The following is a 104,034-nucleotide window of genomic DNA, read 5'->3' on the forward strand; positions in this document are numbered from 1 at the left end:
AGCGAGCCAGATGTAAGTGTTTCGCTGTTGACCCAAAATCTGGGATTCATGATACAGAATCTCTCTTCCTTTTTAAAACAAAAGGCAGAACTGCAGCAGGAAAACCAGAGTAAACAAAAAATCCAGAGAACGTGAGTAAAGGTCAACACTGAGAACCACAAAGGATACAATCACAGGGGGCAACAGAATATACAGAATACAAAAAATAAACTTTTACTTTGAACAAAAAACCACGAAAACATTTTTTTTAAAGGAAAAAAAAGTGCTGTTTTTTTATGGTAGTTTTGATGGGAGAAAAACAGATCTATGAAAAAAAATGCATAGAAATCTGTTTCATGCTTCTTGCTCCTTTTTTTCATTATCTTAAAATAGTGTTATCAACATGAACTCCCATCATTCCTGTTCTCTCCTTCACACCTCTATAATGGCCAGAAATTCAGCGATAGGAGACAGGACACTATATATGTATTTGTGGCCTTTAAATCGCCCCTAAACCCCCAAATTAAGCATTAAATTTATACTGGTTGGCACGTAGTGGGCGCTGGATGACACGGCTCCACCTGCCGTGTTGGCATGACGCCTAACTGAGGTGTGAGAGCAATGCTGAACCGAAGGACAGTGCAGAATGGAAAACACCTGTCTGGCTTGCTTACACAGATCACAGGAGGCTGCGTCGACACCGAGAGGCTCTCAGGTCAGGTTCTTAAAATATCCATCTGCCTCATGTTAGTATGATGTGACTGAAAATCCTGTTTTAGGTGTTCCTAGCATCATAAATTATGTTCCTTTGTCAATATCTGAGAGACTTGGTTTAGAGTGGAGTACTTTCATGCTTATTACATTTCTCCCCCATTATTTAAAATTTTCACTTCTGTTTTTTTTTTCTTATTTCTTAGTCATCTTTCAGTGAAGATTCTATTCTTCTCTGTGTCTCTTTGAGGCGGAGGTTGGACTGGCAGCTGACCCAGTCCAATCCAGATCCTGAGAACACTTGCCACTCGTCAAACCTCTACGCAGGCCCGGATGAAAGAAGCCGCCCTCCCTTTTGTCCGATCCGAGAACGAGACCATCGCTGATGTTTTTAGCTGCATTGCAGTCATCCTGAACACATCCACATATCACTGGGGGAAAGAAGAGAGGCCAAAGAACAAAAGGCAACTCGGGGCAGAGCTGGAACTGACAGAAAAAAGAAAAAAAGACAAAGAAAGGATTTCGCACAGGCTCACTTTCAGGGGTTTGACGTCGTCACCGTCATCTGATGTCTGAGCTGCCAATATACTTACCGAAAGCACTCATCCCTCAAATTCAATCATCCCTTATAAACTATTTACCTATTTAAAAAAGAAAAACCTTACACTTATTCACTCCTCCATTGATTCAACTTATTTCACAATTCATGGTGATCAATATGCAGGTTATGTTCCTGCTGCCTGTCGTCATGGAGACACCAACTTCATTTAGAGACGTGAACTCCAGCAGGTATCTCCTGACACCCTTTGGGAGAGCATTAAATAAAAAAGACCTTAAACCACCAGACAGTTGACCTATAATTCTGCAAGTGGGCCATGGGTGGCGAGGGGAACGGACGGGGAGAAGCCGCTGAAGGAGGTGTGAGGTGGAGAGGAATAATCAAAAGAGAGGTCAAATCAGATGGGAGGAAAAAAAGCAGACAGAGACAATAGCGCGGGGGGGGGGGGGGGGCAGACAGAGCACGGTGAGATGTGTTGTTCGCTCGGCCCACTTTTGGATCATATGAATGTCTGGTTTGCCTGGCCCTAATCCTCTCTCTGAGACTGACACCATTCCTGCCCTCGTGATGTAAATATGATTTTTTTTTCTCCCTCTCTTTTCTACTTTTAAATTTCAACAGGTTAATAGAGTTCACGTGAAAAATTGCATTTTTTTTGTTTGTTTGTTTTTTAATTTTGTATAAAATGCTTGTATTTTTTAGACAATGTATTGCAGAGAGTTGCTGCAGCCGGGAGCGTCAGACAGAAGAGGGAAAATTACGAAGTCCGAAGGCAGCAGAGGAGCAGAATAGAACAAGGGGTGTTTTTGATTAAGCAGGAAAGTATTAAATTAGACCAAAAGATGCAAATAAGAGCACGCTTAAGCTGCGTATGTGATTAAAAAGTGAGTGCTGAAACGTATAATGTTTAACCTACATATCACATCTCCAGTGATTTCTGTGGAGAAAGTCCCTCTTATCTCCTAATTGGCCTTGGTAATCCCTCAATCGTGCATGTGCTGCACACTGGCCTCTTTTAATGAACACCAAATGAGAAACAGTGCTAGAAAACAACTGACTGTCCATACCATGTGCTCAACTCCAAGAGTATGGCTTGTATACATCCTTAAACTTGTTTAGCAAAGTTTTTAGTTTATCAAAGATTCCTTGAGTGTAGAAAACTTAAAAAGCCAAAGATTTGTGGCTCAGCCTACACGACTACAAGGGGAACTCATCCGTCCTTATAATGCCAAGTAAATCCCAGCTAGTAATCTAGAAGAATCTTACATAATAGGATATCTGAACTCAAATTCAAATCATTTAAATAAACTACTACCTTTGTACTATTATCTGAGGGGGGAAATTCATCTGGCTTTGATTAAATGTGTCATAATGATCAAAAATCCCATATTATAATATCTTGAAATCAGATTAATCTGGTGTAGGAGTTCACCAAGAGTCAAAGAAAACATGGCTTTCCACATTGTGAAGCCACTTTTCTTTATTTTTACTCAACGGTTTATGCGACCTGGGCAACAAAGCTAGGATCCCCGCATTGCTGTAATTGACCACTTTTGACCAATAACTCCTGCATTTCTACATTTAGACCAATAATATGCTGTAAACAGCGTGACTGCCAGGTATACAACGTGCTCAACACACCTTATTTAGGTGCACAGATTAGAATCAAGGCATCTTCATTTGTGTAGCGCACATTTTGGTCTGGAAAATAACAGCTGTCCATCTCCTGAACCTCCGGTATGTTTCTGAATGTTGTAGTAATGAGTCATGGATAAATTACTTATAGTAAGAGCAACTGAGTGCTTTCATCTTTGATTCACAAGCTGCTTTAGCCTACTTTACACTTTATTCACATGTTAAGGCTAATCTATAAAGCAATACTACTTATGACCACATAGTGTTGTATCAAGAGTCGCCCAACCTGGTCTCACAAAAATCCGTGAAATGCCCACGACCTCTCACCACTATTTTCCGTGGTACCAACACGGAAAGTGGTATAATTCCGTGTGAGCACCACGGATATTGTACCATGCAAAGTCAATGGGATCCTTGGTCGTGATATATACACGGAATATGACATTATTATTATGTATATGTAGTCGCCGGACCATCCCCAGTCATCAGAAGAATAATCTCAACGCAGCAGAGGTATATGTTGTCACGTGGCCAGAGAGGTACTACATAGAGTGTTTTTAAAAAGGTACACATACAGTAAATGTGAAACAGAACATTTACTGCAAAGAGATGCAGCAAGTATTAGCAAAGTTCAAAGTGTAGCTATATCTACTTTTTATTTATTTATTTATTTCCTGTTAAGCATTGCAAATCAAAACACGCTATCCTTCATGACATATTGGCATATGCAGTCCCTCGCCGTCTCTGCTGCTGCGTGGCGATTTGTCAGGAGAAGGAAAGAGCCGTGCGTGGGTGGTTGCAAGATGCAGACATTCTTCAGAGCTGGGAGTCCAGTCAGTGAGCTCGGGTTCCTCCTGATGCCGTGACCATGAAGTTTAAAAATGTGCTAAACCATCAGGTTCTGAGCACTTGGAAAAGCATTTATTAATTATTGCATCAGTTGTGTAACCATAAAATGCAGCTAGCTGAATTTATGATGCTAAAAAAAAAAAAATCCCTTTTGAATCATTCAAAGTCAGGAAAAGCATAATATTGAGCCTTTCACGTAAAGATGAATCCCCTCTGGTTTGAAAAATTACTTGAACATTGTGTACTTTTGCAGCAATTCCAAAACTCAATATGACTGAATTCTACATTTCATAATATCAGCCACTGGTGTTTCACGGTGCTCCAGAAACTCTCCTCAGATCAAACTTGCAATCAGTTGCTTCTTATTTGTAACGTGGAGATAAAAAGTGAGGAAGAGCCGGCTCCAGGGGATTTGGACACTAAACCGGAGTGCAGGGAGAACCGGAGATTGCAGAAAAACCAGCAGTGGAGATCAGCGGTGTGACCACATCCAGAAAATTAGATTAACTGAATTAGAGGGATTAGATCGACTACAGCTGGATTGGAGCTGATGGCGCTAAGAAAAGAGGATGATAGAGTAAAGGCACATGAGGGGGAGCACGAACACGAAAAATAAGAGAATAACCAAAGGAGTGAGATAGCACAAACTTTCTTAGGGAGTTGGGGGGGGAAAAGTCATATTGCGGTAGAGAGAGGAGCAGAGGGAGGAGACAGCTCAGCATATTTTGGTATCCTGGGTAACTTTTAGGGGCTGGCACTGAAGTGAGCAGCTGACGCTTTTCTGGGCTGGTGCAAGCTCCTAAAGGTTCACATGGGTTCTCCAGCCCCACATGAGTCAGGTTGAGCTACAGCGCCCCTCAGTGGTGAATAAGAGGACATGCCACGCCTCTGAGCAGAGACCATACAGCTGAAGGACACAAGGGCATGAAAAGGACAGAAAAAAAAGCTCACAAATATACTGATACCATCAAACTTCAAACAGAATACAAAAAATTTTGCGTCAAACAGATTTAACTGATAATAACTTGAATATTTCAAATGCATTTGCCTTAACTTTTACTCCCACATCTGGAATGATATATAAGTTACATAATATGTCACACCTCAAGGGGTTATCCCATTAAAAAAAATATTATTTTCAGCCCTCTTTCCTCACTAATTTACCCAGGGAACCTCTTGATTAAAAGCCCTTATCAGCCCATTTTTTTCTGAACTGATCTAATCTCATTTGTGGATAACAGGTTAGATGTGCATCCCCGTGAGTATTCACAATGTGAGAATCCAGAACAGGGAGTCTCGGAGCGCAGAGCAGAGGAGATGGGGGCCTAAATCAATGTGATTAATTCATGTTAATTGCCGCCCTCTGGCGTTAGTGGCACGCTTGTCGTTACTTTGCTGATACACACAGTTTTCAGCACCGCCCCTTTGTCTGGAAGATAAATCTGTTAGTCGATAGAGAGATGGATACACAGTCTTGCTGCCTCAGTTTCCCACTGCAGTTACCTCCAGCTAAGAAAGAGAAAAAAAAGGAGAGAAAATAGACTTACTCGAACCTTGCCTTGGTGCCCCCCCCCCCTCTTCTGTTTTAGAAGATGGAGGGTATTAAAAAGGCTGTGGTGATGTATCAGAGTCAAATGAGAAGTGACGGGTTTTGTTATGAATTCTCCCTCCTGCATATTCCAGTGTAATTTAGAGGCGTCATGCAGCCTGCTCTGCAAAACCGTGGGGCGTTGTCTGCATACTGATGTCCTGCTCACTGCATCGGAGGAAACAGAGATATTAAAGGCACTTCAGAAGGCATCACTTCAAAAGGAAGCTAAAGTCAGTCACAGAAGGAGTGAGACAAGGTGCAGCATCGGTAGTAAAACGTATAAATCGCCGTTTACCCGGCTCTGGTCGTTGATCAGTGTCAAACAGAGGCTGACTGAGGCTGATATTTAAAGATGATTAATGGCCTGTACTGAATCTGAAGTGTGTGTGCATGTGTGTGTGTGTGTGAATCCTACTACACAGAATTATTCAGGTGTGAGTTAAGTTTCAAAATAAAATGAGAAATGGGGGGAAAAAAGGCCTTTTGCATTTAATATTCTGGCCCACAACTTCATTTATATTACCTATTAGAAACCTCTTCAGCGAGAACTGTCTCACACAATCGTCCCTCTGCTGCAGCAGCAGCACTGAAAAAACGATTGCATGCCGCTGCTCGTTTGAAGCCAATCTATTCTTTTCAGTCAGGTGGATAAATTACGACAGGGTGCTGTGGGTTCAGTAATAATAAACATTGCACGACAGTCCTGCGGGTTTTCTTACATTTGCATAAACACACACACGATCAAACCAACTAAACAGTTTCTAGTTGTTGTGTTTCTCTCAAACATGGCAATCATTTGTTAGTTTTTTTTTGTCAGTTTCCTCAGCCAGTAGCTTAAAGTTTGCTTTTTGTAATGCTGTAAATGGCATAAGTGGGTCACTGCAGATATTTTCCACCCAAACTTAGGTTCTTTTCAGTAGTCTACAATCATTTCTCATAAGAAAACATGTCGAGTGTTTTCCTTTTAGGTTTAGTAAGTAAGTAAATAAGTTAAATTCACAGTATAGGTACACAACTGTGAACCAATTCAGCAAAAATGCAGGAGAACCACAGCTCTAAAGGACGTAAGTGCAAGAGATACTGCGTATCGGCATAATGAATTATGATTCCAGCACATCTGACATTGCTCTCCACAGGAACTCAAAGGCAGAGAGGAGAATCGGAAGAATGGATGCTTGATTTAGAAACAAGCAGCTGTTTTGCACTTTGCCTCGCTACACATCTGCCAAGTCACTCTGGGCAGCCACTGAGGTCACCCAGGCTGCACCAGTTTCTGCTTGTGCTCTACGTCAAATTCAAACTCTCCGTGCTTTCCTCTCAATAATTAGGATGTGCAGCACACGACTGCTCAGCCGACGAGGAGTTTGCTTAATGAGGAAAGCGTGTGCTGCAGCAGTGACAGCGTGGCAGGTGTGATCATTCCTCCCTCTGTTTGTAGCTTGTTCAAGAAGCTGCATCAGAAGTGCTGACTCCGTGCCGGTGGGATGCAGCTTCCTTTCCGTTGATGCCACGTGACAGTGCAGCTCACCTCAGCGGAGGTGTACGGCGCTCTGAAGATGCTTTAGAAAGGCACAAACTTGCTGCTGTGTATCTTTTGCTTATCTGTTTTATGTCCAGTACTATTAAGTGTATTAACAGGAACCAAAAGGAATTACCTTACATGGTTACCAAGCAATGGATTGGATATAGAAAGGCTTGGTTAGATAATAGATATAATAGATATTTTCACATTATTCTACACTATGATACTTATATTGCATTTCTAGCCCTTAGATGGTGCTAAGTGTTCCACCTCTGAACTTTATCAAAGCTCATTAAACTGCATGTGTATTGCCATTACCTATTGCCATTAGTAGTAGTATTGCCATTAACACCAGAATAAATCACTGACAATTATACAGTAGGGCAAGAAAGTATTTAGTCAGACACCAGTTGTGCAAGTTATCCCAATTAAAAAGAAAAGAGGGGCCTACTGTTTTCATCACATGTATATCTCAAATATGAGAGACCAAATGAAAATAAAAATCCAGAAAATCACATTGTCTGATTTTCAGAATGTATTTGCAAATTATAGTGGAAAGTTCATGTCAATACTGTTATATACCTTTTGTTGGCAATGACAGAGGTCAAACGTTTTCTGTAAGTCTTCACAAGGTTTTCACACACTGTTGCTGGTATTTTGGTCCATTCCTCCATGCAGATCTCCTCTAAAGCAGTGATGTTTTGGGGCTGTTGCTGGGCAACACAGACTTTCAACTCCCTCCAACGATTTTCTATGGGGTTGAGATCTGGAGACTGGATAGGCCACTCCAGGACCTTGAAATGTTTCTTACGAAGCCACTCCTTCGTTGCTCGGGCGGGCGGTTTGTTTGGGATCATTGTCCTGCTGAAAGACCCAGCCACGTTTCATCTTCAATGCCCTTGCTGATGGAAGGAGGTTTTCACTCAAAATCTCACCATACATGGCCCCATTCATTCTTTCCCTTACATGGATCAATCGTCTTGGTTCCTTTGCAGAAAAATATCCCCAAGGCATGATGTTTCCACCCCCATGCTTCACAGTAGGTGTGGTGTTCTTTGGATGCAACTCAGCTTTCTTTCTCCTCCAAACACCACAAGTTGTGTTTCCACCAAAAAGTTCTATTTTGGTTTCATCTGACCATATAACATTCTCCCAATCCTCTTCTGCATCATCCAAATGCTCTCTAGCAAACTTCAAACGGGCCTGGACATGTACTGGTTTAAGCAGGGGGATGGGGGAACGTCTGGCACTGCAGGATTTGAGTCCCTAGCGGCGTAGTGTGTTACTGATGGTTCCGTTGTTACTTTGGTCCCAGCTCTCTGCAGGTCATTCACTAGGTCCCCGTGTGGTTCTGGGGTCTTTACCCACCATTCTGGTGATCATTTTTACACCACGGGAGATCCTGCGTGGAGCAGAAATCTTGCTTGTTTGTAGGTGACCAAATACTTATTTTACTGAGGAATTTACCAATTAATTCAGTAAAAATCCTACAATGTGATTTCCTGGATTATTTCCCCATTCTGTCTCTCATAGTTGAAGTTTAACTATGATGAAAATTACAGGCCTCTCTCATCTTTTTAAGTGGGAGAACTTGCACAATTGGTGTCTGACTGAATACCGAGTGTCTGTTTGAACTCCCAGCTTTTTCTTCAGACCTTCTGGTGAATAGTGATTAATTATAAAGCAATGAATGTCTCGTTTCAAAAGAAGGATTCCTCATTAGGCGTTCCTACCACTAACTGCTCCAAATAAGTCGATGGAATGCGATAGAGTGAGTTCAAGACTTTAACGTGACAGAACATCTCAACATCCACACTAAGATTGATGGAAACATTTCCGGTGCTTGCCCGGTCTCTGTTTATTTAAAATCCATCAGACCAATAACTCTGTATTAACTTTGCCAAAATACATATAACATATAACCGGTGTGAGAGAAACTAAACAGACCTCATGATTCAATAGCTCTAATAAACTCTTTTCAGCAGCAATAAGTTAAAGGAATAATTTCCTGGTTAAAGTTGTGACGTTATTGTGGCCCAGTCTTTTTTGCAGCTTCACTAAAGTTGCTCGTATTTACTCACGCAGAGCTCATTATTGTTCCATCACAACATTTCAGTCAGATTTACATAAGTCAGAATTTTGGCTGGATCATTGTAACACCCTGCTTTTGTCTTTTTCAGCAGTTCTATTCCAGGTTTGCCGTAGTGTTTGGGACTACCGACCCAGTATTGACCAAGGCACTTGTTTTGGACAGATAGCTTCCATTTGACTCGAGATTAGGCTGTGCATTAAGGCCAGATATTTCCACTTTGCTCTCTCTCTTTTTTTTTTTTTACAAAGACACCAAACATGTCATACTTGTGAGTTTTTCAAATTACTGCGTAATAAATTTCAACATTTAGCATCCTAACGGAGGCCTGTAGTGTTTAGGATGTTTTAGTTTTTTTTTCTTTTCAGTATCTGATCATTAAATCATCAGATCTGGGGAGAATGTTCTGGGATGTTCATTGCTGGAGATTAACAGACATCTTCATGGCATGCTACATGTGAATTAGCTTTTAGAGTCTGTCTTATTTGAAAATGGCATTAAAACCCTTCTCAGTCTAATCGGCTGCAGTATTTGACCTGATGTATTTCAGTTTTGGAGCATTTTCTTTCAGTGCTCACAGATTGTAAAACTCGTTTTTCCGGATCCAACTTCCCAGAACACCTCTGGGATAAAGGCAATGTCCTACTGCAGTTATCAGACTTCAGCTTTGAGGTAAAATCAAATCCTGACTAATACCGCTACTGAAAAAAGGAGGCTTGTAGGCAAAAATGAGAAATAACCACACAGTCCCAGTCCAGTGGTACTTCTAACCTCTCAGTGTAAACTGTAATTACTGCCGTGAAGCTTTGGGGATGTTGGCAGATTAAAAAGGGGTTGCCCTGAGGCTGTTGGGCCTGCCACTTGGTCAGGGAGCTGCTGAGCCTAACACTCGCTCGCTGACAGGAATGCCAATGCACCTCTCAAGGTGACACAGAACAAGCTTTCCAGTCTTTTTTTTTTAAGATGACTCCAGAGAAATGTTTGTCCAGGGTGTTACGGCTGGTAATGTTGACACTGCATATTAAAATGTGTAAAAAGAGGGTGCCACTCAGGAGGTAGCACCAGGCAGGTTCAAACACAGTTCCTCCAATCCACACGCAGACGGCAAAGCCAACACTGCCAGCATGTGAACTGCATTCAGGTCAAACTGTCCAACCGGTGGCAAAGCAACCCCACAAGGTGATGCTGACACTTCCATAATTCACAGTTGGGGTGGTGTTCTGATGCCGGCAAGCATTCCCTAATTTTCCAAAATATATGACCTCATACTGGACATTATGACCAAACAGTCAGATTCTAATCTCATCAGGCCACACAACACATCTCAAAACACTAAATCTTTGCTCCTAAATAAGCTGTAAACTGCAATCTGGATGTTTTTATGGTAGTTTTGGGGCAGTAGCTTTTTCCTGCACCATGACCTTCTTGCCAAGTTTTGAGCAAAACTACTAAATCTGCAAGTTTAATGAAATCCTATCCTACTCAGTTCTTCAGGCCATTGTTTCAGGAACTGTACTTTTTATTGGGTTGTGCTGGGGACAAGGAGGATTGTTCAGTTTTTTTCTTTAACTTTTTGGATTATGATTTCAGTCACTAAAGCATAAATGCATGAGAAGTGCTAAAGAAATAAATACTGATTCGTCCACGACGTTTGAATCTAATAAAAGCAAATGTTTCCTGGTTAAAATATATTCAATAAAAGCTGTATATTAGGGATTTCTTTTATTTTGGATTTTTAAAATACTGCCAATAGTAATAAGAGGCCTGCTACCAGATCCTCACTGGTGCATGGTTACATGCATCTGCAGGTTGGTCAGATGTTTGATGGGTTTTACTGCCCACTTCCTCTGCCGTCATTATCTGTTGCAATTACTGATATTGAACAGTTCTCAGCCTGTAATTTGCACATTCGATCCTACATGTGATCAATGCGAGCTGAAATTACACTGAGGAACAACTTCATGACGCTGCTCATCTGGAAGCTGCAACTGGACAGTTGATGCTCTTTTTTTATTGACTTGTGCAGCCCCTAGTGGTGGGAAGAGCATTTCACTTTGCAATTATACAATACAACACAGTATTTTATTAAACTATGCTACAGCTCTGATGAACCAGGTTAAAATGAACCTGAACCTTGAACCCCGGAATCGGTATGGGCCTCAGAGAGAAATGAAAGGGGGAGCTGAACAATTGGGGTCAGGTTTTTAGAGGGAGGTAAAAACGAAGTGGCCAGCAGAGTGAGTTATGGTGGTGGAGTCTGTGCAGGAGCTTTAATGAGGTGCTTACTTCCCCCCCTGTCGGTGGAAGCTGTAGATCATGTACATGTATTTCAGCTCTGTTAGAGGCCGATACTGTAAAACTGCTCTGGTGTTGCTCAGATTGATCTGAAGCATTAAATGGGAGAGGACAACACGATAAAAGGCAGAGGGGAGCTATAGACGTTTAGATAAGATTCATTTCTGCTTAGTTAACTGTGATGTGATTCTCAGTGGTGGCCAAGCAGTTTTACTACCTCAGTCAAGAAAACAGAAAAAACTTTGGATCAGTCTGTGGCTCCAATTCTTTGATAACGTTAGAAAATGTGTATCAGAAATTCGTTTTCGCAAAGACGGGGTGTCACAGAATTACAATATTTGTTGTGTTAAATTCCAATTATCGAGTTAAAAACCTAAATTGTTTTTAACCAAGTCATTTTTATCAAAAACAAACATTCAAAGTTTCATAGAACTTTCAATACGTAGTATTTGAAAGAGTTGTAACATTAAAATAAGTGAAAGATTCATGTTCGTTTGTCTGGTGAACCTAAATAAAACTAGTGGAATAGAATCACAGGTTAATACAACTTTTAATGTGTCAGGTTAGGTACAAGGTTTTCCGGCCGGAGGTACACTTCTCTCAGACCACGGTGGGTAGGAGAGAAATGCACCCTGTGGTCATCGATCCAATCTATTTTATACAGAAAAGGGGGGTGTCCTTTGCAAATTAATCTCATTGGTGGATTCCACGGGACTTGTTACTTCCATCTTGCTTCCTCCACAGGTGAGACCCCCAAAGTTAAACATCTGTTTATTCCCATTGTCTTCTCTCAACAACTGGTATGTGTATTGCTAATTAATTTCATTGGAAGAGCCAGTTCAAGGGGGAGTCACGTTAAGGTGTCACTTTTCCACCGTCTCCTCTCCAACAATGCCATGTGTATTGTTATTTAACTTCTAATCTAAATTTTTGTCTACCATTGGCTCTTAATCAGTGGTGGACAGTAACGGAGTAAATTTACTTGAGTACTGTACTTAAGTACATATCCAGAGGATTTGTACTTTACTTGAGTATTAGATTTCTTTGGTACTTATTACTCTTACTTGAATACATTACCAAGACAAATATTTTTACTTTTACTCGAGTAAATTTCTAGGAAGGCTGAAAAGTACTCGTTACTTTCAGGTCTGCTCTTTTTTCTTCTTCCCTAAAATCCTATTGGACACAAGCTGTTTATGTCAAAGGAGGAGACCTATCACAGTGCACGCTCTCCACTGGGATGTACGGAAAGCGGAAATACGTCAAGCCTCCTCAAAACGATACCGCCAAAGTAGCCTGCGTTTGTTAAGACAGAGCCGCAACAAACATTGAGTTATTGAAATCAGAGATGTAGTTTTTTGTAAAGCAGTGGTCTTTGAGGGGGATCCAGACTTAGTTGGATGGTGCAGGTTCATTTGGTTTCAGTTCATGATTGTTAATAAACTCTGCATCATCTGCTGTCCTCTTATGATCCCATTCATTTGATTTGTTTTTGGTGTTTCTGCAGGTTTTATATAACATTGTGGTTCTAAAAGCAGCACATCAGTGCAGCTGGTTTCAAAGAGTTAATTCTCAGAAACAAGAGTTAAAAGATCCTTAAATTAATTTAGAAAAAATATAGTAATTTACTGATGTGGAAAATAAGAAATTTACTCTTACTCTTACTTTTACTTGAAGTAAATTTAAAAGCATTTACTTTTGGATACTTAAGTACCTTTAAAAGCAAGTACTTTTCTACTCTTACTCGAGTAATATTTTGACTGAGCTACTTTTACTTGTGACGGAGTAAATTTTGACCAGTAGTATTTGTACTCTTACTCAAGTACTGGGGTCGAGTACTCTGTCCACCTCTGCTCTTAATCAAAATGAGATTACTTTGAAGAGAGAGCCCAGACAGTTTTGAGCTTCAACAATTTCATGAAATCCTAACATAAAATAAAAATAAATCTCACATAAGGAAAATCATTGCATAATCCATGATCTTGTATTTGCACCACAGACTGTCCCTTCAAACCAGCGTACGCCACAAGAGGGCAGTCTTCACTAGTCATTTAAAACCAGTGAAATAAGAAAACAATGACAAGAATAAAGACATTCAACTATTTTAAATCATTGTCATCACAACAGCAGCTACTGATCTATCTGCGCAGTGTAAATTCCCTCAGTGATATTACAAAAGGGGTTTTTCATTCTTGGTCTTCATTGATCCCCCGAGGCAGTTTCACTCTGAGCAGATGCACTATGAAAGACAAGATGACACTGATTTGCAGACTGAGGAAAGATTTTCACGAAAAGGAAACGAAAGCATCTCGCAGTGATTGTTGACTGGACTTTATTTCACATCTTACAGTGTTACAGAGTTAAAACCAGAGTGATAAGAGCACTGTTAAAGCATGAAATGAAACTGAGCATACCAGACAGAACGTGATTTAATGACCCTTGAGACACTTAAAGCTATCGGCACCTTGTTTATGAGAAGGGAACATCAACGTTAGTTCAATACAGTTATGCAATAACAAGGAAAAATAAAATTAATTTACCATTTTGGAATCCATTCTTTGACGGAACTATTAAAGCTGGCAATAAAAATGAAGTTATCCTAATAACAATTTTTTTTTTGACTGAAACAAACATTGAGTTTGTTAGAGGGAAATAAAAGCACACAAAGTTAGGCAACTGGAACGTTTTATTATGAACTCAACAGTGCTCTGCGCGATAAAGTTTATCAGTGCATTGTAATATCGTGACTTAGAAAATTCAAAATACAAAAAGAATCTAATACATCTCAAGAGTGAGGGTGGTGTTTTCCGAGTGAGGAAGCCAAAGCTACAGTCAGTGTGGAGAAAAATATAAATATAAATCACAAGCTGCTGCTGCTGCTGCTGCTGCTGCTGCTATTAGAGACATTTTGTCCTTGGTCAGCGCACACATCATCACAACGACCAGCTCAAATCATACGAGAAGCACAAGGTGTGACGAGTGGACGTTTCAGTTGAACAACAGCCAGGAGTAACTTCAGAACATCCCATTATCAGGGTTTAAGCTGTTAAGACATTTAGATAATAGGACAAGTTTACTTTTTTTACAACGCTGAAGCTGGTTTACAGGACTGCCCCTCTGTAACATAAAATAATACAGTGTGCAATTAATGTATTTATTAAATATTACTCTTTTATTACTATTTTTGAAGTACACATCCCACAATGTTGGCACCTGTGAACTACCGGTAAGTTGCAGTCAGTGGTAAACTCCTCTGAAAGGACACAAAACTACAGTATTTAAGCATGAGTAAATCCTCCAGAACTGCCCCCAAAGCGTCGCGCTCGGTCTCATCTGCTGTTCGTGGAAAACTTTTACTAAAGCCGTATAGGTCCATTTTGAGATTGAGGACTGAACGGCAGATTTCATCAGCTCAAAATCCAAGAGTCAAGGAAATCTGACACTTTGCAACTGTCTACTTTGGAATGGACTGACAGCGAGGAGTAGAGCTACTCCACAGATGTTATGTTGTTCACTTGAAACCCATCCCTCCAAAAATTATTCCCAAAATATTTTTGTTGGAACAGCCTAGATTTATCCACATACCACCTATTTATACGTTTATGTGTCCCTCAATCTGAAGTGAAACCCCCAAGAAGACGTTTCCCCTCATAAAACAGCCTGCATGATCACTAAAGGGATAATAAATAACACTTAACAATCAGGAACAAGCTGTTCTTCGTCTGGGAGTCATCTGTGATCATTTGGAGTTAGCTCATGCACGCCTACATTGAAATCTGGGTGAAGGAAAAGAATAAGTGCACTGAGGGGTACAGTCGAGGCTCTGACTTGTACCTTTTGAGCAAACAGAAGCATTATACATTTTGCTGACAAGCTGAAGGAGCATCGTTTTTGTCTCTTCCTCCCCTGTGCACGATGCGGCACCGTCAGTACAAACGAGATGCAGTAGAATAACAGAAAAAGATATAAATGTGAATGTTCTAAACAAATATTAATTGTATTAAAAAATAAAAGCAATAATAACAAAATCAGGAATCTTCCTCCTGTGCAGCAGCCGGCGATCGACTCCCCCCCCCAGCTCAGTTGGTTTTGGCAGTGGTCTAACACTTGTGCTTCTGGGCGAGCTGTAGGAAAATTGGGGACAGGGTTAATACAGTGAGTTCTTGTGACAGCATCGTTACATTTCCCTATCAGTAAAATGCAAATAAACTAAAAGCAGTGGATTGTATCAAAATGTACAACAGAATGAGGAAATATCATCAAAGTTCTCTCACAAAGATGAAGGGAGCCGCTCTTTTCAAACTTCGTCTGTCGTTAACAGTGGCTCTAATGGGCTTTATGGGAGACTCATTAAGGAGGTGACGAACCACCGATCCAACACAAAACCACAGGGTGCAGGGATGTGAGAAAACGACACAGAGACTACCGAGTACAGAGCACGTCGCTGTGGAGCTGGGAGATCTGAATTCTACGAAGCCATCGAGTGGGGGCAGTGGAGCAGCGCGGAGAAATTAGAGGTTTTGATTAAAACTGAGCAATGCAGTCAAAATACCTGCTGTCACAGTGAGGTGCTGAAATGAGCAGGGATGGAGGGGTAGAAAAATATCCATGTGAGCCTCTGAATGTGCTGCAGATGCTTTGTGCAACATTTGCTGCAGAAAGTAAATATCCAGGGCTTATAAACTGTGCTGGGGTTATATGGGCACATTACAGGACTAGTGTGATCGTAATCAGTTAAAGCTGCTAAGAGAAATATGTAACTGAATTCCCAATAAAAATGTCACAATTCATGCAGATGTGACTGTAGTGCACAATAATCACCCAGGCATCAGGACACACCCAATGTTTCATAAACAATGATCCTGCATGTTGAAATTGTACATTCAGACCACGTCTGTGATCTATAACTTCTCTAACACTTGTGGATGAGTAGAAAAGTAGTAAAACTCGACGCTTTCACCACACATCCTGTTACAACATCTTCAATCTAGAGTCAGGAACGATGTCCTAACCCTCTGTTAGGGTGCCAACTGCTGCCAGCACCCTAGGGATGATGAGTAATAAAATAAACACTTAAAAAAAAGATTAAGGTATCAAGTGAAATGAAAAAATCTGAAAAATGAATGATTCTTCGTGGGGGTTATGCAGTCATTTTCGTCTTGAAACCACAGAGGCCTAGACACTTATCTCTGCGTATCAGTTTTGTAATTCATCACAGTCGGGAAGTTTATCTGTGAGCGCAAGAGGGTCATTTAAAGGCTTTTCAAATATCTTTCACTTATTTCTGAGGAATTACACACAATAGCAAACAGTCACTTCATTTCAGGTAGTGGACAACTTTACAATTAAAGTCGTCTTTTATCATACCATTAGTTTAATTAAGCTGCATGCAATTACTTCGTCTAACAAACAAGAGATAAGACTGATGTAGGATTGAGGATCAAATAAAAGCCACAAAAGAGAGAATAAATGGGGGAAAAAAAAAATATATTATCTTCCCACTGCAGGTGCAGAGAGCATCAATGCTTACAATTTGCAATTCCTCCAAATGTCCTCAGCTTTTTTCAAAACATTTGACAGCACAGTGAATATTTGCAGCTGGAAGTTCAGTGTAATCTATTAGAACAGATGCACTAATCCCACCTACAGGTTAGGCAGTACTGTGTCACTTGTTTGCAGAATGCCTCACCTTCTGCGCAGTGACAGCAAACTGTTCAGCGCTGTTCATCATGTCTGCAGTCCTCTCCTCAGCCCGACCTAATCTCTCACCGCGCTCATTCAGGGCCTGGCTGGCCTTTTGTACGGCACTCGTCACGCTGTCTGCAGCCGAGTGCAGGATACTGTTACCTGCAGATAAAGATGAAAGTGAAGCAGCGAGTCGGGCAGAGCAGGGGGAGGCAAAGAAGGGAGGTAAAAAACACAGAACAGAGAAGAGAAATTGTGATTCCTCTGGAAAAACAACCCTGATGCTAAGAGACTTGCAGTCATGACAGACGCTCTGGACCATTAGTGCTCACGGTGGAAGATGAGACTTGGCTTGTAGTGGGTGTCATTGGGAAAGGTGGATAATGACTTTTCTTCAAAGCTGATTTACTTCAAGGAAAGATCAAGTGAAATTAACCTTTCCTAACAAGAACGTTACAACAACAACAGCACAATTAGAACAAGGATTGATGCATCCTTTTAGAAAGTTCCCCATTGATTGAGACAGTCAGCGGTGCCTGTCCTCAATTTTAAACTTGTGGAGCCAGCTCTTTGATTACTCTTTTTCTAAACTACAGAGTGATAAAGCGTGGTTAACCCTGAAGACCCGCTGTAGGATAGAAGACAGAGAACACATCTTTTGAGATAGCAGTGGCAGCCCTGTGGAAGTTTCCTCTGACAAGCCATTAATCTACCAGACGTTGGGAGAAGCTGTTAGATTTGCTGCCCAAAAGCCAGACTAGAAGGAGCAATCTTCCTGCTACTTTCACTTTGTCTGCGATTCATTGCACTATTCAAGTGGGGGATCTTCTGTCATTTTATCGACGTGCGCCTAGAGACAGCATCATGCCAGTTTAGGGAAACATATGCATCGTTTTAATGCCGTCCCTAACTCATACTGAGAAGACTCCCAGCCGTATACATTTAGTGACTCTGATGAGATGTAACAAAGAGAAAGAGGGTGTAATGTGACCCGACAAGCCTAATTCTGTCATTTCCCACAGGAAATTGCACACAGAGAATGCATGTCGTCCCCTGGCATTAGAGCAGGTAAGCTGAGTGACAGGTAATTGGGACGGTTCGGCTGTACTGGATTATACGACGGCAGGAAAGCAGACGATAGTCCTTCCAAAGAAGTTAACTTGATAAGACCCAGTCATTTATCTGAAGACACACAGATGGTGCGTACATAGAGATGTTCATACTCACACATAGGCCTGTGTTGAAAAAATAGATTTCCCAATTCTAAATCGATTCTCATATTAATTCCTAAAAATCGATTCATATATCTAAAGATCTTTTTTTTTTTTTTTTTTTTTTGGGGGGGGGGGGGGGTTATTTATTTATATATTTCGTTTTTTTCATCATTACATTACAAATTTTGGTTATTTTTTTGTTTATCCCCAAAAAAGGAATGTTTTGTTGGACACGAGAATAACTGGTGCCATGTTTTTGCCTTTAAATATGTTTAAAGGTATGAAAACATAAAATTGTTAGGTTATAATTGCATAAATTGTCTATATTTCATTACTTTATATACTGTCTTGGGGTTACATTTGCAAAAAATGCTAAAAACCAAATGCTCAAAAATTAAAAACCAAAATAGACCGAAAATGGAACAAATAAAAACGGAATGTGGGAAAAAATAAAACCGATTTCATCCGTCTCTGTTTCCTCCCTGGATCTGTTTGGTAATTCTGACCCACATGATGTTTCTGAAAGCAGTTCTATCAGCATTCTGGGAGCTGATTGGTCCTTACAGCATCATTAGCTGCCAATACTTGCTGTTGAATCCCAATATAATACTAGTAGTAATATTTTGCATAACTACAGTCATATCATTCATGCAACAGCTGAAAAAACTGTTAAATAACACTAACCCAAATCAATATCGGAATCGAATCGAATCAAATCTTGATTATCGATTCTGAATCTTAAGAATCGGAATCGAATCGATTCTTGACATTTGAATCAATCCCCAGCCCTACTCACACATTAAAATAAAATAATAAAAAATGCATGCACAAAGAGTCCATCCCTGTCAAATTTGGACAGATCACAATAAATGAATCACACTGAAAGAACAAAAAAAAAACATCTGGACCTAGGAGGGAAAAGAGCTGGAGGGAAAATATGTGTTGTTATTGTGTAGAGCCAATGTGAGCCAGTTTACATTCTTAAAAACACGTTTGTGAAAATACACTTTCTCTGAGGCTTTGATTCTTCAATAGGAAGTTCCAGACCTTTTTAACTTCAGACAGATTTTTCCTAATCTCCTGCTCCTCAGGGAAGGCCTAGGGAGTAATACTCCCATCATCCCATCAGTGGAACCCACACACTCCACTACACATCTTACTTTTACACACGCACACACACAAAACAGCTCAATTTGTTTGTCTGCTCAACATTTTCCTTTCTTTTGTGCTTTTTTTCTCTCAATTCTCAGAAATCAGTGGGGGCCTTAACGTGGGCTTCCTCCAGTGGATACTCTGGGGAATTTAATTAGAGCGATCTAGGGTGGAGATGCTGTGGAGGGGGGATGAAGCAAATCAGGGTGGAGATGCTGTGGAAGAGGGATGAGGCATCCCAGGCTGAATGAAATGTGTAGGAGTAAAGTATGTTAGGTGGTGCCATTGCTCCGATTCAAACCAACTTTGTTCCAACTTGAAGAGGAAGCTGATCAGAATTAACTTATCAGAGAGAACAGCAACATGTGATGGAGCTTAGAGGCTCTAAACGTTTCCTGTTAAGAAAAGGATGTTATACTTCAACAAAAACGTCGTAAGATTGAGCTTTAGCCAATGTTTTTCTCGACTCCCACCGCTGAATCTACTGAATCCATGTCATGCCCTTCTAAACAATGTACAAGGAATTTTGTTATTATACTCTGAGATTACTCACAACAATGGAGACTGAGCAAGAAGGCAAGTTATTTTCTGGCAGCAAGATATTCGAGAAAAATAGAAGCCATGAGCAAAGACAAACACACCGAGGAAGTGGGACCCCCTCCCTACTCGCACTTCTGCTGTCGATGCCATGCGGCAGACTACAGGGTGAATAATCATCTGACATTTTTCGCAGGAACATCATGCTGACAGCCAAATCACATTAACCATCACGCTTTATCGGATTTATGAAATTGGATGGTTAACTTCAAAAAAAAAAAACACGCCTACTCACAAAAAAATAAAATAAAAACATGCAACAATACACGCTGTGGTGTTTTCAAATGTTTCCATCCTGCCAGCGTCATGATGGAGCCAGCACTGCGCTGGGATGATGCTGCAGGCTACAAGTGTGGGAGTCTTAAAGGAGAGCGTGCCTTATAATGGTTCATTTCACTCTCAAGTGATTCTGCTAATCAGAACCCCGACAGGTTCCAACTATTTCCCCATGTGGCATGACTAAAAAGCACAAAGCTGCTGTTTTTCCATTTAAAACGAAATCTGTCAAAAACGTCACTAAGTGAAGTCTGTCAGACAGCTTCAACAAATATTACAATGAAGACTAAAGCTGCATGAACTATTCTGAGAGCTTGCATACCTGATACCAGAGTGAGAGAAAAACACCTGAATGGTCATTTTATTCGCAAATACCAACATTTCTCTCGTCTGCACACGTTAAGAACTGTAATGGAGGTCATTTTTCCACCATCGTTTACAAACGTATTTTTATTTGTAAAGGGGAAGTGCTGTTGTTATTGATGATATGTTGTACGACGAATGGAAAACCAAAAGTTACAATTTTTGGGTGTGAAATACTGAAGGAATGCTAAATCATATTCAAATCTTGTTAGGATTTCAAAATCCAAAGTACCGGTAGGGCATTATGAGCCAATCCCTTTATTAAAGCAACTCGCAGCAGCTTTTGTGATTTTTTAGCTCAGACCGTCTTCGTCCAACGTTACCGAGGTCATTTGTCCAACAATGAGACTCACTCGTTTCCTCTCCTGCTCTTTCACTTCCTCATTTTCTCTTCCTGCCTTCTTCCATCATTTCTCTTTTATCCATCATTCAACAGCTTTAAACATTAATAACTAACTGTTGATGTGTGACGGCGACGTTGTTAAAAACTATGTAGTTCCCACGAGAGACGGAGGAAGCAAAGTTATGCTGGCTGGTTTTTCCCTGTAGTCTGGATGAGAGACTGCATGAGCAAGACAACACTTCCTCAACGTAATCAAACTGATATTTTAGGCTGAAAATACTTATTTGATCACTTTAAGTGAGCTATAACTATTGGTGAGTATTATGTCTTATAGCAAAGCAAAAAGTACAACTTCCCACTTCCAAAGAGAAGCAAATACAGCATGGTTCAAAGAGGGTTGAGATAAGATGAGGAGCCTGGAGAGTTTCTGTGGTTACTATCAATAAAGGCCACCGTGACACTCGTGGCCTTTACTGATAGTAAGCAGACAGGAAAGTGGTGCAAGGTTGGGCTGCTGGAGCTATCCGGCACCCTGAAGCTGCAATCAGCTCAGAGATGCACCTGTGACTTAGCAAATTTCCACGGGCTCAATAGAATTTGCACAAAATCAAATAATTACACAATTTAGATCCCACTACACACAACGCTCACAAAGGCAACACACTGATACTTCACGTTATGAAATGAAGAAAAAAAGTGACTCCCAATAGAGCTACTAGACAGGACAGGAGCATATAGGCGCAGCTATGCTCTACAGCTGGGAGATAAACCCTGCTGCAGTTTAATTAATGTAAATCCTGGCATTACTAGTTGCAGAATAATGAATCTATAGCAGAGGTTCACCAGAAAGGCCACCTCCCCCTGGCTCCTGACACACACACACACTTTTTTTTTTCACTCCCGTTATCTTGCTGCTTCAATTTTCCAGTCATTTTTCTCCATATTCATCCTGCGGTTTTTCCCATTACAGTCCCATTCCGTCTCCGTTAGAAGTCACGCCTGATTCTGCATTTGATCAAGAACAGTTTGGCATTTTTTGTTTATTTGGCCCATGTTTTTTTTCTCCCACAAAACTCCTTTATCATCAAATACACCATGTGTCTGTCAAACATCCTTCCGTGCGCCTCTTCTTCCTCCCCGCCACTACCAACATTCAAATATTCAACTTGCACGAGTCACTGAACTCAATTCCACCCTGTGAAATGTGAAACATTTGATCCAGCAGTACAAAGAGCAATTCAGTAATCTGTAGGGTATTATCCTCATTCCTCCCTCCAGTCTGATCCAGTATTGTATTTATTTTTATGACACATATATATATTTTCATCCTGCATATACATGTAGCTGAAATCACGTGTTCAATCCCTGATTAACCACTTAGGTGGCCTTTATTCACCAATATTCATGCTTCAAAGGCTTTACAAATACTGAAAAACTGTTGGGGATAAACATGGTACACTATGTCCTAGACGTATCATCGAGCTGTGCCAGAAAAGCAGCGAAGTAAGTATTCATGAACAGCCTCCTCTCTGTGCCTGTAATCATCAGATTACCGTCATCATCACACAATGTATTAAAAACCAATAATTTCCATCATTGTAGTCTGGACGAGGCTTACGTATTAACTTGCAACATGCCAGGCAGCAGTACAGAATACTGAAGACATGATTAGTGAAGAAGCATCTCCTCATTGCACTGACCTTGGACACAAATATGTTATTTATCTCTGAACAGTCTGTCTGCGACTCTGCACACAGTGTAAGCGTGAGAGCCTGGGATGTTGAGCGGAAATCATCAAACTTTGCATGTAAACATAAAATACCTATCAGCGAGGCGTCACTATTTGGATGAAATTACCACTTTTCAGACAGAAAGAGGAGTATACCTCAATATCCTTTATTTACTGTATTTGCTGTTAAACGATAACCTGCAAGTCGTTTCTGTTTTGGTGCTTACCTTGTCTCAGCAGATGACCATGATGTGAAACAAATTCTTTCTTCATTCTGTTCATAAAGACCTTGCAACGGATAAAGACTGAATCTACAGCTTGGTCTTCTGTGGTGAGAGAATATCAAAAGTCGTATTTAGCTCTGATGTTTTACACATAATACTTTCTTTTTTAATTAGTTGAGAGATTTCAGTTTATTATCCAACTATGATTAAAGCACTCAGGATGTTCATTTGTTATGGATATCATGCAAGTTTAAGGGTAGTGAACCGTCTTCTTAGTTAGGTAAAACTGATCAAACAATGGATACTGTAAACATTGTTACTTCTTGTTAACTTGCATGTGAAGTGTTAATTGAAAACATTTGAATGTTGCACTGAAGATAAGGTTGCACTTAAGACCCTGTGAGAAAAGGCTTAACAAGCCTCCTCACGGAGGAAAATTCACACAGGATTTAGTCGAAGCCAGGTGGAGACAACTCGCGTTTAGATTTGCACCATATACAAGCCCATAGGAGAGAAAGAACAGATCAGGTGGGAACAGATTATAACAGGACCTGACAGTGTGGGCAGCAGGCCAAGTCCGTGAGGATAACGAGATTATAAGCAAATTCGTTTTACTTTTGGCTAATTATGTGACTTGTCAAGTCAAAACCAAAAAGCCTTCCTCTATGCACCACTCTGTATTTTTTAGCATGATATTTCAACTTAATGTACGAGCACAAACATGTTTGGTCTGACATAAACTTGAACAGACGTCACTACTTGATTAAGACGTGGAACCTACTGTTTCTTTTAAGGTTGGTGCATACTCCACGAGAACAGAGACATTTGTTCTTGTTGTCTGGAGAGAACAGGAACTAAGTTCCTTCTGGCTAGGACATTTCATACTTGACCAGAAATTCAAGTGCAGAACTCCTGGAAGTCCTCACATGCCCCTCCCACTGCCGCACTTACATGCAGCTCATGTTTTGGGGTGCCAGATCACGCAAGAAAAATAAGCGAGAGTCATATGAATGCTGAAAACACTGGTGGAGTTTTAAACATTACTGCAAGATTCAACATGCATCAGGGTGATGTGGGACGTGTAATTTCTCACACACTTTCACATGTCAGTATCTCAGAGTTCCTACAGTTTGGTTACATTTTGAATGTCGTTATGTCGGTTTGATGGCGCTCGTAAGAATTCTGCAGAGATAATGAGAGGCGGCAGATATGTTCATGCCTGAAACAACGCACAACTCTACTACACAACTCTATTAAAAACCCCAGAACTTTTGGTATTTTAAAGAAAGCTTCACAAAAACAAGCCCAAAGTCGCTTCCAACCATGCAACCCTACACATGCACCATAAAAGAAACAATTAACCAGCCACAGCAGGGGGACAATGACAGATTACGAGATGATGACGGAGGAGGAGGACATGTTTGAAAGGCAGGAGGAAGATGTGTTCTTATTATTCATGATTGCCAAGGAGATGGTAAGAAGAGTCGCGTTACATACTTCAGCGTCAGCGCAAAATGGGGGGTGACGTTTATGCTTCTTATTTTGCTTCTTCAAAATGTTAAAAGCGGGTTAATGAACAGTAATCAGGTGTGTATTCACGGGCCTGCGATCTCAGGTGTTTTTGAAGACACAGTCTCCCACAGTTGTGGTCCCACACCTGAGCAGCGTCATGATTTTTGTTTTGCACTGGTGTGAGACTTAAACTGGAGTGGACAGAGCTGACATCAGGCTGGCATCCTTCTCGTTCCTCCTGTCACCATATTGTTCATCGATGGTGAACAGCTTCTCTCGCCGCTTCCTGACAGATTAGTGACCATTCATCAGATTCGTTTTAGACTTTGAGAAAACCTTGCACCAAGCCAGTGGTCTAACACACAGGTGTCTAATTCAAATAGGACACATTACTAACTGATAGACTCCTGCATATCACAAGCTTTTATGTCAGCAGAGTGCAAAAAAAAAAAATGGAAAAGTCCCTTCGATTTAATGCCATTAAAAGTATGTTTCAGGCCAAACATGACTTCTTTTCTTAAATACATGAAGAGGCAGGTGGTTGATGTGGAACATTTTCCCTCCAACGTCCATCCTACTCCAAAAAGCCTTGGGTTCAGCACACTTTGGGACACAGCTACCTTCCCACGTGTGCATACAAAGAGTATAAAACGCACCAAGGTCAGCTAAAGAATGTTAAAAATGGACATGGTTGTCAGTGTAGGAGGAAGGTCAAGACAAGGTAACAGAAGGTTGAAGATATGGAAGATTTGTCATGAATGAATAGATAGTTGATTCCCACACACACCGAGAGGAAAAATAGATACAAGAAACTTGTAAAGTAACAGTCACCACTCTGCAATGCATTATGTGTTCCAGAACGCCTCTAAGCTGCAGATTAAATATATTAAATAAATACAGTCGGCTCATAATACATTATGAGGGGAATGATTCTTGATTTTATAGCATTGTGGAGAACTGTTAAGACTAAGAGAGATTAATGTCCTGGTAGGATTAAGGCATTGATAAGGTGAAGCCCTATCTTCCTGTTGCGTCACGTTTAGACCACCGTACCGCGCCGTATGTTGGTTTAGATCAATCTTCTTTGCGACGTCTGCAGCTGGTTCAGAACGCAGCAGCTCCACTTTTAACTGGCACCAGGAAGAAGCCTGATCATATAACTCCAGCCTCTACCCCCTTTGTTGACTGCCATCCAGTTCCAAACTGATTTTAAGAATTTACTTTTGACTTTTAAAGTTTTAAAAAAGGATCGGCATCCTCTTATCTGTCAGACCTTAGATATGTTCAAGTCGCTATCAAAAACATTTCTTACCTTTGGCTTTCAATTATGAGTACAACAGACATTATTGGACTATACAGCTATTTTGATTTTATTGTCTCTTCCTGGTTTTGAATTGGGATTTTCGTTTGATTGTAAAGCCCTTTGGTCAACTTTGTTGTTTTTACATGTGCTATATAATGACCTTAAGTCATTAAATGTTTGGCAGTAATCGATTCCTGCAGATGTTGGGCAGATGGACAGCTTGGAGTTGACCAGTGTGATTTGTGTTTCCATAAACTATTCAACATATAATACAACAGACTTGATGTTCAGAAACGAGGGAGAGGAGTAAACAGATCAATATCTGCTGAAGAAACACAGGATGCTGCATCCTCACAGGTATCATCACCCTGTTCCTGCAGAAAAAACATTACATTTCAAAGGCCTAAAACTTTTTACACCAGAACGTGCCACCGACTGTTGAATAGTAGCTATTTCTTATTAGGTGGGCATGAAATTAACACAATGTTTCAGACATCAGATTTAAATCCCACAGCCTCACTGATTTAGTATCAAGTTTCTCATAAAACTGCAGTTTTATGTTAATTTGAGGGGTGGAAGTCGGGAAAATAATGAGTTTCCAAGATCAGACACACCAATAAATGAATTAGTTTTCAAGAAAATTAGGCAAAGTTACGATTTAGTGTCATATTGAGTATACCTATGTGCTGTAAAGCCAGTTTGCTGTGAATTTTCTTGGATACCCTCTCTTACACCCCTTCATCAGAGCACACAACAGATGCTGTGTACTCCAAATAAGCATACATTTTCATGCACACCAGGTGTTGGCTGTCGTCGTACATTGTTGGATTCAGACTGGCTTACAGCACGCAGTAACAGTGGTGAGTCTGGAACAGCAGAACCACTCCAAATTCATAAATGCCTCACCGCCAAGCAGTTTGGACTGACAGTTGACAAACTCTGGTTTCCTTGCTGAACTGTAGCGCTGGCAGGTGTGGTGAAGAATCTGGATGAAGGTGCACTTCTCCCCGGCTGAACTAGCAACCCACTGGTCCAGAGCGGTATCAAACGTCAGGTCAAACTCTGGACAGTCCTTCGAGAGAACCAGTCAGAGGGGAGGATGTGTATTAGAGGAAGAAGGAGTGAAAAAGAGACGTGAGAAATATCTGAGAAAGCAATGTTGAAATGGGGAGAACACTTTAACACTAAAGTTGCTCCTGGCTATTAAAACATTTTAAAAACCAGCAAAAATTGATGGAGAAATAAGAAATAGAAATAACATACTTTGTTGGCGTCTATTCCGTTGACCTGTCGTAGCTGGTCAATTGTCCACTGTGACCTTTTCACAAAAGCAGAAGATCCTTGAAACTGCTTCACCTTTGTGATGGATACGTGGGACGGTTTCTTATTCGTCACTATGGAAAAAGAGACAAAGAGAAGGAAAGACACTAGATGAACCTGATGCAATACAAAATTCAGAGTGATGTACTGACAATATAAGACAATAGAAACCCCCCTGCTTTAAAAAAACAAAACAAAAAAAACCTGTGAATATGTGTGCATCACATTTGTATCATGCAAAAACACAACCAGGAATAAAAAGTGCAGGGTAGAAAATATCAAAGGTAATGGTAAAAACCTCTCACTTTTCATCTTCTGTCTACTCAGAATGTAGTAATAGTCAGACTGACTTTCCAACTTTTCCTAATGTTATCTTCATCATCGGAAAATGTTCCTATATCAGTTTGGATTCTGTGCTTTAAGTGGTTTCAACTGGCTCTTCTGGTACCCAGTATCCGTGATGAGGAGGCGCTATGCCAGAGCGAGAATCATTTACATGACTGAGCTCTCCAGAGACCCCACTACTGCCTGGAGTGACACCTCACATTCCAAAAGATCTGAGGGAGAGCTGTTTAAGAAGTATAAAAGAAACAAAATAAAGAGCAGAGAAGAGAAACTGTAAAGCCATTGTTTATTACACTGAAAAGGCTCATCATCCAACTGATATGAACAGCTACTTAAGTCTCCATCTATCTTATCGACCAAGAAGAGTGCAGCTGGGTTATTTTGGCAGCTGACACTACTTTTGATATTCCCAGATCAGCTGTTGCCAGGCTACACAACGCGACACCTCAAAGGGTTCAAGTTGACTTTGGAAATTTCTTCAACAATTTATACCGCGACAATATTATCTCCATTTGAAAATAAGAGTATTCCTATAACCAAACTCGGCTCCCAGCTCCAGTGTGCCTGGGATCTCAGGATGTTTCTGTCACTAGATAGTGGGACCTTTTGTCCTTTCCTGAGACAGTATCCTCAAGTGTTTTTTTATTTTGCCATTGTGTCATCTCAGAGAGGGGCGCAATCAGGTCACTTTTCCTGCTGTTCCCCTTCAAAAATCCTCAATACCCAGTCAGCTGTTCAGTTTTCCCTTTTGTTCAGGCATAGTTTAATTTCACCACACCTTTTAAAAAGTATTTTAAAAACAGAGGTAGGGATGAATGTTACCCCAGGTGATACATTCACTATACAAACTCACATCAATCGAGGGATGTTTGGTTAAGTTTTGTGTATCCATTTTGACAGCTGCAGTTAATACGTGAGGTGCTGGCCTTTGGTTCAGGGTGGAATAGACAGATAACGTGAGCAAATAGACACGTCTTCCTCATCTGTTTCCAGAAAAGATGTTTTCATTCAGACAGACTTGCACAGCCTTGACAGACGGATGGAACGAGTGATCAGAACCGTCTCGGGTCGCAGCGACGCCTAATAGGAGCTCTAGAAAGCAGAGGATTTCCTAAAGAGGATGACAGCTGGGTGTAATGAACCAAGTGTGCTGGAGGACAGAAATGTAGAAAATAAGGTCAACCAATTTCCTACATGAAGGATTTCAGTTCAAGTTGGACTGGTTGCTACAGAACAGAGCTTTGATTTTACTCCTCTCATAACCACTAGACTAATGGCAGGAGGACATAAACTCACAAGTGCAGCATCAATTTAACTGGAGACCAATAAATTATGGATGTATTTATTTAGATAGAAAAAGAATGTCAGTTTAGACTGATCAATTAGTAATTGTCTAATGGTTCTACAAGACTAAGTTAGTGATTGGTGACAAACAGATTTAACTCTTTAACGAAAATGTCCAAAACAGATGATAATTTTCTTCAATTTCCGGTTAAAAGAGGCAAGTTCCTGTATTTTGTGTTTGTGTCTTATGCAATTTTTAACCCAGAACACTGTTATCACATTTAATGAACGTGTTCTCATTGTCCGCTAGCTAGTGGCTACAATTTTGTTTGTTTTTCCAAGAAAAAAAGTGGTGGACTCTGAGTGAAACAGAGACTATTATTTTATCAGTTAATCTGATCCGTTTGTATTAGTCAGATTAATTACTTGTTCAGATTCCTCTACAATGACTTTGCATAAGTGTACATTTTACAAGTAAAAAGCCACTCACATACACTTCTGCAAAGATTTTATATAGGATCTGTTGATCTTCTGTTTCCAGAACCAAAAATCTGATTTCTTGTTGAACCTTAACCATTTTTTTGGGCCAGTTTGATCAATTGAACTAATTTCAGCTTTAATTAATTCAAATGACGTTTTAAATACTTTGCTAACGACTAGGGATACAATAATCTGACAACAGTTCATTGGGCAATAACAATAATGGATACACATCTTATTACTTATAACATGCCTACTTTTTAAAATTCCAACTTAAACTTTGAAATAACTAATGAACTTACTTTTAACTTATAACTCAGCAAAGACATACTAAATCAGTTTAAAGCAAACACTTTGGGACTTTCATAAAAAAATACTGAGAACGGCTCCTCTGTGAAGATGCATCCATTTGTTTCTACAGCCCTGTACAGTAGGGGTGAATTAAACAAGTTGTTGACAAAAATCAATAATATAAATAGTGGCCAACATATTTAATTGTCAACTTTTGTCAGCAAAACTAATTTCATGAGAGTGAGACATCTCCACTTGTTCCATCCTCTGCTAATAATCCTCCATTCCCATTTCTGCTGTGAGTTGTACATGCGCAATAGAGTACTGCTCCAGGTTAATGTGTTGGCTGATGCATCACTGCACCGACTAGCAGCAAAGTTCATTAAAAGTTGTAGTTTTGAATGAATTGTTTCTTATCTTTCCATTTTAAATTAGCATCTAAACTACCTCATGCAAAATGTAAAAGCCGAGAGCTAAATGAGATCCATTAGATGATTATTAGGTTCATAAACGGATTAGTAAACTAATCGTTTCAATAGTCGACTACTACTGTACAGGATAGATTTTTGCAGACCAACACGTTTAAGTGACAAAATTACAAATCACTTATGGCAGACCTGCCATCGATAGGCGAAATATTTCTTCCACCCATTACTGACGGACAGGCTTTCCTCATCTGAAGAGTGACCAATCACACCACAAATCACTGTTGACAGGCCGGTACATGCTGTCAGAGGCTAATGCCAGTAAAATGACACATAGTTACAGGATACGGGACAAACAGCCCCAAGCTGAATCGAAATGGGTTGCATTATTTAAGTACATTTTATCATTTATGTATTTCACAGGATATGAAACAACCCTGATATGTAGGGTACCTGCACATGCATACACACAAAAGAAATTTCTTCTGTAGGACAGGGATCCTTGCGACATGATAGGGCAAAACCTACTAGAATTACAACAAAATGTAGAGAGATATTTTGGCATCAACTCAACATTTGCTATTCTTTCTGCCTGTGTGCACAAATGTTACAGCTTGGCTCTCTAACCGCTTAACTGAGCTTACAGAAATGTGGCTGGAAACACTACGTTCAGATTTTGACTCAGCCATGATAAATCACTTGCTGTAGACAGAAACAATGCATGCCTAGTTCTCAGTGGTGCATCCAACACAACAACCTTTAAAATGTTCCTGAAAGTGGATGTTATCAAGAGACCTTTTTCTAAGATATATAGTAAGTACTGCCAGTTGTTTTCACTTGTGGTACAGATAGGACCTCTTAACTCTGCCCACTTTTTAAAAATCACAAAACTTACCATGGTTTAAAGCAAGACATTCACACAAAGTGAATATAATATACAGAAAGTACACAAACAGTTGATTTATAGCATATTGCATCAAACAGTGATGTGATTTAAAACGAGGGTTGTAAATTTGCAGCATACAGCATACTAATGCTCATGAGCTACGATGTAAAAAGAACCAGGATTATAAAAAAATATGAAGTACTTAAGCTTGAGCAGCTTTGACTGATGCATTCTTGTTGTACACATGGTCAGATCACAGGCTTTCTAGGAGTGCTTTAAAAACAATCACAAACAGACTACAGACCTTTTTTTTTTTTTAATAGACCCTGAAATAAATCAGAGAGAGAGACGCACCTCTCAAGGCCATGGAAACTAAATCAACAAAAAGGTCTTAATCAAGCCACGAGACACCTTTGAGGCCCTCAAATTAATTTCATGTCTAGCCGTTAACACCCTTGTCTGTTTAGCTCCCTTGCATATTAACACAATCATTGAAGGTGAAAAGAGCATGGTTTTACTGAAATAGCAAGAAAGGGGGGAAAATAAACACTTAAAAATGAAATACAACTGATCCAATTATATACATTCTGCATGACATTGATAAAACTACATTATGTGGAATATGATGGTTGAAAACTGTAGTGAACACGTGACTTGCTAAAAAAAAATAAACCAACAGGTGTGCAGCGCTCATGTCTTCCTTGTTTATAGCTAAAATTTCCCCCCGACTCTAATAGCCTATTTAGACAAAAAACAAATGAAATTAAAGCTGCAAGCAGTGATGAACGGGCCCTCAGGAGTACAATTTTCACCAATAAAGGTCAAGGATTCAAAACTAAGTCCGATGACACCACCCATGACTCTTTATGTCAAACCATTGAAAAGTTATAGCAGAAAATAGGAACTATCAACTATCAACCAATCAGAAGAAGGGGCTGGGCTAATTCAGGCCAATGAAGGTCAAGGATTCAACAGAGTCCGATGACACCACCCACGACTCTCTATGTCAAACCATTCAAAAGTTATGGCAGAAAATAGGATCTATCAAATATCGACCAATCAGCTACTAGTATCACTTCCTGTTTAACGTTGAAGTTTGACAGGCGCCACGGCCACGCCATTTCACGAAAACTTACGATTTTGATACATTTTCATCGTTAACGTCTTTTGTGTCTCCTGAGCGAGTTTTATGTCGAATGGAGGATCCTGCTAGGAGGAGTTCGTTAAAGTATGACACGTGAAAATGGCATAAATTGCGCCAAAATTACACGTTTAATTCAAAATGGCCGACTTCTTGTTCGTTTTTGGCCATGGCGCCAAGAGACTTTTCTTTAAGTTGCAACATGATACAGGTGTGTACCGATTTTCGTGCATGTACGTCAAACCGTATTGTGGGGCTTGAGGCACAAAGTTTTCTAGGGGGCGCTGTTGAGCCATTAGGCCACGCCCATTAATGCAAACCATTAAAGGCAAGGCAAGTTTATTTATATAGCACAATTCAACACAAGGTAATTCAAAGTGCTTTACGTCAACATTAAAAGCGGCAAGACATAATTAGACAGTAAATAACAAATAAAATGAAATAAAATTATGAGAAAAGATAGCAAAATAATAAAAAGCACGAGTTGCTGAAAACTAAGGGCAGTAGAGTACCGCAGGTACACATCTCATTCGCGGTTAAATATCAAATTTTTCGCCAGGCCTGGTTTGCGTGCAAAATTTGGTGACTTTTAGGGCACGTTTAGGGGGGCAAAAAGGCCCTTATTTCGTCGGAAGGAAAAAAACAAGGAAAACAATTCCTACAGATACAATAGGGCCTTCGTACTTTCAGTGCTCGGGCCTAATTAAATCTCTTCCACCAACATTGATTTATTAAATAGATTTTTAAAAAAATTAAGTATCCTGGAACAACTGAAAGAGCAGCATATATATTGGCATTACATGCAGTAATACACTACTATTCATTGCAATGTTTTCTTCTTTTGGTGATAATGATATGGGGTATCGATATCCTTGCTTTAGCTTGGAAGCTCATATTACAGAAGAATCCACCAACCCATCTGTAAACAATGGAGCACAAACAACCAAAACATTAGGGGCAACAAACTTAATCCGACATTTAAAAACAGGAAACAATCATCACCCTACTGAGCATGCCCAATAATGTGAAGCTAATCTGTTCAAAACAAAGCTATTAGAACACAGCTTGAAGTCTCTGCTCTCTTTCATCGTTGGCTTACTTTAAGTTTGCAAATGATTGGGCTGCTCGGTGGCGCAGTGGGTTAAGCAGCGGCTCATATACTGAGGCTACAGTCCTCCTCCTGCAGCGGTCGCAGGTTCGAATCCCAGCCTGCGCACCTTTACTGCGTGTCGTTCCCATTCTCTCTCTCTACCCCTTTCCATTCTGCATCTTCAATAAAAGGGCCACTAAAGCCCAAAAAAATCTTTAAAAAAAAAAAAAAAGTTTGCAAATGATTATAGTTCTGGGAAAAGAAATTCCAGTATCAGCAGGTCAGACATGGGCAATGATGATGCAAAGATTGTTGAACATATTGCCTTCTCCAATAAACTTATTTCACTATTACACTTCGTTATGACATGCATTTACACCTTTGAGAGAGAAAAAACAAGATATTTAAGCACAACACACACACACACACACACACTGGCTATCCTATGAATCCAGAACATATGAAAGGCCGCTAACTCAGCATTTCCATGCGGACTGGATGTCAGAGGAAGGTCTTGCTGGTGTTGCCGTCCTGCTACTTTCTCATGCTCTGATGGTGACATGCTCTCACTTCCTCCGGTGGATAAACCTTTGTTGTACTTGGCTATATGTAAGTGCTGCAGCCTGAAGGGAAACTCGTACGGCACCCTTCACAGACTGCAGACATCACAAAGAAAACATTCATAGGATTCGCTTACTCTCAAGGAAATATTATCACAGTTGTGGTTATTGAGACGGAAATGTGAGTACCAGCACACAAGTGATGCCATGAAAGCCATAACCATATAAAGGAGGACCACCCATGTGGGCATTAATTAAAAACTTCCTTTTCTTGAATAATGCACTCTGATCCTTAATTTCAGGTTGATGCTTATCATATCTTTGGCTTTTGGGAGATTTTTGATAAGTATCAACATTTTGGGCCTTTTTGGGCCAAGAAAAGCTGTGCAAATCCAAAAGCAGAACAACAAAAGATAACATCAGATATGAACAATAATGAGAAAATGTACAGTCTCAGAGATTGTGCAGCTGGTTGTGTCAAGATCCATCCACCAAGAAACTTTTCTAGGCCTCTACTACAAGCAGGTGAGCGTGTGATCATGTCATATTAGTCCTCTCCCTTCAGCTATCTAATCTTTGCTCCAGGATTAAGATCTCACGGTTGATCCCATCCCATTGGAATAGCACAAAAACATTTTCAAGAAGCAACAGCTGGCACCAGATGTGGTTGTGGGTTTGGCTCTAGGATGGTGAGGAAAGCTAGGAGATTTGCTTTTTGTGTTTGTTTGTCTTGGAAAGGATCCCCTTTTCATTTATTACAGAAATCCTATCAGGGGGACAGATCATATCTAGGGTATAAAAAAGAAATAAAGAAACTGGGGTTAAATTAATACTATTTATCAGCTAAATGCAACAAATTGCTTAAAAAAAGAAAGAACATTCAGGCAAGAGTTCAGTTTCTTTCATTTTACTATTAGACAACGTGTCTATGTCAGTACTACTCAACTTCTGGCAAACATTTTCTGTGAGTTTTCCAACTGGCTTTACAAGTAAGCAACTGAAAGTTGTGAGCTTAAAAAAAAATGTTCAGTGCTTCCCCGATTCAAGTTTTTGACTTCACTGAACTAATGAGTCACTATTAAGCAAAAGCAACCAGTGGTTCCACATCTCCTTTCTGCAACAGCACTATATGCTGCTATATTTATAGATAAGTCACAGTCCACACAACAGCTCTGTATCCAGGAAACAAACTACTGCACCCTGTTACAAAATGACACAATCTCAAAAGCTACAGACCTGCAAAAATCAACCTGTCACACATGTGCACCTTCAACACTGTCCTCCATCAGCCTCCGGCTGAAAACAGCTCTTTTTTTACAGCAGCCTCCACTCTCCATGAGCTAGAGCATACTTATGTACGTTAAGAAACTCGCTGCAGTGAAACCTGGCAACAGCCAGTCCAAAACAAAAGGCCTTTACATTCTATTCATGGATTTGAAAACACAGTGACTGCTGTGTTCAAGGCCTCACGGGCAGCATGGTGTCCATGCAGTGCCAAGGCACCAATAGTGAAGGGGAGTGCATTTTCCAAGGTGAACAAAAGCTACACAACGGAGATTAGCGTCTTATAACTGCTGGGAGTGACAAGTTACGAACAGAACAGATACAGATACCGTTAGCTCATCAAAAACAATGACAATGAAGTCATTAAACCTTGTATTACAATAAGACTTTTATCTGAATTGCACAGTTTCAAATGCAAGTCACGATAAAACTTTATTATAGATATTGTGTGTCTGTGTGTGTTTTTATTATACAGCCTTCAATCAGTCCTCCGTAGACCACTTATTAACCCAGAGACGCCAGACATTCCTCTAAAGCCAACGAACATGGATAGTTGATATTTAATTAAACTGGGGCTTATACCCAAGACTTCCCTGCTGTGATGCTATCGGATGGTTTCCATCACACTTCTAAGAATTGAACAGACTGATTTAATTCCTGATTTCACATCACTCTTGGAGAAAAACGTTTTAACCTGAGATGCTGAACTTGTTAACTGATTTTCTAAGAAATGTTATTCCCCTTCACAGATCAAACGTAATACATGTAAATAAACTAGCAGAGTGATGGAGAGGAGTAAAAATGAAGCAAACCTCACATTTCAACACTGAAGTACAGAATGTGTTTGCCAAAACTCTGCAGCTCATTAATACACAAAGCCTCTCTTAGCGGCTTTATCAGGATATGATCACACAATTGCATGTGCTGATATTCTAAACAGTCAAAACATGGTACATTCCTCAACACTTACTTCTTCAGCGTGACATAAAGCAATGTGCCTGAAAAGGAACTCCTCAGAGCAAAAACAACACATGTCAAACTGAATATGAGCAAGCTTTCAGATCGGGTTAACCTCCTGCTGTGCAAATACAAGTAAATGTGTTGTTCATTACAGAAGAATACACACCTTTCATCTCACCACAGTCCTGTAACATCCTCTTATATAAAAATGTACTTGTATACTAAATCTTTAGCTTTATCCTGTGAAAAATCCATTGTATATTCGACCCATCAAGGTGTGGGGGTTTTATTTCACCTGGGTAGTCTCTTACTTTTATAATACCAGCAATATGGCTCTCAGCCACCTACTTAACCGTTACACTAATTGAGTCTTCGTTTTGTTCTATGTTGTTTGCAGTCTGGTGGGCTTAGAACAAACAAACACTACATTGGAAAAACAGCCCCTCTAGAAATAGACCTAATGATTCCATATCAAGTTAAATTGTCTTTGTAGGTTAAGAAAATGTTTCTTGACAAGAATGACTAAATCTAGGGAACTAATCCAGCCACTAGACAAAACAGTAATTTTCTTAGAACAAGGCTCTTTTTCCTTTCTTTTTTAAATTTTTCTTTCCTAGAAAAGATTTTTGCAGTACTTGCAGTGAATTTTTACCTTGGGTCCTAATAAGTGACATCAAAGTAATACATTTCAGGTGCACAGCCAAATGTAATTTCCTGTCCCATCTGCTCTCTTTTAGACAAGGTTTAATGAAGCTACAGTCTGTCTGTTAGTAGCACTGAGGAGAAAAGGTGCAGAGAAAAATATTGCATTCTCTTCCCAGTTATACTGAAACTCAGTTTTTGGAAGAGACAACTGCATACTGCTTGACGGTACTGTGTCGCACATGCACAATTATATAGTACACCGACCTACAGTGGACATCAAAGTAGAAACAACTAGAGACTAGAGAGGACAAAATGAAAGACTGACCGAAGGTGTGGTTTGATGCAATCTAACATCCACCCCTACATGGGGACAGTCTGAGTTTCACTGCCAGAGCTGTACTGGGGAGAGTCAAAGACAATGCTTTTGGGTCTAGAACAGGAAAACAGAAGGAGACGTTTTCTGAGTGATAAAAACACGTTTGTGTCCTCATTGCACAGTGACCTGGGGCACCGTGAAAGGCAGTTATAATTGAAATGTTAAGCTCAGATAATAATTTCTTGTTCCTGTTTCAAAGATCGGTTGTGGCTTTTGTTCTGGTAGAAAAACTAATTACGAAATCCTGTAAATCCAATTGTATATTTGAGCTTTAATTTATGGAGGGTTGTTTTAAATTAGTATTTCTTGAATGTATAAATACACTAGTGGTCGCTCTCAGAACTCCTGTAAGCAGATGTAAAACAGAAAGGATTCCTTCCAGACCGCATGCGTTTTCTCAGGTTTCAGAGTGAGGTCAATAATTCACGAGGAGTTCATAAACGTTTTTATGGGTCAAAACCTATCAACATGACCGGCAATAAAGAATGTAGAAATTGTAATGGTTGAAAAATGATGACAAAGATTTGAGCTCCGCACACCTGGGTGAACTTTATCAATCCCCCTGCCATAAAGCTTTCGTCACACAGCTGCAGTAACCAGGCATCAAGAAAAGAAGTGATGTTGCAATCTATACCTTTTCCTGGAAATAAACACGGGTAGTTTTTGCAGTTTTAAAAGGGTTCTTATTAACTTGAAGATAATTAATCATACCATAAAGATTGGGTATTTTTTCGTGGAAGTGCAACTGCATTAAAAAAAGTGGAAAAACGACTTTTTGCATTTTGAAAAGAATCTAATCTGTGCCTCCGACTGTGGGACCACCATTACTGCTCCATTACTCAGGAGTAAGTGCATTTTCTCTTCCAACACTATGCTGACAGCAGCACTGGGGAGAGCTGTAGAGAAAGGTAGAGGCCCGGATTTAAAGGCACTTCCATTCCTGTTAGAAAACTCTGAGTAGAGCGGGGGAGACTGATGCCTTGTTACAACCAAAAACGTAATAACGGCCAATAACGTAATAACTGCCAATAACGTAATAATTTTGGCCATTTCAAATGTAATAAAGCCAATAGTGTAATAATGTGCCAATAATGTAATAAAACTTTTGAGCCAATAACGTAATAACTTTTTGCCGATAATGTAATAAGGCATTACATTATTGGCTGGTTATTACGTTATTGGCCTGATATTAAAAAAAACCTTTCAAAATGTAATAACTGGTGCTGATAATGTAATAACACATAAATATGACAGCAGCTCTTGGAAATAAAGTTTTTTTTTGCAGTTTTTGGGCAGTTAGTGCATTATTATTTATTTCCAATCCCAAAATCTGAACTGCAGTGAACAATACACAGGATAGAACATGAACAATCAAAATTAAATCAAAACTGTTCCTTCTCAAATGAAAAGTAGCTTTCACTCATATTCACAAAATATGGAGCAATACAAACATCTACACAGCTGCTTTATCATTACCGTAAAAAAACAAAAAAACAACAACAACAACTTTGAAACGTCACTTTAGCCAACATGGGGCCTGTAAGCTCAATGTGTTGATGTAGTTTTTAATTTTCAAACATGAAAAACAAAGTTAGACATATGAACCCTGCAGAGCATTAATTTTAGATCTATTTGTTGACTGGTTAACAGAAGTGTGTTACAAGCGTCCTGAGGCGTCTCTCTCTTCTTCTTGTTTTTATTATTGTTTATTTCCAATCAAAAAATCTGAACTGCAATATATAATATGCATACAGCAAAAACATGAACAAAAAAATAAAAACTGTTCCTCCCCAAATGAAAAGTAGCTTTCGCTCATTTACAAATGTGGAAAAAAAACTTAAAATAGTTGACAAAGGAGGAATCATAACAGACAACTGGCATTACTTCTTCCAGTATATGTCTTTGATTTTGTACTGCCCGAAAGTCAGATGAGTAAGGACTATCCAGGCTTTCATCCATCGGCTGTCCTTGCTAAACAACTCCTTTATTCTTGTGCTCAGACCACTGTTGCGTCCAGCAGCCTTGTACAGCTTCATAACTGCTGCACCTTAAATGTTTATAATTTTGTACATAGAAATTCCACTTTTGTCTATTGTTCATTTGTTTATTTAACACCTTAACACCATAGAGAGCGAAACTACCGGAGTCAAATTCCTTGTTGGACATTGTTCGAACCTGGCCAATAAAGCTGATTCTGATTCTGATTCTGATAACACTAATAGAACAAGTGTTTCTCTGATATAGAGGTTGGGATGAAATGGTGCCGATAGTGCCTGGAATAAGTGTGAGACCCGATTAAATGTCCCCAGCATGGACATATCTTGAATTAAAGCAAATTCAATAATTTTTGATAAAATCTCTGGAGGCAGGTATTGGCCTACCAGCTCATTTCCAGCATCCTCAATGTCATTGTCAACCAAAGGGTTAGCCATAGACTGTTGATCAGAATTAGCTTCAGTTTGAAACAGAAAGCCAGGTTCATCAGCTATACAAGCAGGTTCATCCGATATAGAGGGGGGGTCGGGATTGTTACAACCAATAGTGTAATAATGTGCCAATAATGTAATAAAACTTTTTTTTTATTACATTATTGGCACATTATTACACTATTGGCTTTATTACATTTGAAATGGCCAAAATGATTACATTATTGGCAGTTATTACGTTATTGGCCGTTATTACGTTTTTGGTTGTAACATGCCTTCAGAGGGGGGCTGAGTCCAGGCACACTAGTCATCAGCAAACAAATCCATCTGCATTTATTACAACTAAATCTTCTGGTCCCCCCCCTCTCCCATCTCCGTTTGTTCCCTTTTTTTTGTTTGCATGCAACTCACCAACAACACAAACATTTTTCGTAAACCACGTAGGAACTGAGTATATTTCACTTGACATTTCACACTCATAAATATTGTGCATGAGCATAGAGTCGATACTGAAACAAAAAAAAACAATGTTCTGCCATTGAAGAAATGACTATACATTTTGACATTTGCCATGATTTTAAGTACATGATACGACTCTGAGGTCACAGAAAGAATCGTTATCAAGTAACCTGTCCAGACTGTCAAGCCAGAGGAGGATAAAAGGTCAAGCAGATAGTCCACAGAGCCACAACTGTCATGTCTTTGCACGAAACAGAAGGACTCATTTTCCAGGGAAAACAACAAAATGTTATTAAAACATTATTATAAATTCAGGGGAATCCTGTTAGCCGCCATATACCTGTTTCAGTTATACGAATAAATACAATAAATAAGAAAAACAATAGCAGAAGCCTGATGTTTATCATCAGTTTTATCTCAAAGGAACCTCTAATTTACTGCCAACAGAGCGTACAAACAAGAAACAGTCAATAAAAGTCAATATTTGTAAAAGATATCTGTAGTAAGTTGCTTACACCATTATAAAGATGTTTATCTTCACTGTTCTTTAAGATCCATCAGTCCCGGTCACAGCTACATTTGATCGAAGCAGAAGTGGAGAGGAAGATGAATAATCTTAAAGGGCCATGGAAGACAATATGGATGCTTTTGAGGGTACATTTATGCATATAAGGGTATAAAAGGCAGAAGTTTGCATGACACACAATCAATCTGAGATAAACGTTGGTTATTTTTTGGTTACAACAAACCTAAGTATGTGACTTGTTTACAGAGGAACAATCTGAAAATCACCTCAAAGACATGTGCGCAGAAGAGTGAGGCGTGGCTTTAACTTATTTAAATAGGGAGATTAACAGCTTGCAACACCATCCTGCTGTAACTGCAAAAACAACATTAAATGAATGGGCTCAAAGGAGAGGAACACTGGGAAAGCTCAACAACAGAAAAACTGAAACCAGATCAATACTCTGTTCAAATATATAACTGACGGCGCTTTTACACTAGTACCTACTCAGCGCGACTCTACTCGCCACGCCCCTGTTTTGCGCTTCTAAACTACGGGTCGAGGTGGGTCGAGGCGGGTCGAGGCGTGCTGAGTAGATACTTTTTCTGTATCTATTCTGCCGAGGATCTAAGCGTGCTGAGTCGGCCCTGTATCTGACGTCATCACACTACAGGCCACCGATTGGTCGGGGGGCAGAGCCGTTAGACGTTTGAATCAGGAAGAGGGAATCAGTGCGAGAGAGGCTCGCGGCTCTTCATTTTATCCGACAGACAAGGGCAGCGCAAAAGTCTGTTTGGTGATTCAACTCTGAGGTTCAGATGTTCATAAACCTGGTGGCTCAGGAGAGAATTAAAAAGGGATCTAGATGGGCGATAAGGAACGACCAGATCTACCAGGCGCTCGGTCACTCGTGGCTCCCAGCTGATTTCTCAGCAGCGCCGACACAAACAAAATTTTTAAAAAAGCTTCGCCGCTTGAAGCTTCTTTCACTCTTATTTTTTAACTTGATATCGAACACAAGTAACAGACCCAGCAGCACATTTATCATCTCCTTCAGGTTCTACATTTTATTGTTGTCTTCTCCGTTTAGATCACACAATCAAATACGTCACAGCAGCTTCGCTCCAACCCTCCTACTTCTGATCTGGGTGTCTAGAAACAAACGAGGACGAGGCGAGTGGAGGCGAGACGAGTCGAGTCGTGCTGAGTAGGTACTACTGTAGTTTAAAAGCGCCATAACTCCTGAGACCCGGAAGAAAAAAGGTTTTTATATTTTGATTTCTTTTACATATTCAAGTAACCGAGACATAAGAAACATGTCACAAATTTTTTTTTCTCAAAAATATTATTTATTTACTTTTTATCACATGTCCCTTGTAGGGGACATCGGGTCTACTTTGAAGTAAAAATACATTGAAAACCATCAGTTTGGTATTTGCGAGATCTCATTTGATTTTACATTTTTTCTCATTAAAAACAATATAAAACCAATATAAAACACATTTCATCACTGAACATTCATATTGTAACTTTAAGAAACATTTTTTAACTACAAAAAAATACTACCTTTTAAAAACTTTAAAAACTGAACCGGGGATGTGTCAATACACATACAATATCATGAACACATCATGCATGGTACATCAGGAAGCAATTCTTGGCCTTTGAGACACAAAGAAACATGTTGCACTTCACACACTTCACAAATGTCTTCCCTTTGCATCCTTCTCTCCTGCACCTTGAAGAATTCGCTGTCTCCACCATTTTTGGCAAATGTAGTGCTCCATACTTCTTCACTTCTTTGTTGGGCTGTGGCTTAACAGACCTCCTTTTCTTTTTGGGAATGTTCTCTTCATCCCCCCAGGTGCTCACCTCATCTTCCTCACCACTGGACACCTCTTCATCTTGACTGTCTGCACCACCCTGTGCCTGGGACAGCATTTCCTCCGCCAGTAGCAGCTTAAAATCAAAGTACTGCATCCTCTCTTTTGCTGGTCTCCCAGAGGCCTGGTGGTCTGACCTGTACTGGATCCAGCTGTTTGTGGCAGCCAGATCAAAGAAATGCAGCATGGTGCGGACGGTCCACTTCTTTGTGCGGCTTGACATGGGATAATAGCTGATCATGCGGTCACACAGATCAACCCCACCCATGTTGTTGTTATACTCCGCCACAACAGCAGGTCTAGGCACAGTGACATGGTGCTTCTCTTTTTTTGACCACCTTGTGCAGCTATCCTGGGGCTTCTCCCATGGATAGTAGATGCCATGAGGACTTCTTTGTTGTCGAACCACTTAGTCACAGCAATCTCTGTTCCTGGTTTCCTTACAACCATTTCGGAGGCACCTCTCTCTTGTTGCCGACGCATGGTGTCATTGGACATCTTGGCCTTACAGATGGCAGGGATTCGATTCTTCATAATGGTCCCTGTTGCCAGGAGACCATTTGCCTTCAGTTGATCCAGGACTTTGACAGATGTGAAATACCTGTCAAAGTACAGGTGGGAACCCCTTGGCAGTGATTCTGCCATGCGAATGACAGCATTCCCCCCAATGCCCACCTGCTTATCTCTGAATGTGTTTTTCCCCTTGTACACTTCAAAATCAAGCACCATGCCACTGGGACTGGCAAGCACAAAAACCTTCAGACCAGTAGGATTTGGCTTGCCTGGCACAAACTGGCGCACAGGACACCGGCCTGTGAAAGGAATCATCTGTTCATCTATGCAGGCCTTCAATGGTCTTGGCTGATTGAGGCAGCCTTGTTGCACTCTGTTTAACAGAGGCCTGACCTTCCAGAGTGCATCCTCTTTTTTGTGGTCATCTGAGATGGCAAAGTCATCTGTCACTTTGATGGACTGGCGGATTTTGAAGAATCTGTCCCTGGTCATTGAGTTGGTGATGATAGGGACCCTTGTCTTTGCTGCCCAATACATGCGGATCCTCGGGTATTTGAGACATGACATGTACATTGCCATTCCAAAGAAGGTTTTCACCTCCTCTGGAGTTGTTTTAAGGGTGTTCCCAGAGACCAGCACTTCCCGCTGGTTGGTACAACTAGAGACTAACTCAAAAACCTGGTCATCTATGTACTGTTTGAAGTACCCAGAGGGCCTCAAGACTTCGTGGTTCGGGGTGTTGATGTCCATCCTCCTCTCATCAAGGACAGGGTTGAAACTTAATTTGAAGAGAAAGGAGAGGTATAATTAAATTTAACTATAACAAATGTAATATTATATGTGTGTCTGTGTGTGTGTGTCCGCGTGTCTGTGTCCGCATGTGTCTGTGTGCGTGTGTCCGCGTGTCTGTGTGCGTGTGTGTGTGTGCATGTATCCGCGTGTCTGTGTGCGTGTGTGTGTGCGTGTGTCCGTGTGTCTGTGTGCGTGTGTGTTGTGGGTGTGTGCGTGTGTGTGTGTGTGTGTGTGTGCATGTATCCGCGTGTCTGTGTGCGTGTGTGTGTGTGTGTGCGTGTGTCCGCGTGCGTGTCTGTGTGCGTGTGTGTGTGTGTGTGTGTGTGTGTGTGTGTGTGTGTGTGTGTGTGTGTGTGTGTGTGTGTGTGTGTGTGTGTGTGTGTGTGTGTGTGTGCATGTATCCGCGTGTCTGTGTGCGTGTGTGTGTGTGTGTGCGTGTGTCCGCGTGCGTGTCTGTGTGCGTGTGTGTTGTGTGTGTGTGTGTGTGTGTGTGTGTGTGTGTGTGTGTGTGTGCATGTATCCGCGTGTCTGTGTGCGTGTGTGTGTGTGTGCGTGTGTCCGCGTGTCTGTGTGCGTGTGTGTTGTGGGTGTGTCTGTGCGTGTGTCTGTGTGCGCGTGTGTGTGCACGTGCATGTTTACGTGAGTGTGTGTCTGTGTTTGTGCGTGTCCATGTGTGCGCGTGTCTGTGTGTGTGAATGTGTGTACAAGATAAATAGCCTGTTTTCCCTCCCTTGACCCTGTATTAATAAACTAACTAAACATCAGAGCCCTAGCTTACTTGTCACTTCTGATCCAAAATGGCCGTTGGATGACATCACTTTCTTCTTCCTCGTCAGCTGATGAGTCCTCCTCTGAGCTTTCATTTTCCTGCTCTACTGCCTGGCCACTTTCTTCCTCATCTTCTGACAGCTCAATATCTGACTCTCCCTCAACAATTCTCATCAGAATCCTTTCTGCCTCACTCAGTGCTCTGTTTCCTTAAAAATGCAAAATGGCTGAAAATTAGTGTAAGCAAGTCCCACTGTCCCCTACAAAGGACATGGACTAAAAAGTATATTTTAAAAGGCTTAAAGTTGACATACACCTCTGAAATCTTAGTAATAATATAGTTAAGGCTTTCATACATAAAAAAACAAAATAATTTTCAACAATACAAATGTGATATTTGTATAAATTTGATCACTTACCTCCCTTCGGACCATAGAAGGTGTTTGCTGTGATTCCCGCCATTTTTCAAAGAATGACAATGGGATCTGTTGGCCACACCCCCTTTTGTGTGACATCACTGGAAAGCCCAGGATGTACTCTTCACAGTACATGAGGACTCAAATAGGCTACATGCATGGTATTTAAAATAGAGGCCTCAGTGCCATGTCCCCCACAGAGGACAAAAGTTAATTGCCGGGTCTTAGGAGGATAAGACTGCCGGCTCACCCTCTATGCATATTAGTATTGGTTTTCACATCATTAGCACACCTCTCATGGTTGATCTTGTTTATGGAGGTTCAAATTATACCTGAATTCTACATAAAATAAAAACATATCCATCCCAGAAATTAATTAAAAGTACTGCAGGAGACAAACTAAAACTGTAGGAGAGCTTTCCAGTCTGACTTTAAATGTCCAGTGAACTATTTTATGAAAGAATTGAGGCAAACCCCATCATGAAACAAACCAAACATATCATGTACTTTAGCCAAAGGTTCCCTTTTTTAGTTGCTAATTCAATATTATATTTGAGGTGGTATTATGTCTTGAAACCAGCAGAATAACCAACATGTGTACGTGTTGAACGTGTTGTTCAAATACTGTTGCACGTTAGTTCTTGAAGTACTGCTTCCTTCAACACAAAATCTAATCTTTTAATTTATTAATGCCGTTCTTGCTTGATTTTGTTCTAATTCCAGATGTTTTTACATTTCTTTTTCAAAATACTAAGTACCTGAATGAGTGATCTGAGGAATGGCTCCTAAGATTTCCATTCAACACGTTTTAAACGATCACCACCAATATAAGGTGAGCCAGCAGTGGTCACTTCAGTGTGTCAGACAGGTTCAAGCGGGCAAACTAAGGGATAACTTAGTGGGTTCTGCCATCTGAATGAAGTACAATAAATAGAGAAGATACATTTTTCAGACACGCAATGTCAAAGGTTCTGGTAGACAGAGTATCCAGACAGCAGAGCAGGAACAAAGCAAGTTAAGGATGTGGCAAACTAAATTAATGACAAATCAAGTGCAGGTGTTGCAATCAGCTCCTGAGAATAAAGTGTGAAATTATATTTGGTAGCAACACTCAACAGAAGGCACAAAGAAAACACGTGCAGTAATAAGGGAATTAAATCCAACTAAAAGTCAAACCTTGGAAATACAAAGGACCAGGTGAAAAACAAAATTTTCTGCCGTCTTTATTTTACACTGGTTTCTTGTATCTTGTGCTGCATTTTGCACTTTTTAGCCATTTGAAAATGGTGAAACTGCTTAAAGCTGTAGCCGTTTCCAAGCAGTATGAAAAACTGTTTCTATCATTTCCTTAGCTTCTCTTATACAGTCAAGCTGTCATTATGATATTAACTTTGATAAGTATTGCTGTTGTTTATTTAATATTATTTCTACTTAAATCATAGTAAATTTGCATTATGCAATAGAAGTCAACAACATAATTCTTTTCTGCCACAGACACAATTAAAAACAAAAAAACAAAACAAACATTACTTATATAAGAGCTGGAGCTGGTGTGTGTTTGGGATGCAGACGCTCATTTTACACTCCCAACCATAGGAATTCAGCTTAAAACTTTCCCTCGTCATAAACAGGGCTTTCTTTGTTTTTGTCTGTAGTTTTTTTTTAACCAATTACACCTCCCATATGTGCATTTCTTTTTTTAAATCTGGCCACCATAATACTAAACTTTCACTGCGTATATATTTATTTTTTCATGTTTTACATATTTTTCTGTTTAGAAGTGATAAGTAAGTATATAAGTTGATACGCATTTTTTTACATAATGTGCCTTTGTGTCCCATTGGCCGATATCCCTGAACTAATTTCTCCGTTGGTCTCATCTCAAACCCACTAACTGTTTTTCTGATTTCCTGGTGAAATACCTGAATTGCAATGAAATGGATTAAACTGGAATATACTTGGACTGAATTGTAATGTGTTTAATTTGACTATATTTAAGTTTTTTTTTCTGTACAATGTCTCAAAATGAGTTTGAGGAATGAGGAGAAATGATTTTCATTATTCCCTGTTATGGAAAGTTTATAATTTAAATAGGGTGCACTTTTTCTCATGACTCAACCCTTAACGAAAGCTTTGAGTGCAAACAAGCACATCACCTTAAAATCATCCTGTCATGCACTTTTTGCCCTCTCCTTTCGAGCAGAAAGTCTTACAGTGTAATGACTGGATCATATACAGTTCAGAGCTTAGGGCAACAATGTAGAGAATATGTCCCCTGGGGGCCTGACACACACACACACACACACACACACACACACACACACACACACACACCCACGTATAAAAAAAACTGTTACTGAAGGGCACAGATTGCTTCTCTGAAAGATTGAATCACAAACATAGTTTCATTTGTTCCCTCAGTCAATGGGTTTCCATATGGTCTTTCCATGAATGATGATTCCTTTCAGGCAGAAAACCGCTGCGGTTGGTGAGACTGAATGACTGTGATAGCATTCCCTTCTCCTTATATCTTACTTTTCTTTTTTCTTTAGCCATTTTAGGGGAAAATGTCAGGCACAAGTGAGGGATCAAAGATATTTTGCAAAGAGGCCCTTATAAAACAATTAAGTGTTCTTACGTCAACCCACATATGGAAAGGAATTAGAAGAAGAAAAAAAAGGTCCAACATAGACATATCAATTTTCCTGCACTTGTCTATGTGCGCGCTAGGCAACCAAAGGAAACACAGTGTATTGATGAAGCACCGTCAGGGAGCCAGCAGGGGTACTATCCTATGCCCTTAATGTGAAATATCAGAGTGAAGGCCACCCAGGGCCTGACCGAGGAAGTCTTAAGCCGGAATCATTAGAATCCCTGGAGTCTGCTGTCACCCGGCTTGTTCAGTCACACAGCTGCCTGGAGAGAGTGAGATGTCAATGTGCCACTGCACATCCTGTCTAACCTTTACATCATGACAGACACTAAACTTTAAGCCACCTGACTGTGTGGTGTTGGCTGGAACGCCTGCTGTGAAGAGAGATACATGGAGAACATCTTTGCTCATTTCATTGGGAAAGTATTTCTATCCAGTTTAATTAAAACTATTCAATTGTAGTTTTAAGGCTTAAAGACTTCATCTAATCATTAGGTGTTGCTCATCTGTTGAGTTGTCAAAATGCCCTTGCAGAGCACAAAATCAATGCATTCAATAATTTCACAATACCCTCCTTCCCCCCCATTACTCTTAAGCAAAAATATTCAAATCAAACGTCAAAAGAACGTAATTCTATGACCAAAGAAGCGTTTCCTCCTTGAGAAAAGTTGTAGGGTCTTAAGAAAAAATCCATGGGGCCTCCCCATTAAAGGAAGCCTTTGCACACAGATGGTTAGTGCTACAAACAAGAGCAACGAACAAGGTGAAGTATTTGTAGCGATGGAAACGAGTCATTTGGAGAGTATGTCATGTAGAAGAGTAAATTAAACTTTTGCCGTAGCCTGTCAGCATCAAACACATGTACTTTGCAAAGGAAGGATCCGAGACCCATTTCTTTTAAACTGTTAATGCCAAAGCCAATTTAAGTGGCCGCTATTCCTCATTCCTCAGATTACGATCCAAATTATGTCACCACTTTGTTGTCGTTGTGTTAAGCCCGCCAAGAGACCCTCGCTACAAGGACAGACAGCTTTGATTGGCTCTCCATAACCTTCGGGCATAGGTAATGAGATCCAACAGATGGTAACCATTTTCTGGACTATAAGCTGCACCCGCTCTATTTTTAAAAAAAGATATGCAAGCCGCAGATATGTATGTTGTTAGATTAGATATTTACTACATGTACAGAATGATTTTGAACTGTAAATGATGTACATGTTTGCACCTAAATAGATCCTTTCCTAACAGTGTCTTTTAACATGGCAGAAACTTTGCTGATTAAAACGGGACAGAACCAAGAGAAAATAACCAGTATTTATTTATCTATTTATCTGTTTGAAATCTGCTTCTACCTTCTTCTATCTGCTAAAGAAGTAGTGTATTCTTCTTTGCATTTATTTTGTCTTAGTTTTGATTCTAATTTCGGTTAGAGCGCCCCGAGCGGTGGAAGAAAAATCAGCAGAATAGCCGCACCTTTGTATAAGCCACATGGTTCAAAACCTATGAAAAAAGTAGCGGCTTATAGTCCAGAAAATACAGTAGATGTATCTGCCCAGCAAATTCAAATTTGGTAGCAGTATGTCTAGATTTTTTAGACTAAGACAAATTGCTCTTAAACAACAACTATAAAAAGGAGATACACTTTTAACAGTGCAGCCATCCATCTCTAAAACTACTCCGTGTATCAACACGATTCCAATCAACGGGAACCATTAAAGTTAAGTATTAAGATGAAATCCATGAAAATCCTACCTTCGTCCTCATGAACCGTTTCTGTGATTGAAAGCACAGCTTTGAAACGCACGATGAGAACATTCCTAATCTGAGTTTGGTAGATGAAAGAAAAGGATTTCTGAAGCTACTGCAGTCCTACCTGCTTGGAAACGACTTTTTAAAGGGTTTGTCTCTCCTTCAGGTATTGCTTTTATTTCCAACTCTTTGTACTGCATTAGATCAATTTAAAAGAAAGTAATTTCTTTGGGCTGATGTCCATCAAGATATTTCTGAGTAATTTGAAAGTACTCAGACGTGCAGTGGACAGCAGACCTCACAATCTCTCACTTGCATGGCTCTAGGCGCAGTGATTGAATTTCCCAGCAGCAGGCCCGAGAGAGGTGTGAGGGTGTATGTGGGGAGCATATGGTGTTTTCTGACGTCCTGGTGAGAAATACACCAGGCAGCAGCTTCCCTACAGGGAATGTTGGAGATACAGAGAAGGTCTCCTACAGCTTCTCTGGGTGACCTTCATTATCACAATTAACATGCATGCCACTCACAGGCATACGAGGCTGCAGAGAAGCCTATAATTTAAGAATGGCCACAGAAGAAAAAGCTGTGCCAAATGATATGATGCAGGGGGTGGGCATGAGAAAGCACACTGGAGAAATCAATTACTCACACCACAAACAACCTCATCATCTCTACGTTCATAGACCAAACTAGTTGCTTGTTAATGCCTCCGCTAGTCGTAGAGGAACATAAGACATTAAGAGCTGCCTTTCTATCTGGCAGCTATACTGAAATATTCATAAGTGTATTATCACATTTTCTTTTAGCTTTGGTCAAAACCACATCTGTAAATGTCTGAGAAGTGAGGAGACCAATTACTGGAGTTTTTTGGAAAGGAATGTTTTCGTATTCTTGTCTGATGCAGGATTGCAGCACCTTTACAATCCTGGGTCTAAGTTGCAGGACTTTTTTTTTCATGATGCGACCAAATTCTTTAAATCGGTGAAATGTCTGAATTGCAGCCAGGCCAGTTCAGCACCCCGACTCTAGAAAAAACATGCTATTGTGATGGATGCATGTGGTTTAGCATAGTCTTGCTTAAAAATGCAAGGCCTTCCCTGATATTGGTGTCTGGATAGGAGCTTGTGTTGCTCTAAAAGCCCTCTGTACTTCAGCATTGATGGTGCCTTTCTAGACGTGTCAGCTGCCCACGGGCACAAGTGGAACCCCATACCATCAGAGACGCATGCTTGTGAACTAATCAATGAAAAAAAACTGGGTGGTCTGTATGTTCAGGAGCATTTCACTGCTCTTTAACAGGTTAACAGTTTACTGACTGTTAACCTAATAAGCTGTCAAATTCTCTTCCAGTTGTTTTTGATTTGTGCCAATTACGTTTTAAGTTTTGTTGCTCCAGCTCCAACTTTTGTCAGACGTGTTGCTGCCATCAAATTTTAAATGAGCTAATGCGTGCCATGAGATGGTAAAATGTCTCAGTTTCAACATGTGATTTGTTGTTCATATTCCATCCGGAATAAAATATGGGTTTATGACATTTGCAAATCATTGTATTCCGTTTTTATTAACATTTCACACAGTATGCCAACTTTGTATTTGTGTATGATGCAGGATAAAGAAGTTCCAGATTATAAAACAGTTTGTTACTGCCAAATGAAATCTATAGTAGACTGTAGGCTATATAACTCAGACAAATGAGGCCATGGTGAAGTAGTCAATACACAAGATATAGAGTATTGCTGTCCCTTATGTCTCTCTCAGGTTACTGTACATTAAGGGGCTACAAAGCCAATAAAAACTGCAGAAAAAAAGAGGGCTTCTCTGACATTACTCTGCCAGACAGGCAGCCTTATATACGACGTACATTCTTGAGGTTTTGAGGAAAGCGAGTCACTGGGGTTTTCAGTTTGGCAGGTCTTTTCCCTGTGGGCGTAAAACCTATAACTCAATACCAAAAAGGCAGGACTGTATTGTCTTTTTACTGTTATTGCAAAATGAATTTCCACAATAAACACATAGCAAAGGGCAGTCATATAAATTCACAGATTCATAAAACACATAGCTTGGATGCAATAAAGTCCAACAAACTTATTTAGCACAGATGTGTTCATGGAAAAAAAGATGAATAAATGGATGAAATAATCCTTATTTGGGGGGAAAAGTGTGTTTCAGGAAAAAGCAAGAAATGAAACGGAGGTAAATCTATGTTCATTCAGGCCACTACTGTCTGTACAGGTGGATGTGTCATGTACGTTTAAAAAAAAAAGCAAGCATCTTCAAGGCCCAGTTGTTCAAAAGGTGTAATCTGGATAAAAACTATCCGGATTCTGAAATCACTTTTTCTTTATCCAGGATCTTGAATCCGTCTCAGTTTTATCAAAGTTGTTCAAAGCAAAGTAGGATTGGATCCAAATTTTCAAGATTACCAAATCCGGATAATGAGAGCTCTAAATTTGACCGCATATCACACTGAAGGCCATGAGGTTTGTAAAAAACAAACAAGTAGAATAGCCAGCATGTGGTAACTCAAAGTGTATTTATTTTAAGCAACAAAAAGAACTGAATACTTTCTGTGGATATATCCAGAGATTGAGCAATTGTTATTAAACTTGCAGAACAACATGCTAAGGAATCTGGCTGCAACCTGCTATGCACCTGTGCTTTGACCCATGGGTGTTTGTTTAGTTTTTTGGCTGCGCCTATTACATTTTAAAACCTTATTGTAATGCATATCATACTGCAAACAAAAATTCTGGATCCTACCATAGTCCCTTTGCCTTATTTGAGCCAACAAAAATACCTTCAAATACCTTCAAAACAGTTACATCCTGATACATTCTAGCATTTTAGTATTTATTTGGATTTTGTTCGTCTTTTGTAAGTATTACTTTTTATTTGTAAATCTTATTAAAAAAGACCATTCAGTTCATTACTTGTGGGACTGCTATGCTCAGCATTTGAGTAACTGTAGACATGACACATGTTTGCTTGCCAACACTAGGTGGAACACCCCCTCCCAAAAAAAAATACTACTAATTCAGGCCTGTCAGTCGTGTACAGGGGATTTTATATCACAATAGTTACATTTTCCTGTTTGAATAAGGGTTTAAAAGTGGCTAGACCATCAAATGAACATATATTGATTCTTTCAAAAGGAGTGTAAGTACATTTGAAAATCTGAAAATTCATAAGGCAGAGCAACAAAAGGCTTTTTATGTTCGCTTAGTAAGAGTTCGGGTCAGCTTTGAGAGGCCAACAGCAGAAATTGTAGATCTTCCTCCTTTCAGTCAACAATTGTGAATGGAAGGGGAATCAATATGAAAACAGCACCTAATGGCTCTTTATTCAGGGGCTTTGTTACTGAAAATGTAATCGATCAGATGAGATCAGTACCTCCTCTTTGTCCATTGCTTTTATCTTCAGCCATTTAAATACAAGGTAAACAAAAACACTGCTTAATTGGGTAATGAGATGGACAGACTTGCAGTGGAAGAGGAACGTTACAGTAATACACAGAGCTTCGTTGTTCAGGAAGACTTCCCACATGTATTGATCTGCCTCACTGATTGTTAAAACAGAATAGAGTGAGGCTATGAGAACACATTCAGATGTCAATGGGAGGTCATTACATACAAATTATGTCCCAATTATAGTGCTGATCTTCAAAACAACAATTATCTGCAGACATTTAAAGACACTAAACGATGCGTAATAACAATTAAGACTGATTTAAGAGCACATCTTAAAAACCTTTCCCAACACAGATATGCACCTCCTATCGTGCCTCAGGGTGTACAGCTATTTTCTATGAAACAAAATGTTCTTATTCTATACATTTTTCTTTAAAATAGTTACGTCCCTGGTAGCAGCCTTCTTAATCAGTACTTAAAGTCACAAAAAAAGAGCTTTTGCCATTTTTATCTCGGTACGTTGGCCTTTAGGTGTGGACGTTAAGTCACTTCTAGGAGACCAAAGATTGACTCTTCATTACTTTCTTTAGACCCCGTCCACACGTAGCCGGATATCTGCTAAACCGGAGATATTTTCCTACGTTTTGACCTGTCATCCACACGAAAACGCAAATAAACGAAGGTTTAAAAAAACTCCGGGCAAAGTGAAGATTTTTTAAAACTCCGTTTATGTAGATGCGTGTAGACACACACAACCGCAGTTTTGCGTTTTCGAACGTCACATTATGCGCCAAAACAACAACAAATCTGCTCTGACGTGCGCCTTTTGTTTACTACAGAAGATCCAGCATCTGTTCTCCAAGCTATTAAATAAATGGTCTCTGGTCTTGACCACCGCTTATTGCGTTACACCGACGCAGAGCCTACACCGTAGGGTACACGGCGACGCGCACCCTACAGTGTAGGGCCCGCGGAGCCGCGGAGCCGCCGCGGAGCCGCCGCGGAGCCCGCAGAGCCGCCGCGGAGCCCGCAGAGGTGCAGCTTCCACGGGAGCCGCAGATGATCTACAGGTTGAATGCTTATGAATGTGGTCGAAAACGCAGATCTTCGGTTATGTGTGGATGCAAATTTTTTTATAAACGGAGGGGGGAAATATTCGTTTTTAAAAATACCCGGCTACGTGTGGACGGGGTCTTAGTCTCTAAGGCTACGTTCATACTGCTGGCTAAAGAAATCCAAATCTGATTTTCTTTTTTCCTCATATCTGACTGCCTTTTGGCTGTCTCAACAGCTCAAACCACATAAAAGTCTGATTTGTTTTCTTAGACCTGATTCACTTTCTTACGTGGTCCTTAAATCGATCAGATTTTTTCCAATGCAACTTCAGTCTGCCCGGATACTGAAGCCATCCCTCCACACATGGCCATTATATAAAATTCTACTCTCATTTCCAGGTTTTTTCACTTAATGGTATGAATTTGTCCACTTCCGCTGCACAAAAACTTAAAAAAGAAACCATACAGACTCACTGCTGCTGCATCTTCTTTTACATGCGTACACCTGACACACTGCGTTTGATGCCATTTTGTCAGACGCCTATTCACAACAGCCTGACATTAGAAGCATTTAAAATACGAACATGAACAACCACAAAAAAAAGAAAAGTGATCTTGGCAAAAATTCAGAATTCAGCATAAAGACCCATAGTGTGAACGCAGACGCTCTGTGAGCTAGTTTTTTTTCATTGTTGATGTGTGACATAGTACCGTAAAACAATCCACAGTTGTGTCAAGGGACATCCGGGACCGGAGCCAAACATTACTCCGGTGTTTCTGCTGAAAGCAGGGACAAAAGGCTATATGGGAGGCTGGGAACAAATATTCAGCAAATATTCCTTCAAATTAAATTGCAACTGATTATTTTAACGTTAAAAAGTAAAGTTCCATATTTTATTAATTTCACAATTTAGATAAATTAATAGCTTATTTTGCTCCATGACCGCCTTCTCAGTTGGAAAACGTCTCCATAAACGCTTGACAATCTCAAGAAAAAAAAAAAAAAAAAAAGATGTAATGTTGCCAATACACTTAACCAGTTTTGTTATAATTGTTTTGGAAGCATGTCTAATTAGACTGAATGTAACAAGCTATAAAAATAATCTGATTAAAAAGAGCTTGCTCTCAACTCCTGCCCTGCATTAACCACAAAATTGATAGTCAGAGATTAGTAAGACCATCAATATCCTGGACTTCCACCTAACAGCATCAACATCCTACCGCCACACTCATTACCCCGTCTGCCTCGGTTTCTAAAGCCGGGCAGGAGCTAACTTGCCCTTTACATGGTGCTGACAGAAGGAATTAAAGATGATTTTTCTTAGTTGTCCATCATGTACCTATCAACATGTACCCACCAAGTTATTGTTTTATTTTAGTTTATTTTTGGGGTTCAGAATGCTCTATAAAAAAGGAGAAGATTCACCTACAAGCTCGGGCACCTCTTGAAATCAAACTTTAGACACAAAACAAACAATATACTCCATTGTGAAGCAGAGAGATACATAATTTAAGGTCTTAATTTGTGCAGCATGCACAGTCAGAGAGCAACCACACACTTATCCATCTATCACAAGAGCCTCGACTAATGCAAAAAATAAATTTACAACAGATGTGCAATATGTTTTCTTATAGATGGGTTGCACATACCTCTCCTGCAATGGAGATTAGCAACTGTAACTGATTATTTACAACGACTAATCATTGAGGAATGGCGGGTTTCACTTGAGTATTCAAACTAAAATGGAGAAGATCAAAGCTATAAAAGTGTATAAAGTGAGCAAGGACACATGAAGGATGGAAGGAGGAGAAAAAGGGTAAAAGGAGAGAGGAATTGAAGTGAACTCCATCTCAACTTTTCCAAAAAATTATAGCAAGGTTAGAGAGCTAGAAAAAAATAAAGTCTATTCAAAATAAAACATGGGTAATATGAGGCTGAAGAAAAGTAAATCTCTAGGGTGAAAAAAAGCAGCTTCTGTGATTATAATAAAGTACCTTGGCTTGGATATACTTTTTATTCAAATTCAAGATTCTCGAGCCAAATTCTGTTAATCCTTCTTTTCTGGCAGAACGTTCCATCCGTTGGTTGATGATCAAAGTGAAACCCTGAACAGTAATCAATCACACTAACGGATGCGTTAACACAGGACAGTCAGCAGTCAAGTTGATTGCATTTTCTTTATTTCAAAAAAAGGGTTAGGGTTTTTATCTCATATTTATGCCCAGATTCGCCCCCTATAGCTGGTTTCCAATCTGTTCAAAATATGCCACAGTAGTACGGCTTTTGGAATTTGCATACCACACCAGCACAACAGCAATGTTGGAGCATCCAAAGCAGAGGCACCGCCACCGGGACAATAATAATTATGAAATATAATAAGCAAAATAATTGCAAAAATTAACGTCACGTGATCAAATTATGGTATACATCAGCTCCTACATTTGATGTTTTCTGGTCATAACTCCGTTTACCAGCATCATTTTTTTTTTTTTTTTTTTTTTAAATCAGTTAGCAGAAGTTAAAGTGCCACTGCAAAATGATTCCTACCAAAAAAAACGTTTTTTTATCCACCATAGAAAGTTTCCTTTCATGATTACACTTTTTTATGTAATAAAAATATGCAATTTAGTGCGAAACAGTGCCTTGTTTCATCCAAATATGTTATTTTTAACATCTTCTTTTTAAAACATTTGGATAACATGCAGTGCTATGCACAGCATTGTATTTGCATTTATTGCATTTTTTTTTTAATCTGTAGTTTTTACAGGAGAGATCTTTGTTGGACTAACAAACTAACAGGCTGGCCTTTTTATTTTGTCTAATTTTATTCAATGTTTTTTTAACTGTGTTTAATAAACTATGATTAAAGATTTCTTATATTTATTTGATATATTATGGATTTTATTAATCCAACATAAAAATTATGGTCCAATTACTCAGATTAGTCAACTAATCAAAAAAATAATCATTTACACTTCTAATCTGTACCACATTTGTACCCTTTACCATTTAAAAATGGCATGCAGACTATCTCTCTTAGTTATTCTATTGACTGCCTCTTCTTTTCCTCCTCTTTTGGCTTTTTTGGTGACCTCTGAATTAAAACCCAGCGTGAGAGTCGTGTAAATTTGAATCTAATTAAACATATACATGCAGGAGTAAGCTGATTACCACCACTATCTGGGTATATTAATGTGACTACAATTAGGGTCAGTGTAACTGGTCTGCATGCATCATATAGCCTACATCTGGCTTCAGCCACAATAACAATTCTTATTTTCCATCATCATGTAAACTTACTGATCTACTTCTCTTTTTGTAACAAAAATGCACACTGCTGGCAAAAGCATAAATCTTGATCCAAAAGATGTATTTATTCAGTTTCCACAACAGGCAGGCATTTATCTGTTAGCTGTCACAGAGCATGATTTTATGGGAGACAGTACTGTCATGCGTGTGCCCACTTTCCAGAAGTGGGTCTGATGTTCCCCACAAGGTCCAATTACCCCAGCTCAGTGGTTTCAGTCCTGTCTTATTACATCAAAGCTTATCCACATCTAACGGTCCAATGTAATCAAAGGTACGAGGCTGCATACATAAAGAAAAAAAGCACTCCCTGCACATCAGCAAAGGATCGCTGGGGGAGTGGTTCACATATGTGACTTGTACAGGGAAATCAGGCATACCTGTCGAACAGGAGACCAGCAACACTCAAAGACGTGCACAGATGTGAACGTACGGTTGATGCTGCTCTGAGCGGCATCTCATGCAGTCTGTCACTCATTTCCTCCGGCACTTAATTTTTAGGTTTAACTAATGCTTTTCTCACTTGTCTGTCAGCTCCATGAGGCTTGTGAGAGGGAAAGGATTAGAAAAAAGGCCACGCGAGAGATGTGGGGGACTGTTCTGGATACTCTCCAAAATGCTAGCATAAGCACCGTCTTCTACTATCAACTAAAGTTGGCTCGAGTAGCATTAGGCTTGAGCGCATGAAGCTCTGGGAGCACAAATCATTCACTGTGCGAGCCTCCCTACTCAAGCAATTTGTTAAGGATCTGCTGATAGGAAGAGTTTTCCCTTTACCCCTCTCATATCCAACAGCTCACACTCATCTTTAATACACACCCCAAGAAAAGAAAAAAACACTCAGAAAAGATGAAAACGATGAGACACTATGCAACATGGAATCAAACGCTCTTGCAGACTTTAGCTGGACTCATATTTGCGTGAAAGGCGGAATTCGTCTCCCTTTTTGGGGCTGTAGATAATCCACACTCCCCTCAAAGAGACTTGAGAGTTGACTACAAACGCACCGGCGCAGCAAAGCTGTGTGCCTCGCTTCTGAAATCAATACTTACCAGCTTTAATATGATGTAAGAATCATCACATTCGGCAATCATGTCTCCATGGAATCAGATACAGCTAAGAATTAATTAAGTCTGATGTTAGTATCAGGTCCAGCTTTATTTTTATTCAAAGCCCTGAAAAAAGGAAAATTTTCCTCACTCCTACTTTGATATATTTTATCTTTTTATCTTTCCATCTTTTCCTTTTTTTGAGACAGAGAAACAGTCATGGAAATATAAAGTACAGGCTTCTTTTGTAGTTCTAAAGTTTTAACCATCACGGCATAATAAGAATAAATGAAAAAGTGACACATCTCTCACAGTTGTCAGCCAAGAAAACTGCAATTAGTATATCTACATTTTTTATTATAAATATCAAAGCTCTTTGATGAAATGAGTTAGGTGACATGCATCCGTCAAAATTGTTGAGTTTTCTTTGTCCAATTCCAGCTTCCTCTGTGTAACAAGCTATCCGACACATAAAAGGATCTTTGCTCACAAAAGAAAAGAATAAAGTACATTTCAAGAGTAAAACTCAAATATCATAATTTTCTGACATGGAACTGACCCAGCAGCAGTTTGATTCTTTTTATGTATGGATAAAAAAAAAAGTAGTTAGTGTTAAATTTAATTCAGCATATGCTGGTGGGACAGAGTCTAACAGATCCCTACAAGGAAAAAAAAAAAACACACTCATTAATTTTTCTCTCTTTGCCTGAGTCACTAAAAGGCAGTTAACAAGCCAGCTCTTCTCTCAAAGCAATAAAAGCACATTTTCATGGCTGGAAATTGAGATTTGACAAATTGTGATAGTGCCAGTCTATTCCTCTATTTAACACGCTGATGTAGGAAGATGAAAGAAAAATGGGGACAGTAGTGGCTCTTGTTAATTCTTTTCACAGCACAACTCAAGGGGTTTCCAACAGAAAAGTTTAATTAGGAAACTGTCTTTATTTAAAGATGTATTCCCCCCCCTCTAAACGATAATCTTTATGCCAATGTCTGCTTTCATATTCGTAGAGTTGGTGTTTACAGGTGGGTGTCCGGCACATAAATAAAGAAATATTAAATTAATGTAGATTCGATGCACCATGGACAACCCATGTTAATCTGCTTTTACTGAAATCCTATTATCTGTGCAAGATTAACAGCATTACAACCACACTCGCGTAACAAAACCCTCACACGCCCTCTTGCTTCACATGCAATACAGTATACCTTTTCAAACAGGAGATAGATAGACGGCACTCGAGAATAGGGATGCTGAATCTGAAAAAAGAATAAAGAAATAGCATGCCTCTTGCCGCGGATTTTCATCCAGGCAGAGGAGTCCAAGGCTGAAGCTGTTTCAGTCGTGCACCTATTTGTGTGTCTGACTGTGGTGCTGACTTAAATGCAGCAGGCTTTTTGCTTTAGTAAGTCATCCAACAAAGAACAAGTTAATGGTAGAACAAAATGAAGAAATAAAATACACGACACAAAACCCTGCTGCCTCTCCCATACTCATACTACTATGGATGAGCATTGCAGTCCACTAGACATTTAGTGTACATGTGTACTTTAATAAGAGGTGCTTTATTAAATCATGTAATAATAAAAAGGTATTTGTGCTTTCATGCAATAATGATTAACTCAAAGCAAACCTGAAGAACACTGAGGAGACGTTATTTGACACAAAGTCAATAAGTGACAATAGACCAGCTGTCTTTCAGACTGCTCCCATCAATCAAGTCTGTTCTTAGAAATACTCTGAAGTACATTTCAAAAGCTCCTGCAGCTGGACTCTGCATGTACGTCTTCTTTGTTACAGATATTATTTACTATTTAAGGTAGCTCAGATTTGATAGAAACCTTTTCTTTACCTGAGTCTAGTGCCACGTTTACATAGTCGGGTATTTACAAAAATAAATATATCCCCCTCTACGTTTTGAAAAATACCATCATTTACACAAACCCGGATAAATATGCCATTAAGGGGCTATGAGCAGCCAAACCTACAGGGCAGTGTAACGAGAAGCATAAAGTCATGCTAGCCAATCAGAATCCTGGAAAAAAACGTCAACAAATAGTGTAACTTCCAGTTACTTCCAAGATGGAACGAGAGTCTTTCGTTTGGAGTGACAGAGACGTGGAGTTACTTTTAAGTGTGACTTTAGAATATAAAACAGGTAAAATAGAAGAAAATATTGACAGTGGCCACACAAATTGTAAACACAGGTCGCACTCATGACGCTGGTGATGTTTCTGTCGCATAATGTGACGCTCTGTCCGTTTCCCTCTGTTTACAAGCAAACGTGAAGACAGGGTTTTTGCAAATCTCCACTTTGGCCGGAGTTTTCAGAACTTATCGTTTTTGGTGACTTTGAGCTTAATTTTCTTGTAAACGAACAGCCAAAACGCATGAAAACACTGCCGTTTTTGTTATGTGTAAACGGGGCCTAGAGCATACAAGCATAATCCAAGAGTGTCACTGCAACAAATCAGTTTAGGTTAAATTTAACTTGGATCAAATGGGTCTAGAAAAGTAAGCATGTCATACAGTGCTCACATCTATCATATGAATGAGCACAGATTTCCTCTTCTGTTCTTTCTGATATCCTCTTTTTCTTGTCTGCAAAATCCCCTTAAATCATTGATTTAAGGGGATGTCAACAACCCATCCAAAAAAATTGATAAATATAAATAGCAAAATTCTTAATATTTGGATTTCTTTCCTATGGACGGCTGACATTTATTAGTTCCTGCATTTACTCGGGTATTATCAATCTTTATCTTTTTTGTCCGATCATCGCTGCTTTTCCCTTCATCTTATATACAAAAAAGGAGGGATTGGGGGGTGAAAGCTTTGTTTTCACAAAGAAAAATTTTCAGAGCTTCATGAAGATTACTTTGTTCTGTTAGTGAGCCAATGCATATGTGAAACGAACACAGTATCAAAAACATGTGGGCTCAAATAATTACTTCCTCAATGGCTAAAATACCTCATCTACTCAGGTCATTTCCTGCTGCCTTTGAATATGACCACAAAAAAGAAATATTAGATCACTTCACACCCAAGCATAGAAAGCATAGGACACCCTCTTCACTCTGAACAACCACCAAGAGGTCTTTCAATTCAGAACCATCGCATGGACACATCATTCGACACAAATACCTTAAAGATGACCTTATTTCATAAAGATATTGCTGCACCAACAATAAGTAAATGTCTACTTGAGATTAAATATCATTTTTTTTAATAAAAGTCAACTGTTATTTTCAAGCATGAAAGACACGATGAAAGGATCAGCCAGTTCCCTTCACTTCTGTTATTTATATTTTGAAACTCCCCTTCTTCCACTGTTAACAGTAACATTCCCATCCTACACGAGGAATCCCAACGGAGAGAGTGAACTTAACACAAACAGCATCTGAGGGGAGAAGCTGTACAGCTGAAGGGAGTTATCCAGACCAATAACAGAGCGCAGACTCCCATACAACAATCATCGGCTTCCTGTTAGAGAGAAAACACACCACGATTTCTCCAGGAAATCAAGACACACCTTCATCAGACAAAAGCAACTGCATCAGAAACTGAAACCCACACATGGAGCTCAACGGTAGGGGAGGTGCCGATGTTACATTTTAACAGATTTACAAAAAGTAAAAGGTGGTGTTTCGATGGAAGGCGACCAGAATGAGTTCAGTAACACTGGAAAGGTGGTGGAGCAGACAGAAAATGCCGATGGACAGTTTGGCATTTGTACAGGCGAGCCCTGTGAGGAGAGCCCTCTCAACCACAGGAGAATGCAGTGATGTCCCTCAACACACACAAAAAACATTCACACACGCTTCCTCTAGGAAAGCTGGCTGAAACCGGCTGGTTATCTCTACAGAAGAAGGCATTGTATGCACAACTCCACACCAAACACAGCCTACTTGCAGAGCATCTGAGCCATCCCCTCTATCAGCTCCACCTGCTGTGTGTTTCCGAGCTTTAGAGTAAGAGCCGGCAGATACCAAACACAGGATTACAGAACTGCTTGACTGCATGTCATTTTAAAGAAATACAATTTCATTGTGTTTATACAAAAAACAAATGTCTGTAATTTAAGACCTTCTGCAAGAGACAACAGAGGACACACAGTTCCCAAACAAATGTAAGGTTGTGGTGCACTGGCTCTATAAGTGGGGGCTGAAGTCCATTTGGGAGACTAAGATAAGATTAAATAACAACCCCATATGTGCTTGTATTCAAAATCTGAAGGTAAAGTTTGAGGTATCAAGCAGTCCTTAACAGTTTTGTTATCTCTCAATTACCAACAAATGCTTAACAATCAAAGAAGGACGTTTTATTTGGGTGAATGCACAAAATTAATGAAGTAACTTCCTTAAAAACAGTTTTCTTGCAGATGCAGATCTCTGTGTACCGTCCCAGTCTCAGAAGACGCTCACTCCCTCTTTAAATCACTTTAATTGTGTCTATAAATTGTTTCCCTTTGCTCAAGCCAGTTAAACACCACATCCTTTCTCTAAACTGTAGAACTTCATCTTGGTCACGGGGAGATTGGAAGCAGTGAAATGGGCAGTTTGACATTATAGGCCTTGTAAGAATGAAGGAGGGGGAGGGTAGAACGTGTTTAATAAGCAAGTCAACCTCCCACAATAATGAACTCAGTCAGAAAATAACCCAATTATTCCAGATGAGGACTGCCATGGCACACTACGAGACACAGAGGTCCTGCTATGGATGGCATTGGCATGCACATGAAAATTCATGCATATGAACACAAACAAACACATACTTACACGCATCTCAACAGAGAATCCAGTATTGGTGTAATGTTTATGTATCTAGTTCTGTGTGAGTGGGTTGTACGTCTCTGCTCTCAGTAAATAAAGAAAAGTCTGCATCACAGACCACTGAAACATCCACAACGGTCCACCCACGCACTTACGTCTGGTAAATCCCGTTAACAAGCATTTGCCCAAAGACCCTCAAATGTTTAAAAAATTGTTAGATGGAAGACGAGTAAGAAGATTCTTAGAAGTTCTAGACCTGAACTTCATCTTCAGTGGCACATTTGTCTTCCCACATAATGAATAAGTGAATAACAGCCACAGATCCCTGAACCTCTATTAAAATCACTTATTTTTTTTACAATTAAGTAACTTCTGTTTACATTAGGGGTGGGCGGTACACCGGTGTCATAGTCATCACCGGTGTGAAACTGCGCCACGACATGGATTTTGCAATACCGTCAATACCGTAATAAATCAATTATAAAATAATAAGCCTAAATAAGGAATTAAAAACGTCGGTGATATGCAAGGTTTGCTGCCGTGTTGTGACAGCAAGAGGTGGAAACACAAGCAACCTGTTTCATCACTTAAAAAACACGCACGCCCGTGAATATGAAGAGGCAACCCGGGCCAAAACGAGCGCAAGTGGGACCAGCAGCTGGTCCCGCTGGGACCGCTGCTCCGCTGGTGCTGCTGCAGAACCAGCGGAGCAGCGGTCCCAAGACTACACAGCTTCCACTGCAGGCATCGTGTACTGCTGCTACACCTTATGACAAGAGTAGTAAGTAATGCAGGGCTTAAAGTATTCCGGCACCGTGCCGGATCTCCGGCGTACGGAGTTTTTTTTCTCGGCGTGCGAGTTTGAGTGCTTTAAAAAAAAAAAAAAAAAAAAAAAGGTTTGAGAGAAAAAAAAAAGGTTGAGTCAACCGAGTTCGTCTACCAATGGAATGAGAGGAAAGCAGCTCTGGCGCTCAACCAAACAAACACTAGCCAATCAGAAGTGGAGCTGGGCGGGTCTTTGACGGCAGCGGAGCACAGAGCGCTGTTTCAACCTGCCGGAATACGAATCACAGACTTCAAGATGGAGAAAAAATTAATGAATGTCGGTTTAAAAGAATCTTTTTGCCCAAAAGAAAGAAAGAGTGACAAAAAAATACCCATAACCATGTTCTTCTCTCGAAAAAACACACCTGTACCGCGGGCTTTAGAAGAAAATTAGAGAATAAGAGAATAAAATTAAGGGAAATTTTCCACCACCCGCTGTCCAACCAGCCCAACCGAGGTCCAGTATTACATTACAGTATTACTTTAATACATTATTACATTTTAAGACAGGTTTACAAAATATTTAAAATATAATATAATAAAAATAAATATAATATAATATAATATATATATATATATATATATATATATATATATATATATATATATATATGTAAGATCTTTAGGTTTTTTGCCAAATAAATATGTTGAGAATGCATAATACTCTCCCATGTCTCTTTTTGATAAGGATACTACCATTTACTTATTATATTAAATATAAAAAATATTAACCTTATTCACATAAAGGGACAGGACAGGCTACTCCTCCCAAAACGTACCAAAAAATACCGTGATATTATACCGTCACCGTTCAAAAGATGAAAAATACCGTGATATTAATTTTAGGTCATATCGCCCACCCCTAGTTTACATCATATATTGTTCACCCTTAATTGTACAATTAATTATTGCATATTAATAAAAAAAAAACAAAAAAAAAAACACAGCTGTCAGCAAGTCACTGTCACTTTTCTTTTAGCTATGGAAAAATGATGTCAGATTCAGATTGCTTTTATTTGCCATTTGTGTAAAACACATAGGAAATTGTCACGTTGGTAACAGTGTGCGCACTCGGAATATTATTTTCACGTATAAATAAATAAATCACAGACACAACACCACAGTGAAGGAATAAACAAAAATAAAGTGCAGGCATATACAATAAATTGTAGTCCAGTTTTTGATTATTTTTTGTCACTAAGGAGCGGGAGGGGGGAGGGAACCTGAGTCATTGATGAGCCTGGCGGCTGAGGGGAAGAAGCCGAGTCTGTGGCGGGCTTTCACAGCCTTGGGTAGCCTCAGCCTCCTACCAGAGGGTTTGTTTCTAACTTCAAAGAAAGAAAAGGTCAATGTTCTTTTGTTTCAAATATTAAAATTAATTAAAAATATCCAAGCTTCAAAACACACTGACTGAAAGAAGTATCTGTATGCATCTCTTTACACTTTCATCTTACCAGCTAATCAATGATCACAAGGACAGTGGAGATGAAAGGGGTGAAGCCACGATACATAAATGCAGTACACAAACATGTTCTGGGTCTCTGGAAAGCGTCTAGAGACAACATCTGTTGTATTAGAGGCTATACAAATAAAATTGAATTGAAACTGAAAATGCATAAGACAAGAAGTGAGAGATCTTTGCCCCTTAAAAAAAGTATTGTTACAAGGTTGTGAATACATGGAGTTGAGAATAATAAATGTGTGAAGTTACATAAAATGTAATACATAAACCAGATTACCAAATTACATACCCAGAGTTACTAGATCCCTTATTACCATATAGCATCAACTTTCAAGGTTGTAAAAATGATAGATACTAACAATCCAATCCATCATCAGTACTGGCGGCTAGTTTCTGTCAACGACAGGTGCATGTTGGCATCAAATCAGAATTAAAAATGAAGAAATAAAAATAAATGGATGAGCAAGTCTCTAAAACAAATTATCCAGCCATTCACCTACCCAAAACACATCAACTCCCTCCCAGATGACTGAACTCCTCAGCCCATCTCTATGGGAAGTGTAGGAAACTAATTTCAGTCTTTTGTATCTGAAATCTTATTGTTTCAGTCACAAAGTTCATGAAGATGGGTGAGGGTAGAAACAAAGATCGACCAGCAAACAGTGAGACTTGCCTTTTAGCTCAGCTCCCTCTTCACCACAACAGACCAGTACATAGCCCACATAACTGGAGAAAAATAATAATAAATCACAACTAGAACCACTTACTGAGAAACCAGATAGATGGTTTCTAGTTCCTTCACTAAGGACCCTGACGCTGCTGAGTGTTGGTGGTTACTTACACGACAACACACATAAGGACACAAGGGCAAAAATGCTGAACTGAAAATGATGACAACATGTTTTGCTGTGAAGAGAAATGAAAAACCTTTTTCCACTCAGATGAAAAAAGGGAAAATAAATCAGGCTGGGCTAATAAGTTACATCCACTGAACCTTCAGTGCCTTATCCAACTCAAGTGGCCTCACATCTCTCCTGCCAAGAGGTCTGTGGGCGGTCCAGAGTTTCGGCCCCGAGGTCCAGCCGTAAAAGCACCACATGATGATCAAAGAGGAATCTCGCTGACCGATGTGGTGTGTGCTGAGCTTCTGGCATTACTCCAGCACACTCCTATGTCATCAAGACCCCTGGTGTCGTTGTCAAAGCATTAACACATGTTTCTGTGGGGTTATATTTGTGTGTAAGATCAAAGAGAGAACCTCAACACAAAAACGGGCTATGTGGATGGTTTTTTAGACAAATTTGGGATGGTGAGTAAAATATGTAGATCCTAAATAGTTTCTTGATAATTTGAAACAAAAATGAAAATTTACCTGCAAATGTGTTTTCTTCCAAATCGTTCATCCCAAAAGTGCTAAAATTGGCAGTTTCCACAATTTACACACTGGCTTGTGATAAATCATCCTTGACACATTTCCAGCAACTGTGCTTGCAGGCTTCATCTTCCCTGGTGGTCATGAAGAGCCGGGGATGAAATAATGCGACAGCAAAGCCATGATGCAGCCACAACACAGACTACAACATAATGTTGAATGATACTCAACATCAACAGCAGAAGAATCAGGAATAATCACCTTAATTTGGTTTGAGTTATGTTCGCGCCAAGATAATAGCAACAATCATCCCTTTGAGGAAATTAAATCCAGACTTTGGCCGTCTATCTCGGCAAACTGTTAGAGAACAAACGCGTCAGTTTTGGCTCAACCGCAATGAACAGATTGTAAACACAAACATGCACACAGAAAGAAATCTGCCAGTAAACTAAGATACTTCTGATTTTAAAGTCTATTTTTCCTAGTACAAATAACTTTATGTCGCAGGAAACTTGATAAAACATTATTGATCTGCTTTGAGACTGATTTCAGATCGTTCACCAGAAGCCAAACAACGGTTAGCCAGGTCAGACGAGCCAACTTTGTTTTCCCAGAGCCACATGTTATTCTGACACAAGAAGAGCTGCTCTCCAAGTGGCAGCTGTCCAGGCTTTTCTTTTCTCTTTTTTTGTTCCTTGATAAATGCAGCTCTCTACTGAGGACAAACAGCCATGCATTCAACAAACAGAAGAGCCTAAGACTCACATTCACCCACACCGAAACAACGGCTCACACATAACGCACGCTCACGAGTTCGCTGATTATTACAATCCATTTTGAACACAAGCTGCAATTTTTTGAACTCGTATTAGTTGAAAATATCCTGGGTTCTCTCTTGCACTTACAACTGTGCTACAAATATGATCCAGGAATGGAGCAGCTGTGATGTTCTGGTGCTTCACCCTGAAGTGCCTGTGGCTGTCTCTCCAGTACAGCTCCTCAAGCTGTTGGGCTTTCTTGAGTAACGACATGCCACGGATTACGTAACTTTGCCACTGCATGGCCTGTCAGGCCTCGGCTATCTGCTACTGTAACCGGGACACTGTCAGTAAACACCGTCCCCCAGCCTTACATACATGCACACTGTTTTCAAACTCGTGCTCCTGATTCAGTCGCATTGCATCTAAAAAGCTCTGGGTGCGCCCACGCTGGCTGTCCTCACACTCGCTTTTACTGTACATTACACTCACATAAAAATGCACATAAAATGAAACAAAAAAAGAAAAAAAGGCCTCATGACTGAGTGAACTACATAAGACTGCCTGTCCCCACTACTCCCATCCCACATGTGTTACAAAACATCAGCTGAGTCAGGAGAAAGTTAAACAGAAAGAACTACGATGGAAGGAGATCAGTAAATCTTCGACTGGTGGAGGTGGTGATGGAGGTTGGAGAGGTCAAACGGTGCAGTTTCTTGATGTTTTATTGCGTAACATCTATTCCTACACATAGATTTATCAGGGAGCAAAATGTTTATTCTGTTTAAATGATTAAATCTAGAATCCTGTTATTCATTTGAGTGAAGGTGTAGACGATGACTAGTCCACTGAATAGAAAGAGAATGAATGGAAATCTTGTTTTATTCAAAAAAAAATAAATGTGTTGGAGCCTGAGTGTGATTTCTGTTATTCAAAGCAAAGTCCTTTTAAACAAAAAAATAAACCTTTCTATCCCTGCAGCAAGGCTGAAGACCACGACTGAAGCAAATCTTTATAAAAGCAAATCATCATAAATCCTCCACGAGTGGCAACTTCTGAGGCAATTTAAATTTGTTTCCCCTGACGTGTTTGAGCAGACAGATTAGCAGATTCACACATCAGTTGTTTTATATAAGCACCAAACAAGTTTCGGAAAATAACTTTCTAAATGCTGCTTTATAGGCACTGAAATCAGGAGCGTTCCCCTTAACTGGTTTGGATTCGACTTGAATAAATTAAGATATGCGGTTCCAGCAGATGCAGCCGTCGCTAACACAACACCTCGTGAGTTAGACACAAACAGAACCAGACCCCTTGGCCCAGTATTAAAGAAATTGATTTAATTGATTGTCCTTTCATATTAGCTAGTACTGGCTGTTTTCCTCAGCTAAAATTGGAAGCAGCTGATCGTCCATGTGATTCATTGCTTTGAACATAGCTTAGCGTATGTACGGATTTATTCAGAAAAAGGGATTTTCCCCCCGCGTGTGGGTTATATACTCTGGAATGCAAGAAAAGCCAAGTAAAGCTTAAACATGAAAACCTTTTCAGTATCCAGTCCTAGACATTTAAATTTACCTTTTTTTTTTATTTTAAATGTGAAATAAGAAAATGAGCATAAAAAGCTTAAGTGGAAACATGTCGATGGACATTCATCATATGAGTAACTTAAACCTCTGGATGTTTTCCAGATGTTCTAGGTGTTTAATGCTGCTTAAACATGTTTCTTTACTACATGTTTCTTTAACACAGATGCAGTTATAAAAAGACTAAAGAGACATATAAAACACAATTAAGAATAATCAGATTCCAGTTTTCACAAATCAGAAACAGATTCAAACCACAAGCGTTCCACTCAAACCTCATCATACGTCACCATTTCAAATTCAAGAAGCTACAAGATTATGCAGTTAATTTAATGACGTTCAATGACGACTAAATAGTTGGGACCTTCTGTCATTTAAACTGATTATTTTAACCACCAGCGTTGAAATGGGACACTGAGGAGACGGCTGCTGCTCTGGATGTAACGAGACCGGCACTACAAGAAGTGAAGGTTAAGCAACATTTGTCTTTTTACATCTACATGAAAAGAGAAATGACTCATGGTGAGGCCTTTTTTTCAAGACATCTATCTGTTCTCCCAAACCTGAAGTTGTGACTTGCACTTAAGATCTGCTTTTCTCTGCGTCGATCTGATAAACACAAGAGCACAGTCTGGATTAATTCGACGACTGCGAGGCAATCTTGAATTTATAATGGAGAGACAGAATGTTCCTTGTCTTTGGGCAATACCCAAATTCCTCCTGATCAGCATTAACCTACTTGAAACCCTTTCCTATACAGTTTGCTGCAGCAAAGTTTACTTTAAACTAAAACAGCATTATTAAGAGATGTCACTGGTCTCCACAAGCAGTTCTACTGGCAACTGAAATCAATATGCTTTTTCTTCATGAACAATGCAGCTAATTTAGTCAATGAGTAATAAATCAGCCAACGTTCCAACGGCCATGAAGATAGGAGAAAAAAAAAACTGAAATCTCACTTTCTGGAAAAACTATTATTCAATTTCAGCTTGGATCTATTTAAAAAATAGTTACCTGAAGCTCAGCGGTGAATTTATCCAGCAATATTGGCAAATGAGACGTAAACATGCTCAGAAGAGTGAAAATTAATGGAGGCAAGCTGAAATGTGACTCTGTGTTATAAAAGCCAAACTGATGCACGGGTGCAAACACACACAGACACACACACACACACACACAGACACACACAGAAGTGCACTGTCATATGGTGATGTGAAATTGAAACTACAACCTTACAAGACTATCATATTAATTAACAACTAAAGCATGTATAAAGATGCAGTATGTGGACAAACTCATTATCTGGAGTTTCATACTTGGTGAGATCCAGATGGGTTTCCTCAATATCACATCGTAAACTTAAGAGTGCATTTCTTCCTCATATCAAAACACAGTCATACAAAACACAAGGAAAGAACAGAGAAAGAGATTTTAATTTGTTCAAACCTGAGACGCAGATGAAAGTCATGTAATCTCCCTGACCACCAGTGGCCAGGAAAGGGATCTTCTTCTTCGTCCTCCGCTTCACCTGCACAGCAACAAGCATCTTCTCATCGTGGGGTGTGAAGATCTCCTTGTTGATGACCGACTTGGCACTCATCTCTGATGCAGGTGGGCGTGAACAGCTGGCGAACAGTGAATGCCGAGGGGTTCAGTCTTCACTACAGAGAAAAAAAAAGTAAAAAGGACATGGAAACGGCTGATCAAATTATGGGGGAAGCAGAATTATCTCCTCAGAGATTTAAAAATGAGAGGTGAGCGAACAGAGCAAGCTCTAGATCAGGGGTCGGCAACCCGTGGCTCTAGAGCATGCGGCTCTTTAGCGCCGCCCTAGTGGCTCCTGGAGCTTTTTCAAAAATGTTTGAAAATGGAAATGGATGGGGAGGGAAATATATTTTTTGTTTTAATATGGTCTCTGTAGGAAAACATGACATTCTGAACGTTTTCCAATGCTGTAAAAATGTGTAGAAGTATTACATTTCAACATTTCTGTTGACGAAGATTTGTACGGAAGAGTATTAGGGCCATGCAGGAGAAAAAATATTTGAGAGGGGAAGATTTTTTTTCCATTATGCACTTCGAGAAAAAAGTTGAAATGTTGAGAAAAAAGTCAAAATGTCGAGATTATTGAAATACAATTTCAAGAATAAAGTCAAAACTTTGCTTTTTTTCTCAACAATTCGAATTTTTTCTCTGCATTTTGACTTTTTTCTCAATATTTCAACTTTTTTCTCGACATTTCGACTTTTTTCTCTAAAATATTATTTTTATTTTTCTCCTGCCTGGCCCTAATACGCTTCCGTAGATTCGCGTAACAAGAGTCATGTGGAAAGACATTAGCAGCTACATTTGCAGCCAGTTATAACTAACATAGATAAATGCAGCATGTGTTGCCTTCATTCTAAGGCTGATACAAGACTTTTCATTTTTTGCGGCTCCAGACATATTTTTTTTTTGTGTTTTTGGTCCAATATGGCTCTTTCAACATTTTGGGTTGCCGACCCCTGCTCTAGATCAAGTCAATATCTGATGCAACCGCCCTTTGCCTCCCAAACAGCATCAATTGTTCTTGATCTGCTTGCACCAAAAGTCTGGGATTTTGGAGGATCATAGTCACGTGTCTGATTAACCTTTGATACAAAACAGGTGCCGACGACAAGTGAAACCATCATTAATGAATCAGAGGCTTAAAGCTGGGACGGCCAGGTGAAAGCTGTGGAAGTCGGTTTCATGTTACCGGTCATACACCGTGCTGTACTGACCAGAGCAACAACAAACGCGGTAGTTGTACTGCATCAGCAACACCTCGCCCAGGAAATGGTTTTAAAGCAGCCAAGGGACATGCTGCCGCAAACTCTTGAAGAAGCACAAAGAATCTGACGTCTTTGTCCGTTTATTTGAAATGGACTGCAGACGTACAGTAGTGGCCCACCAAAAGAAATTTAGAGCATAAGATGAAAGACACAATTTCTTTACTTATCTTCTAAAATAGAAGCTGTGCAACAGTTCCATCGGCTCAGACAAAGCAGAAACCTGTGGGAAGCAAGTAAACCCACCATCTGTCTGCAGAGGTCTGCTCAGGAGGGGTCTTTATAGGAGAATTAGCCAAGAGGCCAAACCTCTGGTGTGGAAACAAAGCCAACCAACTCAACTATGCAAGAAAAGATAGGAACTAGAGTGCTTTTATTTAAAATCAGCGGGTACTCTGGACAATAATTAGTACCGATATGCTTCACTGCATGCAAAGCATAGCAGTGGTTCCTTGCAAATTTCAGAGTGCATTTCAGAAAAGAGTTCAGGATTCGGTCAAGATTAACAAAGTCCTTAGTGCTGAGATACAGGCAGAAACTTATCACGCAATACCACTGGGGAGGCGTTTAATTAGTCTGAATTCTGCTCTGCAAGAAGGCAATGACCCCAAATAACCAAGGTCATTAGGAGCTATCTTTACCACAAAAATAAACAGGTCATGATCGAGTGAACGTTTGCACCAAACTGAGGAAATAGCACAAAAGATAAATAATAAACATGAAAAAATAAGATAATAATCAAATTAAGTTATGCATGTATTCCAGTCTCATATTTAGTCACACATGTGAACATAAAGCCGGAGAGAAAATGCACGCAAGCACGGGGAGAACATGTAGACTCCACACACAAAGACTCTTGTCGAGGAGTTTAGCCAGGAACCTTTCTTGTTATGAGGCAACAGTGCTAACCACTTAGCCACCGTGTTGCCCTTTTTAATGTAAAATACATTTAACACAAGAAAAAGTGCAATAAGACAAAATGAAAGTACAATAAGAAAAAAAGTATGTCACGATGGCTGATGGATGACCATGTTCATATGGGCTGATTCAATGCGGACCATCGGTGTCATGCTTGCTGTGGATCAGGGACCACAGATTATATACCTAACCAATACCACTCCACTGCAGTTTGCAGACAATCCCTGATCACTCTCTCACTGCCCTCTGCAAAGTCCAAAGTTGTTTCAATTCAGAAGGCTCCTTAGGTTAAAACTAGGCTGCAACACGTTGTCCAGTTACCATTCTAAGCTTGTATAATCTGCAATTGAACAAGGTTTCATTTATGAGTTATTGATCTGTAAGTTCAGATGCAGTAACATTTTTGAAGTAAAATATGCACACTTCATATTGAGGAGGCAGGCTGATCTGTTGATGAAGCTGTCTGAATAGCCCAACTTATCTTCAGTACATTAATAAGCTTAAATGTTAGAGGAAACGGTTTTAACTCATGATGGCAAGACCCAAACTTTGTCATTACAATGTCAAAAGGTTGTGTGTAAATTTGACCTGATTTCCTTGGAAGTAACGCTGCTCCCAGACATGACTTCAGCTGAAGCTGTGAATTGTACTGATAAATAACACAGACACAGAACCGCAACCATGTTTCTATTATTACAGCCAACATCTTGAAAGTATTTTTATCCAGACTGGAAACATGTGAAGAGGGGCACAACAGTGAAGCCTGTGGGGTCTGGGAAAGTCATATTGTCCCCAAGAACAGGAGGCAGTTTTAAAGAAGTGCGTTATTTGGAGTTAAACGCTCTCATGAGGCTTATGGAAGTTAATCAAGCCTCAGGCGCACACATTCAGTAAAGACGCACAGGGGCTTGCAACCACAGTTCACCTTACTGATGCCAAAACGGCCCATAAATACTGTAGCGATCTTTAAAATGCACACTTTGAAGCTAAACAGAAGCACAAACTGTGACATTCAAAAGCAAAAGGCTGCAGGAGAACATGACTGTGCAAAACAACTTCCTTATCCTCAAACTTAGTTGATTGAAAGTCTGCCATCACTGTCTCAGTCGTTGTTACAATATGTAATTCACTAAATAGTACCACTTCTATAAAGCCTTTACTGTTCCACTTTTAAGTGAAGTGGCTCTGAGAACAGGTCTCAGAACTGGTTTTTGGCAAAAAAACTAATTAAAAAGCAGTAAAAGGAATCATCAGGATGAAAACAAAAACACAGAATTCATGTTCACTGTGTTGCAAAGTGAGTAGTACATCACAAGATTCTATTAGAATATTTTGTTCCCTTGGCAAACACGGCTGACCAGCGTGCTGGGAGGATATTTTTAGTTGGTTTGAAGTAATGCATTAAGGTACGAAGGGGTTTATGCCTGTGTGAAAACAAAACAAACCAAGAGGAAAATTGCACAAGTTTGCAAACTCATCAAGTGAATCCCAGCAGGGAAGCAAACTGAAGTCTGAAGGGACCCTTGCAAAACTACAGGATTTGGCTTTAGAGCAACCAAATCTCATTTGAAAACAAAATGAACCAAAACTCACAGCAAAAATGATCTTGGAGCCCTTGAAAAAGGTGCTTGCATCTACAGAAAACAGATCCATGAGGCTTATTAGTGAGAGGCTTCATGGCCAAGAGAAACGTGTTTATTTTCAGTGCAGGAAAACCAGGCAGCTTGATACTGTTCAATATCTTATACATTTCCCCTTAAAAGTTCTTACCCTTTTTCATCAGAATTAAAAACATAATGGGCCTCAGTATTACTGCCATTGATAGAGAAGGCGTGCACACTCGCAGGCAATCTGGAATAACTGATCAATAGAAAAGTATCACTTGTGTATAAAAGTATACACAAGTGATATCATTGATATAGGTAGTACTTGTAATTATATATTATTAACTCTGATTTTAAAAACAGACACCTTATTGAATATCATCTCTTCATCGCAGTCGATCCTCCTTCCTCCATGTTCAGCAATCCAAGCCCTCCCACTAAACAAAAACCTCAGTCCAGAGTGTGTGGAAACTAATTAAAGAGGCGAAGAAACACGCCTTTCTATGGAATTTCAATGATCCTGAACATCCCAGAAGTTCAGTAAACAAACAGATGCAAAGTTTTCCACAAGACTAAGTTCACAATGGTTTTGCACTTAACTCCCTGCCTAAAGCATGATGTTCCATTTAGAGCTTTCAAGAAAGTAAGACGCCACGTATAAAGTGAAACTGTTCTCCGGTTGTTTGGATATCACATGGAGTTGGCTTAAAAAGGACTGAGATGTGCTGTGGCACGTCAGCTTCTAAAGCCATAATGGCGCTTTTACACTAGTACCTACTCAGCGCGACTTTAATCGCCACGCCCCCATTTTGCGCTTTTACACTACGGGTCGAGGCGGGTGGAGGTGGAGATACTTTTTTTGTATCTATTCTATTATCTATATATAAACGTGCTGAGTCGGCCCTGTATCTGACGTCATCACAATACACGCCACCGATTGGGCCGTCAGACTTTTGAGTCAGGAGGCGGGAATCAGCGCGAGAGAGACTCGTGGCTCGCAGCGATTTTATTCAACAGGCAATGGCAGCGCAAACGTCTGTTTGGTGATCCAACTCTGAGGTGCAGATGTTCATAAACCTGGTGGCTGAGGAGAGAATTAAAAAGGGATCTAGACGGGCGATAAGGAACGACCAGGTCTACCAGGAGTTCTGTCACCTCTCAGCCACTCAAGGCTCCCAGCTGATTTCTCAGCAGCGCCGACACAAACAAACAAAAAAACTTAACTTGATATCGAACACAAGTCACAGACCCAGCAGCACCGAATACAGCAAGAAAGCACTGCAACGCATAGTGAACACAGCTGGGAAGATCATAGGTGCCCCACTCCCTTCCTTGAAAGACACTTACACCACCCGCCTCACCCGGAAAGCCATCTCGATTGCGAGCAACACCAGCCACCCCGCACACAGTCTGTTCAGCCTCCTACCCTCAGGTAGAAGGTACAGGAGCCTCCGTTGCCGCACCACCAGACTCAGAAACAGCTTTGCATACCAAGCGGTCAGGAAGCTAAATTCTCTCCACTCACTCCCCCCATCCAGTTCCTCCAGACCGACAGGGAACTGAACTGAAATTCCTCCCCCATGAACACTCAGGACTACGAAACAAATGTCTCTTTTAATATCACCACTGTGTCACTTTAATTCACTTTAATTTACTGTTCAAATTAGGGTTGCAAAATTCCAGGAATTTTCAAAGTTGGAAACTTTCCATGGGAATTAACGGGAATATATGGGAATTAACGGGAATAAATAAGAAATTTACAGAATTGAAGGTTGGCCCTTAACAGGGAACTTAAATATAGTTGGGGGAAATATATTGTAGCATAGTCTTGGCTAAAACAACCAGATTTAATGCAAGTACACTCCTCAATCACATGCACACAGCACATTGCTTACTGCAGGGCTATTGAGGCCACGCCCCCTACAGGCACTGTGCATTCCTCCATCACATGCACACAGCTTACTTTTTGATTGGGTGGGGGAGTGGGGTGAGTTAGTATTTACTCAACATTCATGTTTTTGTTGTTCATTAAAATAATTGTTCATACAAGAATAAAAACTAAAGTTCTACTCAAATAAATCTGTTGAAATGTCATGTTTTTGTATTATCTTGCATGGATATCTGCTTATGACAAAATAAATATTTACATTTATGTTTGGATATGATACAGTTTGTTTAAATTACCCCCAATTTCCAGTTAATTCCCATAAATTCCCATAAATTCCCAATAATTCCCATAATTCCCATGGAAAGTTTCCAATTTGGAATATTTCCAAAATTCCCCAGCCTAACTTCCCATGGAAAGTTTCCGGCAAGTTTCCGGAAATTTACCGGACATTTTCCACCCCTTTGCAACCCTAGTTCAAATACTGCACACAATACCCAAATATGTTTCTTTTTTTTTTACAAAAATTGCCTTTTGCACTCATCTCGGCTCTAGTAAATGTTTGTGTTGTGTTGTATTTATTTATGTGAACTTTTTAAGAATGTCTGTCTATCTGTTGTGCCTGCGCCTTTCGCACTTTATATGTTTCACCGAGGGAAGTGGGAAACATCCTCTCGATTCCTTGTATGTCTTACATGTGATGAACCGATAATAAAACTACTTCGACTTTGACTTTGACATATATATCATCTCCTCCATGTTCTACATATTTAGTGTCTTCGTTTAGATCACACAATCAAATACGTCACAGCAGCTTCGCTCCAACCCGCCTACTTCTGATCTGGGTGTCTAGAAACAAACGAGGACGAGGCGAGTGGAGGCGAGTGGAGGCGTGACGAGTCGAGTCGCGCTGAGTAGGTACTAGAATAAAAGCGCCAGACATGGGAGAACTCAAAAAGACATGGACGCTACAACCTCAGAGGATCAAAAGCTTTTTCCATAGTACTAAAGTCAACTTTGAATCATTAGTTTTCACGTTTACCTGCATAGATGCTTCCATGTCAACCAGACAACAAGATGACTGTCATAAATATCCACTTTACACTGTGGAGGGAACTATCAATTCAGAGTCTTTTACAAAGAAGGTAGGTAGTGTACAGCTTATGGTTTGATTTTGGAAAGGCACGTGCCAGTTCAGGGAAGACCAGTCGCAGCCAAGGAGCTGCCATGGAAATGAAAGCAATGCCCAATTACCCAACGCCTGCTTATCACCCCATTTTTACACGAACACCTTTCAAAATACTTCATTAAACTCTGGCTGTGTACTACTAAGTCAAAGGAGCAGAACAGTTTCAGTCTGTTCCTTTACTCCCCTCCTGCTTACTGCGTTTATGTGGAATGTGTTCAGTGAGTGCTTACTGCTCTCCTGGGAGATGGGTCTTTGCAGTAGCCTGCACGGTCACTTGTTTGAGCGCCAACACAGGCCTGCTCTGCAGCCCGAGCTCTCCAGCCCGAGCTCTGCAGCCCCAGCTCTCCAGCCCCAGCTCTCCAGCCCCGAGCTCTGCAGCCCCGAGCTCTGCAGCCCGAGCTCTGCAGCCCGAGCTCTCCAGCCCGAGCTCTCCAGCCCCAGCTCTCCAGCCCGAGCTCTGCAGCCCGAGCTCTGCAGCCCGAGCTCTGCAGCCCGAGCTCTGCAGCCCGAGCTCTCCAGCCCCAGCTCTCCAGCCCCGAGCTCTGCAGCCCGAGCTCTGCAGCCCGAGCTCTGCAGCCCGAGCTCTCCAGCCCGAGCTCTGCAGCCCGAGCTCTCCAGCCCGAGTTCACAAATAAGAGCAACCAGCCTCAGAAGCAGGAGGAGCAGAAGCAAGAACAGAGGAAGGCGAGCCAAACGACAGGCACATGATACACTGATTTGTTGACCTGGCTGTGTGCATTTAGTTTTCCTCTGGTGATACAAAAAAAAACTGTAATCTGGTATGATGTTTTACGCTGGTGCTCAAGTCTGGTATGAAAATTTCTCTGAGTGAACAGAAACGAACGAAGAAAAATGCAGAGGCAGAGAAAGTGACACATAGTTCAAGACTACAACTTATGCAAGTGCATGCACTTGCCCTACCATTTCAGAAAGAAAAATAGTTTGGGGCCTTTAATGCAGAACCAGTGCTAAACTGATTTTGGGTCCGGGCTGACTGATAAAGTACTCCAATGAAATTTATCAAACAAACTTATTTCAAAGACCCAGATGACAAAACTTCCAGATGACGTGTTTACATCCTCCTCTTCAGTCATGGCCAAACTCTCAGAAGTTTGGGCTTACTCTATTAAATTGTAATGTAGAAAAGTTGTGCATTAGACAGTAACTTTACAGAAAACTTGAAGTTTAATATGGAGCTCTTTGTAACTTTTAGGACCGATACAGTAATTCAGCTGCTTTATCTTCAAGGCAACATCTTCCTGGCTCCAGGGAAGAGGATATTTACAAACAACGTGCAAGCATCTTGACATTTTCAAATTAAGTTTCACATTCAAGGTTCATCTCATAGATTTGCAACTCTTCAATCCACCAGTATAATTTGTTAAGAAATGGTCTGTAGACAACTGTTAGAGCCAACCTTACGTCGCAATACTACTTCTGACCACATGGGAGCATACAGATCTGATGGGTTGAAACTTTGTCCCACTGGAGGTGCACTTTGTTGAGTCTTACGCCAGGGGCTGACAGACTACCCCAAAGAAGTCAGAGGCGGTATTGCTCTACACAACAGCTTAAATGTTTGCTGCTGAATAGTTAAAAGTGAAATTGTAACACGCATTTTAGCTTTGAGAGCTTACTATCACCATTTTCAACCACAAAGAGACCACGATAAGAAATATTTTCATGCTTCTTTGCTCTTTAAGTAAAACCTGATTTATACTTCTGCACTGCAGCTTTGCATGTAGGCTACGCAGGGGTGCGTACAACATTTATACGTGTTATGTTATTGCTTGCGTCACTTTGTAATTACATGACCAGCTGCTAGGCTGCAATGTAGATTCTCCTTCTGCAGAACCGTAGATCACAGTGCCAAGTTTCCTTTTGTTTTCTCTACCTGTACGTAGCTCAGACAGCGATGGAGCAAACATAGTATATCTGATGCAATTTGGAGCTGATAAATGTTAAGCGCCTGTTTTTACAAGCACTGCACCCAACTACCGCTTAAACAACTGACTTGAAAACGACAAAGAAGAAAAAGCAGCGGGACATTGAAGACAAAGAATAAATCCATGATCCACGTTTCTTACAGTCCACCTACGTGACATGTATTCATTTGGAGAAAGCTGCAAGTCAGGCTACACCATAGCTACAGTGTTGGTGTGCACGCAACGGTGTAGGCTCCAGTGTAGGCTCCAGTGTAGCGTTGATGCAGGAGTATAAATCAGCCTTTGGCCCCTCGACCCCACCAAGTCAAGACAAACAGATCATTAAAGTCACAGAATAAATAAATATGTCGCATTCAAGGCTGTGGATTAACCACCGGTTAATTACTGATTTACTTCTTTTTTTTTTCCCCTTGCGGCACATTTGAGTCATAAATGATTCATCACAGAATAAATCTTGATCATCCTGTCAGATCCACACCATTTAACGCCCACACCTACCCCCAAAACATTTCATCCTCCATTTGGTTTGCTTAAAGCATTGCGTGCTGAATCTTTTTAAATATTTACAAAATCGTGTCTGTATGTTTTAAACTAAATCAGAGAGAGTAATACCTAAAAGAGTGTTGACAAAATAAATACTATCGGAAAACTATTGGAAAGCAGAGATGATTTATGTACCACTCACCATTTCAAAAGAGCATATGGGGGTAAAGACTCGGTTGCAGGATTACGGTTAGATTTAGGTTTGAATATTTTTCTGTCTTTATTTTCCAGCATCAAAACCACACCATTCAATGACCATTAGTTTATCTTTCTCTCTGTATAATTTCCATTTTAAGTTGTTTTGGTTTGTTGGAATTTGGAAAAATGACAAAACCCTTTTTCTGCAACAGTAAAACAGATCCTGTCACGAGCAAAAATCTTGGTTTAAAGAAGGTTTTGGGGTTTCTTTTAAAGTCTATTAAAAAAATGACTTCCCACTTTTGTCCATAAGATTCTGTTTTACGACTCATGTGTGCAACATCTGAGCACAGTGGCAGTGTAATTCCTGAAATAACCTTCTCAGTAAAGAAATAAATCCACTCCACTGGTGTGTCAACACTTTTTTTTTCCTTTTTTTTTCCCCACTTCCTGGTAAGTCCACTACTATACTACGAATTCCTGTGTGTGAGCTCACGGCAGAGAACAAGCAGGGAAGCAATAATAGACAAAACACCTGTAGGAAGGCTCTGAACTAAATCTTATTGGTGTTAAAGACATATGATTGAAAAAAATCAAATAGGTTAATCAGAAGATGTTAAGCTACAGAACATAAAGATCTGGGAAGATAACCAACTTCATAAACCACAAATCCTTATGTAGAAGCCGATCATCTCTCATCCCATTCAATCAATGGCTTCAGAAACTTGAGACATTTTTTTTTTACTTCAGTGCAACACTGCTCAACACCGTTATCTCACAGATGAGTCAAATGTATAATACGATCTGACTCGTGCTGTCTTTCCATTTTTACTTTTGATTCAGTACAGACTTTGAACAACAACAAAAACAAAATGAAAAAACAAGGGAGTGATATCATTCCACAGTGTCACTTCGAATGAGCGGTATTCAACATCACCACATGAACAGATGGTGAATACTACTGTTGGGAAATGTAAGGGGTTTCGTCATCTAACCTGTAGTTTTTGGGGTGTCGGCATCCGATACATTAGGATTTAATCTCATCTCATAAGAGCACAAACAAACTAATTTCACAAATTAACTTTGAAGCACACACAAAAAGAAAAACTTCAACAAACCATAAGTATCATATTTGTTTATAACTAAGCATTCCATTTCAATCTGAGGAAAGAACTTGCTGGTTTTCCACAGGACAAAGACATAAATAGCAGATTTTAAAAACATAAGACAAAAGAAGAGCTCATAATCTTAGCAAGACATCTCTTAGGATGTGCACTCAGGGAATAAAATATTTCTCTCACTGGATTTTCATGACAGCGTCTGTAATGGGCCATTCCTTGATGTACTCCTGTAATTTGTAGGCCACTTTATTCTCAAAGGAGTATTACAGCAGTTTATCTGAAATGATTCAATCAAATCAAGAGCATTTTTCTGCCTCTGGGTTTCTCCCATAAATTCATTGTTCTTTTTTTATTGCTTTAAATTATGTCTTTCATATGAGCTTTAAGATTTCCATCTTCTCAGTATGCAAGTCACATCCTGCACTGCCACAAAAAACTAAGAATATTAAATGTGTGTCTAACCTATGTTTAATTTATGAATTTAAAAAAAATGTAGACTGGTTTTGTAAAAAATATATAGCTCTCCTTTAAAGCAGCCTATTTAACAAGACTTTGGTCTTTTCTCCAAAACAGTAAAGATATGTGGGCAGCCACTCATTTTTCTTGGTGACTCAGCTGGTGAGGAAGGTTACAAAGTGGAGGAGAGTTGTGGGTTAATCGTGAATCAATGAATGGCATGACAAGCTCCCAAATGAGCTCCATTTTTATAGGCCAGTACCTTAAAGCAATAAAACATGTGAGAGGGACTGGGTAAACAGCTATAAACAGATGTCTCAAACTCTGGATGGAATCATTACAACAAAGACTCTGTTATATGCGGAGGCAACGGCATGGGGCATTAACAATACAAGAGTAAACGTGCATTAAGCAAAAGAAATAGCACTACTGTATGCCAGTGTAAACAACAAAAATAGCATGTGAATGATGGGCTTGGAGCAAATAATAACCCATAAACCCATTTTCTTTAAGAAAATGGGTGCACGGACCAATACTAAAAGCAACTGTATATCAATAAAGGGGGTCCAGCTATGGAATAATTTAGAAAATGAACTAAAACTATGCACTACTGTAATCAAATTCAAAAATAAGTTCAAAAATAAAATATTAAATAAATATGAAACATTGATATGATAATATTATAATAATACCATGAAAGTAGCAATTTGAACTGAAGCATGTGTTTGCATGACCGCTCTCCGCGGCCGTTTAGCCGAGGAGTTGGTGAAGCAGCACCACATGCATACCAGGTGCCCTGTAAGCCACTTTGTATGTTAAATTCTTTTTACACACCCTACTCATACCCTCTGCTCTCCGCGCTAGCCAAAAACCACTTAATTTATTACTTCTTGTAATTTATAGTATGTTTTTTGTTTTGTTTTTGTCTTTGTTTTTTGTCTTTGCTTCTTGTCTAGATACCTCTGTTACTTGTCCAATATATCCATTATTTTTCAATGTTTGAATCCAAATTACTAGTTTTGTTTTGTATAAAACCTCCTGAGTAGAGGTTCATAAAAAGGTAGGCATAATAAGCCTTGGCTTCAGCCTATACCTTTTCGGTGCCATTTAAAATATTGAACTATTTTTATGTTGTATTATGTTGTATCCAAATGGGCTGAAATAAAACTCAAAATCAAAAAATCAAATAAATTGTGAAATAAAGAAAAAGCAGGAATAGCCACTTATATGACTCATAATATCACAGCATAGGTAAGATAACTTCTGTTATACCAAGTAAATGTTTCAGTAAGTTTCAGATTCCTTGGGGACTGCATATATTTATGTCACTTTGTCAGCAAAAATGACTGAATGCTTTTTTTCCCCTCCCATTTTCACTACTTGACCCACTGGAAACAACACTCCCTTATGTCTGCGCCTCAAGGATATGTTTTGTCTAGCAAAAGAACAAGCTGACATCGAGGACTCGGAGCAAGATTTACAGGACCTCACTGTAGCTGGACACTAAAGTACACTGAAAAGGTATGATCTTATCTCACGCTGCCTGCCAGAGTAAATTAAACCCTGGACTCCTGCACATTTAGGTACACTAGTTCAAGGTAAGTGAGTTAGCTGATGTGCCCCCTCCGGGGCTCCAACGATAATCTTACTTAAACTATTATCCCTGTGCCATGTTGTCACAGAGACCCAACGGAAAAGACGGGTAGGAATTGTTCTCCTGAGATGATGGTTTATAAACACAGTTCTACCATTATGTCTTTGGTCAAAAGATTGAGTATGCAATAACAGCATATTTTAGGGAAAGAAAATTCCTGCTTGATTATGTGTAAAATGACTATTAATATGCGTGAATGAATGTTTTGGTTTTCCCTGAGTAAACAGTCTACATGCATCACATTACAGTTCATCAACACCAAATTAAGCCAGTAACATTACTCTACGTGTGGAAACGTGATGCCACGAGGCATTAAGAGGATATCTTATCAGACAGACACTTAAACCCTATAGTTGTGTGAGAGAGTTGTTCTTTTATAGGCAAACAGTCTCCTGTCATAACACTCAGCTATTCCAGTTGGACAACACCCAGATCCACTCCGGGCTGAGAGGAATTTCCCTGGAATATATTTGCTGATCCAAGCCCCATATTTGCAAACACGTCGCTCAAAACACTGATAAATTCAAAGTCTAGACCGAAAATTAAGAATTAATGATATTCTTAGTTTATGTTTTGACCCAAGATGACGTCAGGCTGATTAAAACCTCCCAAAAAACACCAGCAGGTGCTGTTCACCTTCACACAACTGGCTCATTTTGGACACTTTTGAAGCGTAGCAAATAACGGTGAACTGTTTAATTAATCTTTCCTCCTCAACAACAAGAGAGAACTGCTCATAAATGTCTCCATAAGTCGACGTTAAGCGAGTTTTAACCCGAAACGCCATCAGGTGCGCACTTGCTCCAATCCCGCTGCAAAGTGGCAGAAAAATGTTGTTGACGCAGTCCGAACTGCTGAAGAAACACTTAAGGCTGATTTATGGTTCCGCGTTACACCAACGCAGACACTACGGCGTAGGGTACCCGGCGACGCGCACCGTACGCCGTAGGGTCTGCGTCGATTTAACGCGGAACCATAATTCATGCTTTACTATAAAGCAAAGTTTTTCTCTTTTTTTTTAGCTTTGTGCGTGTAGTTATTTTCCAAACAGAAGTAAGGCTCGACGGCACTCACCAGTGTGTTTGGGTTTCCAGCGAGCCCTTTCCACGTGCGGGAATAATCAGCTGTCTGTCTGTCACTCCTCTCTTCTCCCACTTGTGTCCGCGGCTCTTCCTCACTGGCAGCTGTCTCTGGGCTCTAAACGGGAGCATGCCGTGTTTGACATCGTGCCGACTTCACCTTTGATAGTTTGTTGTCTTTTTTTTCTTTCTCTATTGGTTTCTGTGCGGCGGGAGGAGAGTTTTCGCCCCCCTGCTGCCGTTTCTGTGAGGAGCCAGTGTGTGTGTGTGTGTGTAAAGCAGTAGCAGGTCCCCAGCAGACGCTCAAACCCGCCCACCGAGCAGCTGCGTTACATCGACGCAGGGCCTACGCCGTAGCCTACGGCGTAGGGTTCGCGGCGACGCGCACCGTACGGTGCGTGTCGTCGCGTTGGTGTAACGCGGGACCATAAATCAGCCTGTAGCCTCCACGTTTACGTCTCCATGAGTCTCCATTCCCGCCGTCCCAGTTGGAGCCTCTGCCTGCATGTTTGCTACCGTTGTTAAGCCATGAAATGTGATATAGCACGACTTTTATGTCGTTTTAATGTTTAGTTTTTTTAAACTTTAAAAACTTAAGGCAAACACAGCTGTTTTGTTTTGTTTTTTTAATGATAAGCTGCTATTCAGCTGTGGCGCCTTTGCATATTTACTTTGCACAAACACCACAGCTATGTGTAATACGCTTTGTGATATTTGAGAACATTTTTCTTTTCCCAAGTGTCGAACTAAAGATAGCTCGGGGAGCTCTTTTAAATTTTCATTGTACTCATGGAAATGTGAAAAGTGACTAAAGTTCTATTGTATTCTATTATTGCAGAGTACGGCAACTTTTACTGGATTCTCTCAAGCAGAAAAAATTAATTGGTATCACTCCACCAGCATGCCTTTTTAATTCTGAAGAAACATAATATCCAACACTAGTGATCAGCTCACACCTAATATCTGTCTGTCTACCTCACGCACATTTTTTTTTCGCACTACCTCTACTTCCATTGCAATGTACTGTATATACTGTTTATATTTTGTAATTATATATATTTTTTACTTTTTACTTTTTTACTCCTCCCCTGCATGTGTGTTTTAAGTGTACTGCTGCTAAACAAAGTGAGTTTCCCCATTGAGGGAGAAATAAAGGATTATCGTATTTTATATCCTTTCGCCTCATATGGCTATCTTCAGAGTATCCTCCAGACACTATCAATTGTTGTTGAGACACAATAACCCTACCTGATAAAAGAGACAAATAATGTCATCTTTTTGTGAAGTTTGCTTCATAAAATGATTTTTATTCAGTTTGCTTAATAAAATGTTGGTGGCATATTTTAGTCAATATATTACAGAGATACAGCACAATAGCTCCCTTTTCCCTTTGCTCGGTCTTTGTTGTAGCTAGAAAAACTGAAGCATCAGGAATAACATCATATCAAACAAACTGTAAATAACAAAATCACTTTCAAAAAACTTACCAAGAAATATCTCGCCAACTAAGAGAAGTTTGTCCTCACATGTGGCTATGCCGGTCCGTTTATGTTGGTTTATTTGTTTGTACTCTGTGGATTATACTGTTCGTCCGTTGAGTGTGTTCTGTGTCTGGTAGCCTATAGTCTGTTATACAATCAGCCTGTCTGATGGTCTTTGTTCTCTCTTGATTATTTTTAATTTGGCTCTATTTACTTTACTGTTTATCAGTATTACTCTCAAATGTATGTTTTTATCATTTTAGGTCTGTGCAGCCTGCTTAATTGTTTTTTTAAAATGTTTTTGTTGTCGTTTTTTTTATTGTATGACTGCACTGTACTGTATTTTTATGTTCAGGACCCCAGGAAGACTAGAGGCACATTTGTGTGCTTCTAATGGGGATCCTTAAATAAACTAAACTAAACTAAACTAACATATTTTTGTACTTAAACAGCCTCATACTAAATGACAGTATTGGTGACATGTTTTGGTCAAAAGATCACATAATGTCAAACAAATATCACACACAGAGGCTAGAGCATCAAGACACACATTTTTTAGCTGCTTGTGGTCCATTTTGATTGATGAAGTTTGTTATACACTAGTCTAATACGCTTCTACCTCCATTTAGGTGGTATTTTCTTCTACTGCATCTTTAAGGCGCGTTTTCCAATAGTTCAGGGTAAACATGCCAGACGACAGGAACCTCTGACAGGGCCGACCGTCTCCTCGGCCCCTTCAGCCGCCGTGTCTCCATTACGCTCATTACGTTGACATGCACTAACAGAAAGTCGAGTTGTTGCCTTAATCCGACAGATATCACATTTTTATAAGCCATGTCTACACCTTAGCCGGGCTGTAGTCGAACCGAACTGAAGCTCTTGAGATTGAGCTATTAGTGCCACATATTGCGTCCTAAACTGAGTTACCGGCATGTACAGTATAGGCAACCCACGCATAGCCGAGCTACTGACTGTCCCGGGACTCCCACTTCCGGAAGTGACGACACCATGAAAGCCAGAATATCAACACAGTAGGAGAAGAAGAAGACGGACAATAAAGAACTAACCATAAGAACACCAACGCAAAAGTGCGTGTGCCGCCACCTAGCATCACGGAGTCAAACAGATCTCATTCAATAATCGATTGTCTACTCGCGCATGTATACGTGGATTTCTCTGAAACTCCAGTTTAATCCTTAGCTACAGTAGATTGTTGCCAATAACTTGATTTAGATGCATCTAACCGTACTGACTGTACACCACACGATAACTTTCACTGAAAAAAACAGCACAGCCGACCACAAGGTGGCGGTGATGCACATTTTTTGCTGTTCGTGAGCCTCTTTTGAAAACTGTCATACAGCTTTGCACTGCCTTTTCTCAGGCAAATCATCATGTGAAACTGGGAGGAGCTAAAAATGGGGAAGTTGGGCAAGTCCTCTGTTCGGGTTTGTTATGTCACAGAACCCTGCAAAGCTGAACAACTCACTGGATGATTATATTTAAACTGAGGCTGCCGCAGGCAAAGAGACAGGGTTATGTTATGTTAGAGATTTAATTTAGTACTGAGACACTCTAATGTGTGCTAACAAGCACTTGTTTCATAATATGTCCCCTTTTAATGTCTTGGGCTGGTTTACAGGACATGAAGGGTTAAATGAACTCACAAGAGAGCCTTTAAACTCTGATGACATGCTGCAATATAACTGCAGTAGTAGGGAAATCACATGTTTTGCAGGCCAGACTGTGTGACTCAAACTTTAAATATACGTGATAATTGTAGGCAAACCACAACGTGCCTGAAAGAACGGCAATTTAAAATTTCCCTAAGTCACTATCAAAACATAGTAGCTCAACTACTTCAGCCAAGCTTCTACCACTGAAACAAGCCATAAGTTTTATATCAACCAGCCCTTATCAGGATAGAGGATTAAAGCCATCAATGATTATATTATAGGCTCCCTGCAATGTGACAAAATGTGCCTGTGATTTCTTGCGTGCAATAAAAAACTGGTTTCACTTCTGTGAATTACGTGTTGAGACTTGCCTGCACTATGAACAGTTTCCAATAGTTCTCCGCTAGATGTGTAGGAGGCGGTCTTCTGGGGACCCCCACGTTTTGTTTCAGCAGTCATGCCAACGGAAATCTTTCCCTGGGAATCCACACACATACGCACACGGTGAAGGGTCTGTGTGTGTGAGTTCTTGTCCATCTATTGCTTTGCTGTTGTGGTTGTGAGTCAACCGCATTCCCCCGAGAGCTTTAATTCCTCTCCTGATGGATCAGGGTACGTTTACAGTATGAGTTCTTTCTTCCTTTTCTGTGGGACGGGACACTGCATCTTCCCCCCTGAGAGAAAGAGCTCATGTCTAATGTGCTCCTGTTTTGTTTTTTGGAGGTTTTTTGCCTCTGGGTCTTTGCAGTCGAGCATCAACATGTTTTAAAGTGTGCTGAAGATATCAATATGCATCATGGCGATGTTAAATGCATGACTCTTGTGGCTATAATAATTAATTTGTGCTTCCTTCACTCTTCAAAATTTCATTGAAAACACTTTGGAGGCGTTTGTCTGGCTTTTTTTCTCCCCTTCAATGGTTTATCTGCTGCAATACGTATCCTCTTGTAATATAAAACCGGCTTATATTAAAGGTAGACATCAGCCAGTTTGTGTATTCACTATAAATAAAATCTAAGGCTGATAGATGAATTTCATTTTGAGGATGGTACATTAGTAATAAAATATGAACGCTCCCTCATCATATTACACCTCGTCTTCTTTTGTAATCCCACGCTACAAAAATCCATTCAAACAGCTGGTGTTGCACGTGGACATATTTCATTTCAGGAATTCAGAATTGAAAGGTTTTTGCACGGCCCTCCGAGACCACCTGAGACTTTCATTTATAGCCGGCTTTTCCGTTGAGAATAGGACCGTATGTGAAGGGGAATATTTAACCAGTCTAGCAAATACATTTGCTTCAAATCCTACCCTGTTATGCTGAACGCCACGTCCGTGCTCCCCTACATGAAACACTGGGACATGACTCACTTTTTCCAGGTGGAAAGAAAATGAGACAGTGGCCAGAGAGAGAGAGGGGGGGGTGGTGGAAATGATGCAGACATACATGAAAACACACCAGCTGTGAGTGTGAAAGAGGTCTAAACTGCTTCCTGCTGGAGAGTTCAGGGTTTCAGACTGGTCGGTGATTTGCACTGAACCAGGCGGAGGATCTGTACGGCCCTCCAAGCCTCACTAACAGTATGAAGACCGATTGCCCAATAAAAAATGTTGAAAGCTTGACTCTCATTGCTCAATTCAATGCTGAGGTTAACTTTTGGATGGAAGACACACCACAGAGACTGGAACGGCCTCAAGGTTGTGCTTGTGTGGTTTGATGTTTCCAGTATGGTCAGTGAAATCTGATAAATCATAGCTTTTCATTAGTGACATAGATTAGACTTCTGGAAACACTTTTCTAAGACTAGTCAGTGTTATCAGACATCTTTTATGTTGTGACTCTGTAATGGTAGTACACAAGAGGCACAAAATGAAGTAAATTCTGGTATTGCTTTATTAAAACCATTCTATCTCTGTTTAAGGAATATAGGACTGTCTCAGAAAATTAGAATATTGTGATTTTCTGTAATGCAATTACAAAAACAAAAATGTCATACATTCTGGATTCATTACAAATCAACTGAAATATTGCAAGCCTTTTATTATTTTAATATTGCTGATCATGGCTTACAGCTTAAGAAAACTAAAATATCCTATCTAAAAAAAATTAGAATATTCTGGGAATCTTAATCTTAACCTGTAAGCCATAATCAGAAATATTAAAATAATAAAAGGCTTGCAATATTTCAGTTGATTTGTAATGAATACAGAATGTATGACATTTTTGTTTTTTTAATTGCATTACAGAAAATAAAGAACTTTATCACAATATTCTAATTTTCTGAGAAAGTCCTGTATTTAAAACACAGCACCCTCTTTGCAGCATTCTAGTTCAAGATACTTTATGCACATTTTATAGATATTTGTAAATCAGCAAAACATGTATATAGATCTTAAATTTATAAGTGTTTTTCCAGCCTCAATTTACTTTAAAAGGCTTGAGTCTCATGCATCTATGCACCATTTAATTTCTGTCATGCTCTTTAACATATTCAATTATTGAAAATAGATAAATAAATAAACTTATCTGGCCTAGGGTTGACTGGGCTAAAATTGGCTCTGCAAGTGCTTTATCATTGCAATACGTCATCTGTTGTAATTACATGAATACAGGCCTTGCAGAGCCACCTGGTTCTCCCACCCTGTCTGCTAGGTCTTTTATCTCCCGTCTCTGGACACCCTCCACCCGTCCTCCCAAAATCCTGGAAAATATAAACATCTTTACAGTCTGACACGTCTCCAGGAGCTGCGCCGGCTGGAGAAAAGAGGCGCCTCAGTCAAAGGTAAACACCTACAGTAGATGTGACGACGGAGGAATGAAATGGAGGGATGAGCCCCTTTGGTCCAACCACCGGCTGCCTTTCATCTCCCTGCATGGCCAGATGGCTGCCATACTCTCAAACACTCGCCGGTACACTCCTTTTTCCTGCTCTTTTTCCCCCCTCCTTTCTCTGTGTCTCTGCAGCACTAATCAAACACTGAATTCATGTGGTCTGTTGCTCTCGCCGCACAGTGGGAGCTACAACGCTCACACATCACACACTGTCAATGGAGCTGCATGAGAGGAAAAAGTGTCTCATTGTGGAAAGTAATGTGCGTATGTGGCTTCAGAGAGTGTAAGTTTTTACTTTGAGCAAGCTCCCTTTTTATGAAACATTATTTTTCTTTCTCCTTGCATTTTAATTGGGACAATATCAAACAGTAAAGGTGTTTTGATCTCTTATCTGTGTTATGTTGTGGTTTCCTGGTAACTGTGAAACTTGGCACATTTGGGGATTTGGACTTTGTGTCGGGGGGGCTATTGTTTAGCTCTCACTTATCAAGCAGTGACAGTTTTGTGTGTACCCTTCTTTGGTACACTCCACAGGCTCAGATCAAGATTAACTTACTGTTTTGAATTGTTTTATGTGGTGTGAAATAGGAAAGTACTCCAGATCTGCTATTGATTGTAGCTGGTATCTGATAAAATATCATTTTTAATGGGGTCTTACTACTGAAATTTGATGCACAGGAGCATAGTTAAAATATTTTTTCTGTAGTCTTGCTTTTTTATTGTCAGTCTTCTCTCTTACCCACTTATTATTTTGCCTGAAAGATCATTATTAGGGCCCGAGCACTTACAGGGCGAAGGCCCTATTGTATCTGTAGGAATTCTTTCTTTCTTTATTCTTTATTATTTATTCTTCTGATGAAAGGAGGGCCTTTTTAACCCCCTAAACGTGCCCCAAAAGTCACCAAATTTTGCATGCAAGGCTGGCCTGGCGATAAATTTGATATTTCATGGTTTGCATTAATGGGCGTGGCAAAATGGCTCAACAGCGCCCCCTAGAAAACTTTTCTCTGCCATAACTTTTGAACGGGTTGTGATAAAGACATGTGGGTGGTGTCATCGGACTCTTGAGTATTGAGTCCTCGACCTTCATTGGCCTGAATTAGCCCCGCCCCTTCTTCTGATTGGTTGATATTTCATAGTTCCTATTTTCGGCCATAATAATGACTTAGCCCCGCCCCTTCTTCTGATTGGTTGATATTTCATAGTTCCTATTTTCGGCCATAATAATGAATTCCTTGACCATAATCGGTGTGAATTAGCAACGTCCCCTCTGTTGATTGGTCGATATTTGATAGTTCCTATTTTCTGCCATAACTTTTGAATGGTTTGACATAAAGACTCGTGGGTGGTGTCGTTTTGAGTCCTTGACCTTAATTGGTGCAAATTGCACGCGCGAGGGCCCGTTCATCGCTGCTTGCAGCTTTAATTCGGGTTTAAATCCTCCACACATCAGTATCACGTTTAAACACAAACCCTAATTCAACATATATTTGAATATTTTGCATTTAATGACAGGAGGACACCTTTAAAATGTTGGGACATTTATCCAGACTTGGATAACACTCTGTCTCAGTCACAATGTAGGATTTAGTGTCCTGCCCGGGAACACTTTGGCATAAGGATCGGTCTGGCGAGCCTCCATACCAGGTACAACCAGTCGCCCTTGAAAGCTTCGTTCTTCCCTGAAAAGAAACTATCTGAGCAGGAGCATATGTTGTTCTTAAACCTATTGCATTCATATTCCTTTCCAGGTGTGCAAAGCCGCCCTTCCTGACTCTAATGCCTTCCCATACCATTAAAATAAGCAGGATTTTGAACTGAACGCTGTTAACAGGATGAATGGTCCCCTCTCCTTTTCGGCCTAAAGGATGTGGCATCCATAGTCTGGAAAATTTCAAATGTGAATTGTTCTGACCACAGGAGAGTGGCATGACGAGCTGTGCGTTTGGATGGGAATTTCTGGAAATGTTCTTGAGCCCATAAACTGATTTCCATCCATCTTCTTCTGCTTCATCAAAGGTTGGGTCGCGGGGGCAGTAGTCTAAGCAGAAAGGTTAGACTTCCCTCTCCCCAGCCACTTCACTCAGCTCATCCGGGGGATCCCAAGATGTTCCCAGGCCAGCCGAGAGACAACGTCCCTCCAGCGTGTCCATCCCCCTGTAATTTGAGCATACCCTTCTCAAAGAGGGAGACCGTCACCACGGTCTATCCAGAGGCACTGATGTCCACGTGATGTCGCACTGGCGTGTCAACCAAAACAGTCCCACAACATCCACAACCTTAAAGGGCACCTATTATGGCATCTAATACCTATTTTAAACAGGCCTTGAATGTCTTAAAAACAAGCTTTTGATTCCTTTTGCTAAATAAATTAGAAATTCAGCCTCTGAGCCATGTCTTTAGCATCCCAGTCTCTAACCTCATTATCTATGCTGGATTCTGAGTGGGCGGGGCTATGATAATGAGGCTCTGTGCTGATTGGCTGCCTGAATGACGCGATACACCGCTACGAAAAAATGGCGGAAGATCCGGCTGGCAGAGTAAAGGCTGGATTATGGGTCTGCAACAAAAATCGACGCCGAGCCTACGCCGCGGGTTGCGCCGCGTCACGCACCCCACACCGCACGCCACGCCGTGCCTGACGCGCACCTCCCACAAATCATAACTACGCGTCGAGAGGTCACAGACCAACGCAGACGGAAAGGGCCGTGATTGGTTCGCTTGGTAGCAACACATCTCCGGTTTCCGGTTTGTGAAGCAGCCGTGAACTTTCAGCGCTCTTTTCTTCTTGTATGTGTGATTTATTTTGTTTCGTTTTTTTGCACAATAGTAGTCCTTATCTCTTTGATTCACTGTGACCGGAAAAATCTGATAAACCATTCAGGAAAAGATCACACACCCCCTAGCGGTCACGGGGGGTATTGCACCGCGGCGAAATGGAGTGACGGAGAAGTTCGAAGGGTTCACGACGGCGTCACGGCAACGGCGTATGCTCTGCGTTGGTGTAACGCAGAACCTTAATTCAGCCTTTAGTTATGGCCGTGGTTTCACGCATCGGAGGCCAACCTATGTAAATTGCGCCCGTCTTTACGTAACGACGGGAGCAGAATCTGAACGGCTCGTAGATCCACATCACACTGGACGGCTCATCCGGGCGGCTGTACAGACACTGCAGAATTTGGTTGCTTTCCTCCTTCTCTGGGTTGGCAGGCTGAGGGGAGACCACTTTATATATGTTAAAGCAAGAGAAAATGAAGGAACTCAGGGTAAATCTCATCCACCCCTGGTGTCTTACCCCCCAGGAGCTTCTTAAGCACCTCTGTGACCTCAGCCCCAGAGATAAGAAACCCACCACTGAGTTTGAAGTCTTTGCTTCCTTATAGGAAGTGTTGGTGGGATTGAGGAGGTCTTCAAGGTTTTCCCTCCACTGATTCACAGCGTCCCTAGTCAAGGTCAGCAGTGCAACATCCCAACTATACACAGTATTGGTGTTTCACCGCTTCCCCCTCCTGCTAAATGGTGGACCAGAAGCCATTGAAGCCATCAGGAAGTCGTTCTGCACGGCCTTTTCAAACTCCTCCCATACCCCTGTTTTTGCCTCAGCGGCCGCTGAAGCCGCAAGGAGCTTCACCTGCCGATACCTCTCCACAGGCCAGCTGGACGGCAGCCCTAACCACTGGTGTCCACCAGCATGTTCAGGGATTGCTGCCACGGCAGCCACCCACAACCCTACAGCCACAGTTGGGCCAGTTGCCTCAACAATGGAGGTGCAGAACTTGGTCCACTCAGACTCAATGTCCCCCGCTTCCCCTGGGGTTTTGGTTGAAACTCTCCCGAGTCTCGGACACCCTGGTGAAGAGAAAAGCGGGGCTGTCAACTGATCGCCACCTGGTGGTGAGTTGGTGGTGGGGGAGATGCCAGTCAGACCCGGTAAGCCCAAACATATAGTAAGGGTCTGCTGGAAACGCCTGGCAGAGTCTCCTGTCAGAGAAAGCTTCTATCCCCATCTCTGGCAGAGCACTGATTTCCATGACAGGATTATGCCTGTTTTTAATGGAGCGCTGCCTGAAGACTCGAAGATCACAGGACTCCACTATCCATTCTTTGGCTTTATCCCTTACACACATACTTTGACGATATCATATACACTTGATGATGAAATATCAAAAGTTTTTGTAATCTTACACTTAAGAACATCATTCCAAAGCTGTTTTACAAAGGTCTAAAGAGCATTTTGTTGAGATTAATAAGATTCTGACATGATCAGGTCCAAAAGAGAACATCTTAGCGATGCATTGACCTGAGTCCAACTAGTGTAATTAGTTGCAAAATGTTCTTTCAGGTGTTTTTTTTTTAGTACCCCTTACCTTGTCAGCCTTTTGGTGCCCATGTCTGAACTTTATGTCATACTATATTATGCATTTATGTGATTCACTTATTACATTACAGCATCCTCACTTTTATGGAATCTGGGTCATATATTAAACCGTTTTGTGCAGAATCACGTTTCCTTCGACAACACAAACCTCTCCAACGAGGACAGTTGTCAAAGAGCACAATCTGATTTGCTCAGAAGACATATTGGACGATTCCACGAGGACGGCTCTCTCCTCAAAGCTGCAGGAATAGATTCCAGCGCTCCCTGCAACGCTGCAACGAGACGAAGCAGGTTCAGAAAAGCGGGTTGGATGGATGAATATGTCAGATTACGTGAATTATCTATCTGACCTTCAGCCACTGCCGACACAGAAAGATCCCCCTTCTTTTTTTTCTTTTAAATCATCCCATCAGCTACCCATATGACTGCTCCTGCTCACATCAGTTTTGACAAGAGTCAAAAGAATATTTCTCTGCCAAGGACAGCAACTCTAATTGGATGTGAAGCACGTACTAAGCATCCATCATCTGAATGCCAGGCCGACCACAAGTAATAACCTTCATGTTTAGATCATTCTCAGCAGCTTTGTCTCTTTGTTAAATATGTCAGATATGCTTGCTTTGAATCCCTGTTTTATAAAATACTGGCGGTTCACTGCACTTTAAACAAGAGAATCAATACTTAATTAAATTCACTGCTGGATGGTGAATGCAACGGGAATGCCTTGCCAGTTTTACGATATTATTCTATTTAGTTCCTAGTTTTCTAAATAAACTGCTTGGATGAGACTCTACATATCTTACTTAAAGTGATGCTTCAAAGACGATTGTGTCTTGCAGATCTTATAAATCAGTTTACATATGCATTAAATCTAAGGTAAAAGCTTTGTAAATAAGCAGCAACAAAATCATTGTGCTTGACGAAAGATGCATCACACATGCCAGGAATGAAAATCTCTCAAATTTAAATTTGACAGGTGTAATACGCAATAAAAGCAACAATCATTGCAATTATGCTTCATGTTGGTTGCCTTCACCACTTCTGTGGATGTAAACAGCACAGAGGGAGAGTAGGAACAGTAAATATATTGTAAAAAAAAAAATGCTGCTTATTCTTATAAAACTGCTGTTGTATGGTGGAGTTTTATAAGGAAATATGCCTTCAGAGCTGGGAGATGTGTCAATGATTTGTATTGTGCTTCTCCTGCTAACACGCAGCATGGCGACACTTTGGAAACAAATGTTCCCCCAAGGAAGAAAATTAATGGAGAAGTTAAAAAAAGGAAGAATATAAAAGGACTTCTTAGAAGGCAAATCCATTCTGAAAAACTCAACACTGTACTCTGGGGAGTGCTAAAATTCAGATTTCTAACTATCTAGGCAAAAGACAATGATTGAGCCACACATCATTAAACTCCTCAAACTACATCCATCTTTATCAGGCCAGCAGGATGTGAATGATAGAATTATGGCACCAGATGCTGCACTGATCCGCTCCATTCTTGCCTCACTCATGAACAAAACCCCAAGACACTTTTACATCAGCACCTCATCATCCCAAACCCACATCTCCTCCATGCTCTTGAGACACATCAAACCTTCTGGCAATGACACTTTTGGATGTGCGCCATCCTGGAGGACTTGGACTGCCTGTGCAACCTCTTTAACCTCATGCCACCAGTAGTGATACTGACCCCAGCCAAATCCAAAACAAGTGAAAAACAGTCAAAACAGATGAGGAGGGGAAGAAATGTCAGTGGCCTCCACCTGTAAAACCGTTCCTGTTTAGGGGGATGTCTCATTGTTGCCCCTCTAATGGACCTGTTGTTAATTTCATTAACAGCAAAGCAGCTGAAAATGATTGACAACCACCTCTGCTAATTAAACCGCCGGATCAATATCCAAGAAGTTTTAATCGACTTTATGCTATACCCTGATGAAAAAGTGTTCCTTTAATTTGTTTTTTTTTTGCAGTGAATATAAACTTCTTGACATTAACTTGCATGACTTTTTGCCTACATCGATCTGCTTCTTGCTCATCTTCTTCTTCTATTTGCCACTAATCCATCAATCCCTCAGCCCGTGATTTCTTTGGCATCTAAAACTTTAAAAACAGCTCATTTAGTGCCCAGAGCCCTCTTGGAAACCAAGAGCAAAGACCCCTTTCACATTGGACTTCATCGGTGACAAGTTAATGGGCGCCATTAAGAACCGCTGCCATATTCATGATAGCAGGGACAGGGAGATAAGGCAGATACAGAAGCGAACACATAGATACCGTAGAGACTTTGGGATTAACGCAAACTAAACAAGCAGGTCATAAAGGAGGAGGAAACTGAAGCAGAAGGCACTAATGAGGTCGTGACAGGTGGTAAGTGTAAAGGCTTTTTGAATGCTATTGATCCAAAGGGAGAGTTTTAAAAAAATGTTTGAATATCCTTAACCAAGGGATGATTCATACAAAAAAAATCAACAAGTCTGCTCACACTGTCTCATCAATCCTTCATCTTCCCTCTACTTTATTTTTAACTTTTGCAGTATTACGTTTGTGACATAATAACTTCAAGCAGAGTTGTCAAGTAACAAAGTACAAATACTTCGTTACCTTACTTAAGTAGAAATTTTGGTTATCTATACTTCACTGGAGTAATTATTTTTCAGACGACTTTTTACCTTTACTCCTTACGTTTTCATGCAATTATCTGTACTTTTTACTCCTTACATTTTAAAAACAGCCTTGTTACTCTATTTCATTTCGGCCTTTAAAAAAAAAACTATTCAGTTAAATTGCTCCATCTGGATAGAGTGAATTTGGTTGTGGTTGTTTCAGATGTTCTTGTCCAGTTTTGTTCTTACATCCGTTCCCTCAGATTCCTGCAACTAAACTTGGATGTACATTCCAATAAAGGTTAGGATAAATGATAACATGCCTCTGAAGTTTGACTTTTTGCACCATTACAATACTTATAGGCAACTAGTCATCATATCTCCTGCTCTCTGAAACACATGTTAATGCTCAATAGTACACATATATGGTTCTTTAATATATTTGCATTATACTAAGATGCATTCATTTTCAATGGCTTTTGTCCTTAATGGCTTTTTTCCCCCTTACATTACTTTTACTTTTATACTTTAAGTAGTTTTGAAACCAGTACTTTTATACTTTTACTTGAGTAAAAAACTTGAGTTGATACTTCAACTTCTACAGGAGTATTTTTAAACTCTAGTATCTATACTTCTACCTGAGTAATGAATGTGAATACTTTTGACACCTCTGTCTTCAAGAAAACATCTTATGACTTTCCTCTACGACTCCATGCTGTAATTAAACTGCCTACTTGAGTGACTTTTCCTTGTCAGGTGAGTAAGCGGACTCCCATCATCCTATCAAGATGCCTTTCTGCGGCTTAGAGCGCTTGAAGTAGTCAATCAAAAATAGAAAAAAAAACTGCATAAATGTATCCACATTTTTGCATGCATAGTTATGCAATTGTAGCTTGCTGCATGAAACCATTAAGCAAGCGTCTTGGTTCATGATGAGGCCTGTCTCGTCTCAATAAACATCATGTGACATGACCTCATCAGCTCAGAGGACACCCCTCCAGCTCGGCTCTGAGACTCTAACGACATGCTTATAATTTATGCAACTGCATGTGTGATGTCCCTGACTCACGGCCACGCTGACAAGGAGCCGAACCTTGGCTTCCAGGGCTCGGCCAGCAGATGAGATGTAGCCGTGCCAACTGTTTTGCACAGCAGTGACTGTCCTCAGGTGTCCGTTAAGATGAAAGCAGGTGCATAATTTCTTGCTCTTGGAATTAAAAAGGCAACTTCAACCTTACGAGTCCACACCGAAGACAAACAGTGACCTTCTCTTTATAAAAACCCGCCCAAGCTTGATTCCTTAAGGTTTCTGTTGGCTATTTACATCTGCTGGATCACACCAAAACCCAACTAACGATTTCCAGACCAAGGAAATGAAGACGACTTTGTAGTAGTTTTTAAACTGGTGTGTCGGCCTTTGGGCGACAAAGAACTTAGCAATGAACAAATGTTGTCATAGAGCTTCAAAACTAAAGTGTAAACAATGATGTCAAGATAAGAGTCTTTGGCAACCATCTTCAGCCCAGACCGAGCCTTCTCCGTAGATAAACGGAGACGGAGCTGTCCGAGATAATAGGAATGACATATGCAGCTTCTTTCATGCCTGGACGTTGATTTAAGACGGGAAACTCTTTGTGGTGAAGTTCTGTTTTAAATTACAGGCCATGAAAACAAGTGGAAGGGCTGTGGACAGAATGATGAATGCAGCATCATTTGAACTATTTCTGACATTTATAATGGGCAGGACCCCTTTTTTTATTGCTCTGATCACATGCTACTATCTTGTTGCTCTGCAGTGTTTCGTAACTTATAATAAGACTTGAGACAGATTTTGTTTTTAATAATATAGATGTATTCCTCCTATTATTTTGCAAACACAAACATCCAAGGGTTTTGTAATATTGTATTTTTATATCAAACAGCCTGAGGAAATGACTGAAAGAGCAAGATCTCAGTCAAACTTAAGAAAACAGAACCAAAACCAGAATATTTAGGAAAATTGAAGCAATCGGCACCCTGGTTTTATAACTGTCTTCATGCAATGCTTTTAAATCAGGGGAGGATAAAGTAGAAATGTACTCACTGATATACACATGTACCGCTCTCATTTGAAGTTAAAACAACCTCAGACTCTTTTTTATCTATTTATTTACTTTTCCATTGTTTTTGGGGTTTGTTTTTTTTGCTTTGGGTTTTTTTTTTCTTTTTTTCTCCCCTTTTTATTCATATATTTTTTTAATTTATACTGTGTAGCTTTAATACTTAAATATTACTTAAAATAATTTTCATTTATTTGTCATTATTTTTTCGTTGAATGTTTGTTCTGTTCTTGAATAATAAAAAAAAAAGTCCTAGGAGGTAGACTCTATATCTGTTTTTTTTATTCCTGTTCTACTGTGCCTTACCCCCTAATAAAAATATTAAAACAAAAAAAAAAAACAACCTCAGATCTATTAATGAAAGGGGATGAGTGTAGGCGTCCCTACAGGTAAACCAAGGTTGTTTTTGACTTTTGCGAGCAGATTGCTGTCAATGGATGCAAAAGCAGGACAGTTTATGGCCTCTGCTTCCATAGCACTGCATTGGTACTCATATATTTATGACTAAAGTAGCAGGCGTTTGAAGCAGAAGCCATAAACCCGCCTCCCTTTATGTCTATTGACAGTATTTTGCGCTCTGTCAGAGATCAACTTTTACAGACTATCGGAGAAAGTGCCATAATATCCGTACAAACTGTCCTTTTCATATTCAGTTCAGTTCAAGTGCCAACCATCGAACTTCCGAGGTTGAGGCTCAAGTGGAAGTAAGATTTGTTGCACTTCCTCAATTGGCCGCTAGAGGCAGAAATAAAAGCATTTACTCCCTGGTTCAGAAAAATTTTGGTCTCAATCGTTTGACTTCACATCCATGACAACTCTGGGGTGGGGGGCGTTGTACCACCCCAGGATAATTTATATATCCTGTTCTCTTCTGAAATCCCCACACTATCACGCTTTGCAAAGCCACCAGCCGCTTGTACGACCCCAGCTTCGGCTAAACATGACAGTCATTTTTGATTTCATGTTAGCCGTATGTTCTGCTGTAAATGTCTTCTGGCAACTCTGCAGATATTTTGGTGCAGATCTGCTGAAGGAGCTAGTAGCCAAAGGTCATTTTGATTGACATATAATGGGCGCATTCTTGTCGGCTTCCAGTGCAACATAGCTGCCCCCAGTTATACAGAGTATGGACACAAAAAAGTTAAAATTAACTTGGTTTGTCTGAAGAGACCCGATCCAAACTATTACTTCTGTGGAAGAGCGTTTTGAAGTCTTGTCAGAGGCCGATGTAGCTCCGTTTCCCCACTTGTTTACATTAATTACCATTTTGCTGCAAGCAAATGTTCTGTTCTCAATGAGCGTTTCTCTAATTCACATCATTTTAGTCCCTAATGAAAGCTGGCCACCAGCATGCTCCTTAAACACAGCAGCTCAAAGTGCTGGGACATGAAATTTGGGAGAGCTCAAACTGACTTTGACATGAATGTCTGGCATTGGGATGTTAATATATTTCCCAACAAAGCCAAGAAAACCAGGACTTGCAGGCAGAACATGACTTATTCAACAAAATGTGAATTTGTGGATTGGGACACTTTCTGAGACTTTTGCTGAAAGTGATGGATCTCTTTCTGCCTTTTTGCCAACAAGTCATTTAATTCCCAGGAATTTCCAGTGGCGTCGTAAGAGTTGGTGACGGCCCTTTGAGAAATATGATAAGAATCGATTGACCTGCAGAAGGTCAAGAGATTTGTTTACAAAGAAACAGAGTTTTTGTTGGGGATTTATTTCAAGTGTTACTTGAAATCAACTTATCGGCACATCTGCTGTCATGGCTGACATTATCCACGGTACTCCCCTTGCTGCAGGCAGAAGTGATGAACAACAGAAGCCCTTTCCCATCTACTCAGACAGACCACTAAGACTGACTTTAATTGCCTGTGAATTACAAGAAACCAGAGCAACTTTATAACCGAACAATGCACTTGGTTCAGCCAGGAAGTTTGTGCGTCTGAACGGCAACAGGTGCTACTTTGCTCCCTGTATTGTGCTACTTTCTTATGTTCATGAATAGCATGATCTATAAATGTCACCCCTCAGTTTGTTTCCTACCATTTTTTTTCTCTCTCTTACATGAAGGTCGTCATCTAGCCAGCATCCTCCCTGGAGGTTCTGGGAATTCCACGTCAATAGGTGGAGTTATCAATGAGGTGTCTTTACTTCCTATACAAACTGTGAGCACAATGGGCCAGATCCCGCTGGAGTACAGGCTTTATTTAAGGAACATCAAAGGCTCCAGAGGAAGAAAGAAAGCCACAGCAGTCAATGCTGATCACACATCTAACTGCAGGGTGGATACAAGCGACCTATGGGGCTTGAGAGAGATCCACAAAAACAAGGATCCTTCTCAACCAAATATCATAGCTGAAGGTATTAGCATAAGTGGATCCCAGAGAGAAATGGGAGGGGGCTGTCACACCAGTTAATGACACTCCAAATCTGCTCTTTTCAAATGATGTCGGTATCATCCTCAACATCTATACCATTATCCTTATACATGAAGCTTCTGTGAACATCAGGTAATGTTAGAACCCCCCCACCCAACACACACTTTGCCACCGGCACCTTCAGGAGCAGAGGTGTCAAGTAATGAAGTACAAATACTTCGTTACCTTACTTAAGTAGAAATTTTGGTTATCTATACTTCACTGGAGTAATTATTTTTCAGACGACTTTTTACTTTTACTCCTTACATTTTCACACAATTATCTGTACTTTTTACTCCTTACATTTTAAAAACAGCCTCGTTACTCTATTTCATTTCACCTTTAAAAAAAACTATCCAGTTAAATTGCTCCATCCGGATAGAGTGAATTTGGTTGTGGTTGTTTCAGATGTTCTTGTCCAGTTTTGTTCTTACATCCGTTCCCTCAGATTCCTGCAACTAAACTTGGATGTACATTCCAATAAAGGTTAGGATAAATGATAACATGCCTCTGAAGTTTGACTTTTTGCACCATTACAATACTTATAGGCAACTAGTCATCATATCTCCTGCTCTCTGAAACACATGTTAATGCTCAATAGTACACATATATGGTTCTTTAATATATTTGCATTATACTAAGATGCATTCATTTTCAATGGCTTTTGTCCCTAATGGTTTTTTCCCCCTTACATTACTTTTACTTTTATACTTTAAGTAGTTTTGAAACCAGTACTTTTATACTTTTATTCGAGTAAAAAACTTGAGATGATACTTCAACTTCTACAGGAGTATTTTTAAACTCTAGTATCTATACTTCTACCTGAGTAATGAATGTGAATACTTTTGACACCTCTGTCAACATCTATACGATTATCCTTATACATGAAGCTTCTGTGAACATCACATAATGTTAGAACCCCCCCACCCCACACACACTTTGCCACCGGCACCTTCAGGAGGAGGTGACAGATGGATGAATGCCAGGCCCACGACAGGGGGAATGGCCCAAAGCCTGCAAACAGACAGACTATCAGCAGGCGCGCTCTGATGTGATCTCCTCAATCTGCCAGTTGGTTTCTGCTTGGTTATATATGTCTGGTTCAGGCAAAGGCAGCTCTGCTCAGTCTTGGTGGAAGAATTAAACTCGCAGGTGCAGAGCGCGGATGGTTGGACGCTGCCCTCTAGTGGAGGAATAGTGTTGGTGCATGTGTAGTCTGCACAAAACTGAATTAAGATCCAACCCATAGATCTTCTGGATGCGTTTATTGTGTCATAGGAATTAGTGTAAATCTGGCACACACTTACTTTTACCAGGGTTCATACACATTTTAACCAACAAATTTCCATGACTTTCCCATGACTTGGCAGCAAGTTTCCATGACTATACATGACCTCTAAAACATCAATGTATGAATGAAATATAGGAATAAAACTGTCAAATGTCACCAGCACAGTGGAGATCTAATGACAATTATGGTTTTATACAAAATAAACATTTGTTTAAACTAACATTGATATACCAGCAATATGTTGTAGTATATGTTGTATAGTAATCTAATATTGCACAATCATATTAAAGAACAAATAACTGACGAAATTCACGAGGCATAAATGTTTCTGAGGTAATAGGGTCTGAAAAATGAATAAGCACTTTTCGATATGAAATATTTATTTCAATTTTAAATCTACCTTATAGGCTGTTATTACTAAATGTTATCATTAAGTGAGAAAAAGAAATTCCATGACTTTTCCAAAACTTTTGGGGTGAACTGTTTCCAAAACCTTTCCAGGCCTTGAAAATTATATTTTCAAATTCCATGACTTTTCCAGGTTTTTTTAAAACGAACCCTGTTTTACTACCCCGACTGCTCTTTGACAGTTAATCCATCACTTCAGTGTCATCAATCCACGTGTTCGATTCACACGTGAACAAGTAGACCCTGTTGAGTTCCCATTCCCAAACCAGCAACTTTAAAGCACTTGCCCCCACTTAAGACATGAACAATAAAATATGCATCATATCCGCAGGAAATATACAGTGGTTCTCCACTGGTCTGGCTTCAGGACCACCAACACCCATAATGACGAGCTGCGACCCAAACCCAGGGACATGTTCAACGTGTCCAGGGACAAGACAGTGCAGGTTAAACCTCGATTACAGTTAACAGCCCCTTCAGGCACAAACGTGCAATACAGTGCAACAACTGGGAAGTAGATTTAGAAAAATATGTAGTTTCACCTGAAAGGTTTAACTTTACCGAAAGCCAAGGCCCATGGCCCACTGAAAACAGGTCCATGGTCAACTTTAGGATTCTGACTCACCGGTGGAGAATCAAAAATGAAGAAATCGTTCTTTTTTTTTTTTTTAAGATGACAAAACACATAGTTTCCCATTATGATCAATCATGAACAACTTCCTTGGAAACAAACAAAATCCCTGGTGATCTAAGGAAAACCTTAGAAAACCTGCAAACCCCTTGTTGAATATGGACAGATGACCTGGACGCTCTCCACTTTGCACCATTTCCTCAAGCTTTCTGTTTAACTCAAAACTCAGGGGTGAATCTCCATACAGTGAAAAGAACACCAGGATCAAATGTGTTCAGATGAGGGGAAGAGAAGCCTTCTGTGGGCGGACGGAGCTGATCAGGGTTTAGAAGTAACTGCTCAGAACTACCAAGCTGGATATTTAGCCCTGACAGTAAAGCACAGCGGTG

At 40.2% G+C, this 104,034-nt stretch overlaps 1 protein-coding gene across 2 annotated transcripts; it reads right to left on the reverse strand.

The window, feature by feature from the left end:
* Positions 1-13,545: 13,545 nt before the first annotated feature.
* On the reverse strand, positions 13,546-84,088 carry stxbp6 (syntaxin binding protein 6 (amisyn)). Of its 2 annotated transcripts, XM_061742886.1 has the most exons (7): positions 83,812-84,088; positions 69,920-70,134; positions 26,892-27,022; positions 26,535-26,700; positions 22,817-22,915; positions 16,920-17,077; positions 13,546-15,354 (listed from the first exon to the last, which is right to left on the reverse strand). In XM_061742886.1, the coding sequence occupies exons 2-7, from the start codon at positions 70,071-70,073 to the stop codon at positions 15,331-15,333; spliced, it is 732 nt and encodes a 243-aa protein (XP_061598870.1). In that variant the 5' UTR covers positions 70,074-70,134; positions 83,812-84,088; the 3' UTR covers positions 13,546-15,330. The 2 variants fall into 2 exon arrangements, with proteins under 2 accessions (XP_061598870.1, XP_061598871.1); XM_061742887.1 differs by lacking the exon at positions 22,817-22,915 and having other exon boundaries at positions 83,812-84,086.
* Between the last annotated feature and the right edge of the window lie 19,946 nt (positions 84,089-104,034).

Source organism: Cololabis saira, chromosome 16, assembly GCF_033807715.1.
Source record: "Cololabis saira isolate AMF1-May2022 chromosome 16, fColSai1.1, whole genome shotgun sequence".
Lineage (NCBI taxonomy): Eukaryota > Metazoa > Chordata > Actinopteri > Beloniformes > Belonidae > Cololabis > Cololabis saira.

Coding starts and splice junctions, on each gene's coding strand:
- stxbp6 (XM_061742886.1), bottom strand. CDS start 70,073: ATGAGTGCCAAGTCGGTCATCAACAAGGAGATCTTCACACCCCACGAT. Junction 26,701..26,891: donor ACGGAATAGACGCCAACAAA/GTATGTTATTTC, acceptor GTTCTCTCGAAG/GACTGTCCAGAGTTTGACCT. Junction 17,078..22,816: donor TGGTCATCTGCTGAGACAAG/GTAAGCACCAAA, acceptor CTTTATCTGCAG/GTAACAGTATCCTGCACTCG.